Below are 118407 nucleotides of genomic sequence, written 5' to 3' on the forward strand. Positions count from 1 at the left end.
GCACTGGTCATCCATGCATTGATCAGCCTCATTGATCAAACATCACCCAGTTTTTCATCTCTGGTCTCTGGTTCATCCTGCTTTGGGTTTTGTTTGGTTTTTTTTCCATTATGAACAAATTTACCTTCCATCAACAAGTCTTCTCCCTTGTGAACAAACTTAGATGTTTATTACTTCCTTTATATTCTTGTCACCCAGACTGCATGTTATCTTGTTTTTAACTTGTATTCATATATTAAATAATATGGGGTCTGGATTATCTTTGTTCCCCTCTGATTTACTTATTTCTCTCAAAGTGCTTTCTCTGATACGGCTCAAAGCTCATAGTAACGTGTCTTAACCTCATGGCTCTGCTTTGAGTCTCACTGGAATAGTTTTCCACTGAGGAAGGCATAGGGAAGATGAACCAGGAAGGAATGAAAGCTGGGAGCAGTGGTGGAGGTGTGGAAGGATATGTATGCAGCAGCGTGGCTGAAGAAGTTTATGATGTATGGAATAGCCTGTAGGAGCCTGAATGCAGAAGGGGAACAGTGAAGATTATGAGAATGCATTGAAGCAATGGGTGAAAAGAGAATGGTGGGCTGCTGCCCTGCAAGGAAAGGAGAAATGAGATGCAAGATCTGGAAGGAAAGTGAGGCATTCATAAGGGTGAGAAGGTGGAACTGGGCCTGGGACAGAAGCAGCTGAGAGACTGAGGAAGGGAGAGACTGAAAATAATGTGCTGTAGAAAGGTGACAGCCACATAGAAGTACAGACCCTTGAGATACATGCGAAATAACACAAAGCCTTATGGCAGCCTGGTAGCTTATGCCTCACAGGCAAGAGCTCATCAGTACCTGAGGGAAAGGAAAAGGGAAATGCAGGTGTCTCCTCCACCATGAATAGCTGCAAGAACTATTGCAGCTGAAACAAACGGCTGTGTCAGAGCCACAGCCTCCCTTGGAGCGAGGCCTCAGCTCTTGGACCACAAAATTTGGGTTAAAACACCCATTGAGTGCTACAGCCAGGGAGAGCTGATGGACATGTAAAGCACAGCTGGCTCAGCTAGACTGAAGTTAGCAGAGCTATCATATCATAGAATGGTTTGGCTTGGAAAGGACCCTAAGCTCATCCAGTTCCAACCCCCCTGCCATGGGTAGGGACACCTTCCACTAGACCAGGTTGCTCCAAGCCCTGTTCGACCTGGCCCTGAAAACTGCCAGGGATGGGGCATTCACAACTTCTTGGGCAACCTGTGCTATTGCCTCACAGTGAAGAACTTCTTCCTTATAGCCAACCTCAACACCCTCAAGTCTTTCTTCGCAGGGCTATCAGAAGTAGCCTTTCCAAAAGCACAAAGCAAAGGTATATTCCCAACTGTTAGGCAATGCAAGACAAGGTCCTGACAAAGAGAATGAGGCACGAGCAATGTCAGCAAAGCCCAGTTTGGACAGATACAACCACTGCTCTGAAATCTGTGGAGGCTCATCCATCTCAGAGAAACTGACTGCAACCGGCCTTGAAAGAAATATTTTCCAGCTTCCTTGTTTCATGCCATAGACAAAACTTTCTGTGAGTGATGCAGCAGCATTACACAGTCATAGAATCATAGAATAGTTAGGGGGGGAAAGGACATTAGGATCATCAAGTTCCAACCCCCCTACCATGGGCAGCGACACCTCACACTAAACCATGCCACCCAAGGCTCTGTCCAACCTGGCCTTGAACAGTCACTTGACTTTTTTCTTATTCTGATGCAAGAATAATGTTTACACTGGTCATACGTAACTCATAGGTAATTATGAGTGTTGTCATGCTTTGGTCACAACAACAAAACAAGTTAAAAACGCTGTATCTGTGGAAGGCTTCAGTATTTCCAAATACATTGTCAAGGGCAATTTTTCTGTGTGAGCAAGTCCGATTTCAAGGGAAAAAAAAAAAACAAGCAGAAAAAAACCAAACAAGCAAACAGAAGTAGAAGTGAAGAGAGAGAACAGCACTTGTCCTTGGGTATGGGAGTTCACCTCCTGGCTGCCTGTGTGTGTGAGGATAGAGCAGCCAAGTCGCAAACACCAGGCCTTGCTAGAAATTAAGCTTTAGCAAAGATTTAGGGCAAGTAGTAGCTCATGAAAAGATAGTTTCAGGGTTTCTTGTTGGCTGGGACTCAACCTTTTGTTAACTGAGCTGAGGGAGCATATTTTTCCAGCCAAGAGAAGGGTCAGGCTGAACTAGTAACGCTTTTAAAGTGGAGCAGAGTGAACTCTGCTGAGAAGGTTGGGAGGGAGGGAAAGGTGGGACTTGGGCCTGGAAATGCCAACAGCTCTCCAGAGCTAGAACCAGTCACTGCAACCCGAAGTGGGGCAGGAGAGCGGGCAGGACACACCTCAGTTCCCTGGAAGCCCTTCTGAACTAGTGGCCAAAATGAACATAGGAATGGTCACACCCAAATGTATTCACTTGGCACCAGACGGGCAGACACCGGGTGTATTTGCTTGTGCCCCAACCCCAAGGACACTGCGGAGACATAGCACAGGTTGTGGTTCATCCTCCACCTAGGTTGCCTGGTGTGGGAGCGAAGGTGGTCAAAGAGGGTCACAGAGGAAGGGGCTTGTACTGTCCCTAGTGCCAGTGAAAAGGGCTGTAGGAGGTGCTGGGTGACTGGGAAGGTGTGGGAGCCAAAGGTCCCTCTGCTCCCTGGCTCTCAGTGCTCCTGGGCAGGTTTTTGACCACAGCTATGAAAGCCATGTTTGACATGGCTTCCCACCAGCACTACAAACCCCAGCTGAGACTCGTATTAGCAGCCAGGTCTTTCTTCTGAGATAGACAATCTGATGTGTGGTTTGTGGGTGTGAATGCTTTGCACAAGCACAGTAAGTTTGATAACTTGCTCAAGATAGGGCATTACAAATGCAGGCCAAGATAGCTGGGATAGAAGATGTTTCTGTGTTTAAACCGTACTTCCTATGTCTCCCGGGTTTTTAAATAACGTCATCTGAATTTGTGCCCTGCTTGTTTTCCCCCTGGATTGATGTTGAAATCTTGACAGAGAGGTATGAAACCCTGAGAACTGTTTTCACCTCTCCTTACAAATCCCTGGAGACTGAGAGTTGCCAATGCCCTCTTGGTAGAGGTAAATGATAGAACAGATGAATCAACCCCACTGAAAGACATAAAGACCAGCTGCATTACCCCGTTACCGTCCCTCCCAGCCTCATTGCCAACACCGCGCTGTCAGGGCTCAATCCTGTAGGTGTCTGTGGTGTGACCAGTAGTCCCATGGGCAGAGAAGGAACAGTGTCTCAAGGGGAGAGGAGGGACTGGACACGTGTTCTTAATAGCTAGGTCTGTGCTCATTGTGAAGAAAAATTGTGTCTCTGGAAGGGAAGCTTGAGAGGGACAGGTGGTGGGGATTTATGGGTGAGCTCTGGAGGTCTCTGCACTGGACTAGACTTTCTCATCACCCTGCTCTGTTGCCTTCTTTCTACCTGTCTTTTAAAATCAGCTGTTCCTCTAAAATGGGCCTGCTACCTGTGGTTTTCCAGTCTACCTTGATCACTCTAGAACTAGGAGCAATAAGCTCCCTCTTCTCCATATTTCCTGTCTGTACTTTTAATGTCAGCTCCTCATTCTCGGCAGACTGGAACAGAAATCTGAACATAGGACTTCTTTGCTGTAAGGAAACAACAGTGCCTTATTCTGTGAAGTACCCTGACACATGGGTCAGGGTAGTAGTTACTATGGTGTCCTGTCTCCAGCCGTTCCAGATCCATACTAACCTGCAGATACTGGCAGGCTGCACTTTCCCCTTCTACCTCACAGTGTCTGACCCACTTCTAGTACTGCTCTAGCCTATTCCACACCCTCATACACAGGAAATGTTAGTCAACCTGTATGACCTATGTAAGTCTTAATTCCTGCCTTCTACACTGAAGCATCATCCTGGCTGTCCCACCATTGCCACCAATGTACCAGAACAGGCTTGTGGGCCCAGCAGCTTGTTCCTAGATAGATGCACTGCTGGATTTTTCCTTAAGGAATAACTCGTGACTATTATGCATGAGCTAAAGCTAGTATGAAGACTTTCTTCCTCAATCTGTCTCCCTGGTTATGAATTCTCCACTGACATATCCTCTGGCCTTCTGGAGCTGCCAAATGTTTCATGGACAGATAAATCTCTACAAATTACATGTTCCAGAAAAACGTTTAGTGGATGTACATCAGCAGAATATCAGAAGTATATAGTGGCAATAGATGTGGGATGCTTCTTCCATTTCCAGATACTGCTCATGGAAAGTCTGGGGGAAATGTCCTAATATTTGGCCAGTTCTGGTGCCTTCCAAAGCAGTATGCTGTGCAGGATGGTACCTACAGTGTAATTCACATCAAAGTGTATCAGCCACTAATCCATACAGATAGTCTTTTCATTTTAAAAGGCAGTCAGTCTGCCCTTGGTAAACTGGTATCAGCCTTTCCTGATTACATTCTTGCCCTTTGCACATTTAGCACTGGGTGTCAAGAGGACATGGTACTGAGATAAGGGTGGCTGGTCGGAACTTGAATGGAGTTCCTGGAGTCATCCTGCTTGCTTCCTATGCTGTTGGGGGCATGTTACTCTTTTTCCAGCTGTCAGGGATGACAGATGAAGGACTGCAGTCTCATAATCACATCAGGCAATTCTTTCAGCAGCTCTGGATATATCCCAGCACCCTTGAAGAGTATCCTGTCTAATTCCATGCACTGTGATACATTCAGCCTGAGAAGTACTGAGCCTCTTGCTGCTCCACTCTTGGCTGTCTCCCAGATTTCCAGACCATTATTATATGTTTGGAGATAATGGGAGCAAGCTTTGTTTCTCCGGGCTGTTATAAGGATGGCTTTGAGTACCTCAGCCTCTTCCAAGGCTGAGGCATGTATCACTAGTTTGCCCCCTGTTCCTCAGTAGACCTGTTTTTTTCCTGGAGTGGCCACTAAGATAATGACAGAATCCCTCTTGTCACCCATCCTGTCCTGTTCAAGTTTTTGAGCCATAAGAGACCTTTCTGATTTTGTCCTTTAGTACCCAAGCAGTACTTTTGTCCTTTTTCATAGCATATTTGGGTTTCCACCTCTTGCACACACACCTTTTGCATTTTAATTCATTGTGGAGCTCCTTCCTTAGCCAGGATAGCTTTCGTCCGAAATTTCCAGACTCCCTGCACAACAAAATGTTTTGAAGATGCTGTCTTTCGTTCCTCACCTTCCTGTAACCACCAAGATGTTAGGCCAGGGCAGACAGCTGTTGATGCTCTGTTGCTGTCTTTTTATAACTCTGATGCTGAAAGTCAGTGGAAGAGTGACAGATGGCAGAACTATGGATTTCTGGGACACGAGCAGCCAGCTACCTTCCTTCCCTGGTATTATGTGAATGTGTACAACATGGAGACTGTACATGCCGAGGGACAATGCATTCCCAAAGCCCAGAGAGCATTTTCCACTGCCTCAGGGCTGTCAAAAGGATACACCAGACTCAGGAGAGACAGTGTGGCACTGGTGGGTGAAGGTCAAGGTTGAATTGAAATTGAAGGTGATGTTTAGGGAACAGAGCAAGAGGACCCAAGGAAGGATGGAATAGAGTGAAGCACTGAGAGGTGATGCAGCAGGAGGCCTGGCAGAGACAGCAGGTGACTTCAGAATGGTGTCCTGGAGCAGGCAGGAGGTGGCCACCATAGTGAACTAGCCAGGAGGATTATCACAGGCTTGTCACTTGCTGGTAGTATTGCTAGCAGCTAAAGGAAAGGAGGAAGCTGTGTGCGTAAGGAGGGGGAAGAAGTATGCAGTGATGAGTGGTCAGGTCTCTGAAGGCAAAAGTGATTGAAAAGTATGAGAGAATCCTTGAAAGCAGCACGAAGGACAGCAAGGTGGAGTGGCAACAAAGTAGTGCTAGCAAGTTATTAGTTGTCTCAGCTGGAGACCCCACTTTTTTAGTCAAGGAATCATGACTACAGGGTGGATTGGGAGCAGGCTGCTGTGAGGCAGGAGAGGTAAATAAACTCTAGCTTATACCCTCCAAGAATGTGCACAGCTCAGCACTTGCTGTTGCCCAGCAGTTTGCTTTTTGTCACCATGCTCCATCCAAAACATGCCCATCTAACAGTGCTCTGTGGGTAGAAAGAGATGGCTGCCAAGCATAGTAAGGTGGTAGGGATGAACAAAAAAACACAAGTATCTTTAGAGTTAGGGGTATACTGAAGGCTAGTCTCATTTTGTAAGGGCTAACAGGTTCAAACTTAAACAGGGTAAGTTTAGATTGGATATAAGGAAGAAGTTCTTTACAGTAAGGGTGGTGAGGCACTGGAATGAATTGCCCGAGGAAATTGTGAATGCTCCATCCCTGGCAGTGTTCAAGGCCAGGTTGGACAGAACCCTGGGTGACATGGTCTAATGTGAGGCGTCCCTGCCCATGGGAGCGGGGCTGAAACTAGATGATCTTAAGGTCTTTTCCAGCCCTAACTGTTCTATAATTCAGCAGCTAGGCACTGGCATGCTCTGGCAGCTATTGGCATGCTCTGGACATCTTTATCTTGTGGATAAAGCAGAGCTTGACAGCAGCTGATGAGAAACATCTGTGTGCTTGCAAATATATAGGATATGCACGTTGAAGTGCTGAGGCTGCTGGTTAAAGGCAGAGAGCAATACTGCATGACGCAGCACTTGTTTGTAGCATCTATGCACTTCTGATGGGTCTGAGATGGGAGGCAGGGGAAAACGGGAACAAGGAGGGGAATGATGTAGGTGGATGGGTATTTTAGGAGCAACAAATGTTGTACTAATGTGCATTTTATTATTTATTACTGCTCAGGCCTTTGGCCTGATTGGAACGTCATAGGGAGAAAGGACAATCAGGGTAAAAGCTGCACGAACAGAACAAGGTAAATCACTTAGGTCTTATCCTAGGGTGGTGCTTGGCATGCAGGGGTCGAACTGGAGCTGCGGGCTGTGCGGAGTGGTTAAGCGAAAAGCTCACCCCCTTCAGCCAGAAAAGCTGGCAGTGCCATCTCCTGGTCAGAGCAGGGTCTTTGAGCGGGGAAAGCTTGCATTTCATCCTCCTGCTGGGTGCTGAGTGATCTTGAGCAAACCACTTCCCTTCCTGGCATCTGGATATTTTCATGGACAAAGTGATGGCCCTAGGGAAGTTGGTGAGAAAAGTTCATGCCCACCTACATGAAATCTTGACATTGTCAAATAAAAGTGCAGAGCTACAGTTGGGTTGATGGCCACTGCTGGAGAGACAGGAAGAAGGATAAATATTGTATTTCCACATATTTCTCACTGAGTCTCTGCACACAGGCATGACATACTTCGTGGCTGTGGTGCTTTTTAACTGGGAGCTTCCTAAAGGGCCTGGACTGTCTCCAGCTGCACCACAGCAGTTTTTCAGCCATGTAGTTGCATCATGGTCCCATAGAAATTGTACTTGATTTGATAAATTCAGCACTGTCAAGTTTCAACAGCCACCACTGGTAAGGGAGCTGGCTGTGCTGGGAGATAATGGGTGACCTTTAACAATTTGCAATAAGCACACCATAGCTGTACTTTCACTGGGTTATGAAAGCAACACCTTCAAGACTGTATCTTACTATCCATGTAGGCTAGATTACAGTTGCCCCACAGGATATGAGCAATCAGCATCTGCCTGCACAAAGTTACTCACATCCTGCAGAGTAGAAATTAGGATGCCTGATTATTTGCAGAATGAGATTTTTCACATGAATCCAAAGAGAAACATGGTCAAAATACACACTTTTCATGGAGCATCAACTGCTGGAATTTATTGTCAGTTGCCATTCAGAGCTACCTGTGTAAAGGGCTTGGGGCAAACTCATAAATGCTCATGACCTTTTAAGTACCACAGCCAGGGAGAATTGACGGCCATGCAAAACACAGCTAGCTTAGTTAGACTGAAGGTAGCAGCGCAGCATATCAGATGTAACCTTTCCATAAACACTGAAAATATGAATGGAGATGGGCTTGCATTAGCTGGTCAACTTTGGGTTCTCTCTCATACCTCAAGCCCTTCCTTGTGACCCGAACATTGCTTGGTCCTACCTTCTACCTCATGACCCCACTTTCTGATGGCCTTATTTTTCCTGCAGCTTCTTCTGCTTCAGGTCATGTGTTGCAGGGTCTGCCCATCTACAGAGCTGAGGGTGGCCTAGTGTTATACTCCCTCATGCTTTTGGGATTCTCTTTGCATTTTTCCTGATGTTTCAGCCTATTCTTCCTGCTCTTCCTCACTTCTCTCCTTCCCCTTTGCTCTTCCCCATTGCCCCTCGAAGAGTCATTCTTTAAGCCCGCTTCATGCTGCTGTCCTTCCTCTGCCTTAGGTTTTCTTCAAGACCTGAGGACAAAGGCTTGGGGAAGGTGTGGAGGTTTTAGACATGTTATCCTGGGCAATGACTAAACTTGCATTAATCCCATCCCAGACTCTGTATGACACAGGAGACCCGCTGAGCTTATACCCAAGGCAAAGCCTTGTCTCACAGGGACCATGGCTCATTGGATTCTCCTACTGCCATCCTTGCACACTTCAAGTCACGCCCTGGTGCAAGGTCACTTTATGATGTTCTACAATATGAATGTCACCTTCTGCTGTGTTGGAGAAGGAAGTGCCTGAAGGGGATGCTGGCAGGGCCGCCACTGGAGGCAGAGGTTGGTGCTGTGATTTTGCTATGCCCCTTTTCTAGTGTGAGCAAAAGATACTTCTTCACCTGGGTCCCAAAGGAACATCACAACCTTTTAAAAACTCCCCAGGGTTGTCTGGGTTTTTATTTTCACACTCAGACTTCCACAGGCCACCAGCCTTCCTCTGTATCTGTTGCATTCCCAATTAGTTAGTATTACATCCCCCAAACTGATTACCTTTGGGTCCTGAATTGCTTCCTTGCTCCTGGGGCTGCTCATTCCTGCTAGAGCACAGCACTCAAAGGGAAGCACAAGATACCAAGTGTAGCCTCACTGAAGAGAGCTGACTCTGTGTTACCCTGTCTGTAGCACAGAAACATGGCTGGTTATGTGGCAGCACACTAGCAGCATGTATGTTAGCAGCATGCATGTTTCCCAGGTGCCTCACCCTTACGCAGATAATCCCTGTAGATGACTGTCATCCACTCCCACCCCCCGGTTCTCCTTCCAAAGCTTAGGCTCACCTGCAATGTAATTATCAGTAACAATTTTTTAGAGGAACTGATAGGCCATACAAGTAAATCTTGACATGCCAAAGCACAGGGCTGCTCTGAAACATGAATGCCATGACATTACCTCTGCCCCAAACCCCCAGACTCCCAACTACAACCCAAACCAGACTACAGCTCAGCAGCACTTCTGCGGCTCCTGGTGTGCACTTGAGTCAGAGATACACGCTTCAGAGATCAACTGATTTTTATACAGTTGGCAGGTCTTGCTCCTCTTTGCACTGCAGAGCTAACTCAGTTTATGGGGAAACCAGGCACATTGACAACATTGTTTATTAAGATCCAGCAATGATGTGACTGACGCCCCAGTAAAGCTGGAGGATAGTCCAACATAACTGTTGCTGATGGTGATGGGGCAGAGGACCAGACCCGGCTTGGTCCCCCAGCTCATCTCTGTTGCAGAGCAGGCTGGTACACAGATGAGATGACTGTGAAGAACTGGAGGAGCTGAAGTGACATACCACCACCTCATTTACTTCCATGAAAGCCCCGTGTCTGGCATTGTCTCTGCCAGTCCAGCCTTTCCCACCTGTCCTCACCTCTGTTGGGAAGGGCAACCTGAGTGGATGTGGCAGCAGCAAGACAGATCTTCCCCCTACGCATAAACAGGAATTAGATCCAGAGATTGCTGAGAGGATGAGATGCTGCAATTCTGGCTTGATACTGACTTGGCAGAGAGCAGCTGTGTTTTGTACACTGCTCTGCCTGCTGCCTTGCCCTGAGGCCTCCCTTGCCTCATCCCCTCATTTTGCAGGGCACACAAACCAGAATGTAACCTCACCAAAAGTGTGCGTAATAACTCCCTTTAGCTCTAAGATGAAAGTTTTTTCCATTGACAGATTGGTGTTTCTGCCTAGTCAAGGTGTAGTCGGTGCTGCATAATAACAGGCACAATAACTGAGCCAATGTGGTGCCTCAGTTTCCCCATCCATGAAAATGACATTATACAGATCTTTGTCAAGGGCTTGCACGCCTGTGACACAGTATATGTTGCTATACTTCATCTGGCAAATTTGCATCTCCTTTGGCAGGTTGTTTTATTTTTTCCATGCTGTGCTTTCTACACATCTCCCTTTGATTATCTACCATTAGGATTCTTTTTCCCCAGGTGCATGACTAGCCCTCATCTTTCCTTCTTCCTCCCTGCCCAAGCAAGATAGGTTCCTTTTGCATTACTTCTTTGTTCTCTGTGGTATTTGCAGCACCCTCCCAGCCTTGTATCACCTGTGAATTCCATTCCTCCTGGTTGTGTTTTCCCTGTCTTTGCAGCACCTAGAATGACGAAGCCTTTTGTGCTGCTGTTGCTGCAATTGAACCTGATACTTGAAAGGAGGAGAAAAGGTTGGAATAAACTGCTCTGATGATTCATCCCCCGGGCTGAGAGATTTGCTTCTTTGATATCAGTCCCTTGATCAGAGCTCTGCTATGTTATCTCTGTTTGTCTGGGGAGACTTAATTCCTGGCACATTTGAGCTGGTGGAATCCCAGATACCAGAGCCAGTGACTGGAAAAGCAGGACACTGCATTCTTCTCCCACTCTTAGATACATCAGAGTCTGTAAAGTTTGATGGTCCAGGGCCTACAAGGCCCTTAAACAGACTTTGTCTGCATTTAATGCAACTGAGAAACCTTTTCCACCTGCCAAAATCCATCACCTGCTCTCATCTTATATCCCTGCAGAGATGTCCCAGCACAACTTCCTCTTCCTCCTGCCTTGTTCTGTGGGCAGATTTCCCTACCAAGCCTCACCCTCTACTTGTGTGCCACATGCTCACAGAATATTAAGGACCCTTTCACCATTCTTTTATAAGACTGTGTACTGGTCATGAAGCAGGATGAATAAACCATGAAGAGATCATGGAAAGCCTAGCTTGAGCCTAGCCTACCTCAAATGTCTTGGTTAAAAGCCTAACATCAAAGGGCTTGATTCCCAGCTATTGACGGCTGTGCTGGAAGAGGGGCCATGCAGACCCACATTTTTGCAAACTGGGTTTAAGTGGGAATTCTTTGGAAGATATGCCTAGGAACAAGTTGAGGGGGCCACACAGGGACCACACCTCTGTAGGGCCAAGTGGGTTTTCCAGTGATGGGAGAGTTTTTCTCTATGTATACATTTTGATTAAAATGCTCTGCATTACACCAAACAGTTAAACACGGTCTGAGACTTCAAGTCTTCAGACAGCTTGGTGCTGTGGCAATAACCACCATTAAAAATCTTCATAGCTTTTGTTAAAGAGAAGAGGAAACAGTTCAAGTACTAAAAAAAAGGTAAGCATTAGAAAATCCCTCGTCCCTTTTCTTTTTAGGGAGAAAACATGGCACAGACAACAACAGTTAAGATCCATTATTCTAGGGGATTTAGTCATGATGGACCTGGAGCATAGGCTTGCTGTTACCTTATACACAAACTTCTTTCTTCAAAGACAAAACACGTATTGAATAGGGAAAGGAAAACCAATGAAGGTGGAAAGTGTATGTTCCACTTCTGATGCTGGAGCCTCACACTCCTTTCTGCTGGTGCGACACACACAGTACGGACAAGAGCTTCGGGGAGTGGGAAACACACAGCAGCAGCAGGCTGGCCAAGAATTTGCTGTACTTGCACAATGCCCATAAGCTTGCAGCCATACAGCCAGAGAAATTACTGTGGGCAGTAACCGCACTGTGCCTTTTAAACATGAAGTCAAGAGACAGAAGCTGGACTGAAAAAGCTTTGTGAAGGATGGGTGAGAGCAGAGGAATAATCCACTATATTTCAAGAGATGTCAGAATGAGGCTAAAAGTGGTAGCTGTGGTGACACTGTCCAGGGCCTTTTCTTTTGCCTGCTCTGATCACATCTTGTATTTCCAGACCAGGTAAGTAAAATCCAAAAGGTGAGACCCAGGATACTGTGGGAGGTGCTGTCACTGCTGGCAGAGCTCTTTTCTCCCAATTTCACTTTCCTCTTGGCATCAGGGTCAAACTGCACTTCTCTTAAAGGGCCTCATTGTGTGAAGGACTTCACAATGGATAAATGGACAGAAAAATCCACGCCATGATAATGATCAACAGCTTGTCCTTAAACTGCTTTATTGGAAACTAAACCCATTCATTTCTTGGCCCTTACATTCTTTTTCACAGGGCAGATTAAGAAAAGATAGGAGGCAGAAGGAGAGCATTTGAATACATTTCTATGTATGTATACATATGGGGGTGTGTTTTTTTCACTTTCACCTTTTGCTGTTCCTACTCAAAAATTCTGCACAGCAAGATGAGGTGGGATTTTGTTACTCTGAATAATTTAAGAGAAGGAGCCTCTGCAGACCGCACTCTTCAAAACCACTTAACATGGGAAGCTGACTCCTAAATTACATTTACAGAAGGAAAAATGGAAGGCAGCTATAGGAAACACTGAGTGTTATTTAAGGTTTGCAGACTTCCTAGACCCTCCCCCAGTCTTTTCTAGGTAGGTGTTACCATAGCTCCCCTTACATCTTCCAGCCTTGAGAGGTCCTAACTTACTTACATTTTTGTGGCTCTGGTCGGCTGCTATGTACAGTGAAGGACCAGCTCTGACCCTATTTAGCTCTAGGCCCAGAATAGCCTGAGAAAAAGAATCCTCCTCCTTTTTCTTTTTGATCACCCAACTGAAACTCAGTTATATTCCCTCACTGGGAATATATTTTACTCCTTTCAGTATTTTTCAGCCTAGCATGACCCAGCTAAGAAACCCCAAACGACCAACAGCAAAAAGAAACCCAAACCAGCAGCATGTTTATGATTTTTTTAACATAAATTTTCCTTCCCACCACCTATCCTCTCTACAGAAAGACCATATGTGTTGTGGGAGGGAAAAACTTCTCTGGTGCAGACTCATTAACAGTATTTGCAAGGAGGACAAGGCCATTGCGCGAGCAGGCAAATACATGGATCTGACTAGATTACAGCACAGTTTCACACAAAGCAAAGAAAATGTAGAAGATGATCAATCACCAAAAAAGAAAAGTCTTTGGAGAAAAACATGCTGCTGTAAGAGAAGTAAATTCATACCGAGGTTAAAGAATTGACATGCTAAACCAAGCGGTTAAAAGGGAAACAGAGTGGGAATGTTGCAACCTTTTAGCTACTTCACTTCATATCATTCAAACTGTATTACTTTTCGACTTTCTGGCCTTTAAAAATGTCTTTAGATTAAGCAATTACTGTCAATGTCAATCACAATCGCCCCTGAAAATGTTTAAACAAAGCAGGGCATTTGAAGCCTTAAGGCTTCTAAGAAAGGAGAAATACTATAAAACAATACTGTCAAAGCCGTTTTCTTTAGACAACTGCATTAACTGTCTTTGAATACTTACCCAGAATCACATTGAGCAAGTTCAAGGGCTGAAAAGCATACTTTTATCTTTTTAATACAACTCAGACAGGGGAAAAATGCTTGTTCACCAGTATTACCAGTCACAGAAACAGCCTGTATGGCCCAGAAAGCTTCCAGAGGAGTGCTGGGTGCTGAGCCCGCAGTGCAGGTCCCTCTGGGGAGGGGTACTCCCCACCACACCCTGAGAGGGGGTCTTCTGAGGCCAAGCCTCCAAGAAGCTTGGTGTTTTCCTGGTGCAGTGGTAGCAATAGGGACTTCTAAACTGTTGCAGCCCAGGTCTGCCGCCCAAACAAATGCAGGTGTAGCGATACTTCAGTTGGCAGCATCAGATCTGTCTTCACCGAAGAGGCTGTTGGGCAGAGCTGCACCAAGAAGAGGTGAGCCACAAGGGTTCAAGCTGTGACAGAACATCTAAGTCTATTCAGGCTGCTGTCAGCTTTAACTTTCATTTCTTGCTCTGTTATATCCACACTGTACGCATCAAGCCTCATTAGTGTGTTAGCTGTCACGGGACACTTTGCCAGAACAAAGACATCTCGAAGTCAGGTCTGTCCAGTGTCTTTATCCAGAGCTGACCTTTCCCATTTGACACTGTCTGATTGCTATTTTAGGAGACAAGAGCAGCAGCTGACAAATAAAGAGATCTGAAAGGTAATTTATTTCCTAAACCCCAGTGAAAACCAGAAGAAAAAAACAAGCAAAACAAAAAAACCCACCAGGACCAAAGCAAATTAAAAGCTGTTGCCTGGAGGGATGATTTTGCTGAGGGTCACCTAGGGAAGGTGTAGAAGACATTGAGCCAGTGACCAAACATGGCTAGGCAGGGCTTGTTATAAGAAAATCAGGTTGTCGCAACCATATGGACTGTGCCAATGAAAGGACATAGTTACAGAAACCATTTCCAGGAGCATGTTCTCCATCATCTGCTCTGCTTGAGCATCTTCTGAATGATGTCCACCATCCCAGAGCAGTTTTCAAGGCTGTTTTTTCAGCCTCTCCTGCCTTTCATGTCATTTGATTTACCTGTCAGTTGCACCTATGTTCACTACTTTGTGGCCATTTTGGGCAGGTCAGCATGAACTACAACCACATCATAGAGGGCACTGTGACAGAGAATGAGGACTTTCCCTCTTTCTTCCTTGTCTCTCTAATGACTAGTCTTCCTACCTCACTGCCTTTATGGAGGAAACCTGGTCATTTACAGGCTACTGTTTCATTGCTGTGACCATTGCACAGTTCATTGCTATTTCTGAGAATGCAAATGACTTAGGTTTTGGTGAAATATCATGTTACTAACATGACTGTGAAGAACTTACCCTCTTTTTATTGGAGTGTGCTTTCAGCTTCATGGTATAGAAGAGCAGATAAAGGCTGTTTAAGATACTTAAACCCCGTAAGCTGAGAAGAGCTTTCATATACATTTTTTTGTGAGACAGTAACAAGTACTGGGCCCAGCCTGGAATAACACAGTACCAAACCACCCACAGTCTGGTTCAGTCTGACGCCAAGCCACATCTGCCAGCTGCCTGCAGTGCTGGTTTTTGGGAGCTGCTGCCTGCACCACAGACTGCGTTATGTGCCGTGCGGGGCAGATAAGCTGCTGCCTGTGGTGTGCTGCTGCTCTGAAACCATGGGGGGTGAGGCCCTGGGGTTCCTTCAGCTCTTTTGCCTGTCAGTCCCCCTCCGCCCTGGGGAGCTGACTCCCTCTATTGCTGCCCCACTCACTGGTCCAGTTGGGCGGGTGGTTCTGGTCCCAAGGGCAGCACCATCCTCCTCCCCGGCTTCTGCCCAGCGGGACTTTGTAATGCAGGTGACTGTGCTAGTTTATTATGGCCTCTAGGCACTTTGCAAGAAGGACCCCAGACACCTTCAGAAGTAGCTGAGATCAAGGAGATCAAGTGTGAAGTGCTCAGCCATGGGGGCTCCCAGCAAGTACAGATACCTACTGCCACCCATGGCAGCACCCCATGACATGTTTTCTGCCAGGTCTCCATATTAAACAGTCTTAGAAGATATGTTGGTATCCCCCAGGACTGCTGTCTTGTTTTCATTTTCTAACAGCACCTAAGGTCATGACAACTTGAACACCAACACAGGTGCCAGAGCTCTGAGCCCTGAGCTCTTGTGGTACTGCAGCTCTGAAACCTGGAATAATTCAGAAGTGAGGCATGAGCCAAAACCATCATGTAGAGGCTGTTGTAGAGTAACTGTCTTGTCCATAATATTCTCAGAATTCTATTGAGGTAAATGTGCTCAAAACCCCTTTTCTGCTTTAGTTTTCCAGGTTAATTTCATATTTAAAACTGCATTTCTTGTGCAGAGAGATGTCAGTCCCTGCAGTTTATAGACACAGAGAAGAGTTAGATGCAAATAGAAAATACTGAGTTAAAGAGATCCAAGCCAGGCCTTTAGTTCTCTCCAAGTCTGTAGCTCATGGTCAAGTGCATGGTCCCAAGGCAGCAGAATCATGCTGTGATGTGACAAGTGGGTGCAATGATGTGCCCATGACTGACTCAGGAGCAGCTGCATTGATTTTCAGGTTCACTCACAGGCCAGTCCTGCAGTTCCTTCTGGTTTCCCATCTCAGAAGGCTCACAAATTGCCCCTGCTCTACAGACAAGGAAGCCAGGAGTAGAAACCTGCCACGGGACACAGAGCAGCATCAGAAGTGCTGAGGGAACTGGTGTTCTACATCCTTTTAAACTAAAACGTAGAACTTTAAACATTTCACATGGTCTTGCTCACCTCATCTGTCTGTTCCTTCTCCCTGCTGATGAGCACTGACATCAAGCAGTTTCCCCTCTCTGGCTTGTTCAGCAGCTACTGGGTGCTAGTGCAGGCTTGGGAAGAAGGCAGCAACAAGCAGCCATGGACCAGTGAGGCACAGAGGGGTGCAGCGATGGTCCGGGTTAAATAATTTTACAGTTCTGTGGAACTGCACCCTCAGCTCTGAGCTTCTGACAAGAGGCATGCACATGTCCTGGTGGTAAGAAGCAGGGCTGCTTCTAATGAGAAATATTTGAATTAACTCCGGGCCCTCTGCCTGTGCATCGATAATTATAGATGTTAGCTAGAGACTTGCAATGTTTTTTTGACATGAAAGTAATAAAATCTTCCTAAAGAGCAAAAACTCCTGGGGGGAAGAGACTGGAGCAAGCCCATGGAGCCCAGCAACCTGCAGGCCCACTACTGAATTCTGTGGCTCACTCACCTCTAGTTTTTTAATGAAGAACCTTTGCAGGTGCCTGTCCCCCTTGGGTGGCCCATGTCAGCAAGCATCAGCCAACCCTGCCTTGAAGGAAACTCTTCATCTTTATTTCAACCAGCCTGCAGCAGCCTGGCAAAGGCCCCAGCCAAGACTACACAAATGAAAGGACGTGCCTTTGAAAGGCCATGGCAGAGCAAATCTGTTAGCAGCGGATCTTACCTGCACTAAATCTTTTCCTACCTCCATGAGAATGCCTTTGCTGATTGTCCCTCTGTACATCAGCCAGCTGAGATTTCCGAGCCTGCTCTGCCACATGAGATGTGGTGTTGGATGTGACTTGCCCAGCGTTTCTGGCTTTGCTCTGGCACAGACACGTGGAAGATGGGCCATCCACATTGTCACCTGGCACCCTGAAATGCCTGGGTGAAGGAAATTCCTTTTCAGTTAAAAAAAAACCAAAACAAACTAAAACAACAAAACCCCACAAAACCCAAACCAGCCCAAACCCAACCTGAAACAAAACCCAACCCCCAAAGTGTACCTTCTAGCCCCCGGGTCAGGTCTTCACTTACTGGTTTCCCCACCTTGCTCCATCTCTGACAGTTGCACCAAGAGCGTGGAAAGTGCTGCCAGGCAGGGAGGGTGTGTGCATGTATGTGTGGCTCTCGCAAAGGTGTCAATGTGACACGAGCCACAAAGGAAAGGTCTCAGAACCCTCCCCATAGCCTGGAACTGGGCCTTGAGTTATCCCGGCATGGTACCGAGGCGCTCAGCACCACATGTACCTGCCGTCCCCTCCTATGTGTTGGGGATTGTTTGGTATGTGTTCTCCCAACGCAGGGAACAGCTTCTGCATGGACATCTGCACCCACAGGATTATTTTGTGACAGGACGAGCCGAGCCCGAAGAAGCAAGCGGGAGGGGGTTTCCTGGGGCTGTGGATCAGGCCCCTGCTCAGGTGTGACTGAGGAACCTGCAGAATGGGAAGAATCCAGAGGGGACATATTTTAGCCCTGATGCCATGTGTGGCTTTCTCTCGCCCCTCCGCCCTGCTCTGTCCCCACCCCAACCATCAGGCTCTTTAACATGACAAAGAGCCCCGAGGAGCAGACGGTGGTGAATATTGCAGTCCCAGGCAGGGTATAGGCAGCTATAAAGGTAACTGCCTGTCCACACTGCGGGGCTACCTCAGCTTGCTGGTGAGCCCTGCTCCCCCCCCGAGTGAAGGTGACATCTATTAGAAGGTGGGGGAGCCACCCCTTCATCTGCCGCCCATGTGTGCACACTTGGCTCTGCCCCCCTACCAGGCTTACCCCGGCGGGACCGCCATGGGGTACCTGGACTTTTACTGGAACTCGGCGGGGGAGGCAGGACATGGCCCCGCTTCGGCTGGGCCCGGGGCAGGCCTGGGCGCCGGTCAGTCTCCGGAGGCAGGAGGGAAGAGGCAGACGGCAGGTAAGGCATTTCGGCTGCGAGCGGGAGCCGCTCCCCGCGGTACCTGTGGTCCCAGCCCAGCCGCTTTGCTTAAGGACCTTGAGAAAGTTTTCTCTCTCCCTGCCTCGGTTCCCTAACGTGCGAGCGGGGCAGGGCGCCATGTCGTGGGCAAGGAGGATGGGTGACCTTGGGCAAGTCGCACCACCTTCCCGTGGGGACCGTTTCCCAGACCTCAGCAGAGCCTGCAAGAGCTGAGGCACTGGCAGGTCTGTGCTGCAGGCTGGAGGGCAGCGTGACAACATGGGCTCATGAAGCCTCATGGCTCTCGGGGCGGGGATGTCTAGGCCTCCTTTCAGTCAAACGCTGTCATGTGTGCTATGGAGAGAAACAGCTCCTGAAGGTAATTCCGCTAGTGGCATCCTTTATCCCCTTACAAACTCCTCACACCTTTCATGTGCTCAGCAAACCTGATCCCAGTGAATTGCTGTGCCGGGAAATCCGCTCCCTTTAAATCCAGCATTGTTACTCTCTGCTTTTTTTAGTTTGCTATTTTCCCCTCTCCATTCCCCTTTCTGTGCTCTTGATGCCTTGCCTTTCCATCTCTGCAAAGAAGTCCCAGGCCCCACCGCAGTGGCATTTTCTGCTCCTGCCATTCCCCTGCCACTCACTGAATGCCTGATGAAAGCAGGTTTTTGCAGAGCCCCATTGTATGTTCGGCACGGTAACATTCGTGTAAGGTTACTGGGTGGGAGGAGAGCAAGCTTTTGGAGAGCCGGTTTTAAGCTGTCAGATGGGATAGAGCTACGGGCTCTGGCAGAGTGGCTAGTGGCTATTTGGCACATGGCTACTTGCCACGCAGTTTGGAGATGTTCTCTGCATGCTGCTTGCTCCGCAAAGGATGCAGGCGGACTGACTCGCTTGTGCCCCCAGTGGGCCTGGTTTACAGACGTGAAATCCATCTTTGAACACTCTCCTTTGAACACTCTGGTCCCTCTCTGCAGAGAGTGCAGTCATGAAAGCAGAGGCCTACTGATGTCAAAGGTTTGTGGGTGTGGGGCTGCCTTAGGTTTTCATGTTTATGTCTGTTGTACTGCTCTTTGTGTTTCTTGTTTCCTCTTCCTTTCACTCTCATGGGAGAGGGAGAGCACCTTTGTCTTGTGCTCAAACTGCAGGTTGTAAATTGCGTGGGATCTTGGGAGGACAGGCCAAGGAACCCAGGAACATGTGGGAGCTTTAGCTCTATGGTATCTTGCTGTGGTTCCTGTCTAACATAAGACTTTTCTGTTTTCCAAGCTCATATTCATGCCCTTTTCCTGCCTATAAGGTTTTAGTGCACAGCCTGCAGGAGCCAACCATCCTGTGGTCCCACAGGAAGTTTTAGCTCACCGTGCATCAAGGACACAGATGTTCAGCTTCCTCTCAGGTTCTGCAGTCTGCCCCCATGCACATAACACCTCAGGTCCTGCACCTCTTCTGCTGACAGCCCCTTTCTCCTTTCGTTTTGTAACCCTCATGGCCCTGCTCCCCAGCACCAGAAACCTGCCCCGCTGCACATCTGCCTCTTCACACAGCCTGTGCTGGTGGTTCTCATCTCCTGGGGATAGGAAATAGCCAAGAGCAAGCCTATGAGAGCAGGCAGCCCTAGAGAGGCAGGCACCACAGAGAGGTGTGCCTCTCTCCGGAGGGTGATGCTCTCAGAAGAGATACTGCAGACATGGCTACCTTTCTGAGGCCCAGAAAGAGCCTCTAGGCTTAGGAGTGATTGCTTAGCAGCATCTCAGCTTCCAACAGAAGGGAGGGTTTGATATGGTGGACAAGGAGCTCATTCCTCAGGAGGGCGTCAGTACTTTGCATTAGACATACATTTGGGAAGTTGGGGAGGGTGTGCTTGTGTGGGTTTCAGGGTGACTAGTAAGGATATTGGAGCTATTGGTTGAACTTGGTAGTCAGAAGATGTGTAATAAAATGGCACTGCCCATTCATTGCACCCCCCCTCTCTTGAATTGTCAGTAGGAGGAGAGGGAATGGGCAGAAGGGTTTGCAGATGAGTAGCTGGAGGGAGGAGGGAAGGATGGACAGATTTGCCACCGCACTTATGGAGGAGGGAGGAGACTGGCATCACATCCCTTCAGTCAGGGCTAGCCTGAGAAGGTCTCAGCCTCTCACAAACCCCAGCAGCCAGGCACCTGACAGAAATGTGCGGGGGTAATCTCTCCTGTCAGCATTTTCCTATTCAGGCACCCTGAATGCCTTTGCATCTTGGCAGCTTTTGTCTGAACTAGTAGCCCAGACTGTTTAGGAAGTTTTTCCTTTAGATCTTTATCTCAACTTTGTCCTCAGCAGAGACCCCCTTAAGACATGCACTGGCACAAATGAGAAAGGGCTTGCACACGTTCCTCTGCGCTCTTGAATTCTGTCCCCAGTGTCCCTGGTACAGGATTACTGGCTCTTCGTGCTTGTCCCAAACACCCACCTTTCTTCCCCCCCTCCCCCTTTCCATTTCAAATTTTTCTCCTTCATTCTTGTCTTCCAGAAGCCCTCCTCAGCCAAACAGGTGCCCCCACCTATACGTGCATTTCCAACAGTGGCATGGTCTGTGGTGGGTGCCACAGGCAAACAAGAGTGAGCCAATATCCAAGGCCTGGCTCATGCTCTCCACCTGCCACCCCGTCACTGTAAGAAATGACTGCTCTGGGTCACCATACACCATGGCTGGAAGTTGCCTTGCCACTGTATCAACTGCCTTGAGACTGCTGGGCAGGCGGTTTCAGGGAGCCCAGTCACCAACCCAAAACTATGCCTGCAATCATGACCAGGCCTCTTTGACCACAATGAGACCGCAATGAGACTGAAATATTACCGGGGCCTTTTGGAGGATAATAACACTGGGAGTCAATGTGCACCATTCTCCCTCCCTGCCCTGACTTTTCCAGCTGGCAAGAGAGAGCCACAGGTATCCTGGAGGGCTGAGCTGGGAAGTTGCTCACAATCAGTGTGCTTGTTTGTGCTCACAGATCCATGAAGGAAGGAGGGTGACACAAGGCTCTGCTTCAGGAAAGCCCCTGTATGGTAGGCAAGGATCTCTGGAGCAGGCAGTGAGCATGCTCATACCCATACAGCTGTGCATTATGTCTTGCATACTTTTCCCCACTGTCTTTTTATTTCTAGAAGTATCCCCAGCTTCATCCAGTTCTGGGAATTTCAGCCAATTCACACCAGATTCAGCCACCAGTCCACATTCAGCATCCTCGTCCCCACAGCCTACGGATAGGTCTCAGGAGGGCAGAGAAGATGGCATGGACGATGGGGTGAGGAAGTCCAAGAAACGCACAGCTTTCTCCAAGGAGCAGCTGCACACCCTGCACCAGCGGTTCCAGAGCCAGAAGTACCTCAGCCCCCAGCAGATCCGGGAGCTGGCTGCTGCCCTGGGGCTCACCTACAAGCAGGTGAACATAGAGTCTTTGACCCATGGTATATCTGTCACACAGCAGCTGAATGGTCATATAAGGCAGTGACAGGATGGGAAGATAAGTCCCCACCTGTGAATACAGGCAAAGGTTGCAGCTAACAGTTGCTCTCCTGCTTATTCATGTTCAGAGATCAGAAGCACTTCTTGGGGCAGGAGAGTCAGTGTCACCTCACTGGGGCCTCCCCAGTGAGGGATCAGTTAAGGGTACTGTTGCCAACACTTGTAATAGAATTGCAAACACAGTGATGAATATGTTGTTTGCCACAAACAGCCTCTGCCCTGGGCTTGACAGCAATTCACAGGCTTTTTCCTTGCACTGGTGAACATCACAGAAACCCTGGCATGCGTCAGTTCTCTGAATCCTTGGGCTGCAACGTGCTGAAAGCTGTTGCTAACGTTTCCTAGGGCTGACCTTGTCCACTATCTAATAATGTGCCACACTCAACACTTTCTGGTGGCTTGACATCCCTCTCCATGTGGGTACTGCTGGGATTATATATTGCAACTCGACAGGGTCTTTGCTGATCTCCAGGCAAATAGAGTATGTATGTAGTGTATGTATGTAGTGTATGTATTTAGTATATGTAAGTATGTATATGTAGTATATATATGTATATGTATGTATGTATGTAGTGAACTGGTGCTGGCTCAAATGATACCTTCTTAAAGCAGAGGGGGCTGGCAACGGGCGTACAAATACTTGCAGTTACAAGTAAAAAGTCTGCCTGGAATTTGGATGTCATAGTTGGGCGCGACAGCCTGGGTGCTCTGGGACTAGAACAAGTCATATATGCATTGTAGGTGCACACATACACGTGCACACGCTGAGCAGGAACTTGAGACTGGTGAGACAATCTGGTCTTTCCTTCAATCCACATCCCCACAAAGGCTGCTTTCCCGGTGCAGACAGAGCCCTAGGGCGAAATGGCTCTGGAATTCACTACAGCAAGGAGCTTTGAATTTGGGAACTGCTGGGTGCAGGGAGCAAGCCTCTCCCTGCTCTGCTCACAAGCATGCAGAAACAGTGTCTTAGAAGCTTGCTTGAAGTGCAGGGGGCTTGTAGAGACCTGCGTGGGTCTAGTTTGCACCAGTCATTCATCCCCATGATTGAAATGAGTCAGTTTGTCACAGCTATAACTGTTCTGTGGATGGAATGCTGTCCCCTCCTCCCACTATGCAGATGCACTAGCCACCTGCTGAGGCTGCTAGACAGACATCCCCATTGGCAGCAACCCCAGGGAGCTCTTCAGGCCTTTATCTGCTGCTGCCTATATATCTATGCCATCTGGTCACTCTTCCCCTGGGTCTTCCTGCTTTGGAATGGGATAACATTTGCTCTTCCCTCTCCTTTGCTGATGTTTTCTTTTCTCTGCTCTCCTTTCCCCACCCAGGTGAAGACTTGGTTCCAGAACCGGAGGATGAAGCTGAAAAGGTGCCAGAAGCATAGCCTGTGGACTGAAAGGGCTCAGTGCCTCACGCAAGTAAGAACATAGCATATGGCTCAGCATGGTCTTCTGTCTAGCCAGATAAGTCCTGTGATATATTTCCTCTGTGACTGTGGTGACTTAAGCATAAAAGTATGAGCATAGCCTGCCTTCTCATTTGTTCAGTGCAGAGGCACAGGCTTGGCACAGCTCCATGTTCTGTGGGTAGCCTAGCAATAGGCTGACTATGCCACTGAAATGCTTCCAGAGAAAAGCTGTTTTCCTCACATATATATGTGTGTGTGCATGTGTCTATATATATACACACAACTATGTAACCACTCCTGAGCTATGGAGAGAGAGATGGTTCTTCTTGCCCTCCCATGCCATTGCTGCCAATCAAGAGGACATGAAATGTGAAGGAACAGAGCCCTAGTACCTGCCAGGCTGTTTATTCTGTAGAGAAGCTATTGTCACAGTGGAGAAGCTAGCTATGTATTCTGACTCACTGTCTTTCCCTTTCAGAGTGCCTTCCAGCCAAGTACTTACCTGGACATGCACCCCAAATTCCACCAGGGCTACCCAATCACCGCAGCCAGCAACATGCAAACCATGCCTCCCCCCCGTCAGCACTACGGAGCAGGGCAGAACGCTTACACAATTGTGACCAGTGAGGATGGAGGAGTCTTTGGCAAAGGTGGAGGCACCTGCAGTGTCCAGCAGACACTGCCCAGCTTCATTGCCCAGCACAAAGTAGACTTTTACCACAGCTGTCCTGGCAGTGTGGAATATCCAGGCACAAAGACGGGTGACAGCTGTAACTTTCACCACTCTGCCGCCATGGGGGCTCCTTTCCCAACCACTGCTGGCCACCATCTCTATCATTCCTAAGCACTGTGGATGTGGGGTACTTGGGGCAGCCGTGAATCAAATCTTATTCTCATTTCTCCCTTTGTTATTCATGTGCTCTTCAATTCTGAGGCATCATGTAGCTAGAACTTGTTGGGCATCCAAATATGTGCCTGCAAGCGTGCACAAACACACAGACATGCAGATACCTGTTTGCCCATATATGTAGATACAGCTCTTCATTTATATGTCCTTACACATGCGCACACACACTCTTCTTTGTTGGCACAGACAACCTTATAGCAAGACTCGAGATCTGGCTACCTAGATAATGCCCTGGATCTTCTAAATTATGGATCTTGTAACTTGTCTCAAGAGGAGGCACAGATTCCTTTGGGGATCTCCTTTGTACATATCACCGTACCGTTGTGTATACATAACACATGAAGTCATGGAGTATATGGAGAAGTGCTGGTCACATATTCACTGAAATTGGAGAAGTTATTGTCACACACCAAGCATCTGATGATTAGACCACCAGTTCAGTGGGTCAGCCACAAGGTGTAGGACTGATGAAGTGTCTAGTGAAGGGAGATGTGACAATTAGCTTGCACAAAGGCTGGTAAGATGGTCTTACAAGCATCAAAATTATAAATAAGCCCTTTGTTGTAGTTTGTATCTTTCTGTGCCTCCCCTCGAGAAAATCTAACAGTGCATTCAATTTGGCAAATAATAAAATGTTTTAAAGACTGATTATATATTTTTTGTATCTTTTTTTCCCCACTGTAATAGAGCATTGCAATATGAGATCCTGACGGAGCATAAATAGCCATATCAACCGTATGCCATTGTTATTACTGATTTGACTCTGAAACTAGAGACAGATTTTTCTGTTATTAGTGGATCAGCTTCATGACTTGACCATGCCAGATAACTAAATTCAAAGGACCAGGTGAGTAACTGCCACTCGCCTTAAGAATTTCCCTAACCAGAAACATTTTATACTGAGGCTGGCTAAAACATAAGAGGTGCCATCATTTCTCAGCTTAATACTACATACGTGTCTAAGTACCTGAACAGATGTGTGTATCAAGGTATATTTAATAACAGGGACCCAGTTCCCTGAGTAACAGGTTTTCTATTACTCTGATGATGGCAATGACTTTAATGCAATGAAGTAGCTGTCATGATGAAAAAAATGGGCATAAAATGAAAGCAATTGATGTCTGGAGTATTAAGAGGCATGGTCTCTATTGACAAAGCTGGTTTATGTCCCTGTGCCTCACAGCTGTTTTTTCCACCTGCACTCCCTCACAACCCTGTGGTTGTTCAGTTGCATTGCTCTAGAGCTGTACTGTAAACTGCATGGCCAGCACGACTTGGGGAAAAATAAGGAAGTCATATCCTTCTGGAGATCCATTTTAAAGCACAGTCCTTCCTGTCCCCTAGTCCTACATCCAGAGAATGTGTAAGCCTGGGAAGACACTTTTTGCAACCACTGCATCATCAGAGAGGTGGGGATCGATTAAGCTAACTTAACTGAAGAGATGCTGGTTAACCCATGAAGGTCGAAGCAGGAATCATCAGGGCTCTCACATGAATAGGAGTTTTTTTCAGCAACTTTGGAGCCAACAGTGCTACTACTAACCTGGATGTCATCTGAAACCTTTCCATGCCACCCCATCAAAGGCTGCTGTAGGTAAAAAGTTGAGCTTGTGACTTCTCCTCGCTAATAATTGTCTGGAAAAGGAGTCCCATGTCATGCCCTGTCGTTTCAGGGGTGCTTTAGGACAGGCAGGGTCCTGCTGTGAAGTCTCTGTGACTGGCTTGCAGGAGGATGCTGCCTATAAGAGCAACACTTGTGATCACCTTACTATTACCAACAAACACTACCGAAGCTTGCAGTTTCCTCTAGAGACTCGTAACATTTTTCAGAGGCCATCATTCAAAGCTAGAGCTTACGGCCATAGGCTGATCAGGAGACTGAAAGCCTGAAGCAATTCCACCAGGCAAGTAAGCCATTTCCAGGAAGGTTGTTCGTTGATGTCTGCTGTCTCAGGAGCCGCATTCCCAATGCCCTGTGTAAAAAGAGCAGGAACGCAGCTCCTGTTACAGTAGTCCCTCAGCCACAGCCAGCCAGACGTGGAACACTGGAGACTTGCTTTCTCTTCTGGTCTTTCCCTAGTATCTAAGCAATGACTTGGAGGGATCTTGTTGTTGTAATTTATGTTGTAATTTGTAAAGGATTTAGTGATTCAGACACTGCCCATCTGTTAGAGACACGCTGTGTGTGAGCAGATGGACTTCCATTAAGCATGAGAAATTAATTTTAGCCTGATTGTAAAATAGATTCACAGGTACGACCTGAGGATGCTCTTCAAAACTCTGGACACCATGAAGATAACATGCCTTCACTGGAAAGGAAAACCTTGGGGTTTTTTGGTTTTGGTCTAAGACCAGAGCTATGATTTTGGGTCCTTCATGCTTCTTGCCTTCTCAGTATCAGACAAGGTGCTGCTGGCCTCTGATGATGGGCCAAGCAAGAGATGCATGGCAATGCTTTACTGAAAATTTCTGAAACCCTGCTAGTTCAGCATCTGAGTCACGCAGTGTAATTGGATAACTAAATACAACGTTTACACACGCCTGTAGGGGAAAATCTATTAAAGCAAACATCATGCCTCTTATCTGCACTGGAAAGACAGCTGGGGCTGTGAGCTCTTGCTCATGGGTCACTCAGAAGAAACCTGTATCTTGTATAACATTGCTGCAGGCCACGTTAACACGAGAGCTAGGAATGAGGTTGCTTGCACCACTCTACTTGCTTGGTATTTTGCCTGTGGGACAGCAAAAGCTGGAACCCAGTAAACTAGAGAATAAACTCTGGTCTACATAGTCTGTATTAGATCTTATTTCTTCTGTTTGGGTGTGATTCTCTGCACCACTGGAGCTACATCTGCAGCATTGACAAATTGGAGTGTCGACACTACAGAGTTACCATGAAAGTGCAGTGTATTCCCACAAGCTACAATACATATAAAGAGCTCCATATGAGCTTACAGCTTGATCGTAAAAAAGGTTTGCTGGCAAGGCAAATTGTGTTTGCAGCTTGCAGAAATCATTGTTACACAGCTCAATCACAAGAAGCAGCAGTCCTCACAGAGATGTAATGTAACCCAGCAGAAAGGGCTTTTGCTCATATACACTTACTTCCTCAGAGTAATTGATATAAAGCCTTTTGGAAATATGAGTCTGGTGGGATTAGTTGCATCTCCACCAGTTTTGGTAGTAGTAGCTCTGCAATTACTTGCGCAGCTGTTCCACATAGTAATGTGGCTCAAGGCATGTCAAGGTAACAGACCTTCAGTACTGTAGAAAGGCAGAGTCCTGCTTAACTCCACAACTTCTAGTAACTCTTGCTGAGCAATTAGCAGTCCTTTTCAGCCCGCCTGCCAAAATTCCAACAGCGGCCACTCTGCATGTTCCCTCCAACTGCGTGTGCTTGACAAATCTGCATGCAACCCAGGCTGAACAGCCAGGGGAATAGCACACCCAGGAAGGAACATTTCATTTCTGCAGGATGCTCCCGCAGTATATGCAGTAACACAAACCACAGCCCCAGGGCTATTGTTGCTCTTTTAGCAATGATACCTGCCCAGAGTGGTGGAGATGGGCATCTAGGGTGTTATAGGTATATGGTTCAGCTCTGGTTTTTCAGTGGAATTGTTGAAATTAACACCACTACTAGATCATTACCCAGAATTCATGCTAATTCACACTGGGACACGTATCTCAGGTCAGGATGAGAAAAGATCCCTGCTCTGCAATACAGAAAATCGTGTGAACCTGACATCTCCCTCTGTTACAGGCCAGAGTTACCTTTTTCTGCTGTACAAGGTTAGCAGCCCACACATGGACAACTCAGCCTTTCTTCCGCAACTACAGGCTCAAACCTCCACTCCCTCTACTTCCTGCACATACTCCACCTTACCCTTGGAAGCAGAGCATTACAGTATTGCAAAAGAAAAGTGGGCTTTGGCACCCACAGGACCACGTTTTCTTCAAGGCTGTTAGAGCCTTAGCAGTCAGCTGCCAGTTTAGCTAATTCTGCTTAGTAGGAATACTTATTGAACTGCCCATTTCAACCAGGTGGAAAGCTTTGGTGGTACACTATAGCTTAAGGAACCTGGGATTAAACCCAAACACCTCAATTTTGCTAGTTTAAACTGTGGCTGCAACTTGGTTCTGCTGATACAGCAGTAGCATCATCTATTGAACAGACAGCTGCCTTTTTCCATTAGTAGTGCTACCCATGAACATTTGCAGCACCTTGGCTGCATGCAAGCTGCATAGGTGTTCAAACTATGGTATAAGGCAAGTTCCTTATGCAAGATTCCTCCATGCATCTCACATTTAAATATCCTTTAAATGTTGCATACAGCTGCCAAGAGAAGAAATGCAGTCTCAGGGGAATCAGTACATTTTTGTTTCAATGCTGGAGGTAGGATTCAGTTACTTACATACAAACTTCTGCTGTCACTTGAGGTTAGCACAAGAACCCCAAGAGCCCTGCAGCCTCAATGAGGCAGGATTCCAGATTGCTGACTGCAACCTTCTGGGGCAGCAGCAGGCAGCCACAAAACTCAGAGGCACTTTTTTGTGCTCCTACCCTCATACTTCCATAGTTATCTTTTACTGAAAGCAGTCCAGAAACCTACCGCTGGAGCACCCCCTTGCATTAGGCAACACACCTGCATGTTGGCTGATAGCAGCCCGTGACATGACCCTTCTGAACAGTTGCTTGATTGTAGTTCTTTGAGAAACACAGTCCTGTTGCTTTTTAATTCCTTTCCTCAGGACTCCTGGTCTAGCCTGCGCAGAACAACCATTCTCCTAGCAGGCTGTTCCAATGCAAGCTGGCCACACAGTTTCATCATTAAAATAAAGTAATTTATTTTCAACTCAAGTTTGTACGAACATTAATCAGAAACAACGTAATAAAAGACAACATGCACATAACATAAAACATGCTTGAGATCACTGAAAGAGAATACACTCCAAAACAACTCTGAAACAACAGTTACTCTTTGCAGTGAGAGTTTAACTATAACACACAACCCTTGCATGTAAACATTTGACACCAAGGTTGCAGGAAAAGTTGTGCACTAATTGCAAAACCCCAAAGTCTATCATGGAAATACTTATGCTTTAACCATCCTGTTTACTACTATTTATTTTGTACTCCTGGGCAGTGCCAGAACAGATGCTGAAGTTCTACATCTTGTAAAGAAAGTCAGTGTTTCATAGTCTGGAGCTGCCTCAAGGTTTCTCCATACTGAAAAGGATGGTTCAGTTACTTTTAACAACAAACCTGGAAGTTTTAATTGGCATCTTCTTCATTTCGTCTAACTAAGTTTCTCTAAACTTCTCACCTCCCCCAGAGCTTGGGTCCTTGTGTCAGATGAGGCAGCCAGTGCCCTCTTCAGCAGGACAATACAGAAGAGATCCAGTAAGCCCTGGGGAAGGGACAAAAATCCTACTAGCTTATACTCTTAAACCTGGGATAAGACAACAGAGTCCTTTACCAAACTGCCTGGCTCTACACCCAGAGAAATCTGCACTGTAGTGGTGCTCTGTTTATGAAGTGCTCGGGGACTATCATGTACAGATAAGTAAACTGTTCTCGCCATGAATTTGCAGGCTGCGACAAACCAACAGTCTCTCAGCAGAGACATGTAGAAAGGCAAGATCTAAACTAAGTGGGGACAGTCACAGAGACAGCCATCCTGAATGTCCTGACAGGCACAAGTGAGTTAGCAGCTTTGGAAACCAAAGTTTGATGTGAGGTATGGGCAATACTCTACCCCACTTCCTCCCTCTCCTCTGAACTGCTTCATGTACATGGGAGGGCAGCAGGCAAGGCATAGGCAGATGCTGACCCCTGCCCCTGGAGGAGCTGCTGGAAGCAACTGGATCAAATAATCTGAAATCAGATGATCTCATGTAGGATTTTGATGAGGGAGGAACGGATGCATATGAAGAACCTATTAGCAATTAGCTGCCTGAGGTAGCAACAGAAACAGGCAAGACAGCAGAGCTTGTGGGCTACAACAGGGTGTTTCTAGCAAAAATATGCTTAAGGACAGGGTTTTATTTAGCAAAGCTCAGCTGAAACATTAAGGGCAAGGGTCAGAGGTTGCCTGATGAAGATGCAGCAGAGGAAGGTGAGATTGGACAGCAAGCAGTCCTACCATCTCTGCTGCTCCTGGCTGTGGTATTGCACATTCCCCTCCATGAATGAAGTTTCATCTATCCACACACAAAACACCCTTGCCAAGGGTTGGCTATGAACAGGAGCCTTTAAACAGAAAACTAACCCAAGGCAGCAAGGTGCTGAGTCCCACCAATGGTTAAAACAGGAGGAGAGGAGGGGCAAGAGAAAGGAATAGAAACTGGATCCCTGAGTCAAGACCATAGAAACCCCAGAGAAAACAGAATGGAGTTAAAAAAAGTACTTAGGTCTAAGATTCATAACCACTCTGGGTCCCCAGGGGATGCCAAGGGGCCTCATACTGATCCTGTGCAGGAGAGCTCAAGAACGGTGTGATATTGTCAGGGGTGCTCTGGAAGCTGTAGGTGTCTTCTGACTCCAGGCTGACATAATCCACGTCTGCAGGATAGCTGTGATAGAAGTTCATCTGCTGGCTCAAGAAACCCATGGCTTGCTGGGTATTGCAGCTTGTTCCAGCTTTTCCGAAGAACCCCTCATCCTCCACAGCCATGAATGAGTACAAGCTCTGCCCGCTCCCATAAGTCTGGCCACTGCTGTAGGCTTGGTGCATGTTGGTCACAGCCTGAATGTTTCTGCTGGCACTAACAGGAAAGCCCTGGTGAAATGTGGGGGTTATATCCACGTAGGCAGCCTGACGAAACCCATTCTAGGAGAGACAGAGAAGGCTGGTCAGTAATGCAGAGCACCACAACAAATGTGCTCATGCTTTTCAATAGGTCCAACTTTCTCCCCAGCTCCCTCCCCCAGGCCATTCAATAGTGTCTTTTCCATACGCACTGCACTCACTAAAGACTAATAGCAGAGATTACAAGACCTTAGGTTAGTATTCTCCAAGTCAACATGTCTGGAAGTACCATGAGAGCTAGAAAACAACATGGCCTTGCTGGCCATCTTTGGCTATTTTGTTTTCCATCTTATCTCAGCTGGTAGATAGGTGGACTGGAAACAAAGCTCCTTCAGTGCCAGGTCAGGATTCAAATACATACCACTGTAAGCCCTTTTACAAGCAAGAAAAATGGCTTGGGCAAGTCCTGTGCACTGTTCAAGTTAACACTTCTCCCCACAGAGTGGGGAAGCATGTGAAGGGGGAATGCTCTTACCTGTGGTGGATACACCCCTTTTTCCACCCACTGGCTCTCCTTCTGGCAGCGTTTGAATTTCATCCGTTGATTCTGAAACCATGTTTTCACCTAGAAGTGATGGGGAAAGGACATGGGGCATTAGAAACTCATTCTCAGAGGGTACTACACATGCTAAAGATGTTTTGTCTTCTACCAAATGAGTTTCTGCTTGGTTTCTAATATTGTACATAACTTTAGCAGCCAACAGTATGCAGCAGGTAGCCACAGAATCACAGAGCTGGGACATGAACACACACTGCTACTCCTCAGATCACTATGGGATCTTCCGTAACATCAAAACCCCTACCTAAAGATAGGTCAAGACACCTGCAGAAACACAGCTTGTTACTGCAGCAGCATCTCACTGCTGAGCCAAGACCTATGCTGACTCAGGAGTGAGTGATTCCTTCAGTGAGACGCAGCAGCTGGTGGGGCAAGGACCCACTATCTAGGGAGGGTCCAGATGCTGCTGTGACTAAGATGGGCAACTTGCACAGTAGTGCAAGTTTCTGCCTTTTCATGATCGGAGACACTCTTGTGAGACCCCACTTGGAGCACTGTGTGCACTTCTGGTGTGCTCAACATAAGAAGGACATGGAGCTACTGTTGAAACAAGCCCAGAAGGAGGGCCACGAGGATGATCAGGGACTGGAGCACCTCCTGTATGAAGACAGGCTGAGAAAGTTGGAGCTGTTCAGCCTGGAGAAGAGAAGCTGCGTGGAGACCTCATAGCAGCCTTCCAGTACTTGAAGGGGGCCTAAAGAGATGCTGGGGAGGGACTCTCCATCAGGGACAATAGCAACAGGACAAAGGGCAAAGAGTTAAAACTAAAACAGTTCAGGGTTCGGGTTAGATATAAGGAAGAAGTTTTTTACTGTAAGGGTGGTGAGGCACAGGTTGCCCAAAGAAGTGATAAATTTTCCATCCCTGGCAGTGCTCAAGGCCAGGCTGGACAGAGCCTTCGGCAACATGGTCTGGTGTGAGGCGTCCCTGCCTATGGGCAGGGAGCTTGAAATTAGATAATGTTAAGGTCCTTTCCAACCCTCACCATTCTATGAGGACATGTCCATACAGAAACCCACATACAGAGCAAGGCTGCACAGAGTCACTTTCAAACGCTTGCACAGTGGGCGGATAACACTAGAACCAAGCATAAGTGGATGACTGAGTCTTAAGTTTTAACACCCTCCCCTGTCCCACATAAGCAACAGTATAAACAAGACCACGAAAGAAACTCACATCTGGGATCTAAGAAAAGAGGTGGGAAAAAAGGCACAACACCCCCCCCCCCCCCCCCCCCCCCGCCCCGCTTGCAAGGTCACTTCACAGCAGGGATGCAACTCAGCAGCTCAGAGGAAGATGCTCACCTGCTTGTAGGTGAGCTCCAGGACAGCAGCCAGCTCCCGGATCTGCTGGGGGCTGAGGTACATCTGGGTCTGGAACCGCTGGTGCAGGATTTGCAGCTGCTCCTGGGAGAAGGCTGTGCGGCTCTTGGCCTTCCTCACCACACCCTCACCTTCCCCCTTGACCTTCTGGGAAGAGGGATAGGGAGATGGTTGCTCTGCAGTGGGGCTGGTGGCAGAGTCGGGAGTGTATTGGATGAGTGTCCCAGAGCTGGAGGAAGCTGGAGAGACATCTGAGGAGGAAAGAACCGAACTGAGCAGGGTCAAAGACTCAACGACTTCGAAGTCCCCCTTCTCGGGTGAATTTAAGATTGAGGGTGCCCTTGGGGCCTGCTGGGGCTCCGCAGACACTGCAGCGTGGTAAAGTGGGCCCTGGCACCCGCTCGGCAGCGGCACCGAGACCCCGCTGTGCTCACACCTCTGGTGCCGTCTGGAAGCAGGGGCTGCTGGCAGCCGCGCCCGGCCTCCGCCCCCGCTTCCAGCGGGGCTGCCGGCGGAGCAGCGCCCTTCGCAGCCCCGTCGGGTCACCGGCGTCTTCCCCCCTCTTCCCCGCCCCGCCGAGGCAGAAGGGGCACAACCAACCCGCCCCCGAGGGAAGCCGGATCTCTCCCCGGGACCGGCCGGGCCGCGTACCTGGCTGGCTGGGCGTCTTCTCAGCCGCGGGGAAGGCGGTGGCGCCCGCCGCCGGGGCCGCCTCGGCCGGCACGCTGTCCATGCTTCCTGCGGAGGGCCAGTAGCAGTCCCCATACCTGACCGCGCCCGGGTAGGGCAGGTAGGGCGGCACGGCCAGGTGGGCATTCATGGCAGGGCTGGACCGGGACGGGACGCCCTGCCCGAGCAGGCGGTGAGCTGGCAATGTAGATTGCAGGCAGGTACCCCATTAGGTAGACAAGGGTGGGGGGATGCTTTATGTCCTCCCCATCCTGGCGTTGGGATAGTCATGGCCATTGTCATGTTAAAAGTCAGTTGATTGGAGGGGTGGGGCTTTGGGGATGCTCAGGGGGTGGGGGAGGGCTTGGACACCAGGGCCCCGCTTCCCAACTTGGCTTCTAAGTTCGGCCGTGGGGGTCAGGCCGCTGCTGCCAGCGCACCCCCCCCCTACGGGGGATGGGAGGAAGAGCCTCACTTCTCCCTCGGGGCCAAAAGGCCTGAGCAGCACCGCCTGGTGAGCTAGCCGGGGCCTGGCAGACACCCCCACCCCCCCCATTTAGCACTCTTTCACCCACCTCCGCCTCCTCACCTGTCCCCACCCAAAGGCAAAGAATGGAGGGGAACCCGGAGCCTGCCCCGGGGCATGCAGAGGCTCTGCGTGTCCGCATTGCGGATCGCAGCCACCACTGCAAACAGATAAACCCTCCACCTCCCAGCAAGACTGGGGGCAGGGGGGCCTGTGCTACAGAGTTGTGTCTGTACTGCGGGGAAGAGGGCACAAAGGAAGACAAAGTGCCTCTCCAGCGGTCAGCCCAAGGCTAAGACAGGTAGACCTGTTTTGCAGGGGCACAGAGAATTAGCACGTCACCTTTTCCAAGCTTCTTTTCTCATCTATCTAACTTTTTCCCCCCTTATTTATTTTTTTTTCTTATTTTGAACAGAGTGGTAGCTTTAAAAAAACAAATCATTTTTGCTATGCACCAGGAGGGAGGTGGGAATCACCCAGTCAGATTCCAAACGAAACAAGAGCAGTGCAGCTATAAAAAGAGCCCTAGAGATCCTTATAGATAATACACATTTGAAGCCAGGGCCTACAGGCTGCTGCAGGAAGATAACGCTTTCTCCCTTTCCCAGCTATTACCACTTCCTTTAAGGAAATGAAAAACTGGGAGGATTTCACAGCCCGGGAGTTACAAAACCTGAAAAACCACCTGCAAGACATACAAACGAGGGTGCACGACACATCAAGCAAATTCCCCACCTCCCCCAATGCAAGGGAACAGAACACAGCCACCTACCCGTATACAAAGGCAGGGAACTAGCTACCAAGCTGCTTGCAACAACAGAGAGGGACTTCCCTTGATTACTATATATCGCCTCCCCCTCTTGAGTCTCGATGAGGAACGAGCCCCAGCTGGTGCCCTGACACCGCCGCAAGGTATCGCTGCGGCGCTGCTGGCCTGGAGGGGTCCTTGCCCGGCCCAGTTTTCACCACCTCCTAATTAGCGGCCGTTTCGTTTCTCAGGATCCGAACAGGATCCAGGCAGAGAGACGATTAGGGACGCTGGGGAAAGGGCTTATAACTGGTGGAGAGGGGTGAAACACATTGCTTAGAACCAGAGCCCGCTTCTCGCCCCGAACCAAGGAGTGCCCGCAGCTCTGGGCGGTCCCGCTGCCCTCGCAACCCGGGGCTGCGGGTCTGTGGCAGTGCACCTGCCTGCGGCTGCACGCAGGGGAAGGGATTCCCCTTCGAACGCGAAGTCAAGGGTGCTGCCCCTCGTGGGGACACGCGTGCTCCCCGCGGGGGTTCTCCGAGTTCACGTAACCCAGCCCGTTGCGAACACGGAGACAACCGCAGGGTTGCAGGGGCGGCTGGGGAGGGGTGTGACTGTATCTGCAAACCAAAGCCGTCGCGGTTCGGAGGTCTCTGAGCAGTGACAGCCTCAGGAGCGTCCCGTGCCTGTCTCTGCCTGGCGGGGTGATTTTCCGGACAGTTACGGCGCCGTCGGTAGCTGCCCTCTCCCGCAGGCACTGCCCGCGACCCACTCGCGGCAGCGGGATTCCGTTTTGACGGCAGGAGTAGGAGCGCCTCCGCCAGCACATCCTCCTCCCTCGAGGAGCTGTGCGCGTTTGCAGACGCAGCAGAGCTAACTGCTCGTAGCTTGTAGTTTTCATTACAAGATTAATAGATCAGTTCTCATATATGGATCAGTTTTCACGTATAGGTCAGATTAGCACCCTGAGACAGATGTGATTTGTAGTGTGCACGGAGCTGATTTAATTTCCCCTCTCTGTTTTCTTTATGTATTTTTTCTCTTTGTTCATATTTTGATTTTCTCATCCCGCTTGTCTTCCATTCACTCTGGTTTTATGCTTTAACTACCAAATATCTTCTTTTCCATATATTCCTTTCCAGCAGTGATAAATTGCTTCCTCTCTGCAGCCATACCTTTAATCAGGTGATCAAACATTTTTTTTTTAGTGTCCTTGTGGGAGGAACAAGGCTTCTGTGAGTGTGTAAGACCATACCACCGAAAGTCAGAATTTATTTAGGAAAAGAAACCCAGTTATTTTCCCCAAAATAAGTGATACACATTCAAACATTTTGGGAAGGTAAATGCAGAAGTCATCCAGGCACAGAGGATGCTGTGGCAAGCACAATATGGACATTTGAGAGATTCCCCAGCTGCTAGGGCTGGGACATCAGCCCTGTGGCACCATCGGCCTGAAAACTGGATGTACTGCCATGAATGTCTAGAGCTGATGTGCCTTTGAAAAATACCTGTTGGGAATGACTCATAGAGAAGATGCAAGTATCCACTTGTGTTGCTTTTGGAGCTGTTTTCAGCTGGGAGAGCAGCACAGTTCAGATCTAGTCTAGTCCTGTTCTTCTCAACAGGGCCAAATAGCAGCTACAGTTTGGGCTTTTTTTGGAACAAGTTTGTGTCCCCCACTCCCTTCATACTGTGGCCACTCCCCTCTTTTGCATCTCTCAGTTCATTTTGTGCCTAATACTGTGGAGCATCAGCCATGTGAGTAGGCATAATTTGGCTCATTAAGTATGTGCAAGTGAATGTAGCCACTCACTGGGCTGAAATATGCTGTAACAAGCCTTTTCTGTAGCCCTTCAGCAGCGAAGCTGGAAGCTCACATCTAAAAGCAGTCTTGGCCCCTTGGCCTAAGCACAGGTGATACAGGACTGTGGCTAGAAGATGTTTTCATTCAGGAAGTGCTGCCTACAAGGGATTCCTCCTTAATGCCAGTAGGGTCACTACCTTCAGGGGGGCTGGAGCTTATCTTTACGCTGAAGTGATGCAAACACACTGGTTTACATAGACTGGAGCTGGGGAAGCAGCAGCTGGCTGACACTTTCAGTCCAGCTCTGGAGCTCAGACCACTAGGTCAGACATGTCATGTGCGTTTCCTCAAGGCATTGCTAAGCTCAGTTTCATCAGCAGGTCAATCATAGAGCCATAGAACCATAAAATCAACTTTGTTGGAAAAGAGCTTTAAGATCATCAAGTCCAACTGTCACCCCAGCACTGCCAAAGCCTCCACTAAACCATCTCACTGAGGGCATCATCTACAGCGTTTGTGAACACTTAATGTCATAGCAGCAGAGGCTGCCTCAAGGTTTCTGTAGATTAGGTGCTTTTCTGTCCGGCAGTAGCTAGCTGAAGCGTGGGTTATCTGTGTTTCGTGAATACTGTGAAGTGTCACTGGGTGTTGCTGTGTCATTCTGCTCATGATCAAGGGGTTCAGCAAGCTGGCAGAATGCAGGCTTGGCATTAATGAATCAGTAACCATGACCTGATCCACACTGCCCCACAGATGTTTTCCTCTGTCTGGGATGTGTGTGGTTGAGGAAGGCAGGTAGAAATCCCTCTCTTATATTCTGTTGAGCTTGCCTGGCCTTTCTCCCAGGCAGGCACTTTCGATTTTATTTATTTTTATTTTATTTGAACACTCCTCAGGTTATGTGTCTGAAAACACTCCTGCCCTGCAGCCCTCGTACTCGCCCAGCACTTGGCTCCAGATAGCCTGCCCCCTGTAGAGTGGTCATAGCTCACAGTCTGGACCATGTTTGTAGAAGGAAGGGGTTCAAGAAAGAATAACAAAAATTAGACCCTCATTCATATTAAAATACAGTTTTCTTCTCTCTCTACTCTTTAGGGGAGCAGGTCGAGAAAGAGACAAGGCTTCTTCCTCCCATTAACAACCCAGTCTCACAATCACCTGAGAATTACTGGATGATGTGGCCCTTTGTTAGCGGTGGAAAGGCAGACTGGAACAGAGGAGACATGGCACAAACCCAGGGTACTCCCTGGAAGGCCGGGAAAGCTGAGTGTCAAAAAGCAGGTGGGAAGCAGGTTAGTAAGCCAACCCAAATTTCTCGGGTTTGATGGGACTGCTCTTTCTTTCCCAACCCTTTATCCGTGCCTGCCGTACACATGACGCTGGAGTGCTGTAGTTGTAAGCACTCATCTCTAGAAGCATTCCCTACCAGTGCCCACCAGCTGGAATATGGGATAGTCTGGGTAAGAGTTGCAAGCAGCACAGCTTGGAGCCAGGGTTGTGTAAAGTCCTGGGGAGCAAGGAGACATTGTGTGTAATGGGCAAAAAATTTCCAAGCATCCTCTCTGCTAGAATTCTCCTCTCTTCCCTTTAGTCATAGTGTGGTTGCTCTTACAGGCTTGGTTAGATGTCCCCTTACTACAAGCAAGTCACATAGACGTAGCTGCATTCAAACGTTTTCTGCTCTTTCCACCACCAGAGGGGAATAGCAAGCCCTGTGTTTCAAAGGTCATAGTAGCCTCAAAACAGAAGCCACCTCCAAAAGGATGCTCTGATCAGGCTGTATTTTGTTCCCCAAATACACCAGTGAACTTTGGAATGAAACAAAAGCTCTTTTTTCCTGAGGCTTCTTTGCTTACCCATGCTGACGGGGGCAGTTTCCTACAACTCACCCAGAGGGAAAGTCTGCAAAATCCACTGCTGCCAGAGCCTTCAGTTCAAGTGGGGCACTGAAGTGGTAGCGAGGTTTCATGTGTGTTGAAGGCTGTCTCGAGTTCACTGTGTATTGTGGCACCTGCTTTCTTTCACGTCTCTCATCTGAGGTGGCTTGCATGTATTTCACCATTGTTAATGAATATCAGAACAGAACTAATGAGGATCATGTGCCAAGTGGATAACTGTAATTACACTTGTGCAGGTTTTAAGTGGGCAGCCAGTCTGCAAGTTCTGCTATCACATCCCAGCAGCCAAGCTCTTCCAAGTTAACACATACTTTTCAGGCAGGTCACAGGTACCCGATCTGTGTCATCTGGATTTTTAAGCCCCAGAAAATCCTTATAAGAGCAGATCACCTGTGAGGCAAGTGTCTAATTACAGGGAAGAATGGGATTAGGGAAAAGGATGCTAATGTTTCAAATCTGCCAGGGGTTGAGAGAGGGATCCCCACACTGCCTGGCCCTTACCCCACCTGTAAACCCTCTCCTTTTCTCAAAGACTGGCTCCTGCACATGCATTCATAAGCCATTAGCAAGTGTTAGAGAGAGGGGCTCCCTGGCTGTCACCTGCTCTACATCTGAATGGTAGAGCCGGTGAAGCTCAGAGCTGTGGAATGGGATCTGCAAGTGGATGTTGTCTGGGGCTTGACGGAAGAAAAAGATTTACCTGCTTTTGTCTGACAATATTTAAATGGCCTTCGCTGAGATGGGAAGAGAAAATAGTGAGAGGCTTTAGCTTTTATAACTGGGTGTCATTTTTCTAGGAATTGAATCCAGTGAAGGGTGGAAGCTGGGGAGGCGAATGTAGCATTGACATCAGCTGGTGATGCTAAAAATTACCTGCACTTCATCTAATTCAGATTGTCCATGGAGACCCAGCTCACATTAGGCTGTGAAAACACATCTTTTGGGGCATCAAAGAAAAAGAAAACCATCAAAGAGATTGTATTACTGACTGTGTCTCTTCCAGGGGTGCAAGGTCAGGAAAAGCCACAGAATCATACCGTGAAAGAGCTCCCAGATTCTGCTGTGACAAAATAAAACTGCTTCCCCAGCACAGCCTAGTCATGAAGGAGGAGGAGCAGCCATGACTGTCTGTGTTGGGAACAGCATCTTGCTGAAAGTTCTCGTTCTCACCCCAGATGTGTCCTCCATGCAAACTCTGGGGCTAAGACAGACCTGAGAACACCTTCTCATAACTCTGCTCATGACTAAGTTGCTTTACGATGGTTGTAAACAGCCTAATAATAGTGTCAAAGATGCAAAGTAACCTTCCTTGCACAGTGTTGCCTGACTTTAGTGCAAAGATGCAGATGTTGGCTTGTGATCCTCTAACATGGTAACACCTCAGCTGTCTCTCTTCATTTACTGCACCCACCAGACTTCCCCACAACCGCAGCAGAGATGGTCAAACCAGATGTAGTTCATCTCTTCTCAGCCACTGCAGTTCGCAGGCAGCACGTGGACACAAACCACCGAAGATTTCAGTTTCTGTCAGTACCCACCTGCTCTGCAGAGCCATGTGCTGGCCCCAGCTGGAGGCCTGATCTCTGATCTATCCACCAGCTGCACTTGGGAGCGGGGACAAAGCTGCAGTGATGCCAAGCAGCCAGGGCCGGCTGTGGAGCACCATGTTTCCCAGCACAGCTCAGTGGTGAACGCCAGTGCCTCTTGCACTCCTTTGCTGTGATTTGGTCCCCAGAGAATTGGTATACACCGATCGTGGGATTCAGCGTCTGTCCCCTGCATGTGTCTTTCGTGTACTGACATTCCAGCAGCTTGAGAGAGCTGCTTGGAGCACCTGAAGCTGCCCCTCGCAGCACTGGCTGATGCAGTCATAGAAATGCCCAGGGCTGCTGGCAGCCTGCTTAGCAGTGATCTGCTAGAGCACCAAGAAACAGGAGGAAAAGCAAATGTTCAGAATCAGGTGGTTCTATGTAACATCGTCTTCCGAGCTTTAACACCTCCCCTATGGTGAAATACATGAACATCTACTTTCAAGCTCCTGAAGTTAAGGCCAAAAGAGAGGGAATTAGCCCAGCAGGCTGGATGCTGATTTCTGTTCTATCTGTGTAACTGGGAGAATCGCTCATGAGGGAGGGATTCAGGTACGAAGCTGCACATGGACTTGGGTAGCACTGAGGTTTTAAATTTTTCTGTGCATGTAACAGCATACCTGAGTGCATAATCTGATCCTTTATTTAAATGTGGCAATACATGTATTCCTGGACGACAAAATAAAGATAGACACAATGAGAAAAAAGTGGGCCACAATGAGTAGAGGGGAGGAAAGACAAAAAGAGAACAGAAAATCAGTCTATTCCGTCTAGGTTCCTAGATTGCCTTCATCATTATGGTGTCTGAGCATTTTCCGGTGGAGTCTTCAGTGCCCTGACTCAGATCTGCCACATGCGATTCTTTGTCTCTTTCTCATCCTCTCTGCAGGGAGAAAACTGCATGTGGTGTGGAGGATTTCACTTTGAGTTAGCAGGCTTGGTCTGGGGTTGTTCTTACCATGCTCACAGCTGTTTGTATTTGAGGTACATGTTGGAGAAGTGCACCTTCTGCTTGGAAAGCGGAGCGGTGAGATAGGAGTACAGCCTTACCATAAGCCCTGAGGCAACTGCCTCCTGCTTAGACTAGGTATTCACACTTCCCTGTACCAGTAAAATGGAACTTCTGACAACAGTAAATACCAGCTGTTGACTTCAGAGCCTTAAAGGAATCTCTGTGTGCTGGTCTGAGGTTGTTGGGCACATCAAGGGAACTGTGAACTGGGCATTTGGTAGGTAGGGGCAGCCTCAGTTGGAAAATACTGGTCAGACACAAAGAAAAGCAGGTTGACAGGCATGGGGGAAACACTCCCCAGTCCTGTCCTTGTGCTGTAGCCAGCTGACTTTGGAGGCTGCCAACACTGCCTGCTAACTGATGTTGGAAGGGGAGGAGAGTTTCTCTTTGTACAAGTTGTCAGAAGAAGGTTAACTGGCCAGCTGGTCTGACCCAGTATTTTAGGAAGTGGTGTACTAAGAATACAGTAAATGTTCAGGCTAACTGAGGGATCTCCGCCATCCCTCTCTGCTTGGTCCATCAAAGACCTGTGCTCACCAGCAGTCAGATGCAGGCAGCTTTCCATATCAGTGAAAGACCTTACCTTAACATAGGGACCAATGTCCTAGGGTATGTCTCCAAGCCAGCACTTAACTTTGTGGCTTGGTTATGGACAATGGTGGAGGTTGGATAGTTTGAAGCTAAGAAGCTGCAAAACCCAGCTGAGATGCTGGTTAGATACCCTAGCAGTGACTGGAGGTAATGGCCTCAAGATGCCCCAGGAGAGGTTCAGATTGGGTGTTAGGAGCAATTTCTTCACTGAGAGGGTGCTCGGGCATTGGAACAGGCTGCCCAGGGCAGTGGGGGAGTCACCGTCCCTGGAAGTGTTCACAAACCCTCAGTGATCTGGTTTAGTGGTTGCCTTGGCAGTCCTGGGGTAAAGTTGGGGTAAGTTGGACTTGGTGATCTTAAAGGTCTTTTCCAACCTGGATGATTCTATGATTCTGTTCTATGAATGAGTGGTGTCCAAACTGCAAGGTACTCAATATAATTACCCTGGGTAGCTATGTGGCAAAATGATCTACCCGTGGCCTGGCTTGACATGACTTAAATTATCAGGTATGGGAAAGGATTGAAAATAACATCAGCTCCTTACTACAGCTGACAAAAGGGAAATACAGCCCTAATGAATCCTTCCCCACGGGTCACTGCCCGCCTCCTGTCCCCACCCCACCCTCAGCAGTGTACATAGCAGCGGGTAACTGCTACTGTGCTTTTTTGTTTGCTGAGGGGAAACTGAGGCTGGAGGCTTTGTGGTGGCTCAGCAGTCCTAGCAGGTCTGGAGCAAGCATCAGGTGATTCACGTGTCTTTGACAAGTTATACTTAGCTGAGAAGAGGTGAAGGTATGGCCTCAGGATGATGCACTGGCAGTACCTCCTGCTCAGACTGCTGTTTGCGTTTAGGGTATACAGGCGGTGACGCTGCTGCTTTTTATGTGCCAGCCATAGGCACTGCACAGAGTGAGGCAGGAGGCTGGGTTCATTACATACCTGCTAAGATAGATTCTTCCACAGACTTTTGCTGGGTCGCTAGGACAGATGCTCCCCCTAGGAGAGCCGTGTGGAAGCTGGCTATTCCCTATCCCAAAGCATAGCCACAGGGAGCTGTGACTCTTGACTTGTGTGCTCCTCCCTTGTGCTGCTGCCCAGGGAGAGGGGCATCCTGGCCTTGACCTGGGCTGGGGCACTGCGGCACCTGAATCCCTTCAAACCTCTAAGGGAGCACCATTTCAGGAGGAGCATGAGTCCCATTAGCCCACATATAACTGCATCGACCTGAGTAAGCAGCTCCTCAGGGGCTTTTGCTTTATGCAATCAGCTCCATCTCAAAGCTGAAAAGAAGGCAGCGTAACCCTTTCCACAGGTGAACCCCGCGGCTTGGAGCCCACCCAGACTTAGTGACTGTGGCCCTGATGTGAGGGAAAGCTGGACCTGGGCCACAGGGATGGGGAATGGGTGGAGAAGGCCCCCGAGGCCAGCGCTTTGCAGACAGGTCATTCCGGGAAGCCAGAGCATCCTCTGTCCTGGGACGGCAGGTTTCTGCGACAGGTCGAGGTGGGGAGGCTGAGCTCAGGGGGCAGGGGGTCCGAGGCAGAGGGGGTTCCCCGGGTCTGCCCTGCTTCACCGTCAGGCGGCCACCGAGGGGCAGCAGACAGCCGCGGTGGGGAACGCTCCCGGCCCCTGTTCCCCTTCTGCCCCTGAGGGTGGTAGTGTGGTGGTGGTGGGTGTTCAGCCCGCCGCACTGCTCCAGCCCTCCGGAGCCGCCGAGGTGGGAAGGGCATTGGTAGGTGCTGCCATCACCTTTGTCATCGCTGGTGAGTGAGGTGGGTTGGAAGCACAGCTGGCGAACGGATGGACGGGGGCGGGGGGGGCCGCTGGTGGCCTCCCCTGGGAGGCGAAGGATTGGGCACAGCAGAGGCGGTGAGCTGGGATGGGGGGGCGGTCCATCTTCCTGAGCACGCAAAGGGGTACCAAGTAGGAGCGAATGAAGAATGCTCAGAGGAGCAGTGAGCTGATAGTAATAGAATCACAGGAAGTTTTGGGTTGGAAGGGACCTTGAAGCTCATCCAGTTCCAACCCCCTGCCATGGGCAGGGACACCTTCTACTAGACCAGGTTGCTCCAAGCCCTGTCCAACCTGGCCTTGAGCACTGCCAGGGATGGGGCAGCCACAGCTTCTCTGGGCAACCCGTGCCAGCGCCTCACCACCCTCACAGGGAATACCTAATCTAAGCCTACCCTCTTTGAGCTTAAAACCATTACCCCTTGTCCTGTCACTACATGCCGTTATAAAAACTCCTTCTACAGCTTTCTGATAGGCACTTTTGTGATGCAGGTTTCTGTGGGAAATTTCTTTCCTTTCCCCCCGCCCCCGTTCCCACCCCATCCCCCCTCCCCCCCCTCCCCCGTGTGTGTGTGTCCCCCCCCCCCCTCCGTGGGAAGGAGATTAATTGGGTAGCTGCTCCTGGGTGACACTCAGGTTCATACCCCTTCTTAAACTGGTCTCCATGGCATCCCAACTTAGAATCATAGACTCATAGAATAGTTAGGGTTGGAAAGGACCTCAAGATCATCTAGTTCCAACCCCCCTGCCATGGGCAGGGACACCTCACACTAAACCATCCCACACAAGGCTTCATCCAGCCTGGCCTTGAACACTGCCAGGGATGGAGCACTCACAACCTCCCTGGGCAACCCATTCCAGTGCCTCACCACCCTAACAGGAAAGAATTTCCTCCTTATATCCAATTTAAACTTCCCCTGTTTAAGTTTTAACCCGTTACCCCTTGTCCTGTCACTACAGTCCCTGACGAAGAGTCCCTCCCCAGCATCCCTATAGGCCCCCTTCAGGTACTGGAAGGCTGCTATGAGGTCCCCACGCAGCCTTCTCTTCTCCAGGCTGAACAGCCCCAACTTCCTCAGCCTGTCTTCATACGGGAGGTGCTCCAGTCCCCTGATCATCCTCGTGGCCCTCCTCTGGACTTGTTCCAGCAGTTCCATGTCCTTTTTATGTGGAGGACACCAGAACTGCACACAATACTCCAGGTGAGGTCTCACAAGAGTAGAGCAGAGGGGCAGGATCACCTCCTTCGACCTGCTGGTCATGCTCCTTTTGATGCAGCCCAGGATACGGTTGGCTTTCTGGGCTGTGAGTGCACACTGAAGCCGGCTCATGTTCATTTTCTCATCGACCAGCACCCCCAAGTCCTTCTCTGCAGGGCTGCTCTGAATCTCTTCTTTGCCCAGTCTGTAGCTGTGCCTGGGATTGCTCCGACACAGGTGTAGGACCTTGCACTTGTCGTGGTTGAACTTCATAAGGTTGGCATCAGCCCACCTCACAAGCGTGTCAAGGTCCCTCTGGATGGCATCCCTTCCCTCCAGCAGATCAACCGGACCACACAGCTTGGTGTCATCGGCAAACTTGCTGAGGGCGCACTCAATCCCACTGTCCATGTCAGCGACGAAGATGTTAAACGAGACCGGTCCCAACACCGATCCCTGAGGGACACCACTCGTTACCGGTCTCCAGCCGGACATCGAGCCATTGACCACAACTCTTTGTGTGCGGCCATCCAGCCAGTTCTTTATCCACCGAGTGTGGTCCATCCATCTAATTGATATCTCTCCAATTTAGAGACAAGGATGTTGTGTGGGACAGTGTCAAACGCTTTGCACAAGTCCAGGTAGATGACATCAACTGCTCTACCCCTGTCCATCAGTTCTGTAGCCCCATCATAGAAGGCCACCGAATTGGTCAGGCAGGATTTCCCCTTAGTGAAGCCATGCTGGCTGTCACCAAGCACCTTGTTGTTTTTCATGTGCCTTAGCATGCCGTCCAGGAGAATCTGCTCCAAGATTTTGCCAGGCACAGAGGTGAGACTGACTGGTCTGTAATTCCTCGGGTCTTCCATTTTCCCCTTCTTGAAAATGGGGGTTATATTTCCCTTTTTCCAGTCATCAGGAACTTCACCTGACTGCCATGATTTTTCAAATATGATGGCCAGTGGCTTAGCAACTTTATTCGCCAGCTCCTTCAGGACCCGCGGATGGATTTCATCAGGTCCCATGGACTTGTGCGCGTTCAGATTTTTAAGATGGTCTCAAACCAGATCCTCTCCTACAGTGGGCCCAAGGTCTTCATTCTCACAGTCCCTGTGTCTGCCTTCTAAGAACTGGGTGTTGCAGTCAGAGCCTTTGCCAGTGAAGACCGAGGCAAAGAAGTCATTCAGAACCTCAGCCTTCTCCAAGTCCTGTGTAGCCAGTTCTCCCGAAAGCTTCCTCAGGGGGCCTGTGTTGTCCCTAGTCTGTTTTTTGTTTGCTACGTACCTGTAGAATCCCTTCCTGCTACAGGATACCAGTGTTTCAGAGGACAATACCGTACGTTGGTGAAAAGCCAGTGAGACTGTGAGGGAATGGATGGAGGGATGCTGTTTGTGTCTGAACTACAGAAACAACTGTACTACAGAAGAAAACCCCTGCAGAATAAAAACACCTAATCCAGTGGGTGCTTTTCAGGAAACAGAACTGCTGATTCCTGCCCAGCCTTCTTCAAGCTTGGCTGAAGTCAGTCAGGAAAAGTATTTCTTGGAAAACTGAATTTCAGGAGCTTGTGATACCTTGTTTCATATCACATGTCAGCATTCCATTTTGGTTAGCTTGCATGACTGGTTATTTTTGGCCCAAATCCATCTGTTCCTTTGCAGAGATGATCTCCAAGTTCTTTTACTACCCCTTGCAGAACTGAGTAGATTAGAATTAAACATTAAAAACTCTATGGAGGACAACTGTTCATCCTGTCCTTCCTAATAACTGAACTGTACTGGTGGTAACTGGCAGCAGAACAATACCAAAACAGAGACAGTCCTGCTGCAGCCCCATGAACAACTAGTGCTGTAGTAAGTAGAGCTATCCTGCTTCAAACCACCTGCAAAGATATGATGCAAGCCCAATAAACCAACTTTGACTGTTGTTTTGGGATTTGGACTTGAGCCCATTTCACAGCTTACCCTGCTGCTTTTCCTTTAGGCGTCACTATAAAATCACACTATAGACACAGTCTGTTGCTTCAAGCCAAGAGAAAATTGTCCTGGCTCATGTTGTATCTTTCTGAAGTTAATGGCTCTGGAGAAACTGGGGCCAGAGAAAAGAAAATTAAGTTTTCCTTATTCCCTATCACACAGTAGATTTAACTTAAATTGTGAATTTTTCCCCTGTCGTGTTTTTCTGGCCGGTTTCTGGAAGGCCAGATGGCTCTGTCACTGTACTAGGAGAAGCCTAGTTGAGCCTGAAGTAACCTGCCCTCCTGAACCACAGAGTTCTTTCTGCTGCACACAGTATGGCATCGCACACCTGAAAGGCAGAGCTGGTCCCTTCCTGGGTCTATGAGGAGTCACTCTGCTGTCATTGCCCCCTGCTCCTCCGGGCTTCTAGTCTCAGGAACATCTGCAGTCTCTGCAGCGTTCCCTCCAGACACATCTGGTCTTTGTTAGATTAGGCTTGTTGTCCTGTGAAAGTATGTGTAATGTTTCCAGACCTGAGCAGGCAGTGCTTTGCCTCAGCTAATGAAACCAGCCAGACTTTGCATGGAGCCGGCTAAACTCCGCATGCACAGTGCTGTTGATCCTGCAAGCAGAGTAAGAGCTCCCGTGTGTCTGGTAATTGTAGCTGCTCCTTGGTGTCACTCTAGGATTGTAAGTCTTGCTAGTTTCCCCTTGTCTGTGTTTCCAGAAGGAGCTTTGCAAAGCTGCTGAGCTGCACTTTGTTCTGCTAGCGTAGTGGTTACGTGAACGGTAGTAACTCTGTGGGACTTGGGAGTTACTATCTTTCCTACATGTCTCCATAGGAAACTAGTGTAACAAAATTCAAAAAGACCTCAAGGAAGGGGAATGTGATTTTGTTTTATCATTCTCAAAATAAATGGATTTTGCCCCCTTGCACTCTTACCCATATACTCACCAGCACCAAGATGTGTGCATCTCAGTAGGCTGTGCAAGAAAGATGGTGCAGGGATCTCAGTAAGAAACGCCTGCCAACAAATGGCTTAATAAATCAATTGTTTGAATAAGGCAGAGTAAGAAGGGTATAGGGAGTGAGTAAATCTAACATTCCTTTAGATAGGCATGGCATGTTTGTGCAGCGTTAGACAGACCCCAGATGAATTTCCCCATGGCACACTGCGCAGATCCTGTCTATGAAGAGAATCTATTTTCTTACAGGAACAAAATCTTGTTTCTAAAGGATATTAAAACTTCCTGCTGCGCTTGCAGATAACAGCAGGGCCGGGCCAGCGGTGCAATCACTGGTACCTACTGGTACAGGCAGGAGCTGCCTGCAGGCTCCTCTGTTACAAACTACCAGCTAAGTTCCTCCTGAGGCCAAAGGGTTTGTGCGCCATGATGCATGCAGCACAGCACCACACAGACCTGTGTATGTAAATTACAGATTAAATTGGTAGCGTATGGGCTTCTCTGGTCCTACGCACAAGGGCCAAGAGAGCAGACATGATCACCAGCTCCTCAAACGCCATGTCTTCTGCAAGGCTCCCAATACATGGTCCCTTCTCTTCCTCCACAGGGGGAACTCTCTACCCTCTCTACCGCCTGGGTTTGGAAGGGAAGGTGGGTCAGCTTTGCTAATATCTTGTGAGTGTAATCTCTCATCAGAGGTATTAGTGAGCACCTGAGTCCTTGACAAAGCTCTGACAGCAGGGGAAGATCTTGTGATGCACAAAGCCAAACCGCTGTGCTTTCGGCAGCGCTGAGCTTCGGGTGCTTTGGGGGAAAGGCCTGCGTGCCACACACCACAGCTGCACCACCGGGAGGAGTTCCCTGCATAGAAGAACAGATCTCGGTTTTGTCAACAAAGCATTATCATCCCTTTCAAACTCACAAGCAGGCTCCAAAGACGTCGTCCAACTGTTTTTAACTGGAAGCAGGTATCAGCCCTCACTCCCCAGCCCAAGGGTGACAGAAGAGCTGCTGAGGGCATGCCTGTAGTAGCAACCGCAGCCAAACCGTTTTTTTCCCTTTCCTCTTACAGCACCCGACCCCAGCAGAGCCTGGAGGCGTGCTCTGCCGTCAGCCGTGTGCCGAGCCCTGCCTGCAACAACAGAAAGGACAGCACCAAAGGGGGCTCACGGGGAGAGGAAAAGCCATGTACAAGGAAAGGCTGAGAGGGTAAGAACAAAACAGCTGACAGAAAACCCCACCCCGGCTGCAGCTCTGCGTTGTTGTTGCTCTGACCCAAGGGGACCCCTTGCTTTGTCACCCCAGCGGTGTGCTTTCTCTGTGCAACATCTGTGTCTTTCTTGGAGAAGGGAGAGGGTGATACTGGTGACAGTGTACCCGAGTGGGAGCCGAGGTGTAACTGCAGTGGGCAAGGGGCCACAGCGAAGTCTGAGCCTGTTGGGGAAGTTCCTGCAGCGTAAAACTGTCACTGGAGCCATAAATCAGGCACAAAAGGCAATAGATAAAAGTGTGGGAAAGGTGGGGGTAGGTTGTGGAAGGGCTAAGGCAGGAGCTGGCTCACCCCAATGCTGGGCAGCAAGAGAATCCAAAAGTGCTTCTTCCCTGCTCTGCTATTTTGAGGTCTTGAGATAGTTATTGTGCTCGAGAGCAAACAGGAAGTATCAGAACAGACATTTTCTGTCCAACAGAGGGGAAAGAAAAAGTTTTAATGCAAAGTTTACCAAAGAAGTGCATCAGCTGTGCAAAGTGTTAGCAACGGCGGAAAAAAGCAGATTAAAGTTTTGACACATTTATGCTTGTGTATTTTCATGTATTACCATTATTTTCATGTATTACCATTATTACTGTTATTATCTTGCAGTAAGCAGAATTTTATATAGCTTCTAATAAAAAGTGTTAGAGGAAGGAAGGAAAATATTTCAATACCTGTAATGGTGCAGTTTATTACGCAAAGTTTTAATAAGAGAGATATTAGTTTTAGGAGGTGTTTTCATAAAGTTAGCGCATTTTAAAATAAACTCATTGCATTCCTGTCCACGTTATGGATGATGGAGCAACAAAAATAGCATAAATAACACATTGTAAGAGATATTTGTAATCAGTCTATACATTTTCAAGTCTGTGTATTAGTGGGAAGGAAAATAAAACCTAGGAGACAGTTATGTTTGCTGTCATGCCTCTGCCATTTCCTCCCCTAACTCTTAAACATTTTTGGGTGCAATTCACCTTTAATACTCACAGTCTTTACAGCTGGTGCATTTCTCTCCAGCTCGTAAGTTCTGAAAGGGTTGCAAGTTCACCTTCATGAGATTGATACACCAAAATGGGAAAGAAAACTAAGAAGGTTTTAGGAGTTTTTATTACTATTTGTTAACTCTGAATTTTGTCTGGAATTTTGTCTTCTATTTTGTATCAAGGAACCAGATATTGTGTGCTGGGTTTTTTGGAGTTAAGCTCCATGTATATATATGTGTACCACACAAAACAGCGCTGAACAGCAAGGGCTGGTTGTGATCACACTAAAAATTGAAAAAAAATAAAACAATTACATGGCTTTGGGCGATTTATCTGTAACCTCACAACTCATTTTAAGTATTTTCTTATCTGGTTTGGGGACAAAAGGGAAGAGGTGCTGGGATTCTGTATATATTCTGTAGTGTGTGAATGTTTTGTGCTCTTTTTTTAAGTTTATTATCTGCCCTTCTGTTAGAGCTGTTTAAATTGATGTTATTTAAAAAATAGCAAGTATTATCTGTAGCAGATATTTATAAAAATGCAGACTTCTCTTTATATTGCATTAACTTGATTACACAATAAATTTCGCTTGGCTTAACACATTTTTAAGGTGGTTATATCTTGAAGTTTAGTGCATTGCAAGATGGTTCTAAAGCAGTAGCTTTATGTCCGTGAAAATATGCACAGGACCCCCACTGCAATAGTTTATCCAAAATGCAATGTTTTATAGTCAAGATACAGGCAAGAGGATGCTTAAGACCATGTTAAGACCTGTGTGCTATAATTAGATGGCAACAGCTATAGATATCTTTGAACAAATCAGATCTCTGTAATCTATTGTAATACTGCTTTCCAAAAGCTTAAAGATGTCTTCTGTAAGAATTAGATGAACTGATTGGGCTTGAGTATTGGGAGTTCAATGTATTTTCCTTGGTGTACTTCAATCAGTCACTATATTTCTTGTATACACATGCACAAACACACACAATTATATACGTTTCATATACTTATTTTATATATATGTTCCCTAATCATCAAGTTTTGAAGAAATTTAAGCTAATAGACACCAACTTTCAAATGACATACTAGAAATTAAAAAATTACATCTATTTCAGCACCACAGAAAAGAAAAAAATATATAGTTAAGCCTGTGCTTCATTTCTCTCTCTTTGTTCCCAAAATACAAAAGGAATGAAGTATAATAATAATAATAAAAATATTTCTGAATGAAACATTTGGTGTCATTCACATGTGCTACATTTACATAAATTCAGTAGAAAATCTGATAAATAAATCTTCGTACATTGTGTCTGTGGTTTATACACCACAGAGTTTACATGGTGAAAATAAACAGAGATACTCAGTGGTTTATAAGCTGGTTTATGTACATAAGTATTTTAATGTGTAGGAGGCTGGGATGATGGAAGGAGGCAGGGTAAGAAGACAAAGCCTTCTGACTGGCTCAGACAAATGGGATGTTTTTTTACGTAGGTGTTGAATCCTGTAGCTAAAAAATATGTAACAGTCGCTTGATTGACAAGATTTCATTTTTCCTTAGTTCAGGTAGTGGTTTCTTTGGTTATTGGTGGGTGTTAATCTATGAAATAACCTACAGCTTTATTCCTTCTCTGTTAAGTGTCTGTTCAGTTGTCTACTCTTATTCTGAATTACTCTAATATGGAATATATGTATCTGAAGTGCATTCTCATATAAATCTCTGCATAAAGCAATTGTACAAAGTCTACAAAAGTGCTAACGGTGACTTCAAATATTATTTATGTATTATGGGTAATTAGTGATAGAGAGGATACGATCACAGTCAACACTGGCAAGCTTTGTACAGTTATTTAAATGGCAATATTTAGGGGTCTGTTCTGAACTGCATAGATCTGGATCTAAGAAATGGACTATCAGAAAATGGTGTTCTTGGGAGCTGCATCTTTTTGTATAGAGTACTTCTTATGCTTTCTGTCATGTAGGATTATGCTGACTGTGCTAATCCTTACAAAAATAGAAATAGCAGGAGGAATACTCAGCTTCTTAATTTATCAGTGGTTTTATTTTTTCTTTCTTTTTTTTTTTTTTTTATTTTTTATGAATTTCACAGTGGCTCCCTGTGTCAAAAAGGGCTATACAGAAGCCCTGGAAAAATGTCTGACACTTAAAAAGATATGGAAAGCTTTTAGAAATCTTCACACTAATGGGGAAGAAGACAGCCATAGGGAGAGGTGAGGAGGTGAATGTTCTGAATGCAATTGCAGACAAAGGGAGGATTAGGTGGTTTAGGGTTTGATTCCCTTACCTGGCCGTGGTGCCTACCTCTCCATTGTCTTTGTATTGCTCTCTTGTGTTTTGTCCTTCTAATTTCATTTCTTCCACCCTCCCCCTTTTTTACTGTACTGAAGAACTACTGAAAACAAAGTTGTAATGAGTGATTCCTCAAAGCTTCTCTTCTCTTGCAGCATGTATATACCTAAGCAAACATTAAAGCATCATTTTGACCCTCATAAAGCTCCACGGGATACATACCTACTATGCATAGTGAAGTGGGGTGAGACTGGCAGACCTTGGAAACACTGGGTCAAAAATTATCATTACCACGCTGAAGTCTACTTCCTGGAGAAGATCTTTCAGACAAGAAAATACAATCATGTCAACTGTTCCCTCACCTGGTACTTGTCCTGGAGCCCCTGTGAGAACTGCTGCCGTAAAATACTGCATTTCTTAAAGAAGCACTCGTATGTGAGCATAAACATATATGTAGCACGGCTTTTTTGCATAGATAATAGAGAAATCCGCCAAAATCTGAAGAACCTTGTGAGCTCAGTGGATGTAACCATTTCTGTCATGGAAATTAAAGGCAAGGTTTCCCATGCTTTGTGGGACTGGGAAAGGGTGAACTGGTGAACTTCGTGCATGGGTGAATCTGATATGGACTTACTTCTGTGTCTAGTGTCCTGCCCAGCTTCTCTGGGGGCACATCCACCACTGTTCAGTGACTGTTGCATCCAAAAAAAGGTGTTAAAGTATTGTAGAAGGGGGGCAGGACTCTTAGCCACTAGTTCTGTATGAGAATTCTCCCTTGTTTAGAGATACCGTCTTTCCGTCACTCCTGAAGAGATGGGAGATAGTGCTTTTCCTTTGTCCTAAGGGACTGAATGCAGCTGCTGGGATAAGTCTGGTTGAAGGGGCCTTCCGCTGATAAGAGAGGAAAAAAAAAAGGTGCCCAGAGAGAATGGCATTAGTTCCAAATATGGAGTGGAGAGCATCCATCCTGCTCACGGCCAAGCTGTCTCTGTGTCATGGGCACAAGGAAGAGGTTAAAAAGTCTTGCTCCCTGAGCTTGTCTGAGATCTGAATAAACTTGGATTAGTCATCTTACTTTCATTTCTCCAGACTATACTGACTGTTGGAAAACCTTCATCCGAGGACATGCTGCTGATGATTCCTGGACTGTGGGCTTTCAATCAGAGATAACTAAGAATTGTTTGAAGCTCCGGGGTGTCTTTGAGGTTAGTACAGTCTGAGGGACGGGGGGAACCACATGAAATAGTGTGCAGTCTGGGGTCACTGAGCTGTAAAGAGCAGAAAAGAAGCAGTTCATACCTAGACAGAGTTTAAAGAGTGCTGCAGCGCGCTTTTGGAAAAATAATATAGTAAAATCATAGGAATTGTCCTGTCCCACTGGGAGAGAAGCATTGTGGATTTTCTTCAGTCATATTATGCAGCAAAGGCTGAAAGTGCATCTTTTCCCCTTCAGGCTCCAGGGTGGGAAATCCCTTGATTATCAGCTGAAACTCAGTTCTCAACCCAGAAACCCTCCACCAGATTTCTTTTTAATCTGGATCTGAGCATGGGTTTCTGCTCCCCAAGTGATGCTGCTCAGCCACTTTCTGTCAGCATCAGTGTTGGTCTGATACCTCTTTGCAGTCACTTGGGCCCCTATGTACTTCATTAAGGTCCCTTACAGATTTGTTTCAGCAACTTCCTTGACTAGTCTGAAGGATACAGGTCCTGCAAGATGGGAAAAGTTGTTCAAAAGAGAATGTCTGTGCCTTGGGAAAATCCAGCCTTTGTTTTTTATTTGTTTCAGACCTTCTGAAAGGCAGGACAGAGAAGAGAGAGTGTGTTCACCAATGATGCTGAAAGTTTGTGACCCTGGAGACAAGAGACCCTGCTTGAATGAATCCAGCGCATCCTTGGCCTGGCAGGACTGTGTACCAAAAGATAGCAAAACTAATATAAGATCTGCAGCATTTTGATTTCAATGTATTAGAAATGCTTTCTAACAAATGGCATATTTAGTGAAACAGGGTGAAAGAAATCTATGGCTAAGTAGATCACTGAACATCTAGGAAATACATTTCATATGGCATCTGTGAGAAAGAAATATTCTGGGCTATCACAATATAGACTTCTGCTGTATCCATTTCAAATAACAGCAAGTCCAAAGTGCAATTGTTAAAGGATCTTAATTACATACTTTAATTTTAATTTCAGAATCTTCCATTTATAGAATCATAGAATTACAGAATATCCCAAAGATATATGGAAGGAACACATAAGGATCATCATGTTCAACTCTCTGCTCCTCGCAGGACCATCTGAAGCTAAACCATATGGTTAAAAGTGTCATCCAGATGCTCCTTGAAGTCTCTAACAGGCTTGCTGCCATGACCACTTCCCTGGGGAGCCAGTGCAACCACTCTCACAGTGAAGAACCTTTTCCTAATGCCCAAGCTGAACTGCCCCTGGTGCAGCTTCATTCCATTTCCTCATGTCCTGTTGATGGACACCAGAGAGAGGAGATCAGCACCAGGATTACCCTGTCCCAGGTGCAGGATCTGGTAGTTGCCCTTGTTACATTTCGTGTATTTGCCCAGCTCTCTAGTCCATCCACATCTCACTTTAAGGCCTTTTCGTCCTCGAGGGAGTCCACAGCTCCTCCTAGTTTAGTATCGTTGGCAAACTTCCTTAATGTAGATAATTAATCCAGATAATTTATAAAACCATTAAAGTGCAGTGGACTTAAAATTGAGCCCTTGAGAACCTCACCGGTTTTCTCAAGGAGCCTGACTCGAGAAACAGTTACACACCATTTACTATAACCCTTTGAGCCTGACTCATCAGCCAATTGCTCACCTAGTGTATGTTTAACTGTGTGCTGGATGGTTTATCCAGAAGGATACTGTGAGAGACAGTATAAAATAGCTTTGCTAAAATCCAAACTCACCACATCTACTGGCTTCCCTTGGTCAACTAGATGGGTGACCTTGTCATAAAAGGAAATTAAGTTGGATAAGCAGGACTTTTTGCTCATGAACCCATGCTGGCTATGACCAGTGGCTGCGTTGTCTCTCAAGTGTTTTTCAGTAACTCCCTCTCCATAATTTTACCTGGCACTGAAGTGAGACAGACAGTACTATAATTACCGGGGTCTTCCTTCTTATCATTCTTGAAAACTGGGACAACGTTTGCAGCTTTCGGTTGATTGGGACCTTTCCAGACTTCCAAAACCATTGAAAAGTAATGGAACCAACCAGATCTCTCAGTCCCCAGTGGGTTAAATCCCATTGGGCCCCATAGGTTTCTGCACATCCAGCGAGATGAGCAGCAAGTCTCAAACAAGTTCAGGGCTGGCTGGCAGTTTATCATCCTGCAGTCATGGCCTTCCAACACTGGGGTTCAGGGGATCCAGGCCCCATCACTGGTGTTGAAGACTGAGGCACAGAAGGCATTAAACACCTCTGCTTTGTCTATGTCCCTATCTGTGAGGTGACTGACCCCATCAAACAATGGACCAATATTATTTCTGGTCCTCTACTGAGAGATTTCACCCACAGTATATGGCCAGCTGCCTTACTGCTTATATGTAGAAGATAATCATAAAATGTTGCTAACATTCTCCAGTTTCCAAAAGCTACCAATGTCTTGGATAGACAGCTTTCAACTCAGAGTCTTGATGACAGTGCTAAAGATCCCTGATGGAAAAACTTCTGGATGTGGAAATGGAGGCAGGTAGCAGCCAGAATTAGGAACAATGTCCCACGTCCAATATTCTGCTAACCTTGTTCTCCCTCTGATATGGCCCAGTGGTGTATACACTGATTGGGAAAGGACTGCTAAATTAGCACCCAACTGCTTGATTAATTCATTGTAACTTACTTCAACTAAGGCGTTTTCATGAAAACAGGCTATTTCCTTGACTCTTGAAAAATGAATCTTTGGCAAAGGGTACCAAAAGGAACATCTCTTTGCTGTCCTCCTAGCTAACCTTGTCTCCTACCTCATGCAGCAAGAGGAACAAAAGAAAACTTAAACTCACATAAAATGTCCCATTGGGATAGAGAGTATAGTCCAGACTACTTAGTATCTAGTATGAAGAAATGTTTTTTAGGGAGAGCAGACAAGCCTGGCCATTATCTGTGGTTCATTATGATCCAGTCACACTACTTTAATATCCATAATGACTGTGGTTGGGAGCCCTGCATCCTTTAATGTCTGTTTATGGACTTGTTACCATGACTTTCTCAGATCTCTTTTGACCCTGTCCTACCACCAGTGTCCACGGTTTACTGGTGCAGCAGATCCAGAAGTTCACAGCTTGCCATGTAAATAAGTATTTGTTTCTGTTTTAAACTGAGGAATTAATCACAGTAAGTGCCAGTTCTTGCTATACTAACATCTCATCATTAATCACTGAAACACTTGCCTGCATTTGAAAGACTGTGCTAACCTAGAGATTTTCCCACTGACTCAGTGGGAGCTATAACGCATAAGTGACAGCAGCGCTTGATCTCAAAAGAGTAACTTAAAAAATCCACAAATGTTCTATTCGACAGAAGCAAACCCTCCACACACCAGGTGGTGTGGCTGTGGAATGACAGTTACAGTGTCCATGGTCACTGCATTTCAGCATTTCCACTCAAGTGGCTAAGAGAAGTAAGAAAATATTTTTATCTGCAAGCCCATGCTGGAGCTGGAGCGCTAGATGTATCCACTGGGAGCTCCTCGAAAAACAAGGCATGCTAGGCTGCACAAAGAAGTGTAGGATGCAGCCTTATCACTTGCAGTAGTCAAGCTGGGAGGCCTTGTTTGCTCTTTTGTATTGTGAAGAGGTATGAATTCTGCTGTCAGTACTAAGCGCTTGGGAATAGAACCTCTCTCCATCCCCTACTCCCGATGCTAACTTATTTTTGCAAGACTTGAATAAATATTCATTGACTTACACTCATTATAGTCATCGAACTCTAAAGCTGTGATTGGGCCTGCTTCTTCTCTCATTAGAATTGCTAATCTTTTAACAGAGTCAATAGAATTACTCGGAGTTTTGGACCACTGCAGCCTAAAGAGAATTTGGCTTATGGAAACTCAGAGAAGTCAACCTGTAACCCACAAAATGGCAGCGCTCCTCAACTAAATAATGTCCACTTTGGTAGGTGTGTCCTCTTGTTTAGAGATGGGTCTTTACATCTTACAAGTTCAGGAGCTGGTGCTGTCAAGCTGGTCTTTAAGAGGCAGAGAAAATTGACCACACAAGTTCTTACGAGTGGAAGAGAAACACAATGTGAAGACCAAAATGTGAAACTACTAAGCTCAATTTATGAAGCGGATCAAGTATCCCCCCCTCAATCTCTATTGCTGAAGGTCTTTGTAGCCAATTGTTGGCACAGGCTGACAACCAAATGATATCATAGTATACCTGCCTAGCATCTTTCAGGATGGTTCCGTTGCTTGTTGATCCAACACTCATCATGTTTAGTTCTTGTATACGTTGTCCTGTTGGCTTTAGCTTACCACACTCAGCCCTATTTGCATTATAACAAGCTCTTGGCCAAAGCAAGGCTGTGACAATCCTATGTCACAAGCAAGAAAAAACTCCAAATTTTTTTCACAATAAATACTGAAGGCAATTATGGTCTCTATCTCTTAGCATTGAAGAACAAACCCCCTTAGCTGCCACCGTCACTAGGGCCTTCCTTTGGCATACTGCCCATAGATGGTCCAGGAGCTACATGTAAGCTCACATCTGCTCTATTAATCCCTGCATGAGCTATGGTGTGAGTCTGCCTGTCATCACTGTCACACCCATGCCTAAGTCTATGTCCATGGCCAACCATGGATTCTGTTGATCTGTTTCCTAACCTGTGAACTGATTTTCTGTGTTGACCTCAGACCTGTCTTCATCTCTGTGGACCAGCCCTGTGATCACTGTGCCTGTATGTGACCTTGGTTGCCATCACAAGACCTGATCCCATCCTGAGGGTTGACTTGCCTAGGATCTGCCTCATCAGACTAAAAATGTGGACTTTTGGCTGATCCTGGCTGCTAGCCCTGGGCCCACCTTGCTCTCCTTTTCTGGCTACACTGGATGGGCCCTGGCTAGCAAGGCTCCTTCATTGCTGTTTCCTTTATCTTGATTGACTCGACTCCTCACCTCTTAGGGTGTAGCTGGCCCTTGCTGTGCCCTGGTGGTGTCTGGCAAGAGCTGCTGTGACTTGGCCACAGAAAACAGTGGCTCTGGATACCTGTTCAGTTGTCTAGATTCTGCTTATGTATAATGCTACAAAGAAATGTTTATTTCAAGCAATTGTTTTGGTTTTCTTTGTCTAGGAAATCAGTCTGTGGTCAAAGAGTAATCAGGAAGAGACCTCACGTTCAGCTCAGTTCTCCCCTTTGTGTGTGTGTGTGAGAACGAGGAAGTGAAATACAGACCGCTCTATCTAATGTGATAGTAAAAGTAAACATACCAAATGAGACCAAATAGGCCTCATATCAGTGATTCAGCTGAACAATATTTATCAATAGTAACTCAGAAATCAGAAGCCATGTCTCAAACTAGCAGAGACAAAAACCAAGTCCTGAAGCAGAATACTCTTGTTGCTGCCTTAGCTGTCTGGAGAGCTGCCATCTAACCATGTGGCACAAGCAAAATGATCTGGGAGCTGAGGGGTGATGTTCTTGTAGCTCTCATGTACAGAGAAACAAAGGCTTGAATCCAGTCCCAAGTGTCTTATCACTGCCAGTCCCTTAGGCACTGTGGCCTTTCTGTTCCCTGTTAGACACGTGTGACATTTTAGTGTCCTATGGACTGAAATTCGTGCTTAAACTCAGTCATTTAGAGATTATGATCGTATGCAGAGTAAGGCCTCATCCAGCACCCTATTATTCCTCCCTGGCCTGTTTACATCTTCTCCATCTTTCTAGCCCAAGCCTGTGTCTTGACGCACAGAGTGACAACTGCTTTCTTCCCAGTGTGTTTCCTGACTGGACAAAGTTACTACTAGCTGCTGTCTCTCTTCCTGCAGCATTCCTGCTGCGGGTCAGATCTGTCAGACACTGAAGGGGTTGGAGCTCCATCACTGTTCTGGCCTGGACTTCTCCTTCAGCATATCAGAGCTCTTATGCCAGCATTCTCTGTATGTGCCACCCACCTGTGCATCTGCATGATCGCTTTGTGGCATCCCAGAGCTTTGACCACACACAGGGAGCAGGCAGAGCTTTATGTCCCCAAAGAGGCTTTGGGTGCCTAGCTCAGCTCTCCTTCCTGATCTGGAGCCCCAGAGAGACAATACAGAGCCCAGTGCTTTGCGCTGGTGTTGCTTTGTTTGTGCTGCATCCACTGCTACAATGGGTCTGGTTAAACCATGGGTCTGGTTAAACCAAGAGCAGTTTTCCTGACAAATGAAGTATCTGTTGATCCTTGAACTTTAGCCATAGTGGTAGGAGGCAGGTGTCTCAGTTTAGGTGTATCTGAAGAAGGTGGATTGTGGACTGGGCAGTAGGCTATGGCAAAGGAGGTGCAGATGGATATGTTCCCCATCCTGCAGCCCTGCCTCTCTTACAAGACAAGCAGTAACTGTGTTAGCATCCAAATCTGCAATCTGTGTTAACTGTAATAATGAGGTCTGGCAGGGCTCCCCTGTCAGCATCATTCATGACTTCTCTAAGACAGGAAAATTGTGACAGGGTAGGTTGCTGAGAGATGATGTCATAATTCCCTCTGCTTCCGACAACCATCTCGGTTATTGGTCTATCCCATATAGTGAGGTGTTTCCATAGCAATATTGTGAGCAGTGAGTGCCTAATCCATAGCACTAAGGCCAAGACTATTTAGGTAGCTGGAGATTGTTTTCAGTCCATTTCCATAGATGGATTTGATGAGCATTTCCAGTTGACCTCATTGGGTGTACGCATTTGAGTAAACCATGACAGCTGAGCTGGAGTTCTGGATATAAGGTATGCTCTTCCACCCTCACAGTTCCCTACTATCAATTTCCATCTATTTTTCTCCACTTCTGCCATATGCTGCTCACGAGTACTGCTTAGCCCCATATGCGTCTTTTAATCCCCTACTTCTCTTAAGATCTACCCAGATGCAGTGACCACAATCCATAACCATCACTGCAGCATGTGTAGCTCCTCCTTGTACTGCTGAATGGCCTAAGCAACACGGCTTTAACCTGGGAAAAGGTAGCTGGGACCCACCTCTTGAGGTGCATTCCCTAAATCTCTTCCCTTGCAGGGTTATCTCACAGCTGTACCAGGTATCCCCCACACCTGTACCACATCATGACTGTTCAAGTTCAAAGCTATCAAGACTACTGATAGGTGGTTCCCTGAAGATTGTCCTGCTGCTGCTATGAGGAATATCATAAAGCACTTACTGATACTTGAGCACGCAGGTTCCTGTCTCCCAGTCCTGCTCCATGCCAGTGACAGTAGTGTTACTTGTGATGGAAATAGTAACGTAGTAACACAGGGCTTGAATCCTGAAGATCCTGCCAGAACAAACCCCTATCTCTGGAGTCTTTTGAAGACTTCTTACTTAAAGACTTCTTTGTCAGCTTACCTGTGGGTACCCGAGCAAGGTGGATTTCTGGCCTACCTGAGGACATGAGATGGTGAAGTAGGTTAACCCTGGCAGGCAGCTAAGCACCACATATCTGTTTACTCTTCCCCTCTCCCTGCCCAATGGGATGGTGGAAAGGGAAGAATCAGACAGGTTGAAGTGAAAAAACTCACGCGTCAAGATAAAGACAGTTGAACAAGCCAAGGGGAAAAGAAGACAGGACACTCCAAATCGTGCAGAAGCAATCACTCACCATGAGCAGATTGATGACCAGCCAGGCCCCAAGCAACAGCAGCTTCAGAAAAAAATCCCCTCCCCACAAGTTTTATTGTTGATCGTACCATTACGGGATATGAAAGAGCCCTGTGGTCATTTCGGGTCTTCGGGTCAGTGGTACCAACATTTTTTGGCCATCCCTAGCCTACTCACTTGGGGGCAAAAGTCAGAAACAGAGAAGGCATTGATGCTGTGCAAGTGCTGTTTAGCAATAAGCTGAAATGTCGATGTATCATTATAACACTGTTTTGTTCACCTGGCTAAACCACAGCGCTAGGTGGGCTGCAATGAAGGAAATTAACTCCATCCTTGAGGGTGCCCAATGGTTATAATGCCTGGTTCTGGTGGGCTTTTTCTGCATCTGACGAAGGCTTTACCTCTAGCTTATAGATGAATTCTGGGGAGGGTTTAACCATATGGGTGCCGATGAGCAATCCCAGAGTGCTTGGAAAAGAAAAGCTCAGCACTGAAAGTCCCTAGAGCTGCTGTGAACACTCTCTGGTATGACTGGTAGAAAAACAACAGGTAAATCATTGCTTTCCCTCAAGTGAACTTCACCCCGTTTTGTTGTGCCCCCTGCTATTTAAAACCCTGACAGTTGTGTGATGACTGTAGGCCAGACTCAGCCTCCCAAAGTGAGTATGGACACTCTGATGTCCAATGGGTTTGGGGTATTTATTGTTCTGCCAAGTTCTTTGACACAGTACATGCATTGAAACAAAGAGGTAGAAATGAGGCAAAATCAAAAAGATAAATATAGAGAACTTTTGTGATGCAAAGTAGTGTGAGATGACTGTAAAAGGAATGCTTATAGTAGAAAATCATATTCCAAAATACAGATAATTTTCTGCTTCTGATGGAGGTTTTACCTCCCATGGGAGCTGCTTCACTTGCTGTTCACTTGCAGCTTTTCTTTCTTTCGCACTTGACTCCTCATGAAATATATTTGATCCACTTCTTTGATTTCTAGAACCTCACCACTTCCTGTGAAAGAATTGCATTACAATGATATTGGCAAGTCTGGCTTAAAAAAAATCTAATACTGAAGTAAGCCACAGGTTAAGTCCTTCTCACTAGCTACCTGTTCTCCGCCTTGCCTGGGCCAAGGCTCTGCCCACATACCCTTGTGGCTGGCTGTCATTCCATTGTTCGGAGTCACTCATAAATCTCACCCAGTAGCAGCAAGGCGTCAGCAGTTACTTTGACCCCTTATGTTTTGTTTTCCACGTATAGAAACTGAACAAGTCTCAGTAAAGTATGACGACGCTGTGTAACCTACAGAGGAAAGGAAAGCAAAGGTGATGGGAAACATAAAGATGCCATGGGTGGGTGTGTTTACAGCTGTCATGGGTGACTGAGTTTACAACTCAGAGTTGTAAACTGATATACTGCTAACGACGTGAATTTGTGTATCTACAAGCTTGATTTTATATGCATTATTGCGTTATGATGCATACATAGATATGTAAGTATCTGTGTGTGTATTCCTACATATGTATTCACACACACACAAAGACATGTTTTAGCCCTTTTTTAAATTTGAAGTTCACAGAGTAGATCTCAAAAGACTCTCTGGGATCTTCTTTCTGTAAAAATACAGATATCTACTGAGAATTCTCCATTAAAAACGCAGCTATCAACTAAGACATCTCCATTAAATCCAAACAAACATACGGTGGATTTTCCTTTTACTGTCAAGTGTGCCAGCAGCAGAACACTTGGACTAACCCCAAATTTGCCATTACAAATTAAGTCCAGGAGGCGGCTTGTACGTGAAGATTGAGACCTAAGCCTCTGTGGTATGAGCCCCAAGGTTTTAGTCGCATTTAAGTTTTGCCTTCCTCCTTGCTTCCAGACTTCCACTGTGTGATTCTCACCACTTTCCAGCAGATCCTTCAGCCAGAGAATGGAAAGCTCAGTACCTGTAAAATCCTCAGAGATCTGCAAACTGGGATCTTGGCTGATTCAAGCCCTTTTTGTCTTCTTTGGTGTGTGACCTAACTTCTCTCCTTCTCTGATCCTCTTTCACCTCTCTAACCTGCCTGTTTTCCCCAATTTCTTCCATATGTTTCCATTTCTATGACTTCTACCTCACTCCAGGTTTGTGTTCTATGCTGAATAAAATCCTTCAGTGTGACGCTGGAGTTGGTGTTACCAGTGTTTACAGAGTGGCTCTACTACCACCAAAAAATGGATTATTGTAAAGGTCTAAGGAACCAGGTGAGTAAAGGAGTTATGAATGTGTGTATGTCCAACATTCTATGTGTCTTTTGCTGTATGTATTCCTCCAAAATGTATTTATGTTCAAGGAGGTATGCATCTGAGGGTGGCGGTTATTTCTAAAATGACCCATTTTCTGGAGCGGGTGAGATATATTCAGACGTTACCAATAGCTCAGCATTGCCATAACCTTCACATTGATCTCTGTCTTAGGCAGCTTCAGTGAGGCGAGATGATTGACAGCATAAGAAATATAAAGAATACTTCGGTCACACCTGTTTGAGTAATATGAGGTTCTACCCCTACACACAACCCTTGCTACAGACATGTAGAAACTTAAGGACATACTGGATTACTGCTTTTTGCTCATAAAGGCCAAGAAAGAGTTTTCCCACCCAGATACATGGTTGGTTTCATCTTCTGGAGGTTTCATCACCCTCTGAAGCCCTCAGGTTTGGTCCCTGTAAACAAGATGTGCGAATTCTTCTGGAAACATTAAAATTCACTTTTCTGGTAACCTTGTCTTTCTGATTTTGTTAAACCAACTGACACATTCGAAAGGGATTCCTTTCCTCACAGGCTGGCAGGAATGTCAGAATGATATTTCCCTTTAACTTTCCTTTTGTTTTCTACCATCTCATAGAGCACCTGAACATATCTGGAAATGTGCTGCAAATTTCATGCTTCTGTTTGGAACAATTTTTCTTTCTCTTCTTTCTATGTCACATTGCTGGTTTTATGCCAGGAACTCCTGCTACTAAGCACTGCTAGGCTAGTCAAGCTGTTGCTTGTAAATTAGACTAAGCATCTAAAAGCCTAATTCACAACTACGTATTTGTAAATATCTACTTCAGAGAGAAGGAAATTAAGAGAATACTACAGTCTCATAGAATCCTAGAATGGTTTGGGTTGGAAAGGACCTTAACATCATCCAGTTCCAACCCCCCAGCCTTGGGCAGGGACACCTCCCACTAAACCATGTTACCCAAGGCTCTGTCCAACCTGGCCTTGAACACTGCCAGGGATGGAGCATTCACATCTTCCTCGGGCAACCCATTCCAGTGCCTCACCACCCTCACAGTAAAGAATTTCCTCCTTATATCCAATCTAAACTTCCCCTGTTTAAGTTTTAATCCATTTCCCCTTGTCCTATCACTACAGTCCCTAATGAAGAGTCTCCATGCAGCCTTCTCTTCTCCAGGCTGAACAGCCCCAACTCTCTCAGCCTGTCTTCAGACGGGAGGTGCTCCAGCCCCTGATCATTCTCATGGCCCTCCTCTGGACTTGCTCCAATAGCTCCATGTCCTTCTTATGTTGAGCACACCAGGACTGCATACAGTGTTTCAGGTGGAGTCTCACAAGAGCAGAGGGGCAGGATCACCCCTTTCGACCTGCATTTCTAGCTTTACTAAGTACCATGTCTGTGCACTCAGTACACATTAGTCAAACTTTTATTTTATTTGTTTAAGAGATCTCTAAGTGTCTGAATTGATCCCATTCGCTCTTCCTGAGGTATCAACTAATGCAGCCACTAGGAGCGAACAATCCTGTGCTGTGACGTGATCGATGACCTTGCAGCCGAAGAGGCCCTGAAGGCAGATGCTTTGCTGCCCCATGACCTGCCATGACTAGACTTCTCCACAGATTGTCCAGTGCCTGAAACCCTCCTCCCTCTGTACTCCAGCATTCATGTTCACTTCTCTTTGTTCTGCCCTTGCAGGAAACTGAGTATTTTTGACAATAGAATGTTGAGGGCTTGCCTCTGAGAATGCAAATAAATCACTCCCTTAGCTTTACAATCCCAAGCCAGGCTTGGCATTGAGGAAGGCAATGGCTTTGTCCTCAGGGAGTGCACGTTACTGAATGATGGCTCACCAAGGATCCACTTCTGCAGCTTGCATCAGGCCACAAAATAATTGTGTCACAAAACCAGAGGAAACTGTAAATGATAAAGACTGACTCAGCACAGTCATCTCTAGATAAGCCATATCTTTTTAAACCCCTTGCTCTGCAAGCCAGTTTTGGGTGTATCAGTAAGAGAAAAGCTTCTCACCAGCAACTAGCATTGTTTTACTCATTTTCAGATTAAATAGGAAATACTTTTTGCTGCACCTTGTGTGAGTTATGGAACAGATCACAGGAAGGTGCTGCCCAGCTGATAACGCTGAGAAGATTTCTCAGGGCACTGGAAAAAGCCTATCCTTTTTACATGAGGGCACTGCTCTGTCATGACCAATAGCTTCTGCAGGTACTCACCAGCAGGCTCAGGTATTGCTGTCAGGGTGCCCACATGAATACAATCCTCCTCTCAGTTGTGAAGTTTTGTAAGTACCTGGGTGTCTGCACAGAACAAGCTCTTCACTGCCATAGATCTCCTGGATGCTGGACAGCTTGCTTAGAGTTGGCCTGAAAGTGTCTGCCTAGTAGCTGACCACAACGTGGTCCTCACACACATTGAGGGTCTTCCTTGCCTACGTGAGGACCCCGGTTCTAGGGCGTATGAGCGGATGGTCCCATGAAGGGAAATGGCAGTAACCATCACCACCTGCTGGAGACCCACAAAATCACCAGCTTTTGCAGATGTCTTCTGTTTCCTTCTCTCCACCGCGTTCTGTCCAACTTGCTGTCGATACCTGGATGCCAGAAAAGTTATCATCTGCCATGCCCCGGCTCTGTGACTTGATGCCATTTGTGTAGATGCTCTTTCTCTCTTGGTTCACCGGGGTGACTAGAGAAGCCATGCTTTTCTGTCCTGGGGCTAGTGATAATGAAGAGATAAAATTTCTGTTCTTCACTGCAAAAAAAGTGACTCACCTGTTAATTCCAGCTCCTGGCAGGCAAGCTTGTCTACAACCCAGATCCACTTCTGAGTGGGACTCACCCTCTTTTGGAGAACTTACTTTCAGTTTCACCCAGCGGGGTGGTTTGTTTGCCTGAAAGCAAGTCACGATGAGGAAATATTCAGCTGAATAACATCACTGGCATCCAAAGTTCAGCCTTGGGGAACAGAAACTGAAAATCAACGTAAGATTAATAAAAGGACATCCATCACCCAAGACAGACAAATCCAGACAAATATCCATGGCTGCTGTCACTGACAGAGGTAAGTACATGTATGTGAAAAACAGGTCTATTTCTCCATATTCAGTGTAGGTATTTACTATAGTTGTATCTAAGGAACTGGTGAATACGGACAAATCTGTACGTTGCCACATGAACATACGCAGGAGGCACTTGTGTATTTGTGTGTCTTACCTCTTTGAATGCATTACTGTATCTTGAGTCTGAGGTCCAGCTTCAAAATATGAATGTTTTTGTTAACCTGATGTTGCATTAATCATAGTGCATAGACTGAAATGGGCCAGGACAGGAGATGTGAATGAAATTTTGTTTTCTGACCTACTATCCCAAATGACTCACAAATCTTTTTTGTACAGATCGTGCACCCAGACAGAACAACCAAAGGTAAGAGGTACAGTTGTATCAGTGTGTGTCGCCTGGAATCCGTGGCAATTTCCAGAGTCAGGCAAAGCCAAAGAATCCTTGTGCCCTATTTTCCTCATATCATCCCTTTCCTTGATCTTCCTTTCCAGTTATCTCACTGCTTTGACCAGTGCTGATCTCAGAGTGGTGATGGGGTTGCTTAACTTCCCAAGATCAATCAAGGAAGTGCTATGAGTGTTTCACCAGGGCCACTTTAGGGGGAAAATTTTGGACCCTTCATCAAATTCTGAATTCCAGATTTAGAGCGTTAGATTGCAACATTCTCCCATCTGTCGTTTTGTGATGGGAAAGGCTGAGAATGGGAGCTTGGCTGATGTTGAGAGCAGGTAACAATGGGACCAAACACCACTAAAGTGTGGGGATGATTGTACCGTTAGTACCTTTGTCGCAGATGGAAGATACAGCCAGAGGACTTCAAAAGGTATTTTTTGCCTAACCAACATCCGAAGGTGGTGTGCCTGCTGTATGAAATCCGGTGGAGCAGAGGTACCGTCTGGAGGAACTGGTGCTCAAACAGTTCTACTCAACATGCTGAAGTCAACTTCTTGGAAAACTGTTTCAAGGCCAACCCATCAGTTTCTTGCTCCATTACCTGGGTCCTATCTACTACACCCTGCGGGAAATGTTCCAGAAGAATTCTGGATTTCCTGAGTGGATATCCCAATGTGACCTTGGAAATATATGCAGCCAAGCTGTTCAAGCATCTGGATAACCGTAACCGGCAAGGTCTCTGGAACCTGGCAAATAATAGAGTCATTATACATATCATGAATCTTGCAGGTAACCCAACTACTCCTTGTTTATGGATTGAAAGTTTTGGGATTATATGCACTCTCAGCAGTTGTGTTTTGTAATAGTGATGGTGACTGGCATTGGGGGAGGACTAATGAATGCAAAATGCCATTCTCTTGTGCCTTATTTCTTCTTCAGTACAAGGAGAGTTATGTCTTTCTCTAGCCTTCCATGCCTCCTTTACATACAGTGAAAAATACTGAGTGTAAGATAGAACCTGTCCTTCCCAGTACATATATGCAGATGCAGCAAGTAATTGGTTTCCTTTGATAGCTGGAAAAGAGGACACGTATCTAAAGGAGACTTTCAGATGGTGCATCACAGAGGATACATCTTGCATGTGTATCTTTTTACGTGTGTATCTTGCTTGCCTGTTGATTTTTGGCTGTAGAAAGTAGCTCACAGAAAGGAACATACATTTGAAGAGATGAATCTCACATACCTGTCTGGTACTGGAGTGTGGAGCTACAAAATCTACCAGGTCAAATTTAAACTTAAAGGACATAGCTTGTCCTGGGGAGCCTGTCTCTGGGATTATACCACCAAAGCAGTGACAGAATCTCTGGCCATCCTATTAACAGTAAAATCAATATGAAACTGCTACATGTTAGAGTGTCCACTCCAGGTTTTCTCTGACCATTGAGACGTCAGACAGATTCAAGATTAAAACAAGAAGCTTATTTTCTTACCCAAAGCTGTTGTGATCAAGCACAAGTCTGCCAAAAGGCATGCCTGAACAGCCATAGTTGTGTCACCTCCCTTTTCAGTCCTTCTCAGAGAAGCAGCCTGCTACTCACTGGTTGCTTCTCCCTTGGCCAGCATGCTCTGTCTTTATGCCTGATGTGCTATCTGTGATAGGGGTTGCCAAAGACACCATAGTGATCTCTCCCTGGCAATTCCCCTTTTTAGACATATTGCTATTTGTAGAGTTTTGGTTCCCCTTTCCACTATCTTATTTGTGTAGTTGCAAGTCATCGTTGGTCCCTTGCATGAATGCCCTCAGATGAATATCTGTCTCCTACCTTCTACCATTACTGAGAAAGCAGTGACTCACTGGCATATTCATGAAGAAGGAACTGGGTATGCCTTACATCAAGAGTGACCGGATCTCTCTCTTCCCAGATTACAATTACTGCTGGAAAAGATTTGTTGCATACCAAGACGGAGAAGATCATTATTGGCCCTGGAGTTTCGCTCCATACATCTTTCTGAATTGGACAGAGCTCTGTCATATCCTTTTGGTTAGTACGCACTTGAAGAAAACACCGAGAGTGAAAAGTAATGCAAAATCTTAGGAAAAGGAGGTTTGAAGTATCCTGGCAATGCTGCTAATAGAAATGATAGTAGGAAAAATAAGCATGGGCTTGATGCTGCGTGAACAGAAAGCCCAGCAGGCAAGAGATTACCAAGGACTATGATGCTACATTGTGCCTTTGTAGCCAGGGTAGAGAAGAGATTTAGCAATACTCCCAGGGTTGGGTTTTTTTGGAAAGAAAAGAGAAATTATCTCAACCCTTTACATGGGTCAGCTACAAGTACATTAGCTTGCAGCTTACCGGAACTATTTGATCCCCAAAGCTCCTTCGGCTATGTAAACATGATTCAAGTAGACTTGTCTTGCCTCTCAGGATACGGCCACTACTTTCAGCTGATTTCTGAGCAAGTTCAAAAGCTCGGATGGGTGAATTCTCTTTCAGGATCAGAACTTGCACATAAGAGTATCATATGACTGAGATCTGCATTCCTTATTTCTTGCAATCCATACAACTGCAGAAGCTATTTTTATGACCTGATATCCTACTGTACAAGAAAGAGAAGGTGGTCTACAGAACAGGGGAGAAAACCAGGACTGGAGTTAACTTCCTGGCTCAGCCACTGCTTGTCGGGCAAGCCAGTTCTTGCTTGAACTTGTCCTATATGTAGGGTGGGGGCTAGCAGAATGGACAGCAGGAGACAGAGGAAGGGATGCATAAAACTACATAATATGGACAGGAACTTAAAGTCTAGGAAAAGGAAAACTAACCTATTTGTGAGAGGCTATAAATGTTTTATTTCTGAGTCAGGAAAAGGTACACATTAGGCTTCATTTCACTTCTATCTACCTCAAACTTTACATAGGTCTTTTAATACCTCAGGACCTGACCTTTCTGAGTATCTGAATAAGACATTCAGGTGACAGGATGCACACAGTCAGTGGCATTATCCATCAGTTAGCTGATCTAACAAAGTAGTTAATGCAATGGAACTATTTAGGAGATACTTTTTCCTTGGCTTTCAGCCTTCCTAAGTCTCCTAATGTCTAAGATGATTAAATAGTCTAGCAACTTATGCACAATCAAATACATAGTGTGATGCTTATCGGGGAGCTGAACAGAGCTTCCTGCTAAATACTTGTGAGTATTAACAAACTGCAGCCCACTCAGCACAGTTGCCTGGGCAGCAGTACAAGGTGAATAAGCCCTGCACATCTTGGTTTTAAAGAGCCAGTTAATGAATGTCCTTTCCCTCCCTATGCCCTTGGCAGCCTTGTTGATTACTACTGAATCCTGGTGGTGGGGAAGCTCGCACTGCGACATCCATGCTGAAAATTAGACACTTGCTCAACTGTTTTGCAGTCTCAGCTAGACTCAAGCCACACCTAGAATGAAGGTGAACAAAGCCCATTATCAGTAGTTCTGACTGACTACCAGTCCTCCACAGAAGGGAAGATCTGTTTGCTTGTGAGCGCTCAGCCCCATTGTGCTAATTACACAGAGGTGTAATGAGAGTTAGCTCCAGGCACGTGCTCCAGGGAAATACAGACTGTTAAGTAAAATCCATGGCAGAAGAAAGACTCAGAGGAACTGGAGAGGGTCTGGTGAGGGTAACTGCAATGATAAGGAGGCTGGAGAACTTGCCCTACAGGGAAAGGCTGAAGGAACTGGCTTTGTTAGACCTAATGAAAAGAAGGCAAAGTGGGATCTAGCTGCAGTTTTCCACTACGTAAAGGCAGTGAAGACAGAACCAGACTCTCCTCAGTACTGCACAGAGGCAAAATGAGGCAACAGGCACCAGCTGTGACAAGGGAAATTCCAGCTGGACAGAAGGAAAAGTCTCCCCTGACAGCAGTGCTGTACTGGAGCAGCTGCCCAGAGAGGCTCCATCCATCCCTGTCAGACCTCCATCCCTGGAGACACTGAGGATTTTCCTCTAAGCTTTGGAGTTAGCCATGCCACAAAGGTCTTGTTGGACTGGAGGCCTCCTGAGCGCCTTTTTACCACCCAAAACTCTGCCTTTCCTCAGGATCTATCTCCACTTCCCCTGGATTCAGCTGTGCAATCTGCCACCTTTTAGATGTCCCTGTTTCTGAGTGGTCTGTCTTTCTAGGAAGGGTTTACACAGCAAAGTAAATTCTGAGGTGCTACGCTGCTGTCTAGAAAGCTGTGTCCCAAGGGAGATTATCCAAGTTGTTGAAGGTGGATCGGAGTGATCTCTTGGACTAGATGTATTTTCAAACTCTGGATCATGTTGAAGAAACAAGCTTAAGATTTTGGCGTCTAATTTTTAATGTTCATGTTCCTTTCTTCCTGCTAGGGACTTCCTCCACTGCTGACAAACTGAATACTAACAAGCACCAGTGGCATGCCTCCGACAGTCTTTTCTACTGCAGCCTTCAACTAGGAGCCTCAAACTGCCACCAGAGAAAGCTCTCATCACTGGCTGGACTTTGCCACTATTTGACGCAGCAGAAGGAGCACGTGAGAAACCATCAGAAAGTTTGCATGAGGCTGCAGGACACGGTACTCTGTGACAGAGAGTAACACCTTTCATGTTCTGATCCGATCCAAAGAAGTAATCAATCAGAACAGCGCATTCTGATTTTGAGAATTTCTTATGAATCTCATTTCTACGGCTGTGTGTGTAATGTTTCAGAAAATACGTCATACTGTTACAGTATTTACTTACTATTATTGTTATATTACTGCTTTTATTAATGTATAATATGTTAATATTATTAAGGATTATATTGTTTCATTTTAAGGTTTTATTTTCCCCATTTTTATGACTTTAGAAAAAAATAGAATAAAAGAGAAAAGGTCAGCTCTGTGGAAACTTTGCTTTTCTTTTTCGGTTCCTGGGCACACATCCTTCCCTTGTAATGCCACATTCTGAAGTCCTAGCTGTTCATTGAAAATTAGGGGAACACAGTAAAAACTCTGCTTTTCCAGCTGGAAACACTGAGTGGAATGGTGAGGTAGGAGATGTTGAAAGCTCTGAGTTATCTATACAGACAGAAGGGGAAAAGGAGGTAGAGGTGTCTTTGGCCTTGCAGAAGTTTTCAGTTTGTGCTGCAAATAATGCAAAACATCTGCATAAATCATGTTAGGAGCCCCATGTTTCATGATTCCCAGCCCCTCTAAGCAGGAGGCCCATTGTGTGAGCCCACTGGAGAATATGCTGCTGCTGGGATCTGCAACATGCAGGCACAAATGATTATTTGAAGAGTAAGGCAGGGGATGGTAGGAGCCATGCCTATCTCTTCTAGTTGATTAACTCTTATAGCATCCTTTGGCCATGCCAAACTGTCCAGATGTTTAGCAGACAATCAGGACAGCCAGAAAAGCTGCCAGTGGAGGAAGCAGCTTCAGTCCCTGCTGCCTGAGAGAGTATCTAAAGCTGAGTGCAGCTGGCTGGGGAGTGCCTCCAACGTTAATAGAATTACTTCAAGCAATGTATAGCATGGCTAAAGTTTTCCCCCCTCCATCGGGCTGGATGTCACACACCTTCTCTCTGTTCATTCTGATGTTAACTCTTTATTTCCTTAGGGAGAAATCAAATCACTTCATCAACATGTAGTTGAGTACGCCAGGGTCCAGAACCGTTAGGCAACATAACTTGTAACTTACTGCTCCGTTGTGGAATGTGGCAACTCAATTTGAGCCTAATCAAACACCTTCACTTGTGTCTTGCTTTGAGACTTCACTAAGCTACAGAAGTTAGCTGTGTCCCATTGAAGAATCTAGAAAGTACAACAGCACAAAGCTATACAACAGTGTGTAGTGTCACAAAATGGAAACCCTAAATATTAAGAAAATCTGCAGGATGTGAAGACCCATCTAATGTCTCTTGCCAGAAATATCTAAGCATCATAAAATGTTGCTCACATCTTGGCATAGCACAGAGAAGTCTTTACCCATCACAGTGTGGAAATTACTGCCACATCGCTAGTTCACATGAAATAACCTAAAAATGCTGGTAGGTGTCACTATGTTCCTGCGCTTTAGAATAAGGTCAGACTTTTATCTTGGAGACGTCACAGCTCAGTGCACCTGAAACTCCAACTGTCTGGAAGAAGATGGCAGGTTGGATGGCCCATCTCTCTGGAGTAGGATGATGACATTGACTGGAGATTAAAGAAGAAGTGAATTTGAATTAGGAGAAGGTGGGTTGATGGGAGAGAATTCATTTGAGAAGACTCAAATAAGAGAATAGGAGACTTCAGTAAGTAGCACTAGGTGAATGTCGTGGTTTAAGCCCAGTTTTAATAATGGTAAGGGAAATAACAACTGGAGAGAATATAAAACGCAAAAGGGGAAAGGAAAACAATAGACACAAGTGATGCTCAATATAACTGCTCACCACCTGCTGACCGATACCCATTCCGACCTGAGCAGTGATCTGGGCCTTCTGGGTAACTCCCCCACTTCTATACACTGGGCATGAGGTGCTGTGCTATGGAATACCCCTTTGGCTAGTTTGGGTCAGATGTCCTGTCTCTGCTTCCTCCTGACTTCTTGTACTACTCCTCGCTGGCAGAGCATGAGACTGAAAAGTCTTTGATCGGGGTAAGCATAACTTAGCATCAACCACAAACATGGGTGTGTTATCAGCACTGTTCTCAGACCAAAGTAGAAAACACAGCACTGCACCAGCTACTGGGAAGGAAAAAAATAACTGCTGCAGCTAACCCAGGACAGTGAAGGGGATTAGAAGGACCAGAAGCTAAGGGTGTGTCAACTTCATTGTTTTACATGAGAAAGCACTAGTAATCCAGTAAGGAATATACCAGCCCAAACTTGATCTTGATCCTGCAGCAGTAGTAGGGTGACCTGCTCCAAATTAACTGCTTTCTCCTGCAGCTTCATCTGAGAGTGAGCACAGATCCTGCTGTGAATCCTCCAACTTTGCTCTTGCCAGTCCAAGGCCCACCTCAGTGAACTATCAACCATGAAAGAGTTTTCCTGCAGTCAAGGTAGAGGACAGTGCCTTTACTGCAGAGCAGAGGGGTTATTCCTGACACACCAAGAGGTAACCAATCCTTGCTTTGGATTCCAGCTAACATTCCTCTGTTTAGCCCCAGGCCAGAGAGCCTTGGAGGAGGGTGGGGTGGTGGCCAAGGGAGAAGTCAGGATATATAGCAGAGCAACAGAGGATACCAGGCTCCTCAGTTTCATTTAACATGGGTCTCTGCATCTCTAACCCAGTGCAGCTTCTCTCAGAGAGGTGGGTACAGTAGGTGTGATTCTCTTCAGGTTGTGAGGAATGCCTTGGCAATTAATAACATTAGGTCAGCACTAGCAAGAGTATGAGATGGGTATGCAACCTGCTGAGTTTCAAACACACATCTTAGACACTGTTGGGCCTACTCCTGTTCCATCATCCTATCTCAAAGCAATATTGGCAAGTGCCCACTGGCTCCTGAGGGAGCAGTGGGTACCTGCACAGGGATGTCTTGCCTTATCTCCCCTTTTCTCCCTATAGTTACGGTATTGATTCTCTGACTCTCACCCCCAAAACAAAAGTTTCCATTTGCTATCCTGTGTAATTATCTGTTTTTCTGTCCAACTTCTTGCTTGTTTGCTTCTCCTTCCCAGAAGCGCTCATCAGTCTTGCTAGAAGTCCCAAAAGAGAAACACAGCAACAGCGGGTTCCTGGAACTGAAATACTAGGGAAGAGAGGAACAAAGTGAGAAGATGCAATACTGGCTTGCCTGACACACTTCCAGGCTCTATCCCTCTTCAGCCCTTCCTAGGCCAAATGTAGTTTCTGAGTATTCAGTAGCCGTGTTTGAAGCATAAGCAGCTACACTGCTGTTCTGGGAGAGGAAGTAAGCAGGATCTTGGAGGCAGCTGAAAGCAGAGACAGCGTTCTGTGGAGGCTGTAACAACTCCAGCTGGAGTAATCAGGGTCCTGTGTCCCTGCCCTGGCACAAATTAATATGGGCCAGAGGGGTGAATCAGAAATGTGCCCATTTGCTCAGCAGCAATCCTGGTCCATTAAGCAAGAGCTTTGCAGTGGTGATGGTCCTGTAATGTGTAGTGCCATCTCTAAGGGAGCAAGAGAACAGCTGATAAAGCACAAATGACGAACAAGGCAGAGTGAGAGATGATGCAACCCACTTTCTCTTTCCCCTTCAGATGCTCTCCTTATCACTGCTAGCACTGTCAGAACAAATGGTCTCTTCAGTGCCAAATCCCTCCATGTTTCTCCCATGAACCGAATCTGATTTCCATCACTGCAAATATTTAATACATATGTGATTAAACAATTTCATTTCTGCTCATAGAAACACCAAGGGGTCAGCACCAGGGTGAGGAGAAAAAACTACGTGAGCTAGAGGACAATGCTGGAATACATCTAGGCTAAAAGCCGCTGAAAGGGCAAGTAGCAGGGGACTGGACTGCTATGACCTTGAAGCCCTTTTCTGTCCTGGTTTCCAAGTACCAGCATGTGAGAGAGGAACTGAGAGCAAACAGGGAGAGGAGACGTGCTTAGAAAATCCCCTTTGTATTTGCAAGGGCCTCGAGTGTGTCTTTGCATTTCTTAATGGTAATCTGTTTCTTATTACTGCAATGCGATGTCCAAGGACGCTGTGTACTGACCTGCAGTAATGCTGTGTGCAGCTGTGGGAATGATGTCAGTGTCTTGTTCTTCAATGGGCATGTTCGAGAGCCAGACTCCGGGAGCCGTTTGCAGCGAGAAGCAGCATATCCCGCCCGCCAACACCCTGGTAAAGGGTGCCAGCCACCCCCGTGCACCAGGAGGTGGCAGCCATGCCCAGTTTTCCACACTGAACCGATAACAGTCCCATCCCATTTATCCTCTTTCCTCCGTTATCAAAGACCGAGTCCGTACCTCACTCTGCTGCAGGGTTCAAGCTTTCACAGAATGGGTACTTTCTGTATCCCAGCCATGACAAACCACGTCAGTTGTCATCAGGCTGGATGCATCCTGAGGATCTCATTGACTAGAGGTCATGCAGGTGGCTGCATGCAGACACACAGGATGACGTTCAGTGAAGATGAAGGAGCTATGCCCAGCCCATGGGCAGGATGGCTTACAGCAGCCCTCTGGGTCTCATAAAGGTGTGCTGATAGTATCAGTGTGTATATCTTGAGCTTGCAAAAAGCACACAAAACATTACACACCCGGTCACAGGGACAGGCCTGGCAAAAGCTCACATTTGTGCCGGATTTGCTGGGAAATCTTTTGCATCCTGTCCTTAACCGTGACCTTAATGCTTAGGGTATGAGTAACAAGAGAAAGAGGAGGCAGGCACACTCATAGGAAGCAAGGCTGGGGTGGCAGCAGTAACGTTATTCGGACGTGCCTGTGTCTTGCTCATCGCTGCAAGCTGTGGCATGTTGGACCAAGTGAGACTGCGTTTTTCAGCTGGCACCATAGGCCCCTGTTCTGGTTGTTCCCCACAGTCTCGGGAAGAAACACTCTCCCCAAAATCACAAGTGCCCACTTCCCCCAGCTCAGGCAATGGGGCCTGAAGTGTATTTGCCACAGTTGGCTTGAGGGATTAGTTCTTTCCCAGGTGCTTGTAGAAGAAGGAGACACCTAGAACAGCACAATCACTGTCACCATAAAGGAGTATAAACATAAGTGGCATTCAAGAGTATATAAGCATTAAAGAAATGTTCCCCATATACAGTTGACAAAGCAAGTAAAAAAATCTTAGGCTGAAAAAGCAGTGTTACTACATAAGAGTCATCCCGCAAGGAGCTGTTCTTGGCAGAGACACCGAAAGCATTTGAGGTTGAATTAATTAATAATGCCAATTCAAACATTGGTGACACATAACAGGAATTCATATTTGAGAACAGAAAAAGTGCAGTTGAAAAGAAACTATAGCAGAAGAGCTGAATTCCTACAGTCAAATCACGAGGGTTAGCTAAGCAGTCCACTCTGAATTTAATCCATTTTAGATTCAGAAGAAGCAACCTGGCATGTATTCCGAATGCAGCGCATGTTTCTTTGCATTTGCTCATTGCATTTATTCTCCTGTTGTTTAATGTCACTGTCACGTTTCAAGAAGTGTCTTCAACTCAGTGTTTGTCAGCATTTAAGCAAAAGCCAGTGTCTCAACTGCACTTTTACAAAATGCTACTTTTACTGGTAGGTCTCCAACAGTGTCACTGAGAAGGACAATGTTGTTTTTCAGGGGAGTACCAAAACTTGAAAAGAGGGATCCTTTTCCCATCTCTGCTTCTCTTCTTGCTTTGCAAAGTATGTTGAGTAAGCACTGCCATGTTCACGTTGGTCTATTATGAGTCACAAATGTGGACGATAGGCTTGTAGTCAATGAAGGAAGCATCCTGAACAACTTTAGCATCTGCATGACAGGTTTTTGGTAGTATTTCCCAGGTACCTATTGCCTGAATACTTCACTTGTCTTGAGCTGCTGCGTGACACTGTCAACAAGTTCAGAGTTGCAAGTGAAAAGGATAAAGACAGTTTAATAGGGTATTGCCAGGTTTTCTCCAGAAATCAGAAAGGAGAGATGACACCTTAATCCTTTGTGTCATCTTTTACTTCCCTCACCCACATAGATCAGAACAACAACAAAATCAGGTGCTCATTTGCAAGACCTTTATTTATATAAATAATATCCACCTTATCAAACAAATATACAACACCAAGCTTGCAAATTAATGCTTTGCAAAGAACTCTCCTTGCTATTTCTGGTTGAAATTCCTCAAGCTGACAGTAGGAGCCTCAAGGTGTAGGGAGCTTGTGATGAACCCAGTTGTGACATCTCCTGGCAGGAGTAGGCAGAGCAGAGCTCTCTGCTGTCCTCATGGCCTATCACCAGAGGAGGTGTTTTGAGGAGCAACACAAGAGCCTCCAGGCTTAGCCAGAAAGAGGAACAGAACAGAGGAACGAACTCGCCACCATTATGAAGGAAATGACAGCAGAGCACCCCCAGAACGTGGGACACTTAGCCTTGGCAAAGCCTCACGAGGTTAGGACAAGCTCCTGCAGAGGACAATCTTCCTGTAGTTTAGGTAGTGGAAAGCTGCTGGTGAGCAGTTGTATACTATGAACCCATGTCTTTAACCTGGTAGACCGTGCGGACACGATCAGGTGCTAATGGGGTCCCCTAGTGGAAACACGGCGATTGACAGCCAGAAGGATGCCGTGATTTTGCACCCCCCCCCACCCCCCCACCCCCCCAGAAGATAGTTATCTTCAGGTCGTACAGCTTTGCTCATACTGTTTATCTCTAGTCAGCTCTCAGTCCAGTCATCAACTAGCCATATCTGGCCATATTATGGGCACTAAAAAGCCTGAAAGCACAGAAGACTATGGGACTATTAAGGTGCCTCCAGCAGAGGACAGTTGGCTAAGGAGGGAACATATTGCAGGTTTGATCTAGGAGAAAAAGCTTAGTGCATGAGTAGTGGTGTTCCTCCCTGAGGTATGTGGAGAAACAGATGGTGACTGATGTGGATGCCAATACAGCATCTACAAATGCCAGAGCATCAACCTACATTAGAAATTGAGTCTGAGGGTAAGACAATATGGAAATAAAGCGTGTTTTCCAGTAGAGGTATGCTGGAAAAACATTGCAGAATTGAAGTGCCTTGATGGCTCCTTTCCTGCTGGGTGGGAGGTCTACACACTGATCAGTACCGACGCCAGGCTGCCATGGCTCTCAAGTTAATAGGAGTTGAGTAGACTTGCTATTTTTGAGTGGAAAATGTCTTGCTGGACGCCCAGAATTGCAGCTCGCACTTGGCAATGTTGGACAGTCTACTTTCATTTTAGGCTTCTATCGTGTAGTTTCAGCCTCTCCTATATTGACAAAAGCTCATGTTTGAGGGCACAAAACCTGGACCTACAGCTACTGAAGCTCCCTCCTTTCTGGGCAGGAGGCACTACAGGGTCTGGGCCACCATGCAATCCACTTAGAAGACCTGCTGCCTTCAAGTGAGGTTTTCAAGTTAAGGTACCTGGGCTGTCCAGGACTCAGTTCAGTACTCTCAGCCAAGCTTTCCAATAACTGGCCAGTTTTCCTGTACCACTTAAATGATGATGGTTTTCAACTTCCTACCACATCTAGAAGGATAAATAAACAATTTCACAGAGCAGGACACAGAGCCGCTCAGTGAAGCGCAGCTCTAAGAGCCAAGAGATGTGCTCCCTGAAGCCCTCATGGAACATGCAGTTCAGTGCGATGCCAGTGAGAACACCATCACTCAAACAGCTCTTCAGGCTGTCTGCCCCAACCTGGGCAAGGCTAAACCCAGGCTCCATTTAGTGGACCACCTGAATTAGCTCTGCAGGGACTGAGGGGCGTCAAATTGCTCCCTGGCAATGTCACTGCAGTCCTGGCTATTCCCAGCTAGCAATGGATGAGGCGTGAGCCTGGAGAATGTGTCTGCAGCAGATCAGCCTAATTCTCCTTGGAAATGAAAAAGTAAGGATAGTCTTATCTCTAGAAACAGGGCTGGAAGGAGGAGAGATGTAGAGAGGAAAGAGGAGAAATATCTGTTGTAAGGGAGTTGGAAATCAAAGAACAAGTGTTTGTGAAGTCTTCTGGTTGCTGTTGACTTCCACTTCAAAGTCCCAGAGTTTTAAAAGCATCTCGTAAATCATCTACTTCGTACAGTGGCTGCAGGACAAAATATAAATGGTAGGTCAATCGTCAAGTGAGCAGGAACATATGAAGATGGGGAAGGAGGAAGGAATGGCAGCAGATAAGGTGTGAAGTGGAAGAAGGGGAAGAGAATGTAGAGATATTGAGAAGGGTGGGTGAGGGATGTGGGAAGTGAAAACATAAGAAAGAATGGAATAGCATATGACAGAAATGGGCAGGTAAAGCAGAGAGGAACTATAGTGAGGAAAAGAGGAAGGGAAGAGGCACCAGAAGGAGAATTTGCTCTCACCAGGAGGATCCGTCGAAGTTTCCTGGACAGATGAATGGAGTTTTCATGCAGTCCTTCCCAGGCTTTGAAGGTCTTTTCCCTGTTCTCCACAAACGTGTTCCAGCAGTAGAAGTAATCTGTGCAAGGCAGAGGGAGTTACTCAAGGAGTCCTCAAGATTGCCCCAGAGAGGACACTGACCTCTCCTAGGATCACAGAATCATCATGTCTGTGTTCCCTGGCTCCTTGTCCTAGCTTCTCCCACCCTCCTGGTTCTCACCAACACGCCACACACCCACCCCTCCCAAGCTTTGTTATCTCTTTCTCTCCTGCACCTCTCACCTTTGAAGGTCATGATGGCAATTTGGGCTCCTGCCTTGTGCAGGCGCCTCAGCCCCTCAGGCTCTGCCTTGCGGTCCTCGCAGAAGTAGAGGCGTGCAGTGAAGATGCGGAGGGTCAGGTTGGGGTAGGCGCGCAGGAAGTTGGCCACGTGCCGGGCGCAGTCGTAACAGGGGCTCCAGGAGGTGAACCAGGTGATACGGTAGCAGCGGTCCGGGTCCAGGTCCCAGGCTGAGATGTAGCGCAGGAAGAGCACCTCCACGTGACAGCCCATCTTCATGAAACAGAGAGGGGCAAGGCGTGAGGTGGGGGGGAGCAGGACAAAAGAGGGGTGAGGAGGGAGGTGTGAGCTGTATGAGGTGTGAGGGGAGGACTAAAGTTGGAGGCAAGTTCCTAGGGTCAGCGCACAGAGACAGAAGGCACAGTGGTACGTAAGTGGAAGACTGGCTAGGAAAACACAGGAATGCACTGATATGTACGGACCTACAAGAGGAATATGTGGGAGCCAAGCAGAGATGTAGGTAGACTGGTAAAGCAGCAGGCAGTATGGTTGTCTTGCTGGTAACACACTTGGGGTAGCATAAAGTACAGGCTTCCCTGGAGCCTAGATCTCCCAAACAGCATATAGCAGTCCAGCCGTGGACACGTGCCAGTACCTGCATTGCTGTCACAGCCCTCCTGCCCCTGCAGTCCCAGGCAAACTGGAGCTGCATGCTCCTCTGCATGGGTGTAAGAACAGGATGCCAAGGTGCTCCCTGTACCTGATTGCGCAGGTATCCAAAGTCCAGGGAGCATGATGTAGCGCTGTCACGGCGCTTTACAACATAGCAGAGGTAGGTTTCACGACGGCCCTTGGCCCAGCGCAGGTTCTTGAAGTTGTAGAGGAAGAGTTTCCTCTTCATCAGGAGGCTGCAGGAAAAGAGAGAATTTACATTACCCCACTCTGGAGCAAGCAGTTGGCTATGTCTTTGTTGAGAGCTCAGCACTAAAAATATCCTCCTCATGTCCCGGCCTCTTAGTATGAGAAGAGTATCAGTAATTTGCATGAAGTGTGTTATGGAAAGGATGCAGACGTGACTGTGGGGATGAAGCAGTTGACCTCGTGAGGGGAAACAGTAAGTGAATTAGTAGTGATTACTCAAACAGCAACTATGGCTGGGTAGAGTACAAAAATATGTGCAAATATCCAAAAGACGGACACCAATGAGGGAAAAGGATGAATGTCTGAGAAGACCTGAGAAGATGAGAGGGTCTGGCGTTCAGTCATCAAGAAACACTATTTTTGCTGTATGAAACCCTGAAAGGCCACTGGAGCAAGGGATGGATCAAATTAGAGCCTCATCTTTAGAGAACACTGGACGGAATTTCTTCCCAGCGTTGCCTGAAAGAAGAACATGGTTGAAAACGTGCTGGGTTAGGGGCTCAGCTAAGGAGCCATATACTAGCTGACAATACATAATGGGTTAGAGATGCTGGCACCTTTCCAGACTCAAGTACCATTCTCACATTAGACAAACATCAAATTTGGTGGGAGCCTGCTCAGATGCCCAGGGGCCCTGCTGGGGGGAGGCAGCAGGAGCACAGGGAGGATAAGGTAGTAATGATCGGTATCTAACAGTCTCAATGGCAAGTGGAGGTACAGAGGCAGCTGCAAACAGCTGTGTTCATTGAGGTGAGATATCTACCTCCCCCACAGCAATGCAAAACAGAAGTGTATGGATTAAAAATAAGCATATCTTTTGTCATCTTCTCCCTCGGATAGGCTGGTGTTCAGCAGGGAGATGAGATCAGTTTAAGTGAGACTGAGCTGGGGCTTCTAAGGGGTCTCCAGTGAGGTGTAGGGGAAGTGAAGTTTGGGTCTGTTAGGAATTTAAATCCAATTTAAATCTGAGGGTCTAAGCAAGGAAAAGTTTCTTACACAAACCTGTTTGCCAGTGTCACCATGAAGCCAGAGCACTGCAGAGCACTTTATCTTCAGCTAATAGGCATCCTCTTTGCTCCTCCCAGAGCACCCTCACACATGGCCAACGCACCACGAGTCTCATTCATACAATCACACACATCCTCTTGCCTTTTGCTACCTAGTACACATGCTTCCGTCTCCTGTAGCACTCCCTATCACACCTCACATCAAACCGCCAGAAGCACATTCTTCCCTCAAGCACCCTGTTACCCTGATTGTCCCACAGATAGACACCCATCCTCCTTCCTGCCATGTCACCCTCAGCAAAGATGCCCATCTTGCTCAAGTGAGCAAGCACACATATACCAGTTTGTGCCACTCTTTATACAGACATGGTCCTAGAGAAGTAGATCACTTGGGAGTTGTGGCATGTTTCCTGCTAGGAGAAAGTCCATTGAGAAGACAAGGCTGTGGAGAGTCCTGCACACACTCAGAGAGCAAAGCATCCTTACTGGGCATTTTATTCAGCCCAACAACAGCCAGAGGCAGCTCTTGGAGATCTGTCCTGTAAGCCACAGTCCTGCTCTGCTCTGCTTGCAGATTGGCTCAGGAGTTCATGCTGGGTGTGTGTTTTTCATACTCAATGTTCTTCATCATCAGTTTTGAGTTATTTCTCACATTTAGAGCTGCCCTACTTCCTACCACCCTAGATTCGTCCCATTTCTCTGCCTTTGTACAAACACATGTGAGCATGTGTATATACTTCCTAACACATACACACACACATGTTGGTCACCTCACAGAACTGTCAACCCGTGGTTCACCTCAGGCTTTTCCCTCTTAGATATGTGTTACTGCAGGGCTGTGGGGAAGGCTGGCCCCCGTAACGGAGGCACTGGAGAGGCGCCACCCCTTCTATGTGTGACAGATCCTCTGGTTGTTCAGAGAGGATAATCCAGACAATCGTGCAAGGAATGAGCAGGTGTGACAGGACAAAGGCTTGCAGAGCTCTTACCTGGTGTGTTTCACAACAGCAGAAAACAGAGCAGAGGAACTGTGAAAAATGTGATTGCTTACTGAGGAACCTTATAAAGCCAGGTGAAAAATGACGACAATTATGCTGAGGTTTCATCAAATCCCACATGGAAAAATGCTTTTCAACACATTAAAAAAAAGAAAAAGGGAAAACAGGCTTTCCTTTTTCTTTCATTTTCCTTTCAAAATGTTTCTGATTCTTCTTCTAATTGCCCCTTTTTGCACTTCTTCCCATTTTTCTCTGTTCAAGGGGTTAGACCCTGTGGAGCAGCATGTAGATGCAAATCAGGGTGAAGAACAAAAAGTTACCCCAGAAAAATAAGATGGTGATCACCTGGGTTATTTTTCAGTGTCAGAACAAAGTGAAGACAGTTTGAATCACATAATCCATTTGTTCAAATAGAACTGTTCATTAACACCAGTTCCTGTTTTCCCTTCTCTCTGGAGTTCCCTGTCCTAAGGTTTTTCCTAGGGAGGATTTCAGAATGTGGCTGGTGGAAGAAGAAGAATAATGAATGAACAGATGTTGCAGGGAGCAACTGAGCAGATGTGCAGCTAGGTTCAAACTGCTGGATACAGGTGCAACTCCTACAGCTGTAGCATAGCTCAAGGGAAAGCAGCAAGGACACAGGAGCTGTGATTACACCTGGGCACTGAAGTAGGCTGAACAGAGACCTTCTTCTCAAATAAAAACTTGTGAAGCCAATGCTCAAACCAGAGTGAAAGCCCCTGAGTGAGTGAATGATATGCAATTGTGGAGAATGATCAGTGTTAATTAGCTTGCAGAATAATTGCAGTGCAGGTAGGTGAATCCAGTGCTGGACCAGTCTGTGCTTACAAGGTTATGAGCAGCAAGAGAAATCTGGTGCAAGAGAAAGAATAGACGGACAAGGAGAGAAGAGTGGGCAGGTATTGAGGTGTTTAAGCCGCAGGTAGCATCTGAATGTTCATCCTTCTGTTGGGTTTGGTTTTTTTTTTTTTTTTTTTTTGTTTCTAGAAAAGAAAAACAATGAAAAGGAACAGAGAATAGTCATGAGAAAGAGAAATGACAGGGAAAACAGTACGGAGTGGCGGACAGTCAAAGAGAAAGAACGATAGAGGCACAGAGATGCAAGCTGCAAGAGCAGGACAGGATGGGGAGTTAGATCACCGAGTCAGATAGGGAAAGGGAAAGGGGTGGTGAGCACCAAATGGAGAGCAGATTAATTTGAAGAGAAAGACCCTCATTTCTTATACAAGCAAGAAGCTGGAAGCACTTGTTTTACCTGTCCATGACTGCCAGGCTCTGTCTTAGGTGACAGGACTGCAGGGAGGCTGTCTTGCAGGCTCTGACTGTGCAGCCCTCTGGTTTGGTGTACAGAAATGTGGACTACCACGTGTGTCCCCTCCCCATTCTCCTATCTAGCCCCTGCTGGGTTTGATCAGGGAGTGGTTGAGGGAGGAGTTAGTGCAGTTTTGGAGCTGCAGAAGATGAAGAGCAAAGGGTTGAGATGCAAAGGGGCATTAGTTCTGAAAGATGCTCAGCACCCATTGGTCACCTCCCCCTGCTGCACTCCTTATTGGGCCCTCCTCACCTGCAAAATCATTCTGAATTAAGATCAATAACATAATGAGGCAGGAAGTATTGTCTAGTGGTTAGAAGGGGACCTGGGAGCTTGTGTGCCACTAACGTGAATGTGGGCAAAACCACACTGTCCCTCCGGGCCCTAGGTCATGCAGCTGTGCAGTGAAGACAGTGACCCTGCCCTGCCTCACTGTGGAGGGAGCTCAGCTGGAAGGACCTCAGGGAACACTAAACAGTTGGAGGCTTCCCCACATCCTCTGTGTCCCCCTTAAAGGCCCCGGCAGCTGCTTGGCAGGATGGGGCAATGCTGAAGCTGAAGAGGACAGTGAGGGGGACCCAGTGTCTGGCCCCTCTTTGGCACCTGAACATGGCCGAGGGCACCTGAGCTGTGTCAGCACCCTGGGAGGACCTGCACTGCAAAGCTGTGTGCAAAGGATTGGTGGTGAACGACCCAGAGCCTGATCCTGCTGCTCCAGGGTGGCTGGCAGGACCCCCATCACCTGCTGCAAGCCGTCATGCCCACGCTCGTACTCAGGATGCACAGGCTTTGCTCCATCAACACTGCTCTCTGCTACCCCAGCTCTGCTCCACCACGGCCCCACAGTGCCTGCCCGGGCACCCAAACCCTCTGCAGGGCTGAAGGACAGCCAAGAGATGAGGCAGCAGCTTTGGCCAGGCAGGGTGCTGAAGAGGCAGCCCAGGGATATTCTGCTTTGTTTCTGCCCCAAGCAGGGCTCAGTCAGTGCTATGGCTGAGGAGCAGGGCTTTTGTTTACCTCATGCTAGGGTAGTTCTTCATTTCTTCTCTGCTTGATTTACTTATTAATTTTACTGGCTTTCAGCACGCTAGGACTGTGTGAAACCAGTGTATGCAAAAACATGAAAAGGAGAGATGGGCTGCAGGAACATAGCAGACAAGTCTCTAGCTCAGCACTTTGAGTCTCTGAGAGTGGCTGGCATGGCACACGTTAGGGAAAGGAGAAGTGCTCCTGGATGGTGCAGGGCTGGGGTATCCTACTCTCTGGGGAAGTGGCCAGGCAGGGCACATGCTCAAAGCACCCACATTGGTCTGAGGAGCTGTGACAATTGTCTTCTTTGAGGATCTGGCTCCTTGTGTTTGACCCAAGCTAGAAGAGCCTGCAATCCTTGTGAATCCATGTCCTACTTAATAAAGTTGAAGAGGATGCTCCTGCTAATGAAGCAGCCTTTGCCCTAGCAGCACCTTGTGACAAATATCCTAAGTTAGACCAAGAGTCATTTTGTCTCTCTTCTGTACTAGTTTTTTCTTCTGATAATGCAAGGAGGATTTTGCTACACATGACATTAGAAAAAAAAAGAGAGAGAGAAAAAAGATAATAAACCCCCAGCACACCCCAGGAAATGTGCTTCTTAGAGATCACAACCATTTGCATTTCACCAGGTAAATTAAGCTAGCTCCAGCTTTACTCTTGTTCTGCCTCCTGATTTCTATAGCCAAAAGCTTGCAGGACACTTTACAGAACATTTTCTGCTCCTAAAGGAACCAAGAAACATCTCCATGGCCAGCCTGGCCTTCCCCATAAATTAGATTTGTGCATAATGATTTTCTCAAAGGTTTAACATGTCAGGTCGCATAAAGCATTTAACTAGTTCCTTCCTCTGGTCCTGCCTGTAGTGGAATTCATTCTTCCACGTTTAAAACATCAGCTCTTCTCCTTGATTGTTGAGAGCCTCTTTGCTCTCCACAGAGATAAAAGAGAATGAGCATATGATGGAATGAACAGAGGAACTATGTCACTCTTTGTCAGGGCTCTCAAATCTCAATACTGATGCAGGCTTTCTAATGCCCTTTGTTTAGGCTGGTAACGCCCCCCGCACTGGAGATGTGAGCCCAAAGTCAGTGGCAGCAATTCTCTGCCTCTATCTCTAATCCCCAGAGCAGAAATGTTTTGGCATGGACGTATTTTTAGTGTCTCATAGCCAGTCTAGGGTGACATTTTGGGAGGGATCCTCAGCTCCCATGCAGTTCTGCTAAAGCAGGAGCTGCAGTCTCTTGCCAAGGCAAGATCTTGGTCATTGGCAGATCTCATCTCTGCTCTGGTTATAGAAAAGGGAATTTGGAAAACCATGGAAAAGTTGCTGACCCCTGGGTTAGCTGCTAGTCCAAGCTTCCTCGTGCTGCAATTTTCCAAACCTTTAACATATGGTGGGACCATTTTGGCTGGGAGCTAACACATGAGAAGAAATGCTGACTGCTCCATTTTTTGGTCCTTTCTGCTCAATGCAAACTTATGTGGAGGGGGAACTGGGGGTGGGAGAGAAAAATAATCATACTGAAGGTGTCTCCACCTCTGTTGCTGATCAAAGCGCAGGTCAGTTAAAGGCTAGTGGCAAAGGCTACGAAGGGTGCCTGTGCTGGTGTGTTTGGAGTGTTACCTAGTGAGTGATGCTGCTCCAGCTTATCAGGATCACAGAAGGATGCTCTAGCATCTCTCCAGGTTCCTTGTTCTCAGGGCTCTATTCGCTGTCTTAAAGTCAGAACAACAGAGAAAGAACAACAGGCTGAAAAGCAGTGGTCAGGTGTAGAGGGGGAGAAGGAATATCACAATTACTGTTACTAAAGATTCAGAAAGCAAACTCAGAGAGCACAAACGCAGTGAATGATTAAACTTAATCACCTCGTCCCATACCAGAGGAGAAGTCACTTGTTTAGTCAACAGGAAGTCGTGTGCTGGTGTGTGCCGATATAAATACATATTTATTTTTTCCATTCACCCTTTGCTCAGAAATCACATTCTGAAACAAGCGCCGGCACCACCAGTTGGTGGGTTCTGAGGCTGAACACAAGAAACGCAGACACCTGCTTCTCCTCGCCTCGAGTGAAAACCTCAAGCAGAAAAACTTTCTCTGCTGAACAAGCGCTGATGCGCCACTGGCACCGTCTTGCACAGGGACCTCGAGGAGGGGAGCAGTACAGCTCCTTGCAGTTAGACACAGGCAAATAAATAAGCTGACGCAATTATTTTTTATAAGAACATGTAATGTAATATGCTTATTTCATATAAGCATATATTAAACATAAGGATACTGGAGAGGGACTCTTCATCAACAACTGTAGCGATAGGACAAGGGGTGGTGGGTTCAGACTTAAACAGGAGAAGTTCAGGTTAGACATAAGGAAGAAGTTCTTTACTGTGAGGGTGGTGAGGCACTGGAATGGGTTGCCCAGAGAAGTGATGAATGCTCCATCCGTGGCAGCGTTCAAAGCCAGGTTGGACAGAGCCTTGGGTGACATGGTCTGGTGAGATGTCCCTGCCCATGGCAGGGGGTTGGAACTGGATGATGTTAAGGTCCTTTCCAACCCAAACCATTCTGTGATTCTATGATTAAAGTGTTTATTTATTATACACACATTACATTATATTCTATGTTCATTCCATAAAGATTCATCACCCTGTTTTGAGCAAGTGGCAACACCTAGGTAACGTGCTTGCTCAGGCACCTCTGACAGGCAGATCACCCCCGTTACTCCAGTCCTGGGTGTAAAAAACCCATCTGCACTAGATGTAGAGGCAGCCTGCTGTCTAGGACATGGGGCAAAGGGCCTTGTCCCTAGAGCTGCCAACTCATCTTGTGACACAGCTGTGTATGCCATGGCTGGGGAGAAGGTTTCAGCAGTTGCATGACTAAGCATTGCCTTTCGTGGTGCAGAATATGCAGCACCACAGAGATATACGAAAGCTGTGAGGGTGTGTATGGGGTCTGCCTGAGGTGGACATCAGGAGGGGGTGCGTGTGGTGGAGGGGTTGCAAATGCAAATCTAAAGCACTGTCGGGTGAATACCCCTGAGGCTGCATTGAAGTTAGATGAGAGCAGGCATCCTAGGTCATGAGAGGGAGGTGAGAAGGAGAGAAGGCAGGAGTTCAGGACATGTGGGAGTGCTGCTGGCAGAGTGGGTTTATGAAACATGGGCCCCTGCACTGTGCACTGCTTCGTGCTGCAGGATGGTAGATAATGCCGCTGGTGCAGAATTGAGGGCATCTGGTTGCTGGGTGTGCACTAAGATTGTATGTTACTATGTGTTTTACTAGCAATTTGGCTTTCCAGGCTTGCACTGCAAAACCTTTACCTGAAGATTTGACTCGTGGTTTATTTTTGTTCCAAAGTTGAGCTTGTTTTGGTCCCGGGGGATAAGGCAAATTAGGGTGAAACTATTGAATTGACTACACACTTTTCAGCCACAGTCCTGTGAGTGCCTCTCATTCCTGCCCTGCAGCTCTTTGCTAGCTCAGCCTAGGGCTCCTTATACGAACTAATGACTCTTAATCTTATCCGTGATCCCCCAGTTTTTTCTCTCCCAGGCTGTATTAATTCTTCCCACCACATCTGTAGGCAGCAGCAGTCCCATCCCTTGCTAGCAGTGACTGACACCTGCTTGGATCACCATCAGGAAGGGAGGAAAGGAGCTACATTGGGTTGAGGAGTTTGAGACCTAGTGAATGGCTTCCCCATCATGAAGGCAGGTACAAAATGTGACCAAAGTCCAACTATTTGCACTAAATGTCCTCAAGCGCTCTGTCTAGCTCAAGGCTGTGACATGGTTTGCAGCTTATCTCATTTACACCAAGAAAAACACAGATCAAAGCAGAATGTGCCTTCCCCATGCTGAGAGCCGGAGGTGGGGCAGCACCCACCAGAGCTGCTTGCACCTTGCTGCTTCCCAGAGCAGTGCATGCAGCCCCAGCCTCCAGCACACCCTGCCCGTCAGGCTTGGGTTCTGACTCCGTGATGCACAGACCTGGAGAGCACCCTCTTTCTGCACAGGGAGCTGCAGGCTGCGTTCCGGTGTTACTCCATTGTCATACAGCTCAGACCCCTGGTCTGCGTACCGCAGATACTGCTCCCCGCCACATCTTCTCCCTCCTTAATGGAAGTCACTGGCTCCATATCTCTGCAGTCATCTGCAAGTCACAGGGAGAAACTCAGTTTTGCACCGCAGTTTTTCACAATGAGGCTCACCTTCTAGCTGTGGTTACGGTTTCACACACCAAGGTTGCCTGTTATTAGCTCCTGTTTGTGCAGTTGCTGCAGCTCATGCTACTCTGTGCAAAAAGAGCTTGCACATGGGGCTTGGGTGGTAAATCCAGATTTTAATTTCCCTATTGTCTTGGGAGAAGTCCTTTGTTGAAGAAGCTGGGACAGGAATGCTTGGTAGCTCACTAAGGAGCAGCACATTGCATGTTCCTTGTCTTGCTTTCACGTGTTGAGTTCTCTGCAGTTGTGCAAGCTTTCCTTGGCTGGAGGTCCTCTTAAGCAGTGTTCTTGCATCTTACAAAGTTTTCTTATCAACAAAGCAAGCACTTTCAGAAGATTCAAGATAGCCTTGCTGCTTCTTGTCTTTCTCCCCCCAGACTTCAGAGCTGCTTCTATGCTCTCATCACTGGCCACGTCCGGAAGGTTGTGACCACTAACCTCTATTCCCCGATGTCAGAGTGTCAGGCAGTAAAATCAGGGCCTGCCCCTGATCCTGCTCCTCTTCCAGGGTGCCCAGTGCTCCTGTGAATGGGAGAGCCATCCTGAAGGCCAATGAAGAGAGGGAAAAGGGGGGAAAAGGGATTCTCATTGCATGACGAGGATCTCCTCCTTTGCTGTGGTATCACTGTAGGCACTGCCATGGCTGTCTGTGGTGACTGTTAGCTTCAATTCTTTCTTTAGCCATGGCCACGTTGGAAGCTCACAGATTTTTGCTGCAAGCGGTGAGGTGGGAGCTGTGACACACTTGAGCTAGCTGTCCAGGCAGGAGAGGGTACCCAAGGGTGTGGGAATTTCCCAGCTAGCTCCACAGAGTTTACCCTTCCATGTTCCAGCCAAAAGCATGGATTCTGCTTGGATGAAAAGGCTGGTAGAAGCTCCTAGAAAGCGGAGGACAGAAAGAAGAAGAATCTGAAGGGGAAACAAAGACTCTGAGGAACTACTGATGAAGCATTATTGTTATCAGAAATTTGAATTCACTGGTGCCCATTGCCTTTCGACAACGCTTGCATTGCTTCTGCTTCCCAGAAATAATTGCTTTCTGAGAGCTGTGGCCCCAGAGCAACTGTATCTCAGTAAAACATACAGCTCTTGCATTCACACACACAACACTCTATTTCCCTTTGCCCCGTCTGTATTCAACAAGGGGAAACCATGTCCACTCATCTTCCATCATTTCTGTGCACGTACAGGTAAGGTATGGCACAGGCACATTTACTTCAAGGTGGCTAGCGTGATCCCATCCTGATTTGTAAAACTGGAGACAAGACCAAAAAAGCTGACAGAGGTTTTGGAGAGGCAAAAATGTACCCTGGAGCAGTGCCCTTTGGGACTCTCAGGGAACAGGAACGGCAAAAGGGCTTGCAGAGGGTGTGAAGCGTTCAGATGCCTTTCCTAAACCAAAACAAAGGGAAACTACAAAGATACCAGCTGATGGAGAGCAGGACCAAGGGAAATGGTATGATGATGGTGCTGGGCTCAAGCAGAGCTGATGAGAAAATGACCTGAGGCCACTGTTTATGCAGAGTCTCAGGAATGACTACATTCACACTGCACCAGGCAGAAAAGAAGTTCTTTTGAACCCTTCCTACACAGCAAGGATCAGGCTGGAGGCTAGGTCTAGGCTGTGGAAGAAAACAGGTTTGATCTGTTAATCCATAATAATGGCCAACACAGCTTGCTCCAGCTGATCCGCGCTGTTTGGGTGCCAGACAACAGACATAATGAGGTGTAGGCATTTTCTAGTGGGTGTTTTCTAATACCATCAGTTTGGTGCCACAAGGGAACAGTCAGAGCAGTAAGCCCCACAGGAATACCTTCAACATGGAAAGGCTTTGTATGTACAAGGCACCCAACACAGGAGGTGGCATGCTGACATCTGCATCAGTGTGAAAACAAAACCTTGGTCAAGATGTCACATTGACAGGCTGTGATATCACTGCTGCTGCTGCTGCTGCATGTGTCACGGCTGCTCCAGCCTCTAAGTCATCGGCTAAGAAGCCAGAGAAGGTGGCAGAAGGATCCAAACCCCGCAAGCCCCCGGTCTCCAGGGAGGCTGGTTATGAGGGTGATGACTGTCTCCAGGAAGCACAGAAGAATTTTACCTCACCACTCTGAAAAAGGGAACTGAAGTCTACGCAGTACAGAAGGGCCAGGCTGAGGCTCAGGAGCCTGGACAAGGGCAGCACTAGAGGACTTGGTACTTCTAGTTCCTTTGAACTCAACAAGTCAAGAGAAAGGGGTCAAGAAGGCAGCAAAGGTCAAGAACCACCTGATCCTTGACTGGCATTCCCAAGAAGCCCAGATTAGATGTGGCTGTGAAGGAAAACCCAAGGAAAGCCAAGAACCTGGCAGCCACAATGGCCAAGAAAGAAACAAAGAGCTTAGAGAATGTGAAAGCTGACAGACCAGAAAAGGCAAAGTTACAGCTAAGGGCAAAACGGTGACACCCAGGGCTACCAAACCCAAGGCAGAGAAATAGAAAGTGGGCTCAGGCTGAGAAGGTAGATGCAAGTAGTAGACGCTGTATGAGCACAGTGTCCTGCTTCAAGGGCACACACTGTAAATCCTTTAATTGAACGGTTGATTTTTGTCATGTTTCCCAATTTTTGAACACAGTTCCCCAAAGGAAGATAATTAATAGTAGTAATTAAAATTACCTGTTTTGCAATAAAACTCACATTTAGCATGAAGTGTATTTGGTGTCGGTGCAAGAATTTGGTGGGTTTTGACCATAGGTCAGTTTATACAGCACCAGACCTGCTGGCAGCAGGTGGGGTATGCCTGTCCCATAAGGGGAAAAGGATCCTAGCCCAGGAGTTAGCCAGGCTTATAGGGAGAGCTCTAAGCTAGGTTTGAAGGAGGAGAGGGATAACACCAGGCTCACTAGACATGAGCCACAGGGTAGTGTGGATGCAGTGGATGGCTACAGACTCTTGAGAAGGGATAGGCAAGGAAAAAGAGGTGGTGGTGGGGTTGCATTGTATGTCAGGGAGTGCATTGACTGCCTTGAACTCGATGTTGCGAGTGGGAAGGCTGAATGTCTGTCTGTGAAGATCAGCGGGAAGGCCAATGCAGCAGATACCCTGCTAGGAGTCTGTTACAGAGCACCGAGCCAGGATGAAGCTACAGATGAAGTGTTCTTCAAACAACTGGGAGTTTCACGATCACTTGACCTTGTTCTTGTGAGGACTTCAACACACACCCCCCCCCCCTTGTCTGCTGGAAGTACAACACAGCAGAGACAAAACAATCCGGGAGGTTCTTGGAACGTGTGGAATATAGATACCTTCCTAACGCAGCTGGTGAGTGAGCCAGCTAGGGGAGATGCCTGCCTGGATTTGCTGCTCGCAAACACAGGACCGGTGGGTGATGTGGTAGTTGGAGGCTGTCTTGGGCAAAGTGATCATGAGATGATTGCACTTTCAATCCTTGGAGAAGTCAGCAAGGTCAGCAAAACCTTCACCTTTGAATTCCGGAGAGCTGACTTTGGCAATAGCATAGCCAGCAAGATCAGGGCAGTGACCATCCCCCTGTACATCTCACCCGTGAGGCCACACCTCGAATCCTGTGTTCAGTTCTGGGCCCCTTACTACAAGAGAGACACTGAGGTGCTGGAGTGGGTCCAGAGAAGGGCAACGGAGCTGGTGCAGGGTCTGGAGCACAAGTGTGATGGGGAACGGCTGCGGGAACTCTGTGTGAGTGTGTGTGTGTGTGTGTGTGTGTGTGTGTGTGTGTGTGTGTGTTTAGTCTGGACAAGAGAAGGCTCTGGGGGGACCTTACCACTCTCTACAACTACCGAAAGGAGGATGGAGGCAGGAGGTGGCTGGTCTCTGCTCCCAAGCAACAAGTGACAGGACAAGAGGAAACAGCCTCAAGCTGCACCGGGGAGGTTCAGGCTGGATATTAGGAACAATTTCTTCACAGAGCGAGTGCTCAGGCATTGGAACAGGCTGCCCTGGAAAAGTGGGGGACTCACCGTCCCTGGAAGTGTTCACAAACTGCAGACGAGGCCCCTAGTGATATGGTTTAGTGGTGGCTTTGGCAGTGCTGGCATTAAGGTTGCACTTGGGGATGTTACAAGTCTTTTCCAAACTGGTTGATTCTATGAATGAAACATTTTTTCTTGCTATTTTATGCAATAGTCTGCAGGAGTGTTGCAGGGGAAATGGAGACAGAGTGTGCTCAGAGGTGCACAGCAAGAATAATTCAGGGAGTCGATGAAAGCTGCAACAAAGGATTTCTGATCTGACATCAGAACAATATTCTCCATCTGAAACAGGTTGTGGATTCTCCATCCTTGCTGACTGTTTCAAAATTCAGCTGGACAAGGCTCTGAGCAATCTGTTCATGTTTGAAGTGAGCTCTGCTTGCTGACTTCCATCTTGTCATTTTATCTCTGCTGTAAACTGGGGAGGTACATCATCTCAATAAAACATTTATTTAAAAACATGCACAGCTTCATGTACATTTGTTCTTATATTTAATCAGGTGAATTCCCACATCACATTATTTAGACACATTGAATTACATCTTTATTATTTATTGCATCTTTTGTCAGTGTCTGTTTTGTGACAAGCTTTATTTGCATGGAAATCATAATCTTACTAAAATGCCCAAACCAGCATTCTGAGCGTTGTCTCTGCTGATGACTTTCACCAATTCATCGGTTTTACATGCTTTCAACATAGCAGCAACAAGTACATGCAGCTTGCATTTTAATGGGTAATTTGTATTATTCAAAACGTTTTTATTTGAAAAGAATAATTTACATTGATAGCAAAAGCAGGCAAATTAATTCAGGAGGTTACACACGTTTTTTTAATAGTTATTTTTTAAACGGACTGAAGAGCCACCTCTCTACTTTGTGCGAGTTTATTCCAGTTTGCTACATTCCAAGGGCTGAGGATGGCAGGGAACAGACAGAATCAAAGCAATATGCTGAAGATCAGAGAGCAGGAGGTGAAGAGGAGACCAGGAGATCCAGAAATGGAGTTCAGATTTCCTGTGCCCCGGTCAACGGGCTGTTCACAACTGTCATGTAACGTCGGACCATGTGGTGCCAGCAGTAAATGCTATGGGATCATATGTATTGAAAATACTAAAACCAAACCAAAACAAACCCAAATCACACATACACACAAAGAAAAACAAACCCCAAACAAAAAACCCTGAAACACTCACTTTAAAAGAAACCAAAACCCTAAACTAAAAACCTTTTTGGCTTAAACCCAACTATTCTTTCTGCAGCAGAAGTGCTCTTTTTGGATGGGTTGCAAGCACTGCTCTCCACTATGAAGGTCAAGCCCACACCCCAGCCTGCAGTATGCCCCTGAGGGACCCCTCCAAGCTGAGAGGCCTGATGATAACATGCTTTGGTCAGGCTGCGGGTTCTTGTGGACAAGAGCCAGGCAACATGGCGCTTCTAGGTGACACGGCAGCTGCTTCTAACAGCCCCGCTGTGCTTTCCTGCAGCACTACCCTTCCTCCTTGCCTTGTTTCTGCCACCTCAGTGCATGTGGTTGCTGTTCACACAGTGCACAGGTTGACCTGAGGTGCCATTCTCCCCTCCCTGCTCTTCCCTGTCTTTCCCTTCAGAAAATCCATAGCTTGGCAGCAGAGGGAGTCACGGGGTGTGAGAGCCAGAGGGCAATAGAAAAGGAGTGTTGGCATGGTCCAAGCACTACCCCCAGCCCCACTTGGCAATGCCATGTGTCACCTCATTGAGCACCATTCCTGCTGCCCCACTGAGCCCCACTGTCCTCCTCTCCATGTTTCTTGCTCCCAGATGAATATATGAACAGAGAAAAAAGAGAAGGGATGAGGAAAATAGAGGCAGAGAACAAAGAGGAGAATGAGAGATGGGAAGGTGGAACAAGCTTGCCTTGTGCAGCAGAAACCTCTTGGTATGGCTAAGGATCTCCAGCTCCATATATCCAGCAATGTGAGGTATCATTTCAAATTGGGGACCAGACATCAGAGCACTGTTCTTGAAACAGCAGTCTTCAGATTGGCAACACTTACTGATATTCATGAGCCATGAAAGCAAAATGAGCAAGAACCATTGTGTGCAAAGTAACTGTAGGCTATCTGACCCCTGCTCCAGGTCAGAAGGATTTATGAAAATAAGCCACAAACTCTAGATCATGCTTCTAAAATGGGACACGGGCAGCTTTTTCTGTGGCCTGTCCAGTTTCATGAGAAACAGACCTAGCTGGAGCTATATCTAAAACCATTTAAACCCCAGCTCATAAGAGAAAGCAACACCCAAACATCAGCAACACAGCACGACAATTCAGGTTGGAATGGCAGGGGAGATAAATCTGTGTATGGGAGAAGTGGTAATCTGCCTGCGGACTCCAGTACTGTAAGGAAAGGGAAGAATAAACTGAATTACAATTGATGGCATGTTGTGCTCTGTTCGCACGACCGATGGAACGTGTCAATAGAGGGACACTGAAAAGACCAAGAAAAGCTCGTGAGTCAGAGCAGGCACAGGCCTGTGTGGATGGGACCAGTATCTACAGCAGCTTGGGTTGAGGCTGTTTTTATAGTCACCATCTCAGATACAGACACCACAGCTTTAGCCAGGAAACAGCACTGATTCTAGGGGATCGTGTTGTGCAATAACCTGCATTGTACGGTTTAGTCCTGAAGAACTATGGGACACTGTCAGAGGCAGTTTAATGGGTAATTTGGGCCACAGCCAATTTTGTTCTAGAAATATCATATAAATTCTGATTTGACTGCTTGCACATGAAGACAGCGCCTAGAGTCCCCCATGCTCTGAGTGCTCCATCTTTTCAACCAAAATATGATATACAGTCAGTGTGTGATGAATCTATGCGGAAGTCAGACATTCAATGAAAGATAAATTTTCCTAATCCTTTTGACCTACATGTGTAATTTTTAATGTAGTCTTTCAGTTATTCCCATTACTGAGTCAAATAGCTCCAGTGAACAAATTCTTCTTTGCTTGTAAGATGATTTATCACAGCTCTTCTCTTGGTTCAGCCATCTTACCATTTTACCTGGAGATGGTTATTTGCCACCAGCAGGTCATGGCACATGCACAGTGAAAAGATGCAGTCTCAGCACAAATCTCATGGGCTGGAAAGTTATCCCTGTGCTCAGCAGCTACCAACTGTCAGGAAAATCCAGCACAGCTATCCATGGAAAAAAAATACTGAAGATAGCTTTCTGCATCGCTAGAAAAAAAGAACAACCTCCCAGGAAGACCTGTGATTCACAAATGAAGGGAGGGCTAGCAGGGAGTAAAAAGGTCCAAATGACAGATTTGGGCTGCAGTCAAGTTTCCCCTCAAATCTGGAGGAAACGTAGCTAGAGACAAATAAACCCAAACACATGAGAGTTGCCAAGAATAACAGGAAATAAATTTTCTTTTAATATTTTTGTGTGCATTATATGGTCTCTAACATTAAAAGTGTTCTCCTGGAGAGGAGCACCTCTTCCTGTCCCTGCTGAAAGCAAGCAACAGAAAGGCTTCTAACCGTTCCCCAAACTGTATGAACATTAATTTTCTATATACTTTACAGTAGCTATGTTATACAGTTATATATCTATTTCTATATCAGCTTACATTCAGCTTGAAATACAGAGTGGAGACTATCTATGCCTGGTCCAATTTCCAAGTGCTTCCTCTAACATCTCATCTCAGTCCTGCAAATTCCACAGGCATTCCAGAATTGAAGTCAGTGGCTACCAGTGACTTAAATGTCTTTGAGATCAAGCTCTCAGTGCCCTCCTCTCTACAGAAATGTCTACACTCTTAGTACACAGAGATGTCTCCTCCATTCCCAGTCTCAGGAGCCTCGAGCTCTCAAGAGGAGCATCATCTTCTGTGCAGGGTTACAATGCCCCTAGGTATAGGATGAAATTCCAGTCACTGCCTAACTTGGAATTCTATCTGATGTATACTGGATTAATATACAGAGATTTAGCCCATTTATGGCAAAGTTTGACCTTGTATGGAACAAATCTGTGTCTGCACAGGGTGTGTTCCCCTACACAGAGGATGGAACCAGCTTCTTGCTGCATACAGCAGAAGGAGAAGATCTTAACTATTTCGCTCTTTTTTTTCAGAGAAGTCTGCCTCTGTGCAGCAAACTGCCCCCTATATCGTGTGTCCTTGGCTCTATGCAGCAACCGGTACTTCTGCAAGGCTGAATGGTACTCAGTTCAGCAGCAGAATATATGTATTATGTGATGGGGGTGAATGCCTACTCTAGCTAACTAATTTTCTGTTATTTGGTAACAATGGTTAGACATCCCCGAGATACGGTCTTGCTGATCTTCTGCTGCAGTGAGCTAAGCTGCTTAGTCCCGGTGTCCCACCGAATCAAGTCACTAAGAGTCACGTAGAATAATACACTTCAGACAGCTCTTCTCCACTTACCCTACCCAGTCTCATACTGAAAGCTACCCATATACCTGGAAAAGTTCTCCATGTATCTGGAAAACAAAGTTCTCAAACAGACATCCAGTGCTACCAGAGTGAATTCTTTTCCCCAGGTTGGCCTGCAGATATATTTACCTCCCCACCGGCACCTGCTGCTGTGCAGGTCAGCACAGCCGGAGAACCCACAGGAAAACTCAGGATCCCAGATAACGATTCTTCTCCCAAATCCCATTCCAGTGTGTGACCCCCTTCTGCTTTGTGCAGGAGCTCCCAGGTCAAGAGGTAGGAACTCGAGTGGGGATACTGAAAGCAGGCTCAGCAACTGGAGAGTGCGGAGGTAGCCACACCAAGACAAGTCACCAGGATAAGTTAATTCACTGCAAGTTCTTAGTACTGCAAAGACAGACAGGGTCTTTCTTGGGCTTAGGAGCAGCAGCAGCTATACTTACTGCTCCCTGGAACTTGCCTGGAATGGGCATCAAGAGATTTCTTCAATGGGAAGGGAGGGACAGAACAGGGGAGAGAAGGGAGAGTAAGAGACAGCACTCTGTTCCAATCTAATCTTCTTGAGAAAAACACAATGCCATACGAAATCCAGGATTTTTCCTTTTGGTAGCAGTTGTGTGTGAGGGAGGCAATGGGCTTGAGACAAAGAACTTCCCAGAGGTAGTTATAAATGCCATGCAGGGACAAGGTTTGCCTTGGGTTGAGGGCAGTTCATATCCCAGTGCTGTCACTTCTCTGAGGTCAGCAGACACAGGAGGAGGCTGTGCCATCATACGGCAGAGAGGCTCAGGCTGACCAAACTCATATTGATGTCATACAAGAAACCTAGACCAGGAGTAGTAAGGCATAAAGGTCTGCACTCCTTCACATGAAATGCAGCTTAGGGCATCTGTACCGTTGGAGAGGACAACATCTTGTCCCCATGGCTGTCTCTCTGCAGGGGCAGAGCAAGGGAAGATGCAGCACATTTATAAGGACCTCTGGGAAATGAGCAGTTCATGGCAAGGCAACCAGTTTGAGAGAAAAGAGGGGAGCATCCCACCTCGGCAACAGATTCAGAAGACGGCAACAGCCACCGAGACAGACTAGCAGAGAGGGGACTCTGTATACTACAGCACCTGAAGAAGAGGGTGGGCAGGAAGGCAGGGAAGCAAGGAAACGGTGGAGAAATCATGAACAAGGACTTGTCTTGGGTTGTAGGTAGTGGATGATGATTTCTCTTCTCTCCTACTGTGGAAGCTCACAGAGCATCAGGCCTTCTGCGCTGCTGCTCCAGGAGCTGTCTGCAAGGGAGGTGCAGGGGTTGCCCAGATCGGCGGAGACGTCGAGAAGGAAGGCCAGCCAGCTGGCGACAGATCTCATCTGAAGACACAGCAGACACACACAGGTTGACAGGTAATCAAAGCTTCCTCCAAACTCTTCACCACCAGAACAGTTAGAGGTACATCCTTCACTGCATCTACAGAAACTGTTGGAACTGGTGAATCCTCATATTCACGAGGCAAGTGAACAAGTCCTTAGGCTTTTATTCATTTCCTTCTGGCTTTATTAATGTACAATATACATTAAAATCACTCATATTTTGCTGAAAAAAGACACTGCATAAGAAATCTAGCCTGGATCCTCTTTCTAGTCATGAACAGAAATACTGGGTTACTCTTTAACCTCAAAGGCAAGTTTGAGGAAAAGTGTGTCTGGGGCTAATAGAGCATGTTAAAGACTGAGGAAGGCAGAGCTCTCATACTTCTTGATAGTACAATATCTGCTTCCCAGAGTTTTTCATGGCATGTGCACTGGATGCAAGGCTGCACTGCATTAGAGTTGTCCCAAATCGAGTCCAGGAAAACTACTACACATGGATTGCAGCTGGGTAATTAGCTTGGAAACTCTATCATCAGATGGCTGCAGCTATATTCAGCTAGGCTAGCTTGTGCCATCACTCACCTTGCATGACCTCGTTCTCCTTGCAGACAATGCGAGAGCACACCTCCTTGTTTATTATGTACATGCGACGTACACTGCGGGACCACCAGGAACACGCCAAGGACAGAAGCAAAAGGCAGAGGGACCCAAAGAAACAAACATGGGATACAGGCAATAAACACAGTCAGGGATACAGGTAATAAACTAAATAAAAATATTCACTGATGAGGAGACAAATCCAAAATCTTTAGGATTAGTTAGCCTAGACTAAGGCTGTTGTCAATAGGAAAATAATCTTTGCCAAGACTTCACGTAATGGCCAAATACCTTAAACACAGATTACGATATAGAGCACATTACAGCTCCATAGTGCTGCAGAGGTAATAGTTACTGTGCTGTTTTAATTAATCACCCTAAAAGGACACTCTGAGGATAGGATTCATTTCACCAACTGGTTCCCTGAGGGAAGCTCTAAATTTCAATGGAAACAAGTGCTGAACTGGACATGCCATTCCTGGAGACTTTTTTAGGGCTTTTCTTTGGGACTGCCGGTTTCTTACCTTGTAACACAGAGGTAGCTGATACACTGCTTTACTGGCTTGTGGACAGAGTACAGGCGTGTGCAAGGGAACTTTTCCTCACGACAATCTGGGAACACACACAGAGGCACAATTCAGGATCATCGACAGGTGCGCTCATGCTGGCACACGTACAGCTTCATCACTAGTACCGTCCACCAGGATTCTGGGGAAGGCCCTTAGCCTGTTTTCCACTCTCTCGTGAGATGGAAATGGTTTAGAGAAAAAGAAAATAAGGCAGACATTTCTGATACCCTTGCCTCATAAGACAGAAGAAAGGGAAAGTCGAGTGAAATGCAAAACAAGCCCGCTAGGAATCCTCAATTTAGAAGGCACAGGCTGTAAATGGGAGAGATACAAATAAATGAAGTACAAATTGCAGTCTCATGTTTAAGGCATGCACTTCTACACGTCTGTAATCTCACACTTCAGGACACAAATCTAGTTCCGCTCTTTCCCGGACAATCAGCCGTGTAGCAAACGGTGATGGGTTTTCTTGCATTTCCTTCTGAAATGCCAGGTCTTGCCCACTAACAATGACAGAAAATGGAGCTAGCACATGTGGCCTGGTGATCTGCCAGTTCCATCCCTCCCGGAAGGAAGACTTCAGCTTCCACTACTGTCATTTACCAGTATTTCAACTCAAGGAACAGGGTGAGGGGAATTCTCCAGGAGGTAAAGGTCAGTGTTCAGACAGCACCTGCCTGAAGAGGTAACAGGGTGGGTGAAAGTAGGTCTGGGAGGGGGTGCAGGCACCAAACTTCAACATACCTGAAGAGGCTGTTGTAGTTTCACTGTCAGACTGAACTGGAAGACAGAAGGTGGCAACATCAGTGTTATTGACCGTAATTCCTTCCTAGACATTAGCTTAACTCAAAACAAGGAACTGGAAAACTCTTTGAAGAGTGATTTCTAACATGGAAAAGGATTTCATTGTTACTGACATGAAATCATAAGAGAAGGTACAAATCCAACACGAATCTAGTGCCAGCGACCCAGCCAACAATGCTAAAAATCTGCCCAAGCTTCACCATAAAGCATTATCACTACTATTCAAAGTTACACTGTAAGGGCATCTTGACTTATACTTCAAAAGATCAGGTAAATTCATTTAATTGCTGCGATTGCCGTCCATCTAGACAAGAAGCAAAGGAGCCTGTATTTCCCTCTTCCTAAGGAACAATGACTCCTTTAGGAAACTGCATCCCCAGACCACTGGTTCTTTAATGTCCATGACAAAGGGTCAAAAGGAAGTTGCTTTGCTATGATAAAACAACCCACCTGTACAACAGTAAACCAGTACATTTTGTTATTTATCCAGTGACAAACTGGAAAGGAACCTGGAGAACTGATTGGCAGTGCAAGCTTTCGCTGACAGTTACAGAGAACTTCTGCTCCTGTTCATGTGCCATAGTGTCAGCCAGAAGCATAGACAAAACACGTGTGTAGAGAGAATGAGGTTTTTGGGTGTTAGGGCTATGTTTAGGGCAGTCAGGAAAGCAGGATTCTGGGTGTGCAAGGGACTGGGCAAGGAGGGTCCACAACATTTGGATCTGAACTGAGAATAAACTCACCAGGACTAAGAAGCACAGGCGGTGTGACAGCTGCAGCTGGAAAAAGAGAGCATGTTCTGAAAGATCCCAATTTCAGCCTCTTTCCCCCTCCCACAGTTCTGCCGGTGGCTCACCACTCCTGACCAGAAGGATCCCACACCTGGTTCACAGACAATGCTAATCGTGATGCTGTTACCATTTGATTTGTCAGAGCAACCGCAGGCTTTCCTTGTGAATAAGCAATGTGTCCTAGAGCTGATGGGACACTGTAGAGCACAGATGGGTCTCACGGCACATCCATTGTAAGGATTTTCTTCTTGATCCCTCCACAGTAAGTGTTTTGAAGCCAAACTCTGCTGTAAAGTCTGCACATTCAGTCTTTTTCACCAACCAGATATGTTTTCCCTCTCCTTGCCCTTGCCTGGTCCCCCCACCCTTTGAGGTGGGGGCTGTTTGAGAGACTGTCCCAGCAGAGAGACAAACCCTCGCTGAGGCCAGCAGTGCTGGGTGTGAAACAGGACTGAAAGAAGTGGGGAGGCTCCTTCTTAAGCCTCTGGCCCTCTCCTCCATTGAGTCTGGCAGGATCAGTCCACCTTATAAATGCCCACACTCCCATGTCTTTCCCCTGGGTCTGTCCCCACAGCAAGTCTTGGCTCTTTAGGGAGGGACACTGCATACTCATCTTCCAAGTGTCCTCTATCTACCCTACCTTTCACATGCATTTTACTGCCCTCAGGGACACAGCCACAGGCACAGCAGGGAAAACAGTACTAAAAGAACAGTATTGCAATCTCTCCGTCCCACCGGCGCTCAGAGTTTGCTTTATTACTGTCTTTCGGGTTATTTTGCCACCTCTGTCTCCTGAGCACTCAAGCATGGCTGCTAGTTGCCAACAGACATAACCTGCGTCCCAGTGCTGCCCAGTTAATTGGTGAACCTGGCCAATTTCCCTCTCTCATCATTTAGTCCCTTTCTGCAACCTTCTCTGGAAGCTCAGACTGTGTCACCTTTAGATTTCATGGTTTCCTGCAGTGCAAACGGCTTCAGAGAGCCCTAGTACACCAGGTGAGACTGGCATTTCCTTGCAGAACAGGCCATTAAGCCCCCTGAATTCATCTCCCTGAATGGAGCACAGAAAGGACTCTCAGAGAGCCATAAATGCTGAAAAAACATTGCTAGATGTCAGAAGTGGGGAAGAGGCATAATGAGCAATTTTGGGGTCTGTGTAGACAGAAGATGAAAAAGGAAAAAGACGGCTGAAGTTGCCGAGAGATAAGATCTTACCAGGGGTGCTGATAAGAGAGTCGGTGCTAACTTCACCTGGAAAAGAGAATATCCTTGAGAGAGCTTGTCTTTACTTTGTGGTCCCTTACATAGCTAGCATGAATTACCTTAGCCTCCATGGTAGGCTCATGAGACAGCAGGTTCCAATCCTGTAAATAAAGTACCCCATCCCACCCGTACCCATCCCCCTTTTCCATGAGAGACCTGGGACTGGATTTCTTAGTGCAAATGTTGCATCAGCCACTACTGAACTCTCAGTTCATTTTCAGAGCATCTCGATGGGAAAGACAGACATCTGAAATGGATGCTCTGAAGGCTCCTGCAGTAGTAGGACAGACAGCTGAGGCACCCACTACAGAAAAGGAGGGAGACAACTCCAGAACCCAGCCTCGACTGCAGAAATTCATCAGCATATGAGTTTCTTTGAAAGGCAACTGATGGCAAAGCTGGGGTAGGTCTGATGGTGTGATGAGGGGTGAAGGAAAGGACAGCCTGGTGCACATGCTTTGGACTGGCCCGGAAAGCCCTGGATATTACATATGGCAGGATCATAGCTGGGAGATGTCTGGTGGCTTTGCCAGGGGCTTCTGTTTGTAGAAAATGCAAGTTCTTGTGGTATTTCTGGGTGCTGAAGCATGGTGCAAACATACATTTCCATCTTTTTATCATTTTATCTTATCGTGTCACAGAAATGGAAACAGGTCCAGAGGAAGAAAGCAATTTACCTCCAACAACATAACCAGTTTGAAGACCAGGCAATATCCTTTCTCAGCGGCCTCACTGCTGAAGTACCATGCCACTTGTGCACCCTTGGGATTTTGCCAAGCATCTCGTGGCTGAATAGCAATCAGCTCTTGTGGATCTCCCACAACCCTTAACTGTGAACATAACTTCATGTGCTAAGTGTTCAGGACTCCAACACTAGTGAATTACTTGTAAAGAACACACACCACTTAGCAGGTTGTCTTGGAGGGCTTTTTTAATCTCCATTGAAAGGCAAGCTCACAAATGTCAGAGGCAAGTTAAAAAAGAACAGCACTTGCAATTAAACGGACTGTAACGCCACAGAACATCTGGGTCACACAAGCAGTCTTTAGCACGTAACATGTCCGTAATACTTACCAGTTGCACTTTCCAGTTCTTGCCCATTGACCACCCATGGAAACCAGTCTGCAAGAGCAGAAGAGAGGGGAGTGAAGAAAGGACACAGACAGAGATTTCTACAGTCTGCAGCCCTTGTGGAATGTTTACGAGATGCTTATCTGTCCAGGAGGCACCACTGCCCTCTGCTGAAGGCAGAAATGATCTCTCCGCTTCAGCCTCCACTGCTGGCTGGGTTTGCCGTTGAGAGACTGCGGATACAGCGGGCCCTGATCCTATCCCTGCTGCTTCCACCAGGGTCAAATGCTAGGCACAGGGACAAGATAGTAAATACCTCCAGATCTGCTACCGGACTTTGTATTTCTGAAACCCCATTTGATGCACTTGCAAAACAAATTGCTCCCTCGGCTCTGGAAGTTGGTCAAAATCCCTACCTCCATTTTATAAAAGAGTCATGGAAATTATTTTCTTGGGGTCACAGTCTGAGTCATTGGCAATGTAAGAAACAGACTGCAGGTCTTGTAGCTCCTTAAGCAAATAATTACCCGTTCATCATGCTGCACAGAGCAGATAACCTTTCTCCTCTCAGCACCTGGGTGTGCTGGAGAGTGAGAATGATGAAGGCCTGTCTGTGCATGCTATGTGGGAAGAGAAGAAATTGAGCTAAACTGTTCGTTTGTCCAAATATAAAGGGTGAGAGACCTGCTTCCTACAGCAGTCAGGAATAGGAAAATATTTCCTGCTAGCCACAGAGAAGGGAAATGTCTGCATAACTGGGGTGGGATGAAGGAAGGAGTTGGCAGGAAAAACCCAGTGAACCAGGGCACTGCAGGGATGTGTGCAGAAGCAGCCCAAAACCAGTACACCCTGGCTTATGAACTCAGCCTTTAGCTTTCTGTTCTTAATGGAAGCACTCATGGGTAAAAACTATTGGGTCTGAAGCTTTAGTCTTAGTTCTTCCTCATTCCAAGAGCAGTTACTTGCAGGCTGAAGAGGGACTCTTGGGACCCTATATAATCCTGCTCTGCAGCATTAGAGGAGTTGCTGAACCCTGCTATTCCCTTCCCCACCCAGCTGCCAGAGAGGGCTCAGCTGCTGGCAATGGACCCAGGGAGAGCCAGACATGCATAATGACTGGAGTGCACAATGTAGCCCAGTCCAAAACGTTCCCTGTTCTGGCTAATCTCTTAACTGTAACAAGTAGAGGACAAAAAATTATATGGAACACTTTCTCACTTGTTTCTGATACAAAATGAAGGATACAGATTCTGAAACCACTGCAGAGGCCAGCAGTGCCAGATTTGAAATAGGAGTCGTGCAGAAGAAGCAGGGAGGCTCCCCAGCCTTTCTGACATTGAAAATTCAGCTGTTACTAGCTTTTCTTTTTTAACCCTCCCTAACAGAACCAGAAAACTGGTCCAATTCTAAAACAGCAGGACAGAAGTGAAGTGAAACCTCTGCATATGAGAGGAGACCAAAGAAGTGACTCTTATCCAGCTTTCAATCACTTGAACTTACATTTGCTTTGGTACGCAATTCATATGCTTTATAAACAGCTGGACTTTACTGTCCAAGTTGCAGTAAATTCATCCTTGAGGTCTAAAACTGCTATCCTGATTCACTGCTCAGTAGCTTACCCAAAACCAAAAGAGACAATGGGAGACCAACTGGTGATTCCTGTTATTTTCCAAGTTAAAAAAAAATAAAATAATCCAACAACGAAAAAACAACCAAAGGAAAAAAAACACCACAACTAACCAAAACCAAACAAACCCAAAAATGATAACAACAAAACACACAAAAGTAAGAAATATTCCTCTCAGCAATGCATCATAAAAGCCTTTTTTTTTCCCTCTAACTTTGTAGGTCACCTACAGGCTCATTTCTTGGATGCCTCACCTCCCTGCTTCAGTCACAAACATGACATCCTCAACTGCACACCTTTACAGGGAAAAGTGCTGCTATTGGCAGCAGAATCAGGCTTCAGCAAGAGGTAAGGACCAAGGAGAGTAGATTGGAACATCCTGATTTGATTGTGATAGGTGCAGTCATCTGTCTCCTACATACAGCCTTTCCTGTGCTAGGCTTTTTCCATTCACTGCAATTAATCTTCTACTGTCTGTCCTGAGTCTTCAGACTGTAATGTCTAAGTAACTCCAAGTAAACAAAGATGTGGAGCATCAGACCAGAACCACAACAACGAAAGCACAGAGATGGTTTCAACTATGGAGGTCAGGTTTCCCACAACTGCTATATAAAACACCAACAAAAGCTCCTGGCAGCTGAAAGGCCTGGAATGGGGCCATTCTTGCAAGAAGCACTTGTGACAGCAAATGCTTCACAGCGATGACAGAACAGATTTTGTGGAGCACTGGGAGATGTTCTGCAGATCATGCCAAGCCAGGCAGAACAGCAGTCTACAGTCAGCACAGAGCACAGCTACCCCTCTTTCTCAAACCAACCTGGCTGTTTTGCTTACCCAAACATCCCTGCAGGGGAAGCTGTGGACCGCTGTTTCTTGTAACACCCAGTACTGAATGGAGAGTGGACACATATGGGAACCACTTCCCAGTTCCTAATTTTTTCTTTACAATCCCTGCATCTACTTTACCTTTCCTGTTCTGGTCCTTCCCCTTTCACTGTCCATCTACATGTCTTTCTCTTTAGATCACTGCGCATCAGCTTGTGTAAGAAACTCCGTGCGGCCAGGGTGGAGGAGAAATCCTCCCCCAGCACAAGGACTCACCAGCTGAGAACAAGGAGAGTGCTAAGAAACACAACAGTATACAGGCTCCAGAGGTCTTCATCACTGTGGAGTGGAGGAAAGAGGAGTCAGGGGACAGCAAAGACTGGAACTGGGATAACCTCCAGTATAGCACAGAAACTCTTCGCTTGCTGCCTCCATTTCCCTCACAAGTTGGCCTTCCTAGCCTCCCTCCTGCCCACCTCCCTCCTCATCTGGCCAGTTTTCCAGGTGTTTCTGAAACGTTTTAGACTGAACACATAACTCACATCTGCTTTCTCTATCCATCCTTCTTCATTCTCCATCTCTTTTCTCATCCATGCGGCTAAGCCCCCCTCCACACACACCCAGCATGCGAAGAAAAGTTTACCCTTGTTATCTCCCTCCGCTCTCTTCTACTTTTAGGTTATCTTGAGGAGCACTGAGAGAATAGATAGGGTCCCCATCACTTACTGCAGCCCTCGGTGTCCACTCCCTGCAGCAGCCGCTCTGTCTTTCCCCTTCGGCAGTCCCCCCGACTCTGGCTATTGGGTAAATCACATGCAGCCACACCCAGAACACGTTCTGCTTTTGGTTGTCTTCAAAACACAATTTGGGGAAGTTAAAAAAAAAGCCAGCGAGATGGTGGGATGTGGTGTCATCATGCATCTGGAATGATGGGGGGAGCGAGGAGAAGCAGCTCACACCCTCATTCCAGAGTTTATGGCTCTCCGAAGGGAGCCCGCTCCTCCCATTCCCCCAGGACGGCCCAGCACCAGGGATGGATTCTCGTGTCTGTGCTGTGTCCCGTTCCATTTCGCCCTCCTTAGAAGTCCCTCCTTCCTCCTCGGGCGCTACGTCCAGCCTTGTTTCCCCACTCAGCTCCTGCCTCTTTCCATCCCAGCCCTCCGCTCCTCTTCTCCTCCTCTCTCCCTGCCTGCCTCCCGCACCCTGCGGACCCGCATCCCCGGGGGCCCTAAGCGGCGGCCTCCGTGCGCCGCGGCGCGGACACGGGCCCGCCCGCCCGGCGCTGCGCTGCGCTGCTCCGGCCGCCGGGCACCGGCGCGACCGGGACAGCGCGCCCCGTGGCGCGGGCATATGGCGGGCTGGCCCGCAGCCAATCGGCTGGCAGCAACGGTGGTGACATCACCCCGCTTCTCGCGCCACCGCCTCCCGACGGGATGAAGGCTGCGAACATGGATGTGGATGTGGATGTGGATGTGGATGTGGATGTGGATGTGGATGTGGATGTGGATGTGGATGTGGATGTGGATGTGGATGTGGATGTGGATGTGGATGTGGATGTGGATGTGGATGTGGATGTGGATGGGGCTCCCCCCAGGACCGGGCTCGTGAGCGGCGGGGGGACAAGGAACAGGCACCCTGCACAGGGTCCGTTCTGCAACGGCCTTGCCGTTCTGGGCAGGCTGGGGAAGGTGGGGAATAGGGAAAACGAGCGGGGGAAAAGAAAAATGGGAGAGACATAAACGGAGAAAGGAGGAGGAAGAGCGAGATCTGACCCTTCACAGTCATTCTACAGGCTGCCTTGTGCCTGCCTCCAAGCATGCTGCTTTTTAGGGTGGAGGGAAGCCCATGAGCCCCACTGTACTAGCCACTTAACCCTTGTTCCAACATCAGCCCATGTCCTGATGCTTTCTGAGAGCCGTCTTTTCCCTTTCGTTTCGTTTCCACGTTTCTGGACGTGTTCCTGTGGGTCTGAGGAGGCACTGGCTGGACGGTGCCCCCTGTATGAGCTTCAGGGCACAATCTCAGTCCTGAAGCCAAGGAGGAAGCTAGGAAATAACTTGAACTCCTTACAGCAATGAAAGATGGAAACCTTGCAGGGGAAAGCCATGTCCCCTAAGGCTTATCCTGGTAGCTAGGTAACCCTCGTTTGTTTTCAATAAGTTGAGGACTAAGAATAAAATCCTATAATGCCTTGTACACAATTACTAAGGAAATCCTCACTATGTCCTCGCTGACACAAAAGACGCAGAAAACTGTTACCTGTATGTGACATAACTGAAGCTACCACATCTTACCTAACAGTGGCTGAGCATCGGTTGTGGCAGTGCTCAAAAGGAAAGACAGAACCACTGCTCCTTATTTCTGATCCTCCTTAGACTTGTGGGGGAAGCACCAGTGGTGGACTGTAACACAAGAGGGGTAGAGGGGATGGGGAAAGCTAGGCATTTTCCTGCTCAAAAGGGCAGCTGTCTGGACCCAAGCACCATCACTCTCTCACTGGAGTGAGATACCACCATTCCCATTTTCAGGGACTGGCTAAAACTGAGTCCACCGGAGATGGTGGAAAGGCAATTAAACAACCAAAAGAAAGTGACAGAAGTTGTAACCATGTCTTGGTTTGAGGAATCCTCCCGTATTTTCTGGAAGTTCACATGGCAGTATGCTTGGGCTACACCTTTGCACACTGCTTGCTTTGCTCTGTGCCCTTGTGTTGTCATTCAATCCTCTGTTACTGCCTAACTGGTAACTAGAATATCTCATGAGTCCAGAACACGTTTATTTGGGAACTCTCCGTGATGCCAAACGTGCTGGTCTAGTGATGTGCTGATGTACCACCATCTCCCACAGAGTGCAGGATTCACCTCTAGTCCTGGGCAAGGTTTTTTCTGATTGCTTTTGAGCTTTACTTCTGTTTCTTTCACCGTGTCTCCCCCTTCTCCACCCCCCAGTCCTCCTCCAGCTGCTCCGTAGACCACTTGTGCTTAGCACCACTCTTCCATTTGGAAAGCTCGGTGCAAAGTGCAGGGTATTCTCCTGCCGATGGAATCGCTGGCTGGGAAGCAGTTCAGTGTTTTGTACACCAGATCAACCGCAGTGGTCTCTTGCTGGTTTTGCTCGTTGTGGACACCGGGGGGAGCTGCAGCACACCGGCATGCGAAGCCCCATTTTGACTCCTGCAGTCCAAGCACATTCATTCTTCAAGAGATGGGGCTCTGTGTCTTTAGGCCCCGATCTAATATGAAGGCTCTCGGCTCAGCTCTCCTGTTTGTCAGTCTGCTGGATTCACAACTGTTTAACCGGTTTGCTTTTTGGGACAGAAAAGAACCTTGTTATTTCCCTCCCACCCCATGCTTTTCCCATGACATTGACAAAGATAGCTGGACAGCCCTCATGACTGGAGATATGAATAATGAACATCCCTCTGCATCTGCCCTTCTCATTCAGGATGCAATCTTCTGCTTTGTTGGAGCCGTCCTTCTCCAGCAGAGGGTATCTTGGGGACATCTACAGCATATGACTCAAGGTGAAGTACTCTTCCCTCTTAAAGTCAGGTACTGGTGCCACAGTATCGTGTGAAGCAGAACTATGCCACAGTAAATAGCCTAAAGAAAACACGCATTTTATTGTGTACACTTATATACGCATATATTTTATATGCATAAGCATGTATTTGCTTAAGCTGCACTGACCACAGTGCCTGTAGGTGCTTTACCTAAGATCAGACTGTGATTCAGCAAAAAGTTCTCCTCCTTCCAAGCTGGTACTGATCCCACTATGTTACCCGGGATGCTATAGCGATGGTAGAGTGGCATTTTGGATGAGACACAAAATCAGGCTTCCTGGAAATTAAAATCTCCTGGTGCATTTCGCCCTGGAGATTACTACAGGTATACTATTAGGGGCAGACTATTTGTAAAGGTCTTAGAGAGGCATTTAAATACCTGCTGATTTCTCTCCCTCTCTCTGTTTCCCTGGCCTTCACCTACGCTCACAGTAACAGGGTATTGAGTTACATCTGAGTGATGAGAAATTAATGAACTGCTGTAAGATGTTTGAATGTATCATGTCAATAATGCAGCACTTCTGGTTATGTCAGCTGGGGCTGAAGTGAATTTTCTTGACACCCACACTGCTGATGGGCTCCATAATACCTGAGGTCTGACGCTATCCTGCAGTTGTTTCACTGGTGTTCTTGAGGTCGTCAGGAGAAGGCACAAGATGAAGGCCTGATCCATCTGTCCCCAGTTTTGGGAGGTTTACATCTGACCTTGTATCTAACCCATTGTAGAAACGCAAAGACTGCAAAGTACAGGAGCCTGGGCATGATTCACCTCTCTTTCACTGATGAGCATACTTTCTGTTGTCGCAACTACAAGAATAAGGAATTCTTCACTCCTTTATTTCCAAATCAACAAGCTAATGTTTAGGCAGCAGGTAGTTTTGCAGTCACAAAATACCCTAAGGGAGTCCACGAAACTCTAATTAATACCTGCCCAGCTCCTTCAAATCAGTTCAACATTTGCTAAGTGTTGACATGAGAAGAGGCAGTCTACAAGCTCCTTGCTGTTTAGTTGGTGATTTGGCCACATGCTTCAGCTTCTCACAGCCAGAAGGCTATGGTGAGAAGTTGTCAAGACCTTTCTTCTTCCCCTGCCGTGCTTTGGGGTTTCCTTCCCTTCTCTCTCTCTAGTTCTTACTATCATAAACATTCTTCCTTTCTGGTCCTTTGTACTGTCTCAGGGCCAATTCTTCCTGGCTGTTTCACATGTCCCTCTCAGCGTGCCCCTTTCTTCAAGCAGCTGAGGTCAAACACAGCTTCCCTCAAGGTACATTTTCTGAGACCACTCTCTCAGGGAGACAGATAACACTTGAGGCTTAACAAATATATAAACCCCACCGCTAAGCCCAGTTATGTATGTCCATATAGACTTTGGACCACATAGAAACACCACTTTAATTCAACTAGTGCAAGTTTTCCATACAGATGAGGCTGTGGCCAGGAGTTAAACACCAGTAAAGACACAAGGGATTCCTCCTTCCCTTCTCCCACCTCTTCTGGGCATCACAAACCTTGGAGCAAAGTCGGCAAGATTAATCCTCCCATCAGAGGGTGGCACTGGAGCAGTAGCCATATCTGGCTAAGCAAGTCACTGCTGGGAAGGGGCTATTCTGATGCTCAGTTTTGCAGTGCTGAGGTGTACATTGCTCTGAGATACTTACACAGCCTCATAAGTCCACTAGTGGGGCTACAGAGAGTACTGGGTATTACAAGATCAAATCAGGATCAGCTCACAGCACCTGAGTGGGGCATGAGCTTTCAGTTAAAAGTGGCATTGGAGAAAGGGAGGTGTATAGGTGCATACATCAAGAGGATGCTTCATGGGTGTATAGAGAGAATGGGAGCAGGAATAGTAATGAAAAATAAAATAATAGTATAGTATAGTATCATATCATATTATATAGTATCATATTGTATAGTATAGTATCACATAGTATTTATTATTATAAAATAGGATACCCCGTAAGCTTTCAAACATAATGAGGGAAAGGGACAAAAGTGACAACTTTAAAAAACAATTTACTTTAAACTATGTAACATTCAGAAAAAGATCTGTGGTCAAGGCCATATCCAAAATCCGTACACTGTTGCACTTCTCAGTGTCAGCGTTGACAGCACTTACCCTGCTTCTGAAAGGAGGTAAGAAAGGAGAACAGTGACTGCACTGAGTAGAAGAAATGCAAATGATGCTACATGTTAGCAGACAAATTGCTAAGAGTTTATATTGTGGGGGAAATTAGGAAGCACCACTTTTCAGGTTTTATCCCTCCATTTCCAATGCCTTCACAGGGACTGTAAAGGCTGACTTATCTTTTCAATGCTCATTTAAGTTTTATTCTACAGTTGATGTTAGAGGAATTTGAACAGAGATTTTGGGCATTACTGCAACTGCACTGCTATAAATCACTGCCTCTCCTGTAGGTACAGCTGACTTCAATCTGATCATTTGAATTTTCTTCTGACCGCCACCTCTGAAGTCACTATTCTGACTTTATGGCAGATTAAAACCAAGGCAAGTTATGTTAATGAAAATATATCCTGACGTGATATGGGTACAGGTGAAGGGCCTGCACTGATTTAGCTCACCTCAGTTTTAAAGAGATGAAACCAGTATCAAATGTAGGCCATTCTGCATCAACATGCACACCTTTACGAGATGCCTGTGAAAAGGCAACAACACCGGTAGCTGAAAAACCTAATTTGATATTATTCTAATAATTTCTTGCCTCTGTCCATCAAGTGCAGCTGCCCCAGTAAGTACCTTTTTATGAAAAAAGACTTCAACTATTCACCCCTTATTTCCTCACTTGTAATTGTTCTTGGAATAAAAACACACTGGAATTTCATTTGCATGCAGCTGTATAGAATATTTGCATTCAAATAAAAGCACGCTGGATTTGCTTCTTACGATATCTAAATGTTATTTCATTGTGTCAACCTAGCCTCTTTAGCAAGGCTCCTTTGGCTTTTTATTGTATCCTCCTTGAGTGTTATTGCTATGCCTGCCATCTCAGGTCTTTCTCCCATTTATTTCTTTTACTACTATTTCCTGTGGTTGTTTTTGGTTTTTTTTTCCCCTGCATCTAAGATCTAATATTTTTTTCTCCCCCTCTTTATTTCTGTATTTCTTTTTAATTCCTCTCCTCTTCTCCATATGTCATATTGTCGTGTCCCATTCCCCCTACATCCCCCCTGGGCCCTTTCTCCCGGCTTCTCTCTCTGCACAAGCTTTTCTGACTCTGTCTTTTACTCTGTCTCCCTGGTTTCCTTTCAGTCACCTTCGCTGGAATGTTGGCAGAAACATGTTTTTTTCTCTGAAAACAAAGAGACTAACTAAGCAAATGAATAAATGAAATAGCTGGAAGAAGATGGGAGGTTTCAGTTCCAGCATGGCCTGTGTTCTGCGAGATTTTTCTCACTTCTTAACACAGGAGGAGATAGTTGCACTGCCTGCCCACCCCCAGCCTCACAGGGAGCCAGGCTTCTCCCTCCCCTGGCGTGAGGACCTTGGCTGGGAGTGATGGATTGCACTGCAGTGATCCTGGGAGCACTGCAGGGAAAAGAGGGGGAGGGCTGGGGAAGGGAGGAGACACGCTGCCAGCGTCAGGACAGGAAGGATGTAGTGGGGCTGAGGAGAGGGGAGTGGAAAATGGGGAAGGGGAGGGCATGAGTTTCTGCAGGCTGCACTGTTCCGAGCAGACTGGGGAGCCCAGGTCTGAGGGAGGCACAAGACAGCACGGTCAAGGCAGTCACTGGGCAGAGGGGCAGAGAGGGAGGGAAATGGAAAAGCACAAGGGAAAGGGAGGAGGGAGAGAAAGGCAGAGCTTGAGAAAGTACGGCCTAGGTTATGCAGCAATGACAAAAGAACACAACTCTTGCAACCTGGATTTCTTTGGAGTCGCAATAGAGGAGCCAATGTCAGAGATGCAGAATCACTCCGAAGGTCAAACGAGGCATACTGCAAACCGTACTGAAACGTGCTTTCACTGCACTCTGGAGGGTGGTAACAATATGGCCCTTGGGCAGTAGCGAGGTACATCTGTAGGGAAGCCACTGGTGATGGTAAACGTGTTGGCAGCGTCTGGCTGCAGCAGCTTTATTGCTTGTGGATTTTGGCAAGGGGGATGTGTCCTTCTGCCTGGGCGCTGTGAGGAATGCAAATGACCTCCTCCCCACTGCACCAATTTCAAGTGCTGAAACATCAGTTGTCATTGTTTGTTGCCTTTCACGCTTCTCTTATTCCTCTTTTTAATATATATTTCTCCATCTGTCCCTTATGTATTTGCCCAGATTTTTCTCCATGTCTCCATTTCCATGCAGCCTCCTTTCTCTGTTACCAACATCTTTCTCTCAGTCCACCTTCCAGCATCATCTTCCACCCTCCCTTCCTCTCCCTCTCCCGTTGTGCGGACCTCCTCCTGCCCACCCCCAGGCCATTCCCCGATGGCTAAACGCTGTGCCAGCGCAGCGCTCCGCAAGCCAGGGGCAGCGCGGCGGGGAAGGGGCTCTGCGGGCATCGGCAGGCGGGTGCAGGGGGTGAGGGGCTGCGGGGGCTGTGCGTGCTGGCAGCCACGCAATCAGCCTGTAGGAGGCTGTCCTTCCCCTGCAACTTGTCAGTGCCTCCCCGCCTCCCGCATCCAGCACGGCTCTTCTCACTCACCCCGCTCCGGCTATCGCTGCCTCTGCGCCCCCCCCCCGCACGGCACCAGCTGCGGTTTCCAGCTACACTGACCTAGTTCTAGCCTCCTTTCAAGGGATCTCCATCCCCTCCTCCCTTAGCACCTGGCCGCAGGGGGAGGGAAGGGGAAGAGGAAGGGTCCCCCTGAGTATCTCTCCCACAATGGCGCCGGACCCCGCAAGGGGAGACCTGAGTGGCGCGCCCCTCCACATCCTCCATCGGTCTAAGGCAGGCAGGCGCTGGGTGTGTAACCACACTTGGCAGTGGCGAGGGGGAGCATCGCTTAGACGAAGAAACCGCTCCCCACGAATGAGAGAAGTCTTCGATTCCCTGCAACGTTGTCTCACCAGCTCTGGGCACAGAAGTGCTGCACAGGAGGAAAACACCGACACGGCTGGGAAAAACTCAGGGACATTTAACCTGTCATCTGAAGTTCTTTAGCTCGCAGGGCAGATATTTATCAATCTTACTGCAGCTAAGTGCCTGCAAGGTATAGCCACCCGGTGGTTGCATCAGATCCTTCCCAACAGGCACTGAAAGCCTAAGTCATCACTGCAATAGCATTCATCAAAAGACAATGGAGGAGACAGAACTAAGGACAGTCAAGAAGAGGGAAAGGAACAGGAAACAAAAGCAGGCAGACAGAAAAGAGAAAGGAACTTTCTCAAGATAGTAAAGGAAAAATGCAGGGTGAGGAGGAACAGTTGGAGAAGGGGACAGGCAGACATAAAAGAGAGGCAGAAGGGGGACAGAGAGAAGGAAGCTTTTTTTCTTGCAAATTACTGTTTCCACCAAAACCACATTTTTCCTTTGTCTGGATCCTCAGTACTGTTCCCTATTTCCCTGCAGCATAACTGCAACTTAGCAGGGAGAAATGCACTCCTGTCTTCTGGAAGTGGGAGCTGCTGTTACATACTGGCCTTTGAAGCCTCCCAGCTGCTATTCATCCGTCCCTTTGTTTCTGTTTGTAACTCTGCCCGCCTGAGCTTCTTTGTGTCTCTCGGTTCTCAAACTGTGCCCGGAATAAGGACAGCAGAAGCCTCTGACCTTCTTCAAAGTTACCTATTCAATGAGATGCGTGCTCTCCTCCCACGTGTCCCCAGACGCTTGCTGTCTGGCAGGAAAAGTCCTGCAATGCCCCTGCGAGCCCTTTTCTTCTGGCGGGATTGTGTCCTCGGTCCTTTCAAGTGAACAAGGGGATTCTCACTCCTGCGTTCCACCACCTGCACAGGCCTCTCCTCCTTTATGCTGTCACAGCATTTCCACCGTCAGGATTACTCCTCGCCCCAGCAGCCCGTTCCAGCCCTTCCCGCCGCCCGGCACAGGAAACGGACGGTCTCGCCCTGCCCGTGCCACTGCGTGACCCCGCAGCCGGGGCTGAGCGACACGGCCCAGGCCCAGGCCCATGCCCCGGCCCCGGCCCGCCTGCCCGGGGCAGCGGCACGCACGCGGGGTGCGAGGGTGCTGGTGGTCGCGCCACACGTGCGGCGGACCCTTCGGCCTTCGCGCCGTGACACCCCTCCACGTTGGCAAGGTCCGGTGCCATGCTGGGGATGGGGAACATGAGGTGGGTGTTACAGCCTCGCCCCGAGCAGCTGGCTGGTGAGACTGGAGTCGCTCGTGGTGCTGGGTCAAAATGCTTTTGGGGTTGAGTAAGTGAAACGTGGAACTTCCCGCTGACCTCTTTAGCTGTGAGTCCTTTGTGTTGGCAGTCATTTCCACTACCTTATGTTTGTTTATCCAGAACAGGAATTCGTATAGCAGGCAGAACCAGTAAGTAAACGGAGGTTGGGTGAAATTAAAGATGATTTCTCATAGTTCTCATTTTACATAGTGTGGAACAAGAATGATACGGCCATTTTCTCATTGAAACACAATCCAGAAACTGCTTCCTTCCATGGGACCATCTGTGTTCATATGTGAACCCAAGCATTCATGTGTGAGCACAGGGGCTTACCTTGCCTTACATTTTTTATTACTCAGTCACCCAAGTGGGGAGCAGAAACGTCGCTGTGAGACTTAACTGCATGAGTAGCTACTGCAGCAGCAGCAGCAGCACACGGGCAAATTCATACAAATAGTTAGGCTTACCAGCATTTGCAGACTGGACTTTGCAGCATTTTTCCTCCACAAGCTCATACACCCAACCAGAGAAAGCATAGAAAACTTTCTGATGTGCATAATAACAGAGTAACGACTGAACGGCTGGTTTGCATTTTTAGTGAACGCAGCGACAAAAGATGCTTCATGGAATCAACCGTGAAATCAGATTTTGCATACATTAAGGGTTTGGACCAGTCCTTACATTATGCATTTCAGAGTGCATGGGAAAAATCTCTAAAGAAGGTGCCAGGAATGTTCAGTTTTCAGAGGCGCCCATTCTTCGCTGATACTACAATTACATCATTTTCCCAAAGGTTGAAACTTGGTACTCTGGACCAGTGATGCCCAGGGCAGTAGCCAATACCCTCTTTGTGAGAATTCTGGCCTGATGAGAATAGATCTGTAGGTGACAGGAGAGACCTCACATTCACTGGCAAACGGAGTAGAAAAAAATTAGAGATTAAAAGAACAAAGTCTTGCCTAGGGAAGTGTAACACCTACATCCAACTCGACTGCAGTGACAACTTGTTATAACTCAAAAGCTGCTGCGGTTGTGGACGTGTCCTGGGTGGGCATGTCCTGAGCAATAAGTTGTCACTTTGCCTTGCTCTGCCTTTCTAAGAAATAGCTAAAGGCTTTGAGGGCTCTCTCCAAACTGAGTGGTGCTTCTGGACAGTGGGAAGATGTTCTAGAGGTAGAGGTCATCCAACCTGCTCTTTCAGCTGACTCAGATCGTTGCTCGCTTCAATACTTAGAGTTTGTACTGAGGTCCAATGTGCTACAGCTCCAGCAGCTTCACAAAGAGCAAAAAAAAAAAAAAAAGGATGCAAGGCTCCATTTTGCATTTGAGAGAGTGAGGAAGGCAAATGGTAGTTGGTGGAATCAATGCGCACTGATAATAATAGAATCACAGGAAGTTTTGGGTTGGAAGGGACCTTAAAGCTCATCCAGTTCCAACCCTCCTGCCATGGGCAGGGACACCTTGCACTAGACCATGTTGCTCCAAGCCCTGTCCAACCTGGCTTTGAACACTGCCAGGGATGGGGCCGCCACAGGTTCTCTGGGCAACCTGTGCCAGCGCCTCACCACCCTCACAGGGAAGAACTTCCTAAAACCACATCTCAATCCCCCCTCTGTCAGGTTAAAGCCATTCCCCCTTGTCCTGTCCTTACATGCCCTTGTAAAAATAATAATAAACATTTGCTATTATTGTATCACTATTAAATGTAGTTACAACTATATACATACTACATGTGGGCGTTTTCTTTCCGCTTTGCTTTATACTACCTTAAATTAAAACAGCATACATGAATCCAGAAGAATTCTTGCTCTGAAGCATGGGTGTGTGCTAGATGCTGTGCGGTGGTTGCAC

General features: G+C 47.1%; 6 protein-coding genes across 6 annotated transcripts; 3 read left to right on the plus strand and 3 right to left on the minus strand.

Annotated features, from left to right (window-relative positions):
* The first annotated feature begins 18046 nt into the window (after window positions 1-18046).
* On the plus strand, window positions 18047-23990 carry LOC136007172 (homeobox protein NANOG-like). The gene is made up of 4 exons (XM_065665089.1): window positions 18047-18227; window positions 21375-21652; window positions 23067-23156; window positions 23625-23990. Exons 1-4 carry the CDS (start codon window positions 18047-18049, stop codon window positions 23988-23990), a joined length of 915 nt encoding a protein of 304 aa, XP_065521161.1.
* Window positions 23991-28876: 4886 nt separating this feature from the next.
* LOC136007173 (homeobox protein NANOG-like) lies at window positions 28877-34788 on the minus strand. The gene is made up of 5 exons (XM_065665090.1): window positions 34714-34788; window positions 33398-33613; window positions 32729-32997; window positions 31341-31430; window positions 28877-30886 (listed from the first exon to the last, which is right to left on the minus strand). Exons 2-5 carry the CDS (start codon window positions 33564-33566, stop codon window positions 30470-30472), a joined length of 945 nt encoding a protein of 314 aa, XP_065521162.1. The 5' UTR covers window positions 33567-33613; window positions 34714-34788; the 3' UTR covers window positions 28877-30469.
* Window positions 34789-37866: 3078 nt separating this feature from the next.
* Window positions 37867-56987, plus strand: LOC136006078 (uncharacterized). The gene is made up of 8 exons (XM_065664089.1): window positions 37867-37953; window positions 43163-43346; window positions 48105-48148; window positions 48367-48465; window positions 48570-48706; window positions 52195-52592; window positions 53129-53244; window positions 53826-56987. Exons 1-8 carry the CDS (start codon window positions 37867-37869, stop codon window positions 53832-53834), a joined length of 1074 nt encoding a protein of 357 aa, XP_065520161.1. The 3' UTR covers window positions 53835-56987.
* A 9155-nt stretch (window positions 56988-66142) lies between these two features.
* On the plus strand, window positions 66143-71447 carry LOC136012258 (C->U-editing enzyme APOBEC-1-like). Its single transcript, XM_065675276.1, has 5 exons — window positions 66143-66183; window positions 66518-66545; window positions 66976-67364; window positions 68499-68617; window positions 70950-71447. The coding sequence occupies exons 1-5, from the start codon at window positions 66162-66164 to the stop codon at window positions 70974-70976; spliced, it is 585 nt and encodes a 194-aa protein (XP_065531348.1). The 5' UTR covers window positions 66143-66161; the 3' UTR covers window positions 70977-71447.
* Window positions 71448-77843: 6396 nt separating this feature from the next.
* AICDA (activation induced cytidine deaminase) lies at window positions 77844-84131 on the minus strand. The gene is made up of 5 exons (XM_065665091.1): window positions 84054-84131; window positions 80612-80759; window positions 79854-80124; window positions 79535-79650; window positions 77844-79260 (listed from the first exon to the last, which is right to left on the minus strand). The coding sequence occupies exons 1-5, from the start codon at window positions 84059-84061 to the stop codon at window positions 79207-79209; spliced, it is 597 nt and encodes a 198-aa protein (XP_065521163.1). The 5' UTR covers window positions 84062-84131; the 3' UTR covers window positions 77844-79206.
* A 12612-nt stretch (window positions 84132-96743) lies between these two features.
* Window positions 96744-107914, minus strand: MFAP5 (microfibril associated protein 5). The gene is given in 10 exon segments (XM_065675278.1): window positions 96744-99148; window positions 99731-99804; window positions 100270-100357; window positions 101059-101094; window positions 101862-101897; window positions 103125-103160; window positions 104247-104294; window positions 106972-107034; window positions 107422-107473; window positions 107476-107914. Coding segments are annotated over 10 exon segments (843 nt in total). The 5' UTR covers window positions 107764-107914; the 3' UTR covers window positions 96744-99026.
* Between the last annotated feature and the right edge of the window lie 10493 nt (window positions 107915-118407).

The sequence above is a fragment of the Lathamus discolor genome, chromosome 1 (genome assembly GCF_037157495.1).
Source record: "Lathamus discolor isolate bLatDis1 chromosome 1, bLatDis1.hap1, whole genome shotgun sequence".
Taxonomy (NCBI): domain Eukaryota; kingdom Metazoa; phylum Chordata; class Aves; order Psittaciformes; family Psittacidae; genus Lathamus; species Lathamus discolor.

What these genes read in the sequence shown, in the direction of transcription:
- LOC136007172 (XM_065665089.1), top strand. Translation starts at nt 18,047, where the DNA reads ATGTGTGCACACTTGGCTCTGCCCCCCTACCAGGCTTACCCCGGCGGG. An exon ending in AGGGAAGAGGCAGACGGCAG is followed by an intron (nt 18,228 to 21,374) that starts GTAAGGCATTTC and finishes TTTTATTTCTAG; the next exon opens with AAGTATCCCCAGCTTCATCC. An exon ending in GGGCTCAGTGCCTCACGCAA is followed by an intron (nt 23,157 to 23,624) that starts GTAAGAACATAG and finishes TTTCCCTTTCAG; the next exon opens with AGTGCCTTCCAGCCAAGTAC.
- LOC136007173 (XM_065665090.1), bottom strand. Translation starts at nt 33,566, where the DNA reads ATGAATGCCCACCTGGCCGTGCCGCCCTACCTGCCCTACCCGGGCGCG. An exon ending in GAAGACGCCCAGCCAGCCAG is followed by an intron (nt 32,998 to 33,397) that starts GTACGCGGCCCG and finishes TTTCCTCCTCAG; the next exon opens with ATGTCTCTCCAGCTTCCTCC. An exon ending in AAGGGGTGTATCCACCACAG is followed by an intron (nt 30,887 to 31,340) that starts GTAAGAGCATTC and finishes TGTCTCTCCTAG; the next exon opens with AATGGGTTTCGTCAGGCTGC.
- LOC136006078 (XM_065664089.1), top strand. Translation starts at nt 37,867, where the DNA reads ATGACGCTGGAGTGCTGTAGTTGTAAGCACTCATCTCTAGAAGCATTC. An exon ending in GCCTGGGTTTGGAAGGGAAG is followed by an intron (nt 48,149 to 48,366) that starts GTGGGTCAGCTT and finishes TTCCCTGCATAG; the next exon opens with AAGAACAGATCTCGGTTTTG. An exon ending in TTCTGTCATGGAAATTAAAG is followed by an intron (nt 52,593 to 53,128) that starts GCAAGGTTTCCC and finishes TCATTTCTCCAG; the next exon opens with ACTATACTGACTGTTGGAAA.
- LOC136012258 (XM_065675276.1), top strand. Translation starts at nt 66,162, where the DNA reads ATGGCTGCTGTCACTGACAGAG. An exon ending in GGCTGCTGTCACTGACAGAG is followed by an intron (nt 66,184 to 66,517) that starts GTAAGTACATGT and finishes TTTTTTGTACAG; the next exon opens with ATCGTGCACCCAGACAGAAC. An exon ending in ACATATCATGAATCTTGCAG is followed by an intron (nt 67,365 to 68,498) that starts GTAACCCAACTA and finishes CTCTCTTCCCAG; the next exon opens with ATTACAATTACTGCTGGAAA.
- AICDA (XM_065665091.1), bottom strand. An exon ending in TTGGATACCTGCGCAATCAG is followed by an intron (nt 80,125 to 80,611) that starts GTACAGGGAGCA and finishes TGTTTCATGAAG; the next exon opens with ATGGGCTGTCACGTGGAGGT. An exon ending in TGCCATCATGACCTTCAAAG is followed by an intron (nt 79,651 to 79,853) that starts GTGAGAGGTGCA and finishes TGCCTTGCACAG; the next exon opens with ATTACTTCTACTGCTGGAAC.